Raw genomic sequence first — 104,781 nt, forward strand, 5'->3', positions numbered from 1 at the left:
CCGATCACCAGGCCAGCTGCCCACACTCCCTGGCCTTGGGGCAGAACGACGAGCCAGAAGCTCAGTGGGACGGGCACACCGGCGTCCTGGGCTCCGGGGCCCCCGGGCAGCCTGCAAGCAGGAACGTTGAGGTGCCTGGACAGCCCAGGCCTGGAAGGAGCCGTAGGATGGCGCCCGCTGGTCAGAGGGGCCCTGGGCCCCGACGTGCCCCCAATGACAATGTAAATGAACGAACGAGTGAATAAATAAGCTGTGCATGTAAGAGTGAGGGATCCAGCCAGAGAGGGAATGAGGGTAGGAGAGATGGGGCCTGGGCCCTGGGTCCCCCAAACTGCAGCCTCAGCCAGGGAGGGGCAGAACTGGGGCAGGCGCCACCTGGTGGCAGACACGGGAACCGCCTCTGAACCCCTCCTGCCTAGCAGATCTTGGATCTGTGGGGACCCTTCCCTGCTGGGCCCTGGTGACTGAGGGACTCACCCCTGCTGGGCCCTGGTGACTGAGGGACTCACCCCTGCTGGGCCCTGGTGACTGAGGGACTCACCCCTGCTGGGCCCTGGTGACTGAGGGACTCACCCTTGCTGGCCCTGGTGACTGAGGGACTCACCCCTGCTGAGCCCGGCCCTGGTGACTGAGGGACTCACCCCTGCTGAGCCTGGTGACTGAGGGACTCACCCCTGCTGGGCCCTGGTGACTGAGGGACTCACCCCTGCTGGGCCCTGGTGACTGAGGGACTCACCCCTGCTGGGCCCTGGTGACTGAGGGACTCACCCCTGCTGGCCCTGGTGACTGAGGGACTCACCCCTGCTGGCCCTGGTGACTGAGGGACTCACCCCTTCTGGGCCCTGGTGACTGAGGGACTCACTCCAACTGGGCCTGGTGACTGAGGGACTCACCCCTGCTGGGCCTGGCCCTGGTGACTGAGGGACTCACCCCTGCTGGGCCTGGTGACTGAGGGACTCACCCCTGCTGGGCCTGGTGACTGAGGGACTCACCCCTGCTGAGTCCAGCCCTGGTGACTGAGGGACTCACCCCTGCTGGGCCTGGTGACTGAGGGACTCACCCCTGCTGGGCCTGGCCCTGGTGACTGAGGGACTCACCCCTGCTGGGCCTGGTGACTGAGGGACTCACCCCTGCTGGGCCTGGCCCTGGTGACTGAGGGACTCACCCCTGCTGGGCCTGGTGACTGAGGGACTCACCCCTGCTGGGCCTGGCCCTGGTGACTGAGGGACTCACCCCTGCTGGGCCTGGTGACTGAGGGACTCACCCCTGCTGGGCCCTGGTGACTGAGGGACTCACCCCTGCTGGCCCTGGTGACTGAGGGACTCACCCCTGCTGGGCCCTGGTGACTGAGGGACTCACCCCTGCTGGCCCTGGTGACTGAGGGACTCACCCCTGCTGGGCCTGGTGACTGAGGGACTCACCCCTGCTGGCCCTGGTGACTGAGGGACTCACCCCTGCTGGGCCCTGGTGACTGAGGACTCACCCCTGCTGGGCCCTGGTGTCTGAGGGACTCACCCCTGCTGGGCCTGGCCCTGGTGACTGAGGGACTCACCCCTGCTGGGCCTGGTGACTGAGGGACTCACCCCTGCTGGCCCTGGTGACTGAGGGACTCACCCCTGCTGGCCCTGGTGACTGAGGCTGTGTATTTGAATAATGAACATCAAGTTCTAGAAGGCAGGGCTGGGAGATTCACCCCCTCCAAGCGGAGGACACGAGGCTGTCAAGCCACCCCCCCATGCCTGTGCGCGCACACCTCGCACACCCATGCACACATGGGTTCTCCAGGCTTGCAGTGGAAGGATGGAAGTGTCCAGGCCCTGGTGCATGGAGCCAGAGCCCCCCCTCCCCCCCCGTGGGTCAGAGCCTGGGGTGCGGGCCAGGGCACCTCATCCAGTCTGGTGCACGTGGGTCAGAGCCGGGGGTGCGGGCCAGGGCACCTCATCCAGGCTGGTGCACGTGGGTCAGAGCCTGGGGTGCGGGCTAGGGCACCTCATCCAGGCTGGTGCACGTGGTTCAAAGCCTGGGGTGCGGGCTAGGGCACCTCATCCAGGCTGGTGCACGTGGGTCAGAGCCTGGGGGTGCGGGCTAGGGCACCTCATCCAGGCTGGTGCACCTGTCCTACACACGCTGGGTAGAACTCCGCACCCGGCTTGCTTGCTCACCCATCCACGCACGCATTCGTTCATTTGCTCACTCCTCTGCCCACCCGCTTGCGCCCGTGTCCACTCATTGGCTCTCTTCCTCGTTCACTGGCGCACTGACTCTCTTCTTCCTTCCTTCACCTGTGTCTCCCTCGTTTTCTCCACCCCCCCTCCGTCCTCGGAGCCGCCCCGGCAGGCTCTGCAGAGTGACTCTGGCTGGCTGGGACCGTCCCCCGAGGCCAGGCCCGTTGGGGAGGAGCACGGCCGCCCTTCCGGCAGGCTTCCCCGGGGGGCTGACGGCACGGCCCAGCCCCTGACTGACCCCCCACCCCCACCCCGACCTGCCCACCCCGGCTGGCACTGTCCCCACTCAGCTCCTGGATCTACGGACAAGTTTTAAAAAGGCACAGTCCACGGATTGCAAAATGCTGCGAGTTTACTTCTGGAGGAGATGGGCCGTTTCCCCGGGGAGGGCGCGGGGGCCCAGGGCCGAGGCCGGGCGCCAAGTCCCTGTGAGGGCCACGTGGGTGCCCATGCTGAAATCCTGGCTGGGGGCGGGCTGGCCTCCCCACCCCAGGTCCTAGCAGGTGGTGGGGAAGAGCAGGACTCTGTGTGTGACAACAGGAAGCTGGCACCCCGGGGGTGGCAGACGGACACCCAAATCTCCTGCACTGAGCCAGTCTGGCCCCGCCTACGGCTCCTGGCTCTCCGCGGTCTTGAACCCAGCCTCCGAGTGCTCCGACAGCCCCGAATGGCTGGTGTCGCCCGGGCCTCGGCACCGCTGGCGGAGGCAGCCGCACTCGTGCACCTGGGTGTAGCGGAAGACGCGGCGGGAGCCGTCGGGGCAGTGCAAGGTCACGTTGCTCTGGGAGGTCCGAAGTTCCTGGCAGCACCGGCACCTGTGCTCCACCGCGTTGGCCTCCAGGGAGTACCTGCGGGCGCAGACGCTGAGCCCCGTGCCAGGCGCCCCCCCCCACCGGCCCGCCCCACCCCCCGTGACCGCCCGGGGGCGAGGGCTGCCAGGACGGCGGCCCAGCACTAGGCACCACGCGGGCGTGGCCCGCGGACCCCGCCCTCGTCCCCCCGGCCCCGGCCCCGGCCAGCCCCGTCTCTGGACGCCGCCCAGGGCCCCTGTGGGCGGGGGCCCGGCCGGGGGTCTCGTACATGGACGTGGATTCCCCGCAGTCCCCCTGGCAGAAGGAGGCGCGCACGGAGCCCCTGCAGCCGTCCCTCTGGATGAGCTCCTCCCTGTGGCGCACGGCACAGATCGAGCCTGGAAGGACGCGGAAGGTGGGCGTCAGCACCGGCCCTCCCCGGCTGGGGGTGGGGGCGCTCAGCAGGGTCCCCCGCTCACCATTGTTCACCGGTGGGGGGCAGGTGCGGTTGTCTTTGTCCTGTGCCAACAAGGATCTGTCGTTAGCGCCATTTGGCAGCCCAGAAGGGGGGGCGCGGAGCCGCGGTGCGGGGGTGCCCTCCCCCCGGCAGGCGCGGGCGGGCGGCGAGCCCCCCAGCCCCGGGGGCCGGCTCCGCCCCGCGCCCGCCTCCGGGCGACGCCCCCCGGCGGGGAGGCCCGGGCCGTACCTGAGAGCAGTTGAGCGAGCACCGCACCGTGGTCACCACCTGCAGCCGGTCCCCCGTCCGCTCGCAGCCGTGAGTCACGCAGGGGCGGCCGGGCTCGGCCCAGGTCTCGCCGGCCTGGAAGGAGGCGCAGCCGCGGTGAGGGAACCCCGGGCCCCGCCTCCCCGGCGCCCCGCCTCCCCGGCGCCCCGCCTCCCCGGCGCCCCGCCTCCCCGGCGCCCCGCCTCCCCGGCTCAGCCCGGCCCCCCCGCCCGCCCGCCCCCCGAGGTCTCCACCGCCCCACCGGCCCCTGGCCGCCCCGGGGGGCGACGGCTCACCCGGAAGAGGCGGGCGTCGTCGCTGCTGGCGTTCACCACGCAGAACCTCTGCACGCACCGCCCGCAGCACCGCCCGCCGCGGGCCTGGTACTCGAAGCCCTGTGGGGGGACGACCGGCGGGCTGAGCCGGGGCCGGCCCCCGCCCCGGGGCCGCGGGGGAGGCGGGGACAGCCACTCACCAGGGGGCAGTGGGTGTAGCAGGTCTCCGTCTCGCAGCTGAGCACCGGGGTGTCCACCGGGGACCCGCGGGGCGCCTCGCACCTGCAGGTCTCACAGAGGCTGGAGCGCACCACCGTGCCGGGCTGCGGGGGGGGCGGGGAGTGGGCTCAGCCCGGCCCGCTCGCCTCCCGACGGGCCCGTCGCCGGCCTGACCACCAGGGGGCAGCCCGCGGGCCGCCTCCCCGCACACAGCCCAGCCCGGGCGCTGTCCCCCCGGCCCGGGTCCCGGCCCCGTGGGGCGCGGGGCTGGGCCGCCGGCGCTTACCTGGTAGAGGGTCCCATTGACGCTGCACGCTCGCCAGCCTGTCGGGAAACACGCACGCTGCTGCGCTCCGCGGGGGCCGGCCTCCCCCGCCCAGCCCGCCCAGCCCGCCCGCCCCCCTTCCCGCTCCCCCCCCCCCCCCGCCACGGCCCGGCCCGGAGTCGGGGACACTCACTGCAGTTTTGGCTGGGGCAGCAGGCGCCCTCCTCGTAGGTCACGACCCGGACGGAGCCCTCGGGGCAGCGCAGGGGCTCGGGGCAGTAACTGGAGTTGCAGGCTGGGGGGAGGGGGGCCGGGGGAGGGGGTCAGGAGCTGGGCCGGCCTCACCCTGGCTCCCACGCCAGCCCGCCCGAGGGGACGGAGCCCCTGTGTCCCAGCAGGCCGAGCTTCCGGCCGCCCCGCCCCCGGTGGGCTGCAGCAGGACCCCGGGGCTGAGGCCACGCGCCCGCACTCACCGCAGCTGAATTCGGGGCAGCACTGGCCGGCCTCCAGAGCGGCGGGCACGGGCACGAAGCCCGGCCGGCGGCACGCGGGGGGCGGGGGGCAGGGCTTCGGGCGGCAGGCCAGGGCCGGCGGCTCCCCCTGGCAGGTGCACTCCTGGCAGTCGGCACTGACCGTGTGGCCGGGCTACGGGGGGAGGGGGGGGCCTGCCGTCGGCCAGCTGCTCAGCACAGGCAGACGAGGCCGGGGACGGGCGCCCCTGCGGGTGAGGGTCGACCCGTGGGGAGGGGCTCCCCGCCACCCCACAGGGTCTGTGTCCCCATCGGGCAGAGGACGGGGCAGGGGGCCCCCGGGGGCTCCGGGATCGTCCGGAGAGCAGAGGGCTTCCGGGGCTCCTTTGCGGTGCTCTTCCGCGCCCCGGCCCTCCTCTGAGCCTCTGGGGGCCGCTGAGAGCCCAGCCCAGCCCTGCACCCCGGCACTTACCTCCACCGGCTCTCCGTGGGGCCCTAGGCACACTGCAGGGAAAGAGGCCAGGTCACGGGATGGGGCAGGCCCATCGGGGGGCCAGCGAGAATCTGGGCTTTGTTGTTTGTGCCAGTCCTGGGGCTTGAACTCAGGGCCTGAGCACTGTCCCTGCTTCTTTTCGCTCAAGGCTAGCGCTTTACCACTTGAGCCACAGCGTCACTTCTGGCTTTTTCTATATATGAGGTGCTGAGGAATCGAACCCAGAGCTTCATGCACGCAAGGCGAGCACGCTACCACGAGGCCACCTTCCCAGCCCCCAGGGTTTGTTTTGTACCCTGCTTCTTGCTTCGCACACCTCCCTGCTCCCAGCCCAGCCCAGCCCACACCATGTACCCGGGCACTCGGAGGGCACACAGACAGGGACATCGTTGCTAAAAAGCACCATGCTGTCAGGACAGAAGCAGCCTTCGGTGAAGGGGCCAGCCTCCGGGAGGGCCCTGCGGGGAGAGGGGAGCACGGTCAGCAGGGGTCTCCAGGAGCCCTGGCCGGGGTCCCAGGTGGCGGGGGAGGGGGGGCTGTAGGGCGTGTCCCGTACCACATGCTGGAACTGTCATTTCCGTAGCAGTAGCGGGTGTTGGATGGCCCGCAGGGCTGGTACACCTTGTCGGCAGGGCAGGAGAACACTGCGGGGAAGAGCGGGGGGTACCTGAGAAGCTGACCTGAGCCCGTGCTTCCGGGACCCCCGGGCCCCAGACACCACTCAGACCCCACTCAGGACCACCCATCCTCACGCAGGCCCCACTGCTGCCCACCTCCCCGGGCCTCGGGAGCCCTGGCTTGAATACCCTTCTTTCCCCTGTGGGGGGCCAGCCCCCTGCCCCGGCCAGCCACTGGCCCTCGGGAGGCCCCCAGACCCACCGCCCCCTGCCTCCTCCCCCTCAGAGCCGAGGGCGCTCACCGCATGAGTTGTTGGTCCGGCTCCTCCAGTCGATGCACACGCCGGAGGAGGCGCAGAGGGACGCGTACAGCTCCAAGCTGGAGCACTGCACCTCTGTGTTCGTCAGGTGGCAGGAGTCAAAGACGCAGCCTTCGTAGAAGGGCTCCGGGGGGATCACGGCGTGGCAGGGCCGGAAGACCCTGCGGGCAGAGGGCGGGCGGGACACACAGAGGTGGCGGTGAAGGCAGCCCTTGGCTGGGGCGGCCAGCAGGGCTACTGCCCACCCGCCCTCCTGCCGAGTCTTACTCGCCCAGGATAAGCTGGCAGATCAGCGATGGCGGGCACCAGGCCGGTGGGGTGGTCGGCACCGCTGATTTGGGTGAGGGCGGAGGCCCAGAGCAGAAGGGCTGGCCAGGGCCGTCCACCCTCCAGTGGCCAGCCATCTGGGAGCAGGAGCTGGCCACCGCCCCCCCGGGCAGGCGACACTCGTCCTTCGGGTCGTTGGTGCAGGTGCCTGGGGGGGAGTTGAGGGTCGGGTGGCTGGACGGCAGAGCCAGACGCCCGCTCCCCACGGGCCCACGGGCCCTTCCTGAGAGTCTGCCCAGACGTCTTCCCTGACACCTGGGTGTCAGGGTGCGAGCATCTGGGAGCAGCTGCGGGCTGAGCTCCCGGCGCCCTAGACCGGGCAAGGCGGACGGAGACCGGGCGGACTCACCACACTGGCCCTCGGTGTTGTTGGCGAACGTGCGGAACGGCACCTCCACGGAGAAGATGAGGCCGGAGAACATGACCTGGACGCCGATCTCCGGGATGGTCACATACATCTTGATGCCCACGCGAGAGACGGCAAGGCCGTTCTTCTGGAATCCAGGGCTGACCACCTCGTTGTTGAACAGGATCTAGATTCAGGTGCCACAACCCACAGGAGGTGAGAACGGCTGGCGAATCTCCAAGCCTCGCCCTCGGTGCCCTCCCCAACCCCCGCACGCCCTGCAGGGTCCTCCCCACCCCACAATCCAGCGCCCGCCCCCCCCCCCGAGCCCCACACGCCCTCCAGTGCCCTCCGCTGCCTCCACACGCGGGGAGGGGCTCACCTGGTTGGTCATGACCCCCCCAACCAGCCTGCGAGTGAGCACCACGCGGTCCCGGTGGTACTCGACGACGATGGACTGCGGGCAGGAGACCTGGTCCTTCGTGTCGCAGAAGTCGTTGTCGACCAGCACCCGCAGGTGGCCGAACACGGGCACGATCTGCTGCAGCAGCACGTAGGTGCAGTTGTCCAGGAAGGTGTAGTAGGTCCCGTCGAACGTGATGTAATGGGGGTCTCCCCAGCCGCTGCACACGCCTGCACGCGGCAGCAGCCGCTGACGGCGGGCACCGAGGCCCCGCGGCCTCCCCGCCGCCCCGGGGCCCGGCCCACACCGCCACCTCCCGCACCTGCGATGCGCACGGCGGGCCCCGGGGGGGCAGAAGCAGGCGCCCCCTGCTCTCCGCACCCGGCCGGCTGCGCAACCCCGGGGCTCAGCGGAGCTCCTCCGACACCCCCGAGATGGGGACTCAGCTCCACTTATCCCTGCCTCGATAACGGAGGCGCCTCCCTGGGGTCTGCCCCCCGTCCACCCCGACCCCCCCCAGCCGGGCCCCCCGCTCACACTGGCACTGGTAGTGCTGGCAACAGCCCTCCTCGTCATCCACCTTCAAGGCTGGGTAGCCGTTGGCACATGCAGGCGCTGCTACCTCTGGGCACTTGCGTGGGCTCAGGGAGACGGCGTGGTCCTCCTCGCAGGTGGCCTGGGTGCAGTTGGCCATGGCCCACGTCTCCCCTTTCTGCCAGAGACAGACAGCGGTGGGACACCCCGGCCTCGGGGCGAACCTCCCCTCCGCCTCCGTGGTACTGTGGGGGGGCCCGGGAAGTGACGGCTGTGACATCAAGCCCCCCGCGGGAGTCTCGACTTCCTCTCACCCCACCCGCGACCCGCGACCCCCTCCTCAGCCCACGCCGGCTGCAGGGGCTCCCCGGGTGGGGCGCCCCTCCCTCCCCCGCCACCACCCCCCCGCTCTTCCCCGCCTTCCGTCAGTGTTGGTGCCCCAGGCCCCACAGGCCAGGGAGGCCGAACCCCCGTTCCATAGCAACACTGCCACCCGGTGGTCACCACGCCAGCTGGGGACCTGTGACCTTCAGGGAACCTTGAGCTGAGGCCCAAGGGCAAAGAAAGGGAGGTCCCTGCAGCGGGGCGGCCCGGGCCCCGCGCCGCACTCACCTTTCTTGGGGGAATCACGTTTTGGCACCAGGGGACAGGCGGGGAGGTAGAAGGAGAAGTGGGCAACGGAGAGGGGGTTGACGGGGAGGGGGGCGGAGTCGGCGTGGGGGGCTGAGTGGTAGAGGGGCAGTCCTGGTCCACGCCTCGGAGGACGTGGCAGTCCCGGCTGCAGGTGGCATGGTAACAGTGGCCATCAAGGTCTCTCTGGAGGTAGATGGTGGACCCTGAACCAAAGGGCGGGGAGGATAAGCGGAGGCCTGCCAGCACAGGCCCCGCCCGGGCCCGGCCGGAGACGCCGGGCCCCGGGACCCAACCACCCCCACGGAAGCGGAGTCCGCACCCACCGGGGTCTGTGGGCAACCCCCGTGATAGCTGAAGGCCGGCTCTGCCGGGCCGCCCACAGCAGGGAAACCCCCGCCCGGATCCCCCCAGCGACTCCATTGGGCCCCCGCACCTACCGGCAGCGTAGAGCCGGCCGTACACGTTGCAGAAGCAGGTGGGAGTGGAGACTGACAGGGAGCTGGGCGTCCACGGGGTGGAGGGGGCCGAGTGGGACAGCGTCGGGGACGGGGGCGTGGCCGTGAGGGTCACGCCGGGCGCGGCCGAGGTCACCCCACAGCCTTCGGGCGCGCGGCAGCACAGCACGCGCACCTCGTAGTCCAGGCACAGCCCCGGGGCGCCCCGCTGGTCCTGGTTCCGGCACAGCAGGCCCACGTCGGGGTCGCACCGCACCCGCTGGCCCAGGCTCTCCAGACTCGCGTCGGGGTGGCTCTCAGCCCGGCACTGCAGCTGCGTGATCTCCTCGGGGCGGCCGCAGATCCGCTCTCCCGCCCCGAGGATGTCGCGGTAGGTCTCCCTGTCCCCTCCGCGTGGCCCGGGGCTCGGGGAGCCCACGTTGAACCACTTGGTCCAGTGGCACTGTGGCTGGCACTCAGGGAACACGGCTGAGGACTGGCTTGTTTGAGGTGTAGACACGGGCCTTGTGCTGGTTGTTGATGCAGAATGGGTGCTGTGCTTTTGAGAGGAGGTGGAGCTGGTCTGGGGCACCGAGGAGGAGCTGGCTGCGTGTGCAGAGGTGGAGCTGACTGTGTGTGCAGGGGAGGAGCTGACTGTGTGTGCAGGGGAGGAGCTGACTGTGTGTGCAGAGGTGGAGCTGACTGTGTGTGCAGAGGTGGAGCTGGTCTGGAGCACCGAGGAGGAGCTGGCTGCGTGTGCAGAGGTGGAGCTGACTGTGTGTGCAGAGGTGGAGCTGACTGTGTGTGCAGGGGAGGAGCTGGCTGCGTGTGCAGAGGTGGAGCTGGTCTGGAGCACTGAGGAGGAGCTGGCCGTGTGTGCAGGGGAGGAGCTGGCTGAGGTGGAGCTGGTTGTGTGTGCAGGGGAGGAGCTGGTCTGGGGTCTGGGGTAGGAGCTGACCGTGTGTGCAGGGGAGGAGCTGGTCTGGAGCACCGAGGAGGAGCTGGCTGTGTGTGCAGAGGTGGAGCTGGTCTGGAGCACCGAGGAGGAGCTGGCTGCGTGTGCAGAGGTGGAGCTGGTCTGGAGCACCGAGGAGGAGCTGGCTGTGTGTGCAGAGGTGGAGCTGGTCTGGAGCACTGAGGAGGAGCTGACTGTATGTGCAGGGGAGGAGCTGACAGTGTGTGCAGAGGAGGAGCTGCCTGTGTGTGCAGGGGAGGAGCTGGTGTGGGGTCTAGAGGAGGAGCTGGCTGCGTGTGCAGAGGTGGAGCTGACTGTGTGTGCAGAGGTGGAGCTGGTCTGGAGCACTGAGGAGGAGCTGGCTGCGTGTGCAGAGGTGGAGCTGGTCTGGAGCACCGAGGAGGAGCTGGCTGTGTGTGCAGAGGTGGAGCTGGTCTGGAGCACTGAGGAGGAGCTGACTGTATGTGCAGGGGAGGAGCTGACAGTGTGTGCAGAGGAGGAGCTGCCTGTGTGTGCAGGGGAGGAGCTGGTGTGGGGTCTAGAGGAGGAGCTGGCTGCGTGTGCAGAGGTGGAGCTGACTGTGTGTGCAGAGGTGGAGCTGGTCTGGAGCACTGAGGAGGAGCTGGCTGTGTGTGCAGAGGTGGAGCTGGCTGCGTGTGCAGAGGTGGAGCTGGTCTGGGGTCTGGGGTAGGAGCTGACTGTGTGTGCAGGGGAGGAGCTGACTGTGTGTGCAGGGGAGGAGCTGGTCTGGAGCACCGAGGAGGAGCTGGCCGTGTGTGCAGGGGAGGAGCTGGCTGAGGTGGAGCTGGTTGTGTGTGCAGGGGAGGAGCTGGTGTGGGGTCTAGAGGAGGAGCTGGCTGCGTGTGCAGAGGTGGAGCTGGTCTGGGGTCTGGAGGAGGAGCTGACTGTGTGTGCAGAGGTGGAGCTGGTTGTGTGTGCAGGGGAGGAGCTGACTGTGTGTGCAGGGGAGGAGCTGACTGTGTGTGCAGGGGAGGAGCTGACTGTGTGTGCAGGGGAGGAGCTGACTGTGTGTGCAGAGGTGGAGCTGGTCTGGAGCACCGAGGCGGAGCTGGCTGCGTGTGCAGAGGTGGAGCTGACTGTGTGTGCAGAGGTGGAGCTGGTCTGGAGCACTGAGGAGGAGCTGGCTGCGTGTGCAGGGGAGGAGCTGGTCTGGAGCACCGAGGAGGAGCTGGTCTGGAGCACCGAGGAGGAGCTGGCTGCGTGTGCAGAGGTGGAGCTGGTCTGGAGCACTGAGGAGGAGCTAGTCTGGAGCACCGAGGAGGAGCTGGTCTGGAGCACCGAGGAGGAGCTGGCTGCGTGTGCAGGGGTGAGGCTCTCAGTGGCGTGTCCGGGTGGAGTGGCAGGGGCACCGGTAGGACAGCCTTCGGGCGCGCGGCAGCACAGCACGCGCACCTCGTAGTCCAGGCACAGCCCCGGGGCGCCCCGCTGGTCCTGGTTCCGGCACAGCAGGCCCACGTCGGGGTCGCACCGCACCCGCTGGCCCAGGCTCTCCAGACTCGCGTCGGGGTGGCTCTCAGCCCGGCACTGCAGCTGCGTGATCTCCTCGGGGCGGCCGCAGATCCGCTCTCCCGCCCCGAGGATGTCGCGGTAGGTCTCCCTGTCCCCTCCGCGTGGCCCGGGGCTCGGGGAGCCCACGTTGAACCACTTGGTCCAGTGGCACTGTGGCTGGCAGCTTGTGGTCGCGGGTGTGGTGCTGGTTTGAGTTGTTCCGGTGGGGTCACTTGCTCTGTGCACGGGGGCCGAGCGCACGGTGGTGTGCTCTGTCGAGGGCGGGTGTCTGCTGGCAGTCCGGCCGGGGCCCCGCGTCTGGGGGCTGGTTTCCCGGGGTGCGGCGGGCGTGGCGGCGGGCGTGCCGGGAGCGCACAGGTCCACGGTCTGGCAGCACTGCAGACGGATCTCGTAGTCGTAGCAGATGGGCGGGAGCTGGTCTTTGTTCAGGCAGACGAGGCCCAGCTCGGGGCTGCAGGTCACGTTCTGGCCCAGCTCTGCCAGTGGCGTGTTCGGGAAAAACTGAGCCCTGCACTCCACGCGCCTGGGGCGCTCACAGAACCGGAAGCCTTGCAGCCGCAGGTTCTCAAAGGTGTCAAAGTCGCCACTGTTTCTGTCAGGCGTGGGGTAGCTGCCGTCCATCCATTCTGTCCACGTGCACAGCTCCTGCCGGCAGGGGTCTGGGGGGGCGGTCCCGCTGTGGGTGTCCACCGTGGCTCCTGTGGCCAAGGTGGGTGCAGGGGAGGAGCTGCCTGTGTGTGCAGGGGAGGAGCTGGTCTGGAGCACAGAGGAGGAGCTGGTCTGGAGCACCGAGGAGGAGCTGGCTGTGTGTGCAGAGGTGGAGCTGACTGTGTGTGCAGAGGTGGAGCTGGTCTGGAGCACTGAGGTGGAGCTGGTCTGGGGTCTGGGGTAGGAGCTGACTGTGTGTGCAGGGGAGGAGCTGACTGTGTGTGCAGGGGAGGAGCTGACTGTGTGTGCAGGGGAGGAGCTGACTGTGTGTGCAGGGGAGGAGCTGCCTGTGTGTGCAGGGGAGGAGCTGGTCTGGAGCACAGAGGAGGAGCTGGTCTGGGGTCTGGAGGAGGAGCTGTCTGTGTGTGCAGAGGTGGAGCTGGCTGTGTGTGCAGAGGTGGAGCTGGTGTGGGGTCTAGAGGAGGAGCTGACTGTGTGTGCAGGGGAGGAGCTGGTCTGGAGCACAGAAGACGAGCTGGTCTGGAGTCTGGGGGAGGAGCTGGCTGCGTGTGCAGAGGTGGAGCTGGTCTGGAGCACTGAGGTGGAGCTGGTCTGGAGCACTGAGGTGGAGCTGGTCTGGGGTCTGGGGTAGGAGCTGACTGTATGTGCAGGGGAGGAACTGACTGTGTGTGCAGAGGAGGAGCTGCCTGTGTGTGCAGGGGAGGAGCTGGTGTGGGGTCTAGAGGAGGAGCTGGCTGTGTGTGCAGAGGTGGAGCTGGCTGTGTGTGCAGAGGTGGAACTGGCTGTGTGTGCAGAGGTGGAGCTGGTCTGGAGCACAGAAGAGGAGCTGGCTGTGTGTGCAGAGGTGGAGCTGGCTGTGTGTGCAGGGGAGGAGCTTGTTGCGTGTGCAGAGGAGGAGCTGGTCTGGAGCACAGAAGAGGAGCTGGCTGTGTGTGCAGAGGTGGAGCTGGTCTGGGGTCTGGGGTAGGAGCTGACTGTGTGTGCAGGGGAGGAGCTGGTCTGGAGCACCGAGGAGGAGCTGGCTGCGTGTGCAGAGGTGGAGCTGGTCTGGAGCACTGAGGTGGAGCTGGTCTGGAGCACTGAGGTGGAGCTGGTCTGGGGTCTGGGGTAGGAGCTGACTGTGTGTGCAGGGGAGGAGCTGACTGTGTGTGCAGGGGAGGAGCTGGCTGCGTGTGCAGAGGTGGGGCTGGTCTGGAGCACTGAGGTGGAGCTGGTCTGGAGCACCGAGGAGGAGCTGACTGTGTGTGCAGGGGAGGAGCTGACTGTGTGTGCAGGGGAGGAGCTGGCTGCGTGTGCAGAGGTGGAGCTGGTCTGGAGCACTGAGGTGGAGCTGGTCTGGGGTCTGGGGTAGGAGCTGACTGTGTGTGCAGGGGAGGAGCTGACTGTGTGTGCAGGGGAGGAGCTGACTGTGTGTGCAGGGGAGGAGCTGGCTGTGTGTGCAGAGGTGGGGCTGGTCTGGAGCACTGAGGTGGAGCTGGTCTGGAGCACCGAGGAGGAGCTGGTCTGGAGCACCGAGGAGGAGCTGGCTGCGTGTGCAGGGGTGAGGCTCTCAGTGGCGTGTCCGGGTGGAGTGGCAGGGGCACCGGTAGGACAGCCTTCGGGCGCGCGGCAGCACAGCACGCGCACCTCGTAGTCCAGGCACAGCCCCGGGGCGCCCCGCTGGTCCTGGTTCCGGCACAGCAGGCCCACGTCGGGGTCGCACCGCACCCGCTGGCCCAGGCTCTCCAGACTCGCGTCGGGGTGGCTCTCAGCCCGGCACTGCAGCTGCGTGATCTCCTCGGGGCGGCCGCAGATCCGCTCTCCCGCCCCGAGGATGTCGCGGTAGGTCTCCCTGTCCCCTCCGCGTGGCCCGGGGCTCGGGGAGCCCACGTTGAACCACTTGGTCCAGTGGCACTGTGGCTGGCAGCTTGTGGTCGCGGGTGTGGTGCTGGTTTGAGTTGTTCCGGTGGGGTCACTTGCTCTGTGCCCGGGGGCCGAGCGCACGGTGGTGTGCTCTGTCGAGGGCGGGTGTCTGCTGGCAGTCCGGCCGGGGCCCCGCGTCTGGGGGCTGGTTTCCCGGGGTGCGGCCGGCGTGGCGGCGGGCGTGCCGGGAGCGCACAGGTCCACGGTCTGGCAGCACTGCAGACGGATCTCGTAGTCGTAGCAGATGGGCGGGAGCTGGTCTTTGTTCAGGCAGACGAGGCCCAGCTCGGGGCTGCAGGTCACGTTCTGGCCCAGCTCTGCCAGTGGCGTGTTCGGGAAAAACTGAGCCCTGCACTCCACGCGCCGGGGGCGCTCACAGAACCGGAAGCCTTGCAGCCGCAGGTTCTCAAAGGTGTCGAAGTCGCCACTGTTTCTGTCAGGCGTGGGGTAGCTGCCGTCCATCCATTCTGTCCACGTGCACAGCTCCTGCCGGCAGGGGTCTGGGGGGGCGGTCCCGCTGTGGGTGTCCGCCGTGGCTCCTGTGGCCAAGGTGGCCGCGGTCGGCCGTGCTGAAGTGGTGGACACTTGCGTTGTGCTGGTGGTGGCGGCAGATGTTTGGGCAGGGGTCGGGGTGCCTGGGCCAGGCGTAGGGGTGCCTGGGGCAAACGCAGAACGTCCTGGCCCCGGTGGGCTCGCTGTGGAGGCCGTGGCCGGGCCGGCCGTGGTGGACGCGGCCGCAGGGGCTGTGCTTCCGTCTCCGGCCGTGCTGGAGCAGGGCACCGGGCTGCAGCACAAGATCCTCACCTGGTAGTTGAGGCAGAGCCCGGACTCCTGGTCCCTGTTGCGGCAGCTGAGGCCCACGGCGGGGCTGCACTCCACGCGCTGCCCCAGGGCGCCGGCCGGCCCCGCGGGGGCGCCCTCCGCCCGGCACTGCACGGCCCTGGGCTCGGAGCAGACCCGGAACCCGTGGGCCCGGAGGTTTTCCAGCGTCTCAAAGTCACCGCTGTCGAGTCCCCGCCCGGGGCGGCTGACGTCCAGCCAGGGGGACCACAGGCACTGGTCCCGGCAGCCCGGGCTGGTCGGGACAGGGGCGGGGCCGCGCGTCTCCCGGGAGGAGGAGCCGGGGGCTGTGATCCCGGTGCTGCTCGTGAGCTCCGTGGGCGCTGTGCTCTGGGCCGGGCCGGGCCCCGGGCTCGGGGTTTGCTTTGAGCTCACGGCTGCGGGCAAAGAAGGAGACGTGGCTGAGCGCGGGGCCGATACTTGTGGCCGCCTCGGGCCCTGTCACCTCCGCCAGGCCGCCTGCGAGTCCCACGACCGAGATGGGCCAAACGTTGGAAACTCAACGCCTGGAGGCACCGCGGTGGGCCCGCCGGGCGTGGGCCGGAGCGGAGGGCAGCGGTTTGGAAGAGCCACGAGTATGATCCCCCTCCAAGCCAGAGTCACAGCAGCCCCGTGCTCAGACAGGCAGCTGGGGGGGGGGGGGAGCTGCCCGCCCCTTCCACCGCAGGGTGCCGGGAGGGGGGGGCAGTGTGTCGCCACGTGCCGACGGCCCAGACCCCCTCTCCGTGCCGCCCCGGAACCCCGCAGGAGAAGCCTGGGGCCCGGAGCCCCTCTGCCTTACCGGGCGGGGCGGTGGAGAAGGAGAAGGTGGTCGTGGGCCCGGGGGCGGTGGGGCCGCACGCGTAGATCTTCCTGTCGATGGTGCCGTTGGCCCCGCAGTAGGCGGCGATGCAGCCGCCCGCGCCGTCCGCGGTGTGGTAGACCACGGCCCCTGGGGGGAAGCGGCTCCCGCCGTAGGTGCAGACGCAGGCTGCGGGGGGGCAGAGAGAGCCGCTGCGGTGACGGGGCGGCGGGGCGCTAGCGGACGCCACCTGCCCCGGGCCCCGGGGGGGGGGCAAGCGCTCACCCTGGGGGTCGTAGACACAGCGAACACCGCTCTCCGTGCAGGCGCTGGAGGGACGAGAAGCAGTGGGGCTGGGCGCGTGAGCCTGCCACCCGTGTCCCCAGACCCCCCCGCCCCCCGAAGCTCGCCGCAGCCCAGGGGGCAGCCCCAAGGAGCCTGGTCCCCGCCTCCAGCCCTCCGGGGTCAGTGACGGCGGAGGCACGCAAACTGAGCCTCCGGCCACCGGCCCACGCTTCCGGTGGGCGTCCATCCCCTGGCCCCCGGGGGGCGCCACGGCTCAGTTTCCCCTTCCCTGTACCCCCAAAGAAGTGCCTCACCCCGGAATGCACCCCAGCTCGGCCTTCGCTCTGGACCTCAGGACACAGGGCACCGGCCCCTAGGAGACGTGTGTCCTGTGTGCTCGGCCCCGGGCACCTACAGCCTTCCGGGAGCCCCCCAGCCGAGGGCGCCCCTGGATCACAGACCGCGGCCCGGGGCTGCCGGCCCCTCGCTCCCCGCCCCCGCGGGCCTGAGACTCACCAGGAGTGACAGTTCTGGTCGGAGGGCACCGCGGCGCCCGGCCGGTACGCGGTCCCGTGGACACGGCAGGTGGGCGGCAGGGGCGGCGGCGGGGGGCATGCGGTCACACACCGCATCTCGTCCTCGTCAAAGATGGGGGCGTCCGGGGGGCACTGGGGGTAACAGCCTGCGGGACAGGGCTGTGTCGGCCTGGCGCCGGGGCTCCCCTGGTCGGGAGCGGGCCCCGAGTGCCCCAGGGCAGCCCCCAGACCCGATCCCCGGGGCTCGGGCCACACCAGCCCCTCCCAGCCCACCTTCGAGGCCACGCAGGTCGCTCGGGCACTGGCCGCTGGGGTTCCGGCAGGTGCGCGTGCAGGGGGCCCCGCAGGGGTGGTAGTGCCACGTGCACTGGCCCCCTGCATTGTAGTAGTCGCAGAAGAGGGCTAGGGAGGCAGCGAGAGTCAGCCCGGAGCACGGCCCGCGCCCGCCACCCCGCGCGCCTGCCGCGGTCACGGTGGTGCGGCCCGGGGACGTGACCCGGGTCGGGGCTCCCCCTGGCTCCCGGGTCCCGGAGGGGTTGACGCGAGGCGGGGGGCGGGGGTCTTCAGAGCCCCCCCCACGCCCCAGGGCCGCGCAGGGTCGGGAGCTCGGCCGGCCCCTGGCGTACGGAGCCTTTCCCGGGCCTGGCGGTCTCTCCGCAGCCCCTCACCCTCAACGAGACTTCCCAGCCCTCCGGGGGGCCCGCGGCGCCCCCCCCCCCGCCCCGGGCACTCACGGCAGACGTCGGGCGTCCTCCAGGACACGCACGCGCCCGCGTCGTGGCAGGCCTGGGCGTAGGCCGCCACGGCGGTGCAGAAACACTCGCAGTCGCCCCCCGCGTCGCACGCGCAGGCGTCGCTCACGCAGGCCTCGTAGTACTTGGTGGGTTCCACCTGAGGGAGGCGGGGCTTCAGCTCCCGGGGACCCCCCCCCGCCTCCCCCGGGCCGTGGGGGCCTCGGACACACGCCGGCCTGCTCGCCCCGTTTCCGGCGGAGCTCGGGGAAGTGAACGGCTGATGGCCGCAGGTAGGTCCTGACTCTGGACGCGCTCTGGCTGCTGAGTGCTCGGGTTCACACCCCCAGCCCCCCAACAGCCCGTCCGGGCACGGACACCCACCCTGGGCCGGGGGCTGCCTCTCCCCTTCTCCTCTCCCTCCTCACCCCCGCCCCCCCGCCCGCCCTCAGTCGTACCTGGGGGTGGCAGGCCGCGAAGGTCTCGCCGTTGATGATGCTGCACTGCTTCTGGGCCCAGGACTTGCGGTAAGGGTTGGCAGTGCAGGGGTCCTTGGGTACCAGGGCGTCCGGGCAGGACGGGGAGAACTTCCAGCTGTTGCCGAACTCCAGAGCGTCCCCCACCACGGACCGGCTCCGCGTGGTGAAGTCGTTGATGGCGTTGGCGTCAAAGTTCCCGCACAGGCCGCAGACCCGGCCCTGCGGAGCCCGGGAAGAGCAGCGGTGAGATGGGGTCCCCCACCCCCCCCACTCCAGCCCCTACGGCCTCACGGCCGCCCCGGCCTCTAGAGGGAGACGCTAAGGGAGAGTGGGGAGCGTGGGGAGGGGCAGCGAGGGAGAGCGGGGAGCGGGGCGTTCGGAAGGCCACCCTCGCACGTGGAGAGGAAGCCCCACTGGGGCAGCGTGGCCCCCCGGGTGCCGTGACGCGTGTCCTCGTGGGAGACAGAACCGCGTGCACAGGCGGTGGAGGCGGAGGCTGGAGGGACACAGCCACGAGCCAAGCACCCCTGGAGCCCCGGGGGCTGAAGAGGCAGGAGGGAGCCTCCCGGCCCGCAGAGGGAAGGCCGCTCTGCCGGCGTCTCATCTGCAATGCTAGTGTCTAGCGTGGGGAGAGAACTGACCACCTAGTCTACGGCCGTCTGTGACAGCAGCCGAAGGGCGGCCACGTGGTGGGGGGTCCCGATCCTGACCCCCCTCCCCCCCTCTGTCTCCCTGTCGGCGTCTCTCTGTCCCTGTCTCTCTGGGTATCTCCGCCTCTCTCCCTCCCTGCCTCCCTCTATCTCTGTCCTTGTTTCTGTCTCTGTCGACCCCCTGCCCGCCGTGTCCCTCTGGCCTTGGTGTGAGCAATGCAGTGGCTCCCGTGGCTCAGTCTCACCTTGAACTCGGGATCCAGCCTGACGAAGATGCTGGTCCTTCTGTCCCACAGTAGCACCAGGCCAACGTCGGTCTCCACCACCAGGTAGATGCCCACCGGGCGGATGGAGTAGGGCGCCAACTGCTCCTCATCCTTCTGAACCACCTGCACCTTACCGTCACTCAGCTTCAGCTCGTGGTGCTACACACACAAGAAAGCAGCCCTCAGGGCCTGGCAGAGCCCCAGCCTGCCCTCCCTCCCCCGACCCGCCATGGAGCCCCAGACTCCTCCCCATCATCCCACCATGGAACCCCACCCAGCCCCTGTTCTATCACAGAGCCCCAACCACAGCACCCTCATCCTGCCACAGAGCTCCCAGGACCCTGGGATTCTCACCCCAAGGAAGATCTTGATGGACTTGGAGCAGGTGGTCCCTGTGGTACCGCAGGGGACGTTCTCAGTGACCACGCGGAAGGTACCCTGGGCACTGGTGTTCCCGCTGCAGTGGTCCTGGGAGGGCAGAGAGCAAAGGGCTTTGGAGACGGGGGCGGGTGGGGCATCGCACGGGCATTCTGGGGACTGGACTGCTGCTTTCTCTAAGCTATGTATGGCTATGACCCAGGCTGATGGCTCCCAGCTCTGCACACACCTGCACCAGTGCATACTTGCCCCGCCCCAAACATACCTGCACCAGTGTGTACTACCCCTGCTTCCCACACACCTGCACCAGTGCGTACTTGCCCTGCTCCCCAACATGCATAGTGTATGCCCCGCCCCCACAAACCTTCAGTATATACCTACAGTCCCCACACACACCTATACCAGCGTATACTTGCCCTGCCCCACACGCCAGCACCGGTGCACACTCGCCCTGTGTCCACATACTCGCACTAGTGCATACTCGCAGTCCCCCCCACACCTGCACCAGTACGTGCTCAGTCCACTCCCAACATACCTGCACCAGTATATACTCGCACTCGCCACTGAAACTGTAGCGCTGCCCATCAAAGGTGAGGTAGTGGCCATCCCCATAAACAGAACAGGTGGCCAGACAGGGTTCATCTGTACATTGCCACTTCCGGTTCTCACAGGTGCTGTGTGGAACACAGGGGTCAGGCCTGGGCCCCTGCCAGGCAGGGATGGGGGACCCTCTCAGAGGCTCTGTGGGGACCCCACATGTGCCTGCTGGTGGCTGTGATCATCAAGAGGATGCAGTGATCTAAATACCTGACCAAAGTCTTCCTGGATGGGTAGCCTGTAACAAGCATGTCAGCTGGGCCCCGGTGCCAAGCTTGTTCTGTCCCCAGCCCTGGCCTCTAAGCCTTGGAGTCAAGGATAGCTTGGATATCCACATACCAGGTGTTGCAGCCCACCTGCATTGTCTCTCCATGTCTGCATGTGGATGCCCGTGTACTAGGTATTGTAGCCCACCTGGATGGCCTCCCTGTGTCTGCATGCGGAAGCTGCAGGTGTGGCAGTCCACCCAGATCGTCTCCCCACGTCTGTACATGGATGTCCACGTACCAGGTGTTACAGCCCGCCTGGATCGTCTCCCCGCGTCTGTACATGGCCTCATTGTGCACACAGGGACAGTCCTCCACGGCCACACAGCCACCGTCGCCATCTGCCACCAGCCCATCAGGGCACACGCAGCCAGGCACGCACTGAGGGCTGTACTGTAAGGGGAGATGAACAGGGCTGAGTGGACAGGGACAAAGCCAGACCTGCCATGTCCCCCAAGAGACTTGGCACGCAGCTGCAGGGCCCTGGGAGCAGCAAGGTCTTCCAAGGACCAGTCTAGCCACACTGTCCTGAGCTCCTGTATGCTGGTGAGCCCAACTGACCCCACCACATGAGCATCCACAGATACCCTCAGCGGGAAAGGTCAGGGGTCCGGCGTCAGTGGGAAGGTCATGGGAGCATCCTGAGGGGTGACCAGGGTACTTACACAGGCCATGTCCAGAGTGTGGCAGCTTTTCTGGCATCCAGCCCCAGTGGTCCCAGGTGTGGCGTTTCGGCAGTCAAAGTAGACCATGGGTGCTTTGCACACTGGGGAGGGGAGGGGCCAGTCAAGAGACCCATTCCCACCCACCAGGCCCACTGGAGGGGTGTCAGCTGAGCCCCCCTCCCTGCCCCCAAGCCCACTGGAGGGGTGTCAGCTGCTGCTGCTGCACCTTAAATGTACTCTCAAATATACAACCACCCTGCATATGGGAGAGCCACACATCTGTGCTGGGGGGGGAGTGTGTGTATATAAATCATGAGGTGTGTTATTGTGTGTGCTGTGCATTGGAAAGAGTGTATGAAATGTGAGGTGTGTGTGTGAATTGTGAGGTATGTGTGATTGTGCATACTGTGCATGGGGAAGGGTGTATGAAATGTGAAGTGTGTGCGTGAATTGTGAGGTGTGTTTGTGAATTGTGAGATATGTGTCATTGTGTGTGCTGTGCATGGGAAAGTGTGTGTGAATTGTGAGGTGTGAGTATGTGTGTGATTGTGTGTTCTGTGTGTTGGAAGTAGCCAGACCTCACTTCCATCTTCCATCTTCCTCATCAGCACTGATGGGTGGGGGGCAGATACCACACCAGATACAGAGAAGTCAATCAACAACTTCTAGTCTGATCAATCCCAGCACCAAATAGGGAGCTTCTCCTGATGATAAGGGGACCTGAGGGCAGTGATTCCAACTCCAGCCTCACCTGAGGTGGGAGCAGGGCCTCCGATGCATGTCAGGGACCCCTTTGTGCAGGTGCTAGGAGGAGAGTCCTGTCAGCAGGTCCACTCTGGGCCAATGAGGCCCTGAGACCCGCCCACCAGGCCCCCACCCCATGTGGCCACAAGTCCTACCAGACAGCTCCGTTGTCATGCACAGACTCGCCGTTGGGGACCATGGAGCCTCTGTGGTAGCAGGGGCAGCTAGCGGCCTGCACACACTTGCCCAAGTCATCCAGGAAGGTGCCCTCAGGGCAGGCACAGCCATCCACGGGGACAAAGCTGACCTGACAAGTGACATCCTCCTCGCTCAGGGAGCGGCAGGTGGGCTGGCAGGTGCTGATGTGATAATGGTAGCTCATTGACTTTGGGCAGGTGGTGGTGGGTTTTGCTATGGGGTAGGAGGCAAGAAGAGGACACTCAGAATGGTGGTGGCAAATAGTCTGGCACCTGGCAGCCCACTGGGCTGAGGCCTCTGTGACTCCCCAGATACTGAGTCCTGGCCACGGTGGCTTGGGCGCTGCTCAGCCTTAGAGCCAGGCATGGAACCAAGCCCCTATAGGACAGGTGAGGCCTCTCCCCCCAGCCCAGCGGAGGGACATGGCCCAGCTCACTCTCCTAGGCACACTCACTGCAGACGTCATCCCGCCAGCTGCTGAGTAGCACACCCCGGGCAGCACAGGCACGCACGTAGGAGGACAGGGCTGCGCACATGCAGTCCTCGCTCTTCTCACAGTTGCACGTGTCGAACATGCAGTTCTGGGGATGGAGGTCATGGTGTCATGGTGTCGGGGACCCCACCCATACATGGTGGCCTCAGGTCTGGAGGCCCAGAATCCTTGCATCTCCCTACCTTTCCTGGATCTCCCAGGATCCCCTGTGGCTGCCACCCTCCCTGGTGGACAGTACTTGTACAGCACACAGTGCCCCCAGGATTCCACCCTCCCTGGTGGACAGTATTGGTGCAGCACCCAGTACTTGGGCTGCATCTTGAAGCCTCTGGAAGGCCCAATCAGGTCTTCAGGGCAGTGAGTTCTGGAACTCCCTGATGTTTTCTCTCTGTGACCCACCAAATGCGGGCTCTGCATGCATCTGCTCTATACCTTCCTGGTTTCCCACTCAGCCCTTGGGTCCAGCTAGTTGAAAACACTCAGAGTTTAGTTCGTGTGCTGGTGTAGGTTAATGGATATGATGAATGAGTGAGTGAAGGAATATAGTGGTTGAATGACGTGTGAGAATGAGGAAATGGCACCAGAGCACAGGACTTCATCCAGACTCCATTTCCCACTGCCCACCAGGTGCTCCACCTCAGAGTTCCCCAGCACCCTGTGGAGGATCCCATAGGACCAATGGTGTGACTGTGTTCAGAGAAGCTAGCAGAGAGTGTTACCGAGTAGTAGGTGGCAGGGTTCACGGTGGCGTGGCACTGGGAAAAAGGGCCATTGGAGTTTGTCAGCTGTGAGCACCAGTACTGGGCATACTTCTCTGTGGACAGAAGAGAAGCCATCAGCCACTCACACCTCTGCACCCCTGGGTTGCTTCTGCCTGGGGTTTGGAGGTTCTGGCATCTGTACCAACAGACCTGGCAGGCACCATCACACTGAAAACGGCATTGCAGGCTGGGGATGTGGTGTCCTCCTGACACACAAGGAGCACGGAGCAACCACAGCCAAGGTCCCTCCACTTTCACAGCCCCCAGCCCCCTTCCTCAGAGACACCACCTTCTAGGGGTGTGAGAGGCCACCACTGTGGACAGGTAAGCCAAGATCACTATGCCCCAGGCAGGCAGCAATGGAGGCAGGACTGGCAGAACTGAGCCCTGCCTCTGTGCATCTTGCCTGGTCCAGGAGGCTGGGCAGCTACTATCACTGGTAGGTCAAGAGAGTCTGGGAAGTAGAGCCCCAAAGTGTGATTCTGTGTGCTCGATGATGACAGACAAGGCAGTTAACCCTGGCTGAAACCTGTTTCAGAGGTCCTTGCCCACTGCCACATCCAGACACACCAGCTGCTCACCACCACACCCAGATGTGGACACCTGCTTTCCATCTGCCCTGGAGCAGACTTGCCTCACTTGTCACCCAGCACACATTGGCGAGTTTGCCTGTTCGCCACCTGATGACTCCCCTTCAGAGCAGAGAGCTGAACCCCAGCCAGGGTCAGAGGGCACTGAACAAATGTCCAGATCAGCCATAGGAGTGGGTCACCAGCCCTTGGCAGCTAGCCAGATGCCAGCCAATGCCCACACATACCGTTCTCCACACTAAGTGAGCAGGGGTCCTCAAAGATGTTCCTAACATTGGGGCAGGCAGCCTGGGTCTTGAAAGTGTTGAAGAAGGCAGCAGCAGTGCCCTCTACCACTCCACTGATGGTCCGGAAGTCATCAGCCTGGATGCTGTTGAAGTTCCCGCAGAGACCTGGGGGGCCGGAGGGCAGCTTGAGGCTCATGTGGGCTCTGGGATGGGGTCAGCTCAGGCATCCCAGAGGTGGTGCTTCTTACCACAGGTCAGTCCCCTGAGCTCAGGTGCCAGCCGCACAAACACCTGCATGGTGGGCACCAGCTGGACATCCAGCTGCAGTCCCAGGGTGGTCTGAGCAATGATGAAGAAGGTTGAAGGTCTGAAGAGGGTGACGTTGGCTACAGACAAAGAACACAAAGGGATATGAGAGGAGACCCATAGGCAGCTTGTGATTAAGGGGTGCACAGGGAGACTGCAGGCAGCACCCTCACCTGCAGACACTGGCAGCTGGGTGTAGATCTGATTCACAAAGACCTCTCCACTGGCCTTTATCACGACAACCTGGAAGCAGCCGCAGCCAAGAGAGTCAGTGGGTGGCTGAGGCCTGGGGCCTCATCCCTCCAGCTACCCCTGAGTGCCCCTCCGAGGCTGTGGCATGTGTCCTTGAGGGCCTGCAGACCCCCTCCCTGGAGGGTCACCGACTCATGAGCTGCTCTGATTCATGTTATAGTTTCTTGAACTTTAGGAGAACCTTTTTTTTTTTTTTATCAACATCTAAAAACTAAAGTCAATTTATAAAAAAATAAACATCAGTGAAGAAGCCTGCTGGCCAAAGACACTGCAGCCTCTCCTACCTGGGGCCAGGTAGGCCAGGCCTGGGGACTCAGCACCCAATCTCTGAGCCACTCCACTCAGGACAGGCACTGAGAAAACCCAAGTGGCAGCCAGCGGGGGAGACCACAGCCACTTGCTGCCCAACGCTTGGGTGGAGGGGGAAGGCCCACGGCCACTTGCTGCCCAGGGGTTGGGCAGAGGTGACTGGCCACAGGACACCCCTTCCTCCCTCCCTAGATCATCCCCTGCCTGAGTTACCACCACCACCACCATGCCACTGCCTTCTCCCCACCTGTAGCACTCACCATCTGCCTCTCGCCCAAGCTCAGTGTCACGCTCCTCAGGCAGGTCTCACTGTCAGTCAGCCCGCACCTGCGCAGCTCAGCCAGTACAGTGAAGGCGCCACTGTTGCAGGGCTGCAGACACAGAACAGGTTCTCAGGCAATGCCTACCCACCACCCACCTCATCCTCCCTCTCCTACAGCCCATGCTGCTTCCCCTCAGGGGCTCCTGACCAGCTACGGCCATGAACTCAGTAGTATCCCCAATCCCAGAGAGATGTGCTCTCAGGTCCCCAAATGGGAACCCCTCCTCCCCCAGAAGCCCACACAAGGGAATTGCAATATACCCACTGAGAGGAAGAAATCTAAAAAGGAGGCCATTGGTCATTGGGCTCCAAGGGCGGGGAGTCGGGGGCAGGAATCCCAGGTGTCAGGGCACTGGCACTGTTCTGTAGGACATGGCTCTGTATGTGGCACTGATGGTAGACACAGCACTCTCTGCATTTATGCAGCCCCAGAGAATGTACAACACCGAGAGCAGCATGATGGGTGCCACCTGACGGGCTCCGCATAATAAATGCCATGCCATGGGTGCCACGTGATAGGCACTGGGTGGCAATCATATGTCGATCTTGACTCCTCAGTTGTAACAGAATCTCCTCACTAATGTAATAAGTTAATATGGGGGAACTGTACTGAGTATGGGGGTACATGGAACTTATCTGGACCTTCTGCTCAATTTATTTGTAAGCCTAAAACTGCTCTTACAAGCTACAGTGTAGCCAGGGACTGTTGGCTCACGCCTGTCATCCTAGCTACTCAGGAGGATGAGATCTGAGGATCACTGTTTGAAGCCAGCCCGGGCAGGAAAATCTGTGAAACTCTTATCTCCAAATAACTGACCACAAAAAAAACAGAAGTGGAGCTGTGGCTCAAGTGGTAGAGCACCAACAAAAGAAGCTCTGGGACAGTGCCCAGGCCCCGAGTTCAAGCCCCAGGACTGGCCAAAAAAAATGCAATCTAACTGGAGATGTGGCTTGTTGGTGGGGTCCTTGCTGAGCAAGTACAAAGCCCTGAGTTCAAGTCCCTGTACCTCCAAAAATAATAATTATAATAAAGTTTATTAAACAAAAACTCAGGGGTGAAGGCATGGCTCAGTTGGTAGAATGCCTGCTTAGTAAGGGACCCTGAGTTCAAGCCCTAATGCTACCAAAAGAAACACAAAGCTCAAGGTCAGAGAGGTCATTCAGGGCACTGGACAGTGGTCCTCCATGAGGGAGTACTGTGTGTCCCTATGGAACCCATGACAGGGGACAGGGCATTTCTTCAAGGTCTAATACCATGTATCCTGAAGGTCCCCCAGGACAGGGTGAGACCCTAGGTCGAAGGATGGGGGAGTTAAGTGAGGAGGCTGAGCCTGGGCCCCAGCCACATGGACCCCTGAAAGTGGAGACTCAGAGACAGCCCAGGCCCTACCTTGGTCAGCACATAGCTGCAGTCTCCATGCACCGTGTACTGCCTCTCATCAAACGTGGAGAAGTGGGAGCCTCCCAGCACTGAGCAGGTGCCTGGGCAGGGGGCCTCTACGCAGCTCCATTGGCCTCCAGAGCAGGTACTGCAGGCAGCAGGACAAGGGACAACTTACCCATTGGCCTCAGGGGCAACAGGCCCGCTGGTCCCTGCATAGGCCACAGGGAGCCTGGGTCCTACCCTGGGCCACCCAGGGGGCAGTTTGGGCGTGCCAGGACCTGCAAGGGGAGCCTGGGACCTACCACGTGGTGCAGTCTGTAGAGTAGTTTGCTCCTGGTGCGTAAGAAGTGGCGTTGTACAGGCAGGAGCACTGGGACACAGGGACACAGCCAGTCTGGCCAATGTCATCAAGCACCATCCCTGCAGAGAGTGGCACAGCTGTGTGACAGGCGCCAGCATCGACACCCAACTGTGTGGCAGGTAGGAACCAGCGGTATCAGCCGGGGCCTCAGCCAGCCCCGGACACCTCCCGTTGCAGTCAGAGGGGCCTTTCCTCCAAGGTTCAGCTATATGGGTGGCCACCTGGGGCCCAGAATGCAGTTGTCGTTCTGCGCGTGGGCTGGAAGGGTGGGACACTGTCTTACCCTTGGGGCAGAAACACCCAGAGACGCAGTGGTCCTCGCAGGTCTGGGAGTGCTGGGGGTTGGAGCAGGTGTCCACGCAGGGCGAGCCACACTCCTGGTGCTGCATGTTGAAGGGGCACGTCTGGGCTGCAGAGACCAGGAGGCTGGGTTTATGTCATGGCCCCCACCCGTTCCTCACCGTCCCCAGGATGATGCGATGCGGGGGGCTGCCGGGTGGGGGCGCTCACGGCAGAGGTCAGGGCTCCGCCACTCCTGAGGCTGCCCTCCGGCATGGGCGCACTGCCTGGAGTACTCGGCCAGCGTGTGGCAGACGCAGGCGGGGAGGCGGGTGTGGTCACATAGGCAGACGTCCTGCTGGCAGGCCTCCACGTAGCTGCTGACGTCCACCAGGGCCGCGCAGCCTGAGAACAGCTGGCCTCTCAAGATCTCATTGCAGAGGCCCTGGGCGAGACAGGAGCCCGCGCTGAGCCGCGGCTTGGAGATCCCGGCGTGTCCCGTGGCTCACCGCTCCCCCCGCCCCCGCCCTCCAGCTGCTTCGCGCCAGGGCTTACGAGGCTGCTGGAGCAGTTCTTCTGCGGCTCAGGGACGGGGTCTTGGCACTGCTCCGTGGGGCCATCCATCTTCTGCAGGTTCCCAAACTCGAGGGGGGTCAGCCTGACGTCTGCAAGAGGCACAGAAGCAGCTCTGCCTGCGGCCCTGGACCTCAGCCCGGCGACGTCCCGGGGCTGCGTCTAAGGCCCCCTCCCAAGGATGCCAGAATTGTCCTGCCAGGTCATGCCCCTGTCCTCTGCCCAGACGCTCGGGGAGTCTGGAAGCGGCGCGAGGAAGGGGGCGGAGCGGGGGGCATCCGGTGTTGCAGCGTGGGACTTGTCACTAACCCCAGGAGACCCTGGCTCCCACCCATCGGATTGGCTTGCAGCCAGGGGCTGCCTGTGTGTGCAGGCGTGTGCTAGAGCCGTGCCTCTGTGCGGGCCTGCATGTGGAGATGTCGGATTGGGGTCCTGGGTGTCTGAGGCCCTGGGGGGGCCCTGGGAGCTGGGGGCAGACGGCCTCGGCCCCACCGGCAGCCTTACTGTGGACGACGAACTCGCTGAACAGGGGGCTGCCGTTGAAATCCCCGCAGAGCCCGCAGGTCTTGTTAGCATACTTGGTGTCCAGCTCCAGCTGCAGGGGGTGGGGGGAGACGTCAGGCCCTGTCCCCACCGAGGAGGTCCCAAGATCGGGTGGCTAGACTCCCAAGGAGGGGCTGGGGGGCCTCCCAGAGGAGGCCCAGGTTGGGAGAGCCCCATGGGAGCCAAATGAAGCTGGCCGCACCAGGGTGGAGACACTGCACACACAGGGACTCCACCCTTGGGGGCCAAGACCCTCCTGAGCCCTACTGAACCCCGGGGCCTGCCTCACCTGTAGTCGGCCCACAGACCTTCCTGGGTTTCTGGGGAGCCTGTGGGGCTGGCCAGGCCCAGACTGGACGCGTGGCCCTGTCTGCCTCCTCCCCACATCTCCCACCATCACCGGACCCCCTCTTCCAGTCCCCCCCACCACCACGGCCCCCCTCCCCCCTTGGCCCGGCTCACCAGGAGGCTGTCATCCTCATTCCACACGAAGACCAGGCCCAGCCTGGCCACCACCTTCAGGGATCCACTGCTGAGCCCAATCAGAACCCCGGACTGGCTGAAGGGCAGCTGGACGCTGTGGAAGAGAGCCAGCCGAGGCGCTGAGGGGCAAGGAATGCCCCTGGGGCAGGTGGGCCTGCCCCACTCCCCTCCTGGGGGGTCCCAGGACTGGGAGGCTCTGCCGTACCCTCCACGGCCCAGGGACAGGCTCCCCGCCCGCGCCCCCTCCCCGGAGCGCCAGGAGACTCACGGACGGCCATTGACCAGGACAGAGCTCTTGGTCAGCTCGACGACCAGGCCGTCGAGCTTCATGGTGACCCTCGGCGGCGAGGCGGCGTGGGAGGCCGGGCCGCGGCGCAGCTGGACGTTGAAGTCCTCGTAGGCGGCGCCGCAGTGCGCGGAGAACACGTAGTTGCAGAGGCCGGGGAAGCGGAAGACGCGGCCGTCGAAGGTCTTGTAGTGGAAGTCGCCCCAGGTGCTGCACACGCGCCCGTTGTGGGCGGGGTTCGGGGCTGCGGGCCGGAGCGGTTGAGCGTCTGGGGCTGCCCGCCTCCCTCCCCGCGGCCTCCGGGGCCCGCGCGGCGGCCCTGGCCGATCCAGAAAGTTCCGCAGCTGGCCGGAAGCCGCGGGGACCCCTTTCCGCGCCTGCCCCCATCAGCCTGATCGCGGCCCCCGCCGTCTAACCGCCCCCTCCCTCCAGGACCGTCAGGGGGCCGCCCCGCCGCCTCCCCGCCCTGCCGCGGGCAGCGCGCTCACCCTGCACCACCGGGACGGGCCGCAGCGGCGGGAGGAGCGTCACCCCTCGGAGCCGGTCACCTGCGGAGGCAGGAGGGGGGCCGTGAGCCACGGCCTCTGACTGCAGCTGCCACCGGCGCCCGGCGCGGGCAGGGAGGGCTCCGCGCGGCCCCCGGGCCGACCCCCGCACCTCCTCCCCCCCCCCCCCGCAGCTCCGCGCGAAGAAGCCCTGGGCTTCTGGCCCTCGAGGTCCCGAGGAGTCCAGAGCCTTCTGTTGGTACAGGGGGTGCAAGTGCAGAGGGAAGCAGGGGCCCTGCAGGGTCTCACGTGTGTCAGACGGGTGGGGGCCTGAGGCCGATTTCAGCCCAGAGGCCAGCTGCTGACAGCTGAAAGGCACGCTGGGAAATGCCGGTGTGCCCCCAAACCCTACAAGACCCCCGCTCGGCCATATCCAGCCCCACCGTCGACGCCGACGTCGAGCCCATGGCTGAAACGCGGAGGGACAGGAGCCCGTCCGCACGGCCGGAGAGCCCGGTCCGGCCAGCCAGCCCGCCCTGCAGGCCTGCAGCGCCCTCTGAAGCCTGGGCCTCGACGGCAGAGACGCCCCACAGAGCGGGACCAAGGACAGCCAGGCAGGGACTCCCCAGGGCCACCGGGGGGCCTCCCCCGCCCCCCCCCGGTTCTGATTCCTCAGGGGCAACCGGCCGTCTGGGCCCCCCGGGCCACGCAGGTTGGAGGCTGGGGGCCTGGCAGGCACACGGGGTGGGGACTGGAGCCGGGACTTACCGCCGGGCCCCCGCGCGGAGGAGAGGCCGGGGGACTGCGCGTGGGTGGATTTCAGAGAGCCATCCTGGGCCCGGCCTGCAAGGGAGGAGCCTGACTGAGCAGGGCGGGGCCTCGGGCGGCGCGGGGACACCGAGCAGGCGGGAGGCCAGGAGCGAGGGCTGTCTGTGCACGGCCGGGGACCGGGCGCTCCCGTCCCCAGGGACGGGTGTGGAGGTCCCCCGGGCGGAGGGCCGTGAGCCTCCCCTCATTTCTGCCTCAGGGGAGCCAGCGTCCGCTGTGGGTCGGCAGGGGCCGGGAGGGGTGGCCCGGCTGGACGGGGCGTCTGCTGCGTCCTCAGAGGAACACGGGCAGATGGACAGGAGGCCCTCAGGCTCGGGGTCTCTGGCAGAGGCCGGGGCCCGGAGCAGGGCAAGCGGAGCGGCCAGAACCGAGGGCAGCTTCCCTGCCCTCCCAGGGGCCAGCGGGCTCCTGCCCCTGCCTGGCTCACCGCCTCACTGTTCCCCCGCCCCCCTCCTCGCCCTCCTCCCCCGTCACGGCCTCACCCACCTGCAGAGGCAGGGACGGACGTGCCGACCCTGGGGGAGGGACCCGCCCGCAGCGCCGCCCCTGGGACTGTGACCCTCTCTGCCTGCACCCACGCCCTCGCCCTGTGTGAGACCCCAGGATCCGCCCCCCCCCCAAGGCCCCGACAGAGGCAGACTCTGCAGACACCAGCCGAGGTGTGCCAGCCACCCTGACCGGGCCCGCAGGGCTTGGAGATGGAGCGCGCTTCGCCTGCAGCCCTTGCGGTCAAGGACGTCCCCACCCCCGGCCCCTGAGCCAGAAGCTGTCTGGGAGGTGGGGGTCAGGCTGCAGGCTGGGCTAAGGGGCTGGTGCCCCGTGGTGCACTCAGCCTGCCGTAGAGAAGGACTCCAGGTGACCACCGCCCACCGGAGGCCAGGACGTGGGACAGTGGCCCGGGGCTCCCAGCCCCGTCTGGGAGCCCCGGACGGCTCCAGTCCTACCTGCGTGCTGGCAGCAAGCCAGGGCCAGGGCCAGGGCCCAGAGCGGGGCCCGCCTCGCCCGGCCAAGGTGCATGGTGTGGGTTTGGGGAGGTGTCCCCGCGGGCGGCCTCTGAGGGGACACTGGAGCCCGCAGCAGCCTTTTGTAGCCCCGGAGCTGGCTCCGGCCCCGACGGCTTCACGTGGGTGGGCGGGGTAGGCTGGCGGGGGGCCCCCCCTCACCCGGGTAAACAGTGGGCACTTGCCTCAGGCCCGCCAGGGGCGGCAGGCAGAGATGGGCGTGCCCACGGGTGGGGCCTGCTTTTCTCGGGGTTCCCACAGGTGGCCCCCACCCGGACTTTCCCTAGCCCCGCTTGCAACCCATGAGTTCCTGGTTCTTCAAGGAACATGACCAAGGGCTACCCGTAAGGTGTCCCGGTCCTGGACTAGCCAGTCACCTGCCCTCCCCTTCCAGAAGCAAGCGGCAGAAGCCTTCCTCACCGAGCAGCCCAGCCCCATGCTTCCCGAGACCCCGGCCGGGCTTCAGGCCCACTGAAAAGAGCCCCTGAAGTCATCGTTCTGATACCCCCCCCCCGAGAAAGTGCATCACAGGACAGAACTTGCCCCGGCCCTGGGCATGCGGCGTTGGGCCCTCCCTGTCTGGGCCGCCGGGATGTGGGGCGGGACCCTTCTCCCCTGCCCACAGGGTGGAGAGGGGTCGAAGGCCCCGGCCAGGAGGGAGGCAGCCCAGGATGAAGGGGGGCTAGGCTCCCCCTCTGCCCGGGAGGGTTGAGTGCTTCCATCTGCTCTCCTGGGGCCCGTCCCAAGCCAATCCTTGTCTCCTAATAGAATTCTCTGCCTCTGCCCCCTCAGACTCTGTCTTGGCGCCAGCGTCTACCAGAGGGAGCACTCCACACATCACAGGAGGGTGGGGACCTGTGAATGAATGAATGGATGAATGAATGAATGAATGAACAACGGAACACGTGAGCAAACGGATGAACGGCTGAATGAGCGAGTTAGTGAGTAAGGGGAGTGAAGGTCAAATGAGTTAATGGGTGAGTGAGCAGTGAATAAATGAGCAAATAAGTAAGTGAATGAATGAATGCAGGGAGGGTGAGTAAATGAGTTGATGAAGCAGCTGGTGAGTGCGGTGTTGAGCGGGTGAGGGCAGGGAGAAGCGGGTGGGTGACCGGGCTAGAGTGAAGGAGGAAGGTGTCGGCAGGCGGTGTGCTCCGGACCCGTCGCCCCCCCAGACGCCGCCGGGCCCCCCGTCTGACCTCTGCACCGGACGCCGGGTCGTCGGGCGCTAGGGGCTGAGGCCATGGCGGGCAGCGGAGAGCCGCCTCCCGGGGGCTGACCGGCCGGTGGACGGGGCTCGCGCGCGCGTGGCCTGGGGGCCGGGGGCTGCGATGGGAACCCCGGGGGCCGCAGGGGGTGAGCCGGCCCCAGGCGGGGGGCCGAGGAGGCGGGCGCCCGCCCTCCTCCTGCCCTTAGAAAGACAAGGAAGTGGCGGCCCGCGGCGGCCGTGCCCCTGGCACGAGGCGCGGGCCTGAGTCACCACGGGGTCCGTGCCTTGCCCCTGGCCTCAGAGGGCGCCACGCCCTGTGCCCGAGGCTGCGGCCCGGGCCCCTCCAGGCCGAGGCACCCGGGATGCTGCCCAGGGCTGCTCCTGCCCGGTCAGCGCCCACCCAGGGGTCCTCGCGGAGCCCCACTCTGAGCGTGGACCCACTGGGCGGGGGCTCCGGGTCCCACGGCCACGTCTCAGGGGGCGATGTGGCCAGCCCACCTGTCCTGGCCAGCAGCCAGGAGAGCTCAGGACCAGAGACCCGGATCTTTCTCCCCCAGTGGCTCCCAGAAAAATCAGGCCGGTGGCATGCCACTTGTCCCTCAGTAGGGACACCAAGCACATTGGGGTACTGGCAGGGCAGAGGCCCCCCAGGCCCTCCCCCTCGGGTTCTGAGGCCACTCCGCTCTGGGCCTGGGCCGGGGCTGGGCCAAGGTCCTCCCTCCGGGATCTGATAGTAGAGCGGCTCCCCACTCAAGAGAGGGCTGGCCTGTGTCCCTGGAGGTTGCCATGGAGACAGGGGAACTGTTGGGGGCCGGGACAGGGCGGAGGGGACAGCATCACCGGCTTGCTGTCGTCAAGCAGCTGGCCCCACCTCTGGTCCCCAGATCAGGGACGGGAAGTGGGCGGATAGCCCCTTTGTCCTGCAGGTCAACCCTGGTGACTCAGTAGAGATTAACCGCCAGGCCAACTTGGATCCAGCCAAATCTGGGGCGAGGGGTGGGGTGGGCCTGGTGGCAGAGAACCTTCCACCACATTCGACGGTCCCCTCTGTCCTGGTCCTCAATGGCGGCACACACAGCGCCGTCCCCTCTGTGTCCTCATCTGTGACACACACAGCCCGTCCCCTCTGTCTGGTCCTCATCTGTGACACACTCAGCCTGTCCCCTCTGTGTCCTCATCTGTGACACACTCAGCCCATCCCCCCTGTGTCCTCATCTGTGACACACTCAGCCCATCCCCTCTGTGTCCTCATCTGTGACACACTCAGCCCGTCCCCTCTGTCCTGGTCCTCAATGGCAGCACACTCAGCCCGTCCCCTCTGTGTCCTCATCTGTGACACACTCAGCCCATCCCCCCTGTGTCCTCATCTGTGACACACTCAGCCCATCCCCTCTATGTCCTCATCTGTGACATACTCAGCCCATCCCCCCTGAGTCCTCATCTGTGACACACTCAGCCCATCCCCCCTGTGTCCTCATCTGTGACACACTCAGCCCATCCCCCCTGTGTCCTCATCTGTGACACACTCAGCCCATCCCCTCTGTGTCCTCATCTGTGACACACTCAGCCCATCCCCTCTGTGTCCTCATCTGTGACACACTCAGCCCATCCCCCCTGTGTCCTCATCTGTGACACACTCAGCCCATCCCCCCTGTGTCCTCATCTGTGACACACTCAGCCCATCCCCTCTGTGTCCTCGTCTGTGACACACTCAGCCCGTCCCCTCTGTCCTGATCCTCGTCTGTGACACACTCAGCCCGTCCCCTCTGTGTCCTCGTCTGTGACACACTCAGCCCGTCCCCTCTGTCCTGATCCTCATCTGTGACACACTCAGCCCGTCCCCTCTGAGTCCTCATCTGTGACACACTCAGCCCGTCCCCTCTGTCCTGATCCTCGTCTGTGACACACTCAGCCCGTCCCCTCTGTGTCCTCATCTGTGACACACTCAGCCCGTCCCCTCTGAGTCCTCATCTGTGACACACTCAGCCCGTCCCCTCTGAGTCCTCATCTGTGACACACTCAGCCCGTCCCCTCTGTCCTGATCCTCGTCTGTGACACACTCAGCCCGTCCCCTCTGTGTCCTCGTCTGTGACACGCTCAGCCCGTCCCCCGGCCGGTCCCGGCCTCGGCCATGCGCTCCCAGCACTGTTGTCCTCAGGATGTGCCGCCCTTCCTGGGGCTGCAGTGGGTTCCTAGACGTGCCCCTGTAGCCCACGGCCTCCCTGCCCCGGGTGTCCCTCACCCCAATCCGGAGACTTGGGCAGGTCAAGGGGCTCAAAGGTCCACCTCATCTTGCCACCCCTCCTCACCCCAGCGCTCCACAGCACCGCTGGCTTTCTGGTGACAATGGCTTCGCCCCCCGCCTGGCCAGCGCATCCCAGGGCGGTGCCGTCCTCCTGAGGGACCGGGCTGTGTGTGAGCACTAGACGACAGTGAGGTGGAGAAGCCGCTGTCTGTGTGCCCGCCCCTCCCGAGGGGCGAACAGGACATGAGCACGGCAGGGAGGGGGTCTCCTGGGGCTGCGGTCGGGCCACCTGGCCACGTTCACCCTGTACAGCCCGTGTTGACAGAAGGGGGTGGCCCTGCTGAACGTCTTTACCACGCCAGGACCTTCCATGATAAGGACGAGGGGATCTCAAATTTCTTCTCTGCTTACTCAGGAGAGGGGGGCTGGAGGAGAGCCCTCCTGCCCTGTCCAGAGGGCCCGCCGGGCCGGATACGGGACGCGGCAGCCAGCATGGGGAGAAAAGGAGCAGTGTAGATTTGATTTTGTGGTGTGGCCGCACTGATTCGGGGCATTCCTGTAATTATTTGCTTTCTCTGAGTCACAGGGCAAACAGAATTCCTCCCAAGATTGGCCAGGGAGTCTGGAGGAAATCCCAAGACCTCAGTTGGGGTTCTGCCATGCTCTGGGTCCCCGTGTCTACAGCAAGGCCACCAGGTCCCTGTGTCTGCAGCAAGGCCACCATGCCCAGGTCCCTGTGTCTACAGCCAGGCCACCCATGCCCAGGTCCCTGTGTCTACAGCAAGGCCACCCATGCCCAGGTCCCTGTCTACAGCAAGGCCACCATGCCCAGGTCCCTGTGTCTACAGCAAGGCCACCATGCCCAGGTCCCTGTGTCTACAGCAAGGCCACCATGCCCAGGTCCCTGTGTCTACAGCAAGGCCACCATGCCCAGGTCCCTGTGTCTACAGCAAGGCCACCATGCCCAGGTCCCTGTCTACAGCAAGGCCAGCATGCCCAGGTCCCTGTGTCTACAGCAAGAACACCATGCCCAGGTCCCTGTGTCTACAGCCAGGCCACCATGCCCAGGTCCCTGTGTCTACAGCAAGGCCACCAGGTCCCTGTGTCTACAGCAAGGCCACCATGCCCAGGTCCCTGTGTCTATAGCAAGGCCACCATGCCCAGGTCCCTGTGTCTACAGCCAGTCCAGCAAGGCCACCATGCCCAGGTCCCTGTCTACAGCAAGGCCACCATGCTCAGGTCCCTGTGTCTACAGCAAGGCCACCATGCCCAGGTCCCTGTGTCTACAGCAAGAACACCATGCCCAGATCCCTGTGTCTACAGCAAGAACACCATGCCCAGATCCCTGTGTCTACAGCAAGAACACCATGCCCAGGTCCCTGTGTCTACAGCAAGAACACCATGCCTAGGTCCCTGTGTCTACAGCAAGGCCACCATGCCCAGGTCCTGTACCCGTGTCTACAGCAAGAACACCATGCCCAGGTCCCTGTGTCTACAGCAAGAACACCATGCCCAGGTCCCTGTGTCTATAGCAAGGCCACCATGCCCAGGTCCTTTACCCGTGTCTACAGCCAGGCCACCATGCCCAGGTCCCTGTGTCTACAGCAAGGCCACCATGCCCAGGTCCCTGTGTCTAGAGCCAGGCCACCATGCCCAGGTCCCTGTGTCTACAGCAAGGCCACCATGCCCAGGTCCCTGTGTCTATATCAAGAACACCATGCCCAGGTCCCTGTGTCTATAGCAAGGCCACCATGCCCAGGTCCCTGTGTCTACAGCCAGGCCACCATGCCCAGGTCCCTGTGTCTACAGCCAGGCCACCATGCCCAGGTCCCTGTGTCTACAGCCAGGCCACCATGCCCAGGTCCCTGTGTCTACAGCCAGGCCACCATGCCCAGGTCCCTGTGTCTACAGCAAGGCCACCATGCCCAGGTCCCTGTGTCTACAGCCAGGCCACCATGCCCAGGTCCCTGTGTCTACAGCAAGGCCACCATGCCCAGGTCCCTGTATCTACAGCAAGAACACCATGCCCAGGTCCCTGTGTCTACAGCCAGGCCACCATGCCCAGGTCCCTGTGTCTACAGCAAGGCCACCCATGCCCAGGTCCCTGTCTACAGCAAGGCCACCATGCCCAGGTCCCTGTGTCTACAGCAAGGCCACCATGCCCAGGTCCCCGTGTCTACAGCCAGGCCACCATGCCCAGGTCCCTGTGTCTACAGCCAGGCCACCATGCCCAGGTCCCTGTGTCTACAGCCAGGCCACCATGCCCAGGTCCCTGTGTCTACAGCAAGGCCACCATGCCCAGGTCCCTGTGTCTACAGCCAGGCCACCATGCCCAGGTCCCTGTGTCTACAGCAAGGCCACCATGCCCAGGTCCCTGTATCTACAGCAAGAACACCATGCCCAGGTCCCTGTGTCTACAGCCAGGCCACCATGCCCAGGTCCCTGTGTCTACAGCAAGGCCACCCATGCCCAGGTCCCTGTCTACAGCAAGGCCACCATGCCCAGGTCCCTGTGTCTACAGCCAGGCCACCATGCCCAGGTCCCCGTGTCTACAGCCAGGCCACCATGCCCAGGTCCCTGTGTCTACAGCAAGGCCACCCATGCCCAGGTCCCTGTCTACAGCAAGGCCACCATGCCCAGGTCCCTGTGTCTACAGCAAGGCCACCATGCCCAGGTCTCCGTGTCTACAGCCAGGCCCACCCAATAAAAAGTAGCATACTAGTGAGCACTGGTGACTCATTCCTATAGTCCTAGCTTCTCAGGAGGTTACTATCTGAGGATCACAGTTCAAAGCTAGCACAGGCAGGGAAGTCTGTGGGACTCTTTCATTCTTCTTTTTTTAAGTTGTCATTACAGAGGTGATGGTCACAGGGATTACAGTTACATAGTCAGGTAAAGAGCACATTTGATTTTGGACGGTGTCACCTCTTCCCTCTCTCTCCCAGTGTTTTCCTCCTGTCTCCTCCACAAGTTGTGCCGTTCATTTTCAACATGGTGTCTAGTGAGTACCAGTGCTGCCTTTGATCACCCTTTGTCCCTCCATTTCTTTGTTTTTCTCACCTTCCCAAAGAGAGGTCCGCGAGCAAACAAGACAAAAGAAAACAAAAACAGTGACGACAACCACCTCTTGTTTCAATTTATGAGACTCTCAGCTGCAACTAACTACCGAAGAAGCCGGAAGTGGAGCTGTGGCTCAAGAGGTAGAGCATTAGGCTTGAGCTAAAAAGCTCAGGCACAGCAGCAGGCCCTGAGTTCAAGCCCTAAGTCACACACACACATACACACACACACACGCATGTGTACGTATGTGCACGTGTGAACACACGTACATACACACAACACATGAAAAAAGTAATGTACTGCTTCTGGGTTCACTCCCCCAATAACTGAAAACAGGGCCTTGGAGAGAGAGTGCACGCCTTGATGAGACCAACACAGTTTCCAAATGGGGGCAGCCGTTGTGCCCACCGGCGGGTGACTGGGCGCACAGACAATGCATCACCCCGGGACATTGCCCAGCCTTTGAGAGGAGGGAAATCCTGACTCCCGCTCCATCACGGCGAGCCCCTAGTGAAATAAGCCGGGCGCAGAAGACAAACCGTGCGTAGCCGCGCTGGCGAGAGGCCCTGGGGCGGAGGTGGAGAGGAAGGTGGACAGGGCTAGGAGTCAGTGTTCCGTGGGGACAGGTTCGGGAAGATGAGAAAGTTCTAGAGCTGGGAGATGACACAGCGCTGTGATTGTGCTAAATGCCCCTGCCTTATGCACTTCAATAACTGAGGCAGTAAATCTCGTTATGTATATTTGACCGTAATTAAAAATCGGGGGAAAATCTAAAAGCAAATATGGTTTAAAATATTGCTTGCATGGAGAAATGTGTGCTCCCTGTCCCGAGCCTCTGGCCTCAGGCTCTGCCCCACCCCAGGGGCTGCTTCAGGGTTAATTTCCCTGGATTGTGCAAAGCGCAGGTATTGCCCCTGCGGTGCTGGGGAGTGGGCCCGAGTCTCCCGGGAAGCAGGCAGGCCGGGCGTTCACACGCAAGGGCTAGATCCCAGAGGTACCGGGAGACACCTGACACCCTGACACCCAGCCCCGAGTGTACACTTCACCCCCACACCCAGGTTAGGAGGAAGGCTCCGGTAAACTCCCACAGCTGCCCCGAGCCCCTGCCTGAGCCAGGTCCGGGGTCCAGCCCTACGCCAGGAGCCAGCGGGCCCTGGACTCTGCCCGCCCCTCCTCTCCTGAGTCAGGGCCCAGAGAGCCAGTCCACCCACAGCTCACAGCCCACACCCCAGAATCATGGCTCTCACCTCCTCTGACCAAAGACCCAGTGTGGGGACCACCCCTGAACAGGGGGCATTCGGCTGAGGTGCGTCCACAAACGTGTCGAGCTCTGCCCCGAAGCACCAGGGTGCAGAAGCCGGGGGCCCGGCAGCGGGCAGTGGCCCCTGGGGTGAAACCCTGATGGGACTGGCAAAGAGCACCATGTGGATCCATCCACCCATGCACACAACCCCAGGTTTGCAAAGCCATGACAGAACAATGCGAAAGGAAAGCGCCAAAATGCCAGAAGGACCCGCTCAGGGCCCAGCTCTGTGGTCGAACGCCCCTCCCTCTCCTCAGAGCGACAGGAAACAGAACTGAGATCTGGGAGCCGGGCAGTCCACATACAACCACGCAAACACATGCTCACATAGGCGATAGAAAATTAGTACAACCACTGTGGAGAACAGTATGGGGGTTCCTCAAAAAGCTCAGCATAGACCTACCCTATGACCCAGCCATACCACTCCTAGGCATCTATCCTGAACAACAGGTGTCAGGATATCATAAAGACATCTGCACATCCATGTTCATCGCTGCACAATTCACAATAGCCAAAATATGGAAACAACCCAGATGCCCCACTACAGATGAATGGATCCAAAAAAATGTGGTACCTATACATAATGGAATACTACACAGTGACTAGAAATGATAAAATATTGGTATTCGCAGGGAAATGGTCAGAACTTGAACAAATAATGTTGAGTGAGACAAGCCTAGAACATAGAGAACAAAGGGGCATGATCTCCCTGATATATGACTGTTGGGGGGGGAGGTACTAGAGACCAGGTCTGCAAAACAACAAACTTCTTTTCAAATGGTATTTCCACATGTTTGGGTCAGCGACCTTCCATTATGTCTCTAAAAAAAACAACTACTAAACACAAAAAGGTCTCAACAGCTACGTACACATGATCATATAAGATGAGGATAAGCCAAAACAATTCCAAGAGAAGGACACAGGAGGATTCTATTGTTGTCGTTACGTTTAATGTTCTAGGTGAATTTCCTTTGGCATACCCCACATGGCTACTGTATATGATTTTGGTACATTGGATATTGTATATATGCCTACCTGATCTAAGGAAGGGAAAGAAAAACGAGAGTGTAAGATATCACAAGAAATATACTCACTGCCTTATCATGTAACTGTACCTGTTTTGCACAACACCTTGTCAACAAAATTTAATTAATAAAATTTAAATTTGTTTTAAAAACCCACCAAATAAGCTATAGACATGCACACACATCCAACACACATCCATGCAAAACACGCGCACTGCCGTGCAACCATACATGACCATGTAACTGCGTGCTAACAAACATGCAAGCATACAAGCATGTAAATATACACACAACTAGGCAAGCACATGCCCACAGACAGGCAAACACACCAATCCATGAAGCATATGCTTACAACCATGCAGACACAATCACAAAAACACACGCTCACAAACACACACTCAGAACCATGTACATACACGCTAACAAATGGGTAAATGTGCAAACATGTAAACATACATCCTTGCACACACAATGATGAAAACACAGGCATGCAAGCGCATGCAACCATGAAAATACATGTGTCCATGCAAACACACATTCATGTAAACACACATCGTGCAAACACACTCACAACCATGACAGCCCACGGCCAGCGTGGCCCCCACCACGGTGCTCTGCCTCACCACCGGCCCAGAGCTAGGGGGAACACTGACTGTGGATGGGAACTTCCAAACCTCAGAAGCAAAATAAGCCTTCTCTGTTTACAAGCTGCTTTCCCAAGGTTTATAGTTACAGTGACAGAAAGCTAAATAATATATTAGTCTAATTAACCCATCTTTCCATACTAATTGATTTATTGTTTTTGCAATCCTGGGGTTGAACTCGGGCGTTCTGCCGCCTGAGCCACGCCCCCAGCTCCTTTTTTGCTTTGGTTACGTGTGTGACTTGTCGGGGGGGGGGGGGGGGGCTGGGATTGCTCCCGGGTCTCTGCGCCCGTTGAAACATGCACCCCACCACCGAGCTGCGCCCCGAGCCCCGCGCTCGGCTCTAGGGGGGCTCTGTCTGTGTCTGTAATAGGATATGCGTTACGTCGGCTGGAGGGGATCGGGGTCTTTATCAAGTCACGTTTCCGCCCCTGTGTCTGTGAGTGAGCGCAGCGCATCTCTCCGTCGATCTCACCTCCGGTTTCTCCCCCAGGTGCGGTGTAGCTTTCAGTGGTGCGGTCGCGAGGAGAACTGGCCGGTGGAGGTCTGCGTGCCCTGGCGGCTCCTGGACCCGCCCTGGTCTTTGGGTCGTGTGTCTATTGTGGGTCTGCTTTCTGGGCAGTCTCAGCATCCTACGGTGTGCAGCACGCACGGCCCCGCCCTGCCCACCCCCCACCCCCCACCCCCACTTCCGGGGAGCCCACGCTCCCGTCTGCTCGCCTGACCTTGGCGGCCATGCCTTGTTTCATCACCTGTGCCTTGCTTTGTTGAGGGGACCCCCTATTTCCTGAAGGCTCACCGCAAGCGCGCGGCGTCCCCTTTGGCACACAGTGGTGCAGGTTGCACGCCGACTTCCTGGCTTTGGGCTAGGTCCTCGTGAGCCACCTGCGGCTGACTCCGGAGCTGATGCCTTGTCCCAGTTACGGGGATGTCAGTGTCTCGGCGGCGCTCCCGCGGCGTCTGAGGGGCCGTCTGAGACCACATGCTTGCTGTCACGGGGTGGCTCTGCCCACTCCTATCACCTGGGTCCCGTCTGGAGCTCCCTGCACATCCTCGGTTTCCTGTTTGGGGGGGGTGGTTTGGGGGTGCGGGCTTCCTGGCTCTCTGTTTGGGGGTGCGGGCCAGAGACCCTCACTGTGGGCAGGTGAGGGCAGGTCTGGGCTCTGGCTGGGCGGCTGTCACGCTGTTCGCGGGCTCGGAGGACGGCCTGCTCACTTCTGGCCCCGCGGTTCCAGACGTGGACTCCACGTTGAATGCGGTTGTTCTCCCCAGTCACCTATCTCTCGTCTTCCGTTCTTCGTAGTTGGAGGCTGTGGAGCAGGAATCCCCTTCACATCAGGTCCTCAGCACCTCCCGCTTCATTGCCCAGGGCAGCTCCCATCTTCTCTGCCCATCTTCTCTCACAGATCTTTTCCTTGTTTTAAATTATAGTAGAGGCTATCTTTTTAAACTTTTTTTTGAGTCTTGAACCTGAATCCCAGCGAGCAACATGGATTCACCTGTGTGTGGAAGGGAGGCCCCTCCAGTCCCTCCCTTCAGCCCTCCGCCCCAGCTCTGGTGCTGGAATATTTGCTCTGGGCTAAAGGGACAGTCCTGCCCTTCGGGCCCCTTGCACCGCGTGAGGCGCCCTCTGGCCGGCTTCAGCCAGGCCCCAGGCCCCTCAGGTCACAGCCTCCCACCCTTTTCTGGCTGGAGGAGGCCTCCCTGTCTCTTGGTTTCCAGGAGAGGCAGAGCAGAGTTGCTCTAACTCACTGATTTGACAGCCTTCGAGGGCCTGCCCCTCCCTCCCCACCCCTGCCTGGCCCCCCCTTCCTGACTGCTGCCCTCCCACCACCCGCCGAAGGCCCACCACACAAATCTCCACAAAATTGGGGCTCCTCACCGCTTTTAACGGTCAGCTAAGTGACAGCGCACGCAAATCACCCTGTGAAGGGCGGGGGGGGACTCGGGGAGCAGCCTGAGCCTCTGCGGTGGGTCTCCAGTATCTGCACGCGGCCCGGTGACAAGCTGCTTCCTGCCGGTGCCCTGCCCTCCCCGCCTGACTCTCTTCCCTTTTGAAATAACTTTATTGAGATATAACACGCGTGTAACAAAATTAATTCCTTGAAAGTTAATATTGAAGGACCTGGGGCAAATGTATTCACAACATAAAAGTGGGTCTTGTTTTTTGACCCAACTTGAAAATCTCTGCCTTCTAGTTGGAGTGTTTATTTAGCTCATTTACATTGAACGTACATTTTGATACGCTTGTGTTACGGGGTGTGGGGGAGGTGCCCGAAGTGGGACTCAAACCCACGTCCCTCCAGAGTCCGCCATGCAGAGACAGTCTCAAGCAAAGATGGATTTATTGGGGAAGTGGAAAAGCGAACTGTCCGGCCAGGGACGCAGCACGGACTCCGGGGCGGAAACCGCGACGGTGGAAAAGCGGAAAAGCGGGCGGAGCGGCCAGGGACACAGTGCGCACTCGGGAGCTGACACCGTGACTCCCAACAGTCCTCGAGCTGGGGTTTATGAAGGTAAAAGCGTAGCACAGAGGTAGGAGGTTGACGCAGGCGTAGAGCAAGCCACAAACAAGCAAGCCATTTGCAGAAGCAGAATGTTGCGGTCAGGTTGGCCTAATAGTTAACTTCATTTTAACCATTGCTACCCCATTCCCCTAATCAAGATGGAGTCAGCTCTACTCCCCGCAACACTAATAGTTAACTTCATTTTAACCATCGCTACCCCATTCCCCTAATCAAGATGGAGTCAGCTCTACTCCCCGCAACACTTGCATTCACAATTGCCATTTTGTAACTTATTTTCTATGTTGACTGTGTCTTTTCCTAGCTAGCTGCTTCAGAGATTTTCTTCTACCTTTTCATTTCTTTCTCTTTGATGAATTGGCTATCACGCACATGGATGTAGTTTTCTTTATACGTATTGCACTTTGGTTTCGTTTCTTAGAATTTAGGGTTGGTGACTCATCAAATCTTTTTAGTTCTATTTATTTATTTATTTATTTATTTATTTATTTATTTATTTATTTATTGCCAGTCCTGGGTCTTGAACTCAGGGCCTCGGCGCTGTCCCTGAGCTTTTGTGGTCAAGGCTAGCGCTCTACCACTTGAACTGCAGCACTACATTGCTGTATCTAGCAATTTCTGTGTATACTTGATCTTTTGTATGACCCACGTGGAGAGCTTGATTCTGTTGTCTCCCTGGGGAGGAGCTTTGCTCTACCAGGGATCAACTAGGTCCTAGCAAGAGTTCTTCCTGGGGTTTATTATGTGGGTCTCAGTTTAACCCTTGTCCCTGGGTGCAGCTCCTGGTCTGGATATTTCCTCCCCCGGAGGGACCATGTTCAGGTTTCCATGGGAGTCCAAGGTGTTGGCAGAGCGGCCAGTGTGGTCTCCCAGCTGCGCCCAGCCCCTGCCTTCCACACAGAGCTGCCCTGCGTGTGTGTGTGTGTGTGCACACGTGTGCGTGCCCGTGTGCCAGCCACAGCGCCATGTCTGGCTTTCTGGGTAATCTAGTGGAGATGAGAGTCTCGCCAACTTCCCTTCCAGGGCTGGCTTTGAACCACGATCCCTGGATGTCAGCCTCCTGAGTTAGCTAGGGTGGCAGGCGCCTGGCTGGAGTTGCCCCACCACCTGGGGTGTGACCCGCCCTCTCCGGCCTTCGTCAGGGGTCAACCGACAACAACGGACCCATCCTTGCTTTGGTTTCGCTCATCCCCAGCCCAGTGGGAGCCAGGAGGTTGAGCTCGGCCCGCCTTGGTCCTCAGGGGGGCAGTGGGCGTGGCTCGCACCCCCCTCGTCCCCTTGGTGACGCTGTTGGTCAATTCCGTGAACCTTCTCCAATTGCTCCAGACCCCTGGGCCGACCCCCGGGCCTCTCCCTGGCCGTGGGGCCGGCGGGAGCGTCATGGAGGGGCGGAACCCGGGAGTCAGTCCAATAAGGAGCACAGGAGATCCCAACAACCGAGCCCCGGGCCGCCTCCCCGGCCCTCCACCATGGCTCTCCCTGGGGTCTGGCCCCGAGCAAGGACGCGCTGCCCCAGGCCCTCACGCTTCCACCAAAAGCCTGCGGCCCCCACCTAGAGAGGACCCGCTTCCTGCCGGGCCAACTGCCCTGCTCCCGGCCCTGACTGGATTCCCCCGAACCCGGGCCCGAGGCCGGCGGCCGCGCTGCTCTCTGGCACGGGGGCTCCCTGGGGGACAGCACGGAGCCCGCCGCCCGCCGGCCTCACCGTCCTTCCTCCCAGGGACCTCGGACGGCAGTCTCGGGGCCCCCCGAGCTCCCGCACCCACAGCCGCTGTGTCTGCCCCAGGAGGGGCCGGTTTGTCTAGACCGTGGGGCTCCTCAGCCCCCGGCTTTTGTCCCCAGGGTGCCGGGAGCAGAGGACAGGGATTCGCACAAAGCGCTGTTTGCCTTCCCCCAGCTCCAAGGCTGCACCCTGGCCCCCGGCCAGACTCGGGGCCCCAAGCCCACGTGCTGGGGGAGCGGCCCCGAGGTCTATTGCTCCAGCTGGGGGAAGGGCTGGGGCCGGGGCGAGGACAACCGCTGGGGAGGGGGGGAGGTCCCTCATGGCGCGGTCTTGGACACGGCGCAAGCCTGAGATGGGAGCCCGGGTATGGGGGGCACCCCAGGAGCTGGCGCGGGCGAGGCCCGGTGAGCGAGAAGGTGGAGGGGGCCCCGCTGCCGGCTCAGCGAGCCTCCAGAGCGGGCTGTGGTCAAGACTGCACAGCACGCAGGGCTCTGGCAAGCTGTGGACCTGCCCCTCCCTGCCCTCAGCCCTCTGCCCGGCTCCCCTAGCTCCCCGTCCACCCCAGGGGCCCCTGGGGCTCCTTCCTGCACTGCTGGAACCCAGCACGGCAGCCCGGAGCCCCTCCTCATCGCCCCCCCCAGTGGCCTGATCCCACCGCCTGTCCCCCGGGTCACCTGCCCTGGCTCTCACGTCTGGGTGTCCCCCCACCTCGCTCCCCACTTATTCCGCTTAGGTCGGCCATCCCTCACTGTACAACGCTCAGGCCTGCCTGGGGCGGGGTCGCAGCGGAGCCCCCGGCCCTGCTTCCTGTTCCCAAGCAGGAATACGCGCTCAGGACCCCGGCGACCACGTGGGGAGCCAGGAGCCCCAGCCCAGGGCCACCCCCGTGCCTGCCGGCCCTGGGAGGGCGGGACGGGGGAAGAGCAGGCGGCTGGCTCCCCCACACCCGGCAGGATCTGGACCCGCAGCCGGCGCGCCCCCACCCTCACCCCGCCTGTGCCTCTCACTGGCAAGGCGACGGCAGGTCGTGGCTGGTTCCGCCTCCACCTCCACCTCGGGGGAGCTGGGCAGAGCCGCCCCTTGGTGGCCTGGGAACAGCTCTCACCCGGGCCAGCCCAGCTCCACCTGAGACAACATCCTGGCTGAGATAAAGCCCATTCCACACGCCTGAGGACACACGCCAAGCTAAGCCGCTTATCGGCCCGGGCAGGCCACACCCACGGGGAAGCGCACGGACCCTCCGCAGCCGGCCGGGCCCGGGCGGGGCTCCCCGCGGCAGCCCCGGCAGCGCCTTCCCCTCGAGGGTGGGCAGCCTCGGGTTTCAACCCTCCTTTTCCGCGCAAGTGCAAGGCAGCGGCGCCCGGCAGGGCCTCGTGTCCGTGGCAGTGGCTGAGCCGGGTTGGAGAGCTCGCCTGTGGGGGAGAAACCCCAGGGGTCCTGACCACTGCCACCCCGGGCACTGTCCACGCTCGCCGACCAGCCCACACGACGGGGAGAGCTCGGAACAGGGCACCAGGTGGGTAAGCATGAGGCCAACTCTGTCGTAACTCGCTAGGCGACCATGAGCCTCAGTTTCCCAACTCTATAATCCCTCGGTGCCCCCTCAGGGACTGAGATCGGCTGCCACAAGTGTTAGGCACCTGGCAAAGGGGGAGCGTGTCACTGGGGACACGAGGCCCCTTCAGGAGCAAGACCTCCAGCACGTTTGGGCTTCAGTGACTCTGGCCGTTCAGGACCAGAGCCTCTGCGGTCCCAGTTATGGAGGGCCTGAGCCAGAGGATGAGCATCGTGCTGAGGGAACCGATAACTAAGTGACTGAGGAGAAGGGAGAAGACGGAGAGACAGCCAGACACCAGTGGCTCACACCTGTGAGCTCTGTGACCTCTGAGCTCCTCGGGAGGGTCAGATCTAAGGCCCCCGTTCAAAGCCAGCTGGTGAAGAAAAGTCTGTGAAACTCTTATTTCCAATTAACTAACAAAATAGTGCTGGGAGTGGAGGTGCAGCTCAAGCGGTAGAGTTCTAGAGTTGACTGAACAAGCCAAGTAAGTCTGCAAGGTCCTGAGTTCAAACCCCACTACTAGTGTGAGAGAGAGAGAGACAGACAGACAGACAGAGACAAAGGATGTGTGAGAAAGAGCCAGAGGGGCCTAGGGGAAGGGTCCCCTGGGCCTGTCAGGGTCCTTGGACCCCCTGCCCAGGAAGTGCTCACTCCAGCCCAGGCCGCCATCCCGACGGAAGTACTTGACCGCAAGCTACCAGGGCAAAATAACTGGGGTTCTGTTGGGCTGCCATGGACACACATCCAGTTGATTGTGGGTTGGAACCATTCGTGCCTTCTCTTACTCAGAAAATGTTTATTGAGCTCTGACCTTGTGCCACAGCCTGTCATACCCGAAAGTGCTTGCATGGCACTGTGGACAGAGCGTGCTCGGAGAGCGGAGAAGACCCCGGAGCAACCCGGCACGGCCATTGAGCCGCCACCGCTGGAGGACAGGTGGGAAGACTGCCCCAGGACCACAGAGGCATGGGTGGCCTTCAGCGCCAGCCCACGCTCACTCCTGCCTGAGATGGAGCAGTGCCGGGTTCCCCAGCCCTGTAGGGTTCATGAGCCTGGTGCCAGCAAAAGACACATCCATTCATAGAGAAGGAAAAAGGGTTCTCCTGCCACCCTCCTCCCTGAGGAAACAAGCCCTTGCTTTATCTTTCCCCAGGGGCAGGGGAACAAGCACCAGGTGGGGCAGTCGGGTCCTTGGAGGAAACACAGACCCGGCTGAGAGCAAGGACCAGAGCCAAGCCTCCCGGGGTCGACCAGATGTCTCTGCAGCTTCACGCGGTCCTTTCTTTCCTTTCCGTGTGGAATGTTTTATATCATTCTTATTGGTTTAATTTAGTAAACGTAAAATGTAGTGGTTTCCAGGTAAATTCCAGATTATTCTAGTCACAGTCCAACAATAAATATGATTTAGAAGGACAGTCTTATCCACTCACCTCAACACAAACACATCCACAGAAATCCATGTACATATATATTGAATTCAGCAGTTCCGGACATTCAACCACTCCAGAATTTAGATTTTATACTCTGACAGCTTCAGAATTATCCATTTGACTCAGGTACTATAAGGACATAAAAACTCATGTAATACTATGCGAGTATTTTTTTAAATAAGCCATTATTTGATCATTCAATGCTATATAAAGTGCACTGAATATCTAAAATAAAACAAGTGCCAATTTCATTATGAATTAATGACATAATTATTGTCTTCCACCCAAAAAGCCCAAGTTACTTTTGGTCTTTCTTGAATTCATTCTCTAAAACTCATTTCTCTCATATTTCCTGTAAAGTAAAAACCAAGATATTTCATTCCTGCTTTTCAGTTAATAGGAAATGACAGGATCAAGGTAGGTATGTTCTGGGCAATTCAGAGTCAGAAAGTATTTCTTCTTGGGCAGAAGGTTCATAATCTCCTGCATTTTCAGGCAATTCACTATCTAGCTCATCATTACTTTCTGCACTGTAATCAATTTCCTCAAGGAATCGAGATTCGTCTTCATCCAAAACGTAAGTGGTAGGGCTGGTTGCTTTACAACTTGATTCAATTAAATCATTTTCAAAGTCAAGCAGGCCAGAAGGCTGATTGTATTCCAACGGAGAGGTCTTTTCAAACGCATTAGACCAACACAAAATTTTGCTCCCATCTCTCCCAGTTCTTGAGTACCAATCTGTGAGCCTTTGTACTTCCCACGGTCAGAGCCACACCAAGTGCTCTCCATGGTACCGCTCCTCTGCACTCCTGTTTCCCGCCAACTACAACACGTGCTGTGGACCCTTTAGCTTTTTCCACGACAAAGCTACAGCTGCTCGTGCGAAGGCGGGGGCAAGGTGGCTCGGTATCGTAGGCAACGTCCTGTATTCCGTGCCTCCCACAACGTCGCGTGAACTTGCACTGTCATTGGTGTGCCACACTGTCTCCTTGGCACTGCAGCCGTGCAGGTACGCACGCTTCTTTCGAGAATGGCCATGAGAACCCCAGTTCAGCAGAGGCAAAGCTTTCACTGCAGCCAGGCGTGGTAGCAGCCCCTCGGCATGGTGAATTGCAGGACCTGAGTCTGGATTTGGACTTCACCACTGTCTGTTCAAATCCTCCCCACTGAACCAACGACGATGATTTCCACTGATGACAACATCTGGATTTAGCACAGGGACAAGTTTTAGAAAATAAGATTCTCGGAATCTCTGAGCAGCAAGGTTATTTATTACTCATGAGATCCTCCAATGTTCCTTTCATAACCCAACCTGCATTCATTTCTCCAGGATGTGCCCGAGCAGAGAAGAAAACGTAAGGGCCGTTTCTGAATCGACACATATGTTCATAACAATTAGACTCCAGCGTTGCTGTTATAGTCACCAATGGACAGCTATTCCCAGACAGGGTTTCACATAACACACCTCTTCGAATATAGACTTGCTGAGGATTTTGCGTTGGTTCCAGTTTTTGAAGATGCATCTGTAAAGTTGAATGTGTGTACGGAGAGTGATAAGCAAAGTAACAGACGTCACCTTCTTGTGGAAAAGTGACGGTGAATGTAATCACATAGTAGGATTTCCACTTTTGCCCACTTGCAGCAGCTGAACTTCTTGTTTTGTTTTGTTTTGTTTTTGCCAGTCATCATCGTGGTTTTTTGTTTTTTTTTTTTGCCAGTCCTGGGGCTTGAACTCAGGGCCTGAGCACTGTCCCTGGCTTCTTTTTGCTCAAGGCTAGCACTCTGCCACTTGAGCCACAGCGCCACTTCTGGCTTTTTCTATATATGTGGTGCTGGGGAATCGAACCCAGGGCTTCATGTATACGAGGCAAGCGCTTTAGCACTAGGCCACATCCCCAGCCCCGCGGCTGAACTTCTTAAGAAGTGATTTTTGTAGTAACAGATGTCACTTCCTACTCGTATCCACCAGAGTCTGGCATTGAGTGCTTCACGGACCGAATAGATGAGTGGGTGCGCACCATAATTAAACTGACTGCTGGACTTTCCACCGTCGAGGGTGTTAAATCTACGTGCAACACCTGGACGCATTCCACTGACTTCCAAGAAGGACCACTGATCCTAATGATTGCTGTTTATATCTGAGCTCAGAACGAGATCATACTCATTTTTTTTCTAATTTCAATTGCTTTGCACAGATTCCCGGATTCAAATTTGGAGTTAAACTTCATAGGGTCTCCTTCCTCTGGAGTGATGTAATTCGGAGTTACCTAAACCATATGCCGCTCCTTCTAGGCTACCACTCTGATGTATCAGCCTCTCACTATCCTGGGCAATTTCTGTCCATTGCACACCACAAGGCCTCCCTAAAACAGGCTCTTTGAATGGAGGTGGGGTGTGACCAAAATAACCAGAACAAGCCACCTCTGAATATTCTGGGACATACTTGGTATTTTTTACAATCTCACTATGTAGGTCAGGGTCGGGGAGCATTGGTACAACAGGAACGTCGACCGACGGTTGTCCTCCTGATGAGCTAGCCTGACATCTTCCCACCTTCAGTTTCAACCTCAGCACAGCAGAGCTCCCCTAAGTGTGCTGCTGGTCCCTCAGCAAGAGCGTCTCCACAGCTAACTACATGCGGGCAAGCTTTTGTACATGTTAGGACGCCGAGAGGAAGACTAGAATCCTTCCTCGCTCCCGCAGTCGAGCCCAGGGCTGCTTGAGAAGGAATATTCGGCAATGTGATCCGGTCCGAGGCCTTCACAATATCATTGTTTACGCCACAGGCCGAAGCAGTTCTGTTTTGATCTCCGAGCTGCTGTAATAATGTTCTGTCATTGTCTTCAGCGTTTCCCTGTGTGAGATCCATGAGGGTGGATCTCTTATCGCCTTCCTCTCCTTCGGAAGACACTTTCCCCTTCGTTTCAGCTCCTTTTTCTTTGGAGTACCACAGGCTTTTCCACCAGCTGTGGGAGCAACAATTGGACCACATACTTTCCCCTCAATACAAAAGGCTTTGGTTCTTCGGGAGCTGAGGTGTAGAGCTGGGCCGCGGGTCCGTCACAGGAACAACGGGCCTCTGGAATTGAGAGGACTCTCAGTCGTTGGGACTGGCAGCCGGTTTCGGGGGAAGCATTTCCTCATTATCAGACTGGAGGTGTTGGCAAGAGGATCAAGAGTCCCCACTGCCAAACACTCCTGTGATGCAGTAAACAGAATTCTCACCCCATTGGCATCAATAAATGCTTTCCTTCCCGATTTGATGTGTGTGACACTTTATAAACTCTGTAAAATCCCTTTCCGAACGAGCGTGTTTCTTTGCCAGATATCACGGTGATGCCAATCAACATAAATTGTTCAAAGCACTTGGACATATCCTCTGTCTACAGCTCTCTGGCATTTGTTGAATTCTTCTTACTAAACAGTCCAATGATTTTAAATAGCAGTTCCACAACTCCGCTTTTCCCGAAAGATACTGAATTCACAGAGCTGGCAGAACACCCTCGTAAGAGCTGAAGACAGGGAAGAACCAAGCAGTGGTTAGGCGAATGCTGTGTGGCCGAAGTCGGGGTTCTACTCAGAGCCCAGATAATTCTAGCTTTCACTCCAAACGTTTTACCTTTTGGTCCAGTCTTTGCAAGAACGGAATGAACGTCCATTGTTAACTCTCCACGTGGGGGAGACGCCTTGCTGGCAAGCACAAGCAGTTGGAACAGTATTTGTGAACCACCCCTGGCAACTAAGAAACTTGCTGTCCGACCTCCACCAGCTGACACCGGTTCAAAAGGGATGCACAAGAGACTAAGTGTGGGCTGAAGACCTTTTGTGTCCTCTAACGTTGACAGCAGGACTTCCATTCCTGTAGAACCTTTTGCTGTCATTTCTTCCCTCGTTTTTTTCTTGACTGAGTCAAATGAATAATTTTTTTTTTACATTTCACTTTTTTCTTTAGAAGGAGTGAGTTGTGTACAGGAGGTTAACTGCTTTATAGACAAGCAAAAAAACTGTGCTAGAAACAACTTATTCATCATCATGCTCTTCGTCTTCCTCCTCATCCTCTTCGTCTTCCTCCTCTTCCTTCTTTTTCCTGCTCTTCTCAGCCTTCGTAGCCCCCTTTTTGGCTGCATGGGGTTTTCCTTTAGCTCGGCAGGCAGCGACATCCTTTGCATGTTTTTCCTTCCGCTCAGCAGCTTCTTTCCATCAGGCTGCTTGTCATCGGCAGCAGTGTCGTTCCCCATCTCTCCCAGTTTTTTCCCAACATCACCGGTAGACAGGCGGGGTGCTCCCCTTTGGTTTTAGGGCGATACTCAGAACAGAACAAGAAGAAGCCGAAGGAGGCCTGTTGGGCGCGCTGGGATCCTTGAAGGTCTTGGGAATGTAGGTTTGCATTTGTCTTTCATAACGAGCCTTGTCCGCCTTGGCCATGTCTTCAGCAGACATGGTCTTCCAGCTCTCAGCACCACGTAGAAGCGGAGGCACCGGGTGCTGCTGCCTGTGCTCCTCCCGGCAAGTTGGCACCGAGCGCGCACGCGATGACGTGGTGCCCCTGGGCGTCTTGGGCTCTCCTGCGCCCGTGTCCGGTTCCTCCCCCGCCAGGCCCGGGCTCGCTCGCTGCCGCCCGGCTCTCCTTCGCCCCCGCGCGGTCTCCGTGGAGCTCTGCGTCAAATGAGGGATTTGGATGCCACGTACCCGGCGGTGTCTGGTTCTGCCGGTTCGGTCTTGATCTTCTCTAGCTGAGCCGGGAGCCCACGGCCCTCCGCCCATTCGGGAGGCTCGCCTCGGTCGCCCTGTCACTTGCTCGTCCTGATTGACTTCGCCGCGGCCAGGGCCGCGCGGGGCCTGCGGGAGGAGCCGGGCCGCCAGCCCCGCGCCGCACGGACGGCTGCTCTCCCCGCGCCCTGCGCGGCCCTGGCCGCCCACCGCCCCGGGGGCAGGAGCCGCGACGGCAGCGGCCATTCCTGTCCTTTCTGAATAGGAGGGGGTGCTGGGCGACCCCCAGGGGCTCGGGCCGGCCGCCGGGCGCCGCTCTCCACCCCGCACCGGGCAGCAGCCCCCACCGGGGCCGGGGCCGGGGTTCCCGCACCGCCGGGGCCCCGTGCGTGGCCGCTCGTGGCATCGTGAGGTCCGCAGGCAATGACTCCTGAGCCGGCGTGGGAGGGAGCGCGTCCCACACCCTGGTCGCGGTCCACGGGGGAAAGCCACGCAGACGCACCGCGCGCGCGGGGCCGGTCCAGATGGACTCTGGGAAGAAGAGAGACTGACACGGAGAAAGTGGGGGGAGCACCGGGGTGGAGGCCCAGAGGGAGCTGGGGGTGCAGAGTCCGAGGCAGAGAACAAGGGCAGAAATGGACATCAAGGCAGAAACAGAAGAGGCGGCTGTGGGTGACAGGCGCAGACACGGGAAATCCGCCCGCTTCGCCCTGGCCGAACGCCCACAGTCTGGAGCCCGGCCACCTCCCCTGCCACCCCACGGCCCGGCCAGGAAGAGCTCAGCCCCTTGTCAGAGCGGCCGGTCCCAGGTCTGGATTGACTTGGTCCCTGCCGCTACAGGCGCGGGGTGGGGGGGGGGTCCCCCACCGTGTGCCCTTCCTCCCTTCCACCGCTGCAGTGACGCGGTCCCAGGCTTTCAAAGAGGGGGGGTCTCAGAGCCCCACCACACACCCCGCGGCCCCGCGCGGCCCCAGGCTGGGCTCCAGGTTGCACCCGTCCTCCCGGGGGTGGGGACCGGGGAGAAGCTTGGGCAGCGAGGCTGCCCCCCCACCCCGGGCAGGGGGAAGCCCCTCCGCGGCCCCAAATCCACTGCAGCTGGGCAGAATGGCCAGCGCGGGGCCAGCAGAGCCTGCGGGGCCACACAGCCCGCGACACGGGCCTCCTCCATGCTCAGGCCTGTACTTTGCCTTGTTAGATCAAACACCCCCTTTTCAAACACAGTTGACCAGTGGGACCGGTGTAAAGCCCTGCACTCTGATAGGCTAGGGCCTTAGTGACTTGCTGCTGACCCATCTTCTCTCATGGAAACAAAACGCCTGCGGCTAGGGAGCTAATAAAGAACATTTTAGGGTGGGGTGCCTATCTCAAATAGCAGAGCTCTTGTGAAGTAAGCCTAAGGCCTCAAGTTCAAATCCTAGTACTGCCAAAAGGAAAGAAGGAAGGAAAAGTGAAGGAAGGAGGGAAGGAAGGGGAAAACAGAGAAAGAAAAAGAGGCAGGAAAAGCGGGAGAACGGAAAAGGAGAAAGGAGGGAGGAAGGGAGGAAAAGAGTGCAGAAGGCAGGAAGGAGGGACAAGAGGGAAGAAAGACGGAAGGAAAGGAGAAAGGGAAAGAGGGTTGGAGGAAGACGAAGAGAGCAGAGAAAAAGGGAGAGAGGGAAGGAGAAGAAAAGCAAGAATGGAGGGAGGGAAGGAGGGAGGGAGGGAGGGAGGGAAGTAGGGAGGGAAGGCAGGAAGGAGGGAGGGAGGGAGGGAGGGAGGGAGGGAGGGAAGGGAGAGAGAGGGAGGGAGGGAAGGCAGGAAGGAGGAAGGGAAGGAAGGAGGGAGGGAAGGAGGGAAGGAGAGAGGGAGGGAAGGAAGGCAGGAAGGAGGGAGGGAAGGAAGGAGGGAGGGAGGGAGGGAAGCAGGGAGGGAGGGAGGGAGGGAGGGAAGGAAGGAGGGAGGGAAGGAGAGAAGGAGGGAGGGAGGGAAGGAAGGCAGGAAGGAGGGAGGGAAGGAGGGAGGAAGGAAGGCAGGGAAGGAGGGAGGGAGGGAGGGAGGGAGGGAGGGAGGGAGGAAAGAGCAGTAGCTCCACAGTTCACTGGCTGGAAGCCTGGGACCAGCAGCCCCATTCACTCCACCTCTGGTCAGGGGCTCTGGCTGCTCCACAGCAGTGAAGAAGCGGGAAAGGAAATGGTGGGTGGGATGGGAAACGGTGGCGTGGCCTTACATCGTCATAACTTGTTCTAGTGAGAACCAGGCGAGAGTCCAGAACTACATTTGTTCCCTCCAAGGGCAGCGCCCCGGTAACCTCCTCGCTTCTCCTAAGGATCTCAGCGTGGCCACGTCCGTGACCAAGCCTCCCACACAGGAGACTCTAGGGGCCTACTCAGACCCCCCAGACCACGGCCCCTTGGTCAGGGGCGTCCACCTGGTCCACCCAGTCCACCCAGACCACGGTCAGAGGAGTCCACCAGGACCACATAGACCCCCCCCAGACCACAGCCCCGGTCACAGGAGTCCACCAAGACCACATAGACCACACAGCCCCGGTCAGAGGAGTCCACCAGGACCACATAGACCACACAGCCCCGGTCAGAGGAGTCCACCAGGACCACATAGACCACACAGACCACGGCCCCGGTCAGAGGAGTCCACCAGGACCACATAGACCACCCAGACCACGGCCCCGGTCAGGGAAGCCCTTCCTTACTCTAGGGTCCTAAGTCTTGTGCCTTCATTTTCTTCTAAAGGTTTAGAGTTTTCACAACCAGCGGGTTATCCACTTGGTATTTTATTTTTGTTTCGACTGTGAAGTGGAGGCCACATCCCGTGGCCCCGTTACCCAGCACCACCGACTGTCTGCCCCTCCTGTGGTGTGGACAGACCATGAGTGTGTAGGCTGTCAAGCCCATGCCTCTATTCGCACACAAGCTCAGCTGCCTTGCATGGGGGTGCATGTGCGTGTGTGTGCATGCGTGTGCAACTTTAAGACGGCCAAAGTGTGAGATGGCAGGTGTGTTTACCTTCTCGGTGTGCAAGCCCTTCCCGCCCACATGCCCCAGAAGTCCTGATTTTTCTCCTTTCCAGTGTGACTCACGGGACGGTGGCCGCGTGTTTCTGGCTCCCCCTGCTGTTCAATGGTGGTATCTCCAGCAGCCCTGAAGCGGAGCTGGGGGCCTGGTCTCACCGGCTCCGAGGAATGGGTGCACCCACCCAGCTCAGGGATAAGAAGGGGGCGCCGGGGACAAAGGCCAGGGCCTCCCTCTGGCCCAGACGAGGAGGGCAGGAGTCCTGGGCCCCTCCCCACACCCTGCCTCGGAGGAGAAGACGGCACAGACGCCCTGGGCCAGCCGCCACCAAGAGTGTTCCCAGAGGCCAGAGGCTCAGCAACCAAACACAACACACACACACACTCACACACGTATAATGTGTGCGTATAGGCATATATTCACACACACGGGCATTGCACACCTGTGCACCCCACACAAGCACACATACGCTCTTTGCAGCCTGTGGTACCCCTGGGGCTAGACCAGGGCCTCATGGCGAGCTGTGAGGGAAATCGGGGTTCAGCGCGAGGCTCGGAGGGCCCCACCCACAGAGGGCCAGGGGTCCTAAGGGAAGGCACTTCCGGGGGCCACATTTTGCGTTCGGTGTTTGTCAAAGCCAGCTCCCTTTGTCCTGGGTGCAAAGCGTGGTGACGCGCAGTGTGTGCGTGCGTGTGTGCGTGCGTGTGCGTGTGTGTGTGCGTGTGTGCGTGCGCATGGGACTCTGACCCCTACAGCACCGACTCAGACCTCACGGGTACAACATCTGCCTGAGTTTATTGTCAGAAAGCAAAAGATGGAACAAAGAATCAGAAAATAAATATCTGCAGCGAGGACGCGAAGCTCGGGAAGCCGGGGCGCTGGGGGCGGGGGGGGGGGGCGGCGGGGCCGGGCAGGGCGGCCGAGGGGCCCCGCTCAGTTCCCGCCCGGGAGGCGGGGGCTGGCGCGGCGGGCCCGGCTGCGCGGGGCCCGGGGCAGCTCGCAGACGGTGTCCTGGCACCGGCAGCTCTCGATGTGCGTGTAGGTGTACCGCAGCGAGCCGCCGTCGGGGCAGTCCAGGCTCACCTCGCGCTGGCTGGTCCTCCCCTCCTTGCAGCAAGAGCACTGGTGGTCCAGGGACTGGGCTTGGGCGGAGTACCTGGGGCCGGGAGGGCGGGGGAGGGCCGGTGAGGGCGGGGGGAGGGCGGGGGAGGGCGGGGGAGGGCGGGGGAGGGCGGGGGAGGGCCGGTGAGGGCCCGCCGCCCGCCCGGAGGCCTTCTCGGGGTGTCCCCCGGGGCTCCGCCGCCGCGCCCCCGGGGCGCCCGCCCCGCCCGGGACTCACATGGCGGAGGTCCCACAGGACCCGGAGCAGTAGTTCATGCTGACGTTCCTGGCGCAGCCGTCGTGTGAGATTTCCTTCGTGACGCGCAGGGTGGAGCAGGGCGCCCTTGTCTGGTTGCGGGGAATGCCTGGGGAGCGAGGCGGGGCGCGGCTGGAGCTCACCGGGCCCCGCGTGCCCGCCCTCCCTCCGCCAGCGGGGACGGGGTCCCCGGGCCCCACCCGCCCTCCTGTGCCGTCCAGGCTGGGCTCCCGTCTGTACTCACAGGTCTTACAGCATCCATTGGGCATGAACGTGACGGAGCCCTGGAGGAAGAGGGGGCGCTGAGACCCAGGGCCCTCGCCGTGCGGGGGAGTCCCCGGGCAGGGCCTCCACGCGGGCCAGAGGGCGCCGTCCCAGACGCGGGAGCAACCCGCGCGCCGCCAGGGTCCCCCACGCGGGGGGGGGGGGGGGCGGCACTCACCGGGACACAGCTGCTCTCGTCGAACTCAGGGCACATGATTCTGGAGACGAAGGAGGTGAGCTGGCTGTTGATCTTGGTGCAGGTGAAGTAGGTACACTTGTCGTCGAGGTTTTCCCGCGTCTCCCCGGGCTGCGGGGGGAGCGGCACCGGGGTCACGCACGCCGCGGCCGACCCAGACCGCCGGGACCGTGACGCGGGTGGCGCGCTCCACACGGAGCCACGGCCGCCGGGCCAGGGACGCCGGGGGCGGGCGCGGCCGTCGTCGCCCAGCCCCCAAGGGCGGGCCACGCTCTCAGCCCGCACCGGCACCCCGGATGCCGCCCGCGCCCACCTCCAGGATGAGGAACTGGCCGTTGGGCCTCTCCACGACACACTGCGTCTGCTGGCACTTCTTGCAGCACTCACCGGGGACGTCCACGAGGTCGAAGCCCTGTGGACACGGACGGGGCCCGGCTCAGCCCTCAGGCCTGCCTCCGCGCCCCGCACGGCCCCGGGGCTGCCGGAACCCCCGCCTGGGCCACCGTCTGGGCCAGTGTCGGGGTAGAGAGGTGGGGACAGTGACAACGCTGGCTGCTCCGGGAGATGGGAGGAGGGTGGACTGGGGCAGGGCGGGGGAAGGTAGGGGCCATGGCTTACGGAGTAAACTGAGGCAGAGAAGGGAAGGGGGAGGCTGTGGCGTACGGGCTGGACTGAGGCAGGGAGTGGGCCGGGGGCTTACCGGCTGCAGGAGCTGTTGCAGGGCACGTGGGTGCAGGTGATCACGTTGAACCGGGTGTTGTTGTCCTTGGCATGGGTGCACACGCAGTCTTCACACTTGGAGGAGTACACTGGAGAGCCAGGCTGCGGGCACGGGCGGGGGCAAACGGGCAGGGGCAAACGGGCAGGGGCAAACAGGCAGGGGCAAACAGGCAGGGGCAAGCAGGCAGGGCAGGCAGGGGCAGGCAGGGCAGGCAGGGGCAGGCAGGGCAGGCAGGGGCAGGCAGGGGCAGGCAGGGGCAGGCAGGGGCAGGCAGGGGCAGGGGCAGGCAGGGCAGGCAGGGCAGGCAGGGCAGGCAGGGCAGGCAGGGCAGGCAGGGGCAGGGGCAGGCAGGGGCAGGGGCAGGCAGGGGCAGGCAGGGGCAGGCAGGGGCAGGCAGGGCAGGCAGGGCAGGCAGGGCAGGCAGGGCAGGCAGGGCAGGCAGGGCAGGGGCAGGCAGGGGCAGGCAGGGGCAGGGGCAGGCAGGGGCAGGCAGGGGCAGGCAGGGGCAGGCAGGGCAGGCAGGGCAGGCAGGGCAGGCAGGGGCAGGCAGGGCAGGCAGGGCAGGCAGGGCAGGGGCAGGCAGGGGCAGGCAGGGGCAGGGGCAGGCAGGGGCAGGCAGGGGCAGGCAGGGGCAGGCAGGGCAGGCAGGGCAGGCAGGGCAGGCAGGGGCAGGCAGGGCAGGCAGGGCAGGCAGGGGCAGGCAGGCAGGGCAGGCAGGGGCAGGCAGAGGCAGGAGGGGCAGGCAGGGGCAGGGGCAGGCAGGGCAGGCAGGGCAGGCAGGGCAGGCAGGGCAGGCAGGGGCAGGCAGGCAGGGCAGGCAGGGGCAGGCAGGGGCAGGAGGGGCAGGCAGGGGCAGGGGCAGGCAGGGCAGGCAGGGGCAGGCAGGGACAGGGGCAGGCAGGGGCAGGGGCAGGCAGGGGCAGGCAGGGGCAGGCAGGGGCAGGCAGGGGCAGGCAGGGCAGGCAGGGCAGGCAGGGCAGGCAGGGGCAGGCAGGGCAGGCAGGGCAGGCAGGGGCAGGCAGGCAGGGCAGGCAGGGGCAGGCAGGGGCAGGAGGGGCAGGCAGGGGCAGGGGCAGGCAGGGGCAGGCAGGGACAGGGGCAGGCAGGGCAGGCAGGGGCAGGCAGGGGCAGGTAGGCAGGGGCAGGTAGGCAGGAGTAAGGGCAGGCATGAACTGCATACTCCTTCCAGCCCCAGGGCCTCCCTTCCTGGGTCCCCATGCAGCACCTCCTCCCTGTCCTCAGGGACCAGAGCTGGGCCCTCCCCCTTCCCCTCCCCTCTCCCCTCCCCCCCTCCTCCCCCTCCCCCCCCCCCTCCCCCCCGCTCTGTGTCCCAGCCCAGGGCTCACCTGGTACTCGGCATTCTGGTGCACACACACACCTTTGGGCTCTTGGGAAACAAAGAGCCCAAAGGTCATCAGAGGTCATCCTGAGCCTCAGCCCAGCGGGGCCCCTGGGGTCCAGAGGCCGACCCACAGCAGGGTGGGTGTTTGGGGCCGCGGGGGGGGGGGGGCACCGGCCCTCAGTGAGGCGCCTCCCGCCCCAGCCCACGCCGCCCGCCGCCCCGCCCGCCCGCCCGCCCGCTCACCACAGGAGTAGACCGGGCAGCAGCGTCCAGGCACCGTCCTCCTCTTCACCTCGAATCCCAGCAGGCACGAGGGGGGCTCCTCTTGGCACAGGCTGGTGTTGCACTCTGCAGGGGCAGGGGAGCGGGCGTGTGGGGCTGGGGCGGCCCCCCAAAGTCAGGGCTCTGCTCCCCACCGCACAGCGTCCGTGCAGACGTCAGGGGTGCCGGGCCCGACGGGCCTCGGCCCGCGCCCTCTCGGGGGGACGCAGGCTGAGCTCTGGGAGGGGACAGGAGCCCCCCCCCCCCCGCACGCCGGGGCCGGAGCCCCAGGAGGGACGCAGCCCGGGGCGGCCTTACTGCAGGAGGAGGTGCTGCAGCAGGGGTCGGCTGGGTCGATCTCTGTGACCAGGTAGGTGCCGTCCTCGGTGCACCGGGAGGGGCCCTTCTGCGCGCACACGCGGGGTTGGCAGATGATGCCGCTCCCACCCTCCAGGCAGACACAGTCCTTGCAGTCGAACGTGAAGCGCTCCCCAAACTGCAGGGAGAAGGGAGGGTAAGCGGGGAGAGGACGGCCCTGGCTAGCCAGGGAGAAGGAGCTGCCGCGTGCAGCCGGTCCCGGAGCGGGCTCTGAAACCCGCAGCGAGCACGCTACCGCACGAGTGCGGCAGGCTCACCCGCGTCTGCCAGCCTGGGCCTGGCACATGGCAACCACAGAATCCAGCTAAAGAAGCAACCGCGTGACTAGGAGCTAACCATGGTGCTAACCTGGCCCAAGGCGTCTTCTCAGATTTAGAGAGCATCGTATGACTGGTGGGTGGGTTAAAGTACATGGATGGATGGGTGGGTAGATAGATGGGTGGGTGAGCGGATGGGTGGGTAGGTGGCTGGGTGGATAGATGGGTGGGTGGATGGATGGAGGGAGGGAGGGATGGGCGGGTGGATGTATGGGTAGATGGGTGGATGGGTGGATGGATGGATGGGTGGGTGGATGGATGAAGGGATGAAGGGATGTATGGACAGGTGGATGGATGGGTAGATGGATGGATGGGTGGGTGGATGGATGGATGAAGGGATGAAGGGATGTATGGACAGGTGGATGGATGGGTGGATGGATGGGTGGGTGGGTGGGTGGATGGATGGATGGTAGTTGAGGAATGGGCGGATAGTAGATGAATGAATGGATGGATGGGTGGATAGTAAATGGGTGGAGGGATGACTAGAGAGGTGAATGCCTAAGTAGATAGATAGGTGGATGGATGGATGATGTCTGGACAGAGGAACTAATGTGTAAGTGAATAGATGAGTAGATGGATGGATGATGGATGGGTGGGTGATAGATGGGTAGTTAATGGACAGATGGATGGATCAACAGACCGATGAATCAGCTAGGAGACAGATGCATAAACACACCGAATGAACAGGTAGGTGGGGGTAGATAAGGAAGGGATTGGCAGACTGAAAAATGATGGGTGAATGACGGATGGATGGACGGATGGACGGACGATGCATGGGTGATTGGGAGAGAGATGGATACATCAGTGGACACATCAGTGGACACATCAGCCTCCCACAACCTAGTGACTCGTTGGGCAGTCTCTGAGGCGCCCAGGTGCCACGCCCCCTTGCTCTATCTACCCCTGTAAGGTGCGGGAGCTGGAGGAGCCCCTCCCCCAGCCGCAGGAAGAACGCCTACCTCTCGGGGCACATTGTCAGGTCCCATGCAGCCTAGGGAGAGGGAGGAAACGGAGCGCGGTCAGCAGAGCCGCCCAGCATCTGCGGACACGGAGGAAGCGGGGGGGGGGGGGGGGGCGGGGCGGGGGGAAGGGGGGCCATACCGCACGTGTTCACGCAAACGTCAAAGCCAGGGGCATAGTTCACGGTGCCTTCGGGGCAGAAGCAGCCTTCCACCAGCCTCTCGGAGTCCTCCGGGGCGGGGCTGGAGGGGCGAGAAGCTCATCAGAAGCCAGTGGGTGGCCGGTGGGCGGGGCTGGGGAGCACGGGGAGCCGGTGGGCGGGGCCAGGGTGCCCCCCTCCGGCCGGACTCTCAAGCCGCGTCGTACCTGGACTTGCAGGTGGGTTCTTCGGTGGGACCACAGGCCCGGTACTCCCGGTGTGGCGGGCACGTCATGGCTGGAAAGAACCGGCAGGGCCATGTCAGCAGGAGGAAAGCCAGCCTGCCTTGCCTGACAGAGCTGCCCAGCCCCGCCACTGGAAATCACCCAACTCCTGCATTGGGGGGGCGGGGGGGACAGCTGCAGCCTCTCAGTGTCTGCCCCATCCCCCACGTCTGTCCCCAGTGAGGGCTGGGGTGCCGGCGGGGCGCCCCGAGGCTGGTGGGGCTCCAGCAGCCTGCCACCTCCAGGCTGTCCTCCCCCGCACCCCCCCCCCGCGCCCTGAGGCCCCAACCACCTGAACCTCTCCCTCTTCAGGATGGGCTGGGCGCAGGCGGAGCCCAGAGCCCCCGCGTGGGCGGGGCGGGGGGGCGGGGGGGCCCCCCGGCACTCACGGCAGGCCCCGTGGGTGTGGTTCCGCCAGTCGATGCAGACGCCCTCCTGGGCGCAGAGGGCCGCGTAGATCTGCACGCTGGCACACTCCAGGCCGCCGTCGGGCACGAAGCAGCTGTCGAACACGCAGGCGTCGTAGTAGTGCTGGGGGGGCACCACGGCGTGGCAGGGCGAGAACAAGCTGGGGGGGAGACGGGCTCGGGTCGCACGCGGGCTGGCACCTCGCGCCCGCCTCTCCCGCCGCCTCCGGGCCTCCCCCCTCCCCCCGCGGTCCCGGAGCTCGGCCCGCGCCGGCCAGGGAGGCACCGCGGGGACAGCACGGGCCCGCGGCGGGCGGCTCGGAGGGCGAGGCCCCCCGCCGCCCCCCCGCGGACCCCGGGCGGGGTCACCTGTCCTTGATGAGCTGGCAGAGCGGGGAGCCGGGGCAGTCCTGGGGCCTGGTGGTCTTGCGGAGCCCCGCGGCGGTGGTGGACGGGCGCTGGGTGGTGGAGCCGGCGTGGGGACAGTGCGGCTTGGAGGGGTCGTCCACCACCCACTGGTCGGCGGCCAGCTCGCAGTCGGAGACCACCTCCCCGCTCGGCAGCACGCAGTCGTCCGCCGTGTTGTTGGTGCAGGTGCCTGCGGGGGGAGGGGGAGGGGCGCGTCGGGCCGGCACCCACCCGCCCGCCCGCACCCAGCCTCGCCCTCCCGGGGCAGGGCGCCGAGAGAGGGGGCCCCGGGGCCCCGAGGCTCACCGCACTGGCCCTTGGTGTTGTTGCCAAACAGCCGGTAGGGCAGCCGGATGGAGAAAGAGAGGCCGTTGTAGGAGATGAGGGCGCCCAGCCTGGAGATGTTCACCATGAAGTTGATGCCTGACTCGTACACCTCGACCCCATACTTCTTGTAGGGCAACGCCACCGCCTGCTTGTTGACCTGCACCTGCAGCCGGCGCGCCGGGGTCAGGAGGGGTCCCCGGCCTCGCCCCGGCCCCCCCACGGCCCGCGGGTGGGGGCGCCCCGCCCTCCCGGGAGCCCTGCAGACGGCGGAGCCTCACGGAGGAAGCAGGGCTCCCCCCGGGGGACGCCGGGCCCACCGACCTGCATCTTTATGGGCGCCATCTGCACGGTCTTGACGAGCACCTCCTGGGTCTCGTGGCGCACGATGAGCGTGCGGGGGCAGGACACCTTGTCGTTGGCGTCGCAGTGGTAGTTGTCGATGTACACCCCGAAGTTGTCCACCGTGGGGGAGACTTCCTCCACCAGCACGTAGGTGCAGTTGCCCTGGTAGCTGTAGTACAGGCCGTCGAAGGTCATGTAGTGAGGGTCGCCCCAGCCGGTGCAGTAACCTGGGGAGAGGCCAGGGAGGTGGCGCTGATCGGGGGGCGGAGGGGGGGGGCTGGTGCCAATCCGGGGCGAGGCAGGAGTCCAGAGACCGGCTGGAAGGGCCGGTGGGAGCTGAGGGTGCGGAGAAGCCCGCTCCCGGGCGGGGCAGGCAGCTGCTGCGCTGCTCCCACAGCTGTCTTCCCACGGAGCTCCTGAGAGCCGCTGCCGCAAGCGGGGACCCGGCCTCGGGCCTACGGGGGACAGGCTGGGGGCCGGGGGGGGCCCATTCAACCTCAGAAGCCCCCTCGTCCCAGGGGTGCCCTGCCCCGTCAGTCCGGCGACTTCTGGAGGAGAGAGGCCCAGGAGGACGGGAAGTCCAGGACCGTGTGCTTAGCCTTCCACGGGGGCTTAGAAACCGTCTGTGCCCGAGGAACCCCGGGGCCTTCTGCTCCCAGGGGAAGGGGGGGTGGGCCGGGCGGTCCCCCGGGGGCCGGGCTTACAGTCGCACTCCCAGTGCCAGCAGCAGCCGTCGGGGTCCTCCACGCGCACCGGCGGCAGGCCGTTGGAGCACGTGGGCTTCGGCGGGGGATCGCACTCCACCTTCTCGATCTCCACGGTGTTGTTGTACTTGCACGTGGCCATGTAGCATTCGCACAACCACCAGGTCTCATTCACCTGTGAGTGCAGGAGGGTGAGCGGGGTCAGCTGGGACCGGGGGAGGGAGGGAGGGAGGCCGGGAGGGGGGGGCAGCGGTGCTGGGGTGGTAGCCGGGACTGATTCAGTGTCGGGCCCCATGAGGCCCAGAGTTCAATCCCCAGTACCACTAAAAATGGAAGTCACTGGAAGTCTCATCCTGGCTCGGAGGGGGCGAGGCTGAGGGATGGGACATCTTGCAGGACCGGAAGGTGGGCCGACCCAGAGCCAAGGGGACGCGCCCCCCTCCCCCCCACAGCCCACTGACCTGCCTCGGAGGATCAAAGTCTGGGCAGTCGGGGGGCGGCCCCTGGCTGGTGCTGGTGGTGGTGGAGGGTGTGGTTGTGGGGGGGGTGGGGGAGGGGGGCGTGGAGGGGGGGGGAGGGCGTGGAGGGGCAGGGCCAGGTGGTCGTGAGGACTTGGCAGTCGATGGTACAGTTGGCCTGATAGCAGTTGCCCCCGGAGGTGTGGTTGGAGATCACCTCTCCTGCAAGGGAAGAGGAGAAGCCCATGCTCAGGCCACCCGCGGTGGCGGCCCACTATCAGTGGATGAGGAGGGGAAGCCTGTGAGAGGCCGCTGGGTCTGAGGACGTGGTTCGGGCGGGGCCATCAGGCAGCACTATTGGCTTTATAAGACAGTCCCCAGCTGGCAGGCACCTTGCCCTGCCCTGCCACGTGAGGCCCTCCCCCACGGCGCCCGCCGAGTCCTCGCCAGTGTGAACCACACGTGCAGACTTCCCAGGCTTCAGAACTGTGGGGAAAATAACCCTCTTCTTCATGAACTGTCTGGTCCCAAGGACCTCGCTACAGCAATAGGAAATGAACTCATACACCCCACCACGCCCCACACCAGCCTTGGTTTCACCGCCCCTCCCTCGCCCCGTGACCCTGGAAGATACCTGACTCCTCATTCGTGTTTTCGGTCAACTGCAGCTGGTCTCGGAGCGGCCCACCCATATGCCCCCAGCCTCCTGAGCTAATTCCTAGCTTGGACCTTGCCCTGGCTCCTAACCCCCTGGCAAAGGCAGGGACTAAAACCAGCCCCGGCTGCCTGGGCATGGGCTTTGAACGCTGCAGGTACCTGGGCCATAGAACGTGTCATTCAGCACACAGCAGGTGATCTGTGTGGCACTGCTGGTCCACCAGGTGCTGGGGGAGGTGAGCGGGCTGACCGAGGCAGTGGAGCCCCAGGAGACCGAGGTACTGGTGGTCCGCGGGGTGGTCGGGGTGGTGGAGGAGAGTGGCGTCCGCGTGGGCGTGGTCGGGGTGGATGGAGGCGCAGTGGGGGGCGCGGAAGAGGGTGTTGAGGTTGATCTGGTGGTGGGTGAGGACAACTCGGTTGTGGTCCCGCCGGTGGGGGTGGTCTCGGAAGAGAAAGGCGTGCCTGTAGAAACAGTGGTTACACGTAAAGCCTGGGGCTGAGCTGTGGGCCGGGCGCAGGGGCCTCCGCGGGATGGAGGAAGGGCACCAGAGGGAACAAGGCCTCGTGTCCATTTCTCAGATGTGCCCGTATTCAAGGCGGTGTAGCCAGGGCCCCAAGAAGCCCCAGGATGTGCTGGCCAGGCCAGTTGCCCCCAGTTGGTATCTGGTCTACCTGAGAGGGCCGGACTAACTACCCTGGGAGAGGCCTCCAGGGCTGTGCCCAGAGAGGCCCTGAGGGCCCCAAGCAGGGAGACCCAGGCGAGGGGATGCTGCCCCCACCCTCCCTCCTGCTCCAGCAGCCCAGGGCTTTCCAGAGGCCCCATTAGAGATGAGCTAAGGGGTACAGGATAAAAGCTGTGCCCGCGCACAGTTCATCATCCCCAAAGGTGGGACCTTCACACTGCCGCCTGTAGCTCAGGCCTGGAGGGCAGGGGAGACCCTCGGAGCCCACCTCAAGCCACCCTAAGTAAAGCAGGGGCACCAGGCGGGAAGTGCTGGCCCAGGTTCAAGTCCTCCTGACAAGAGCTCCCCTGGCAGAAGAGCAGCTCTCCTGCGCAAAGAGGAGCAGGGGTGGTTCCTCCTGTCTGCTGACCTGGAGGGGCAGTGGTGGTAGCTGGGCTGAGGGACTCAGATTCCCCATGTGGGGAGAGTGCTGCCCCCTGCGGCAGTGACCGAGGACAGTGGTGTGTGAGGTGTCAATGCAGTAGACACGGGGCCTCTGTGGTAGTAGATGCTGGGGTTGACATCTCTTTGGTGGTGGAAGTATGTGTATGGGGGGTGGAGCTTACCTGTGGTGGTGGCAGTAGTAATGGTAGAGGTTGGAGTTGTAGGCTTCGGGGTAGTAGAAGCTGGGGTGGGTGTTCCCCTGGTGGTCGAACTGGGAGCAGTTGAGGTTATTCCAGAAGTCGTAGGTGTTCTTGTCGAGAAGGTGGTGGATGTTGAGGTTGGTGTGATGGTAGGTGTTGGTGTTGGGGAAGTGGTGGATGTAGAAGTTGGTGGGGTGGTAGTTCCTGGTGTTGAAGAAGTAGTAGATGTTGAAGTTGGCGGGGTGGTGGGAGTTGGTGTTGGAGAAGTAGTAGAAGTGGAAGTTGGGGGTGGTAGTTGCTGGTGTTGGAGAAGTAGTAGAAGTGGAAGTTTGTGGGGTGCTAGATGTTGGTGTTGGGGAAGTAGTAGAAGTGGAAGTTGGTGGGGTGGTGGATATGGGTGTTGGAGTCGTAGATGTGGTAGTTGGTGGGGTGGTAGGTACTGATGGTGGAGAAGAACTGGATGTGGAGCTTGTCGTAGTAGTTGGTGTTGGTGTTGGAGTAGTTAGAGTAGAGGATGGTGGGGTGGTAGGTGAAGATGTTGGTGATGTAGTGGTGGATGTTGGTGGGGTGGTCGGTGTTGGTGTTGAAAGAGTGCTGGATGTGGAGGTTGGCATTCTCGTGGTGGTTGAGGTGACCACATCACAATCACAGCAGTAGACATTGATCTCATAGTTAAGGCAGATGGGAACTGGGAAAATCTCACTTCCCTTCTGGTCCTCATTTTTGCATACCAGCCCAATAGAGGGATCACATACTACTCTTTGTCCTAGCTGCTCAATTGGAGTGCTGGGATACTCCACAGCTCTGCAGGAGATGTCCAGTGCCAAGCCACCACAGACACTTCCAACCAATTCAAAATCACCTGTCTTATTAGGATAGAGTTTACCAGAATCCCACCAGCCAGTCCAAAGGCATGGACATGTTGTTGGAGGGGTGGTGGGTGCTGGAGTTGGAGAAGTAGTGGTTGATGTGGAAGTTTGTGGGGTGGTAGTTGTTGCTGTTGGAGAAGTAGTAGAAGTTGGTGGGGTGCTAGATGCTGGTGTCGGTGAAGTGGTTGGTGGGGTGCTAGATGTTGTTGTTGGTGAAGTGGTTGATGTGGAAGTTGGTGTGGTGGTAGGTGTTGGTGTTGGAGAAGGAGGAGAAGTGGAAGTTGGGGTGGTAGACATGGGTGTTGGAGAAGTAGTAGGGGTGGAAGTTGGCAGGGAGGTAGAAGTTGGTGTTGGAGTAGTAGAAGTGGAAGTTGGTGGGGTGCTAGATGATGGTGTTGGTGAAGTAGTAGATATGGAAGTTTGTGGAGTGGTAGTTGCTGGTTTTGAAGAAGTAGTAGAAGTAGAAGGTGGTGTGGTGGTAGTTGCTGGTGTTGGGGAAATACTAGAAGTGGAAGTTGGTGGGGTGGTAGGAGTTGGTGTTGGAGAAGTAGAAGTAGAAGTTGGTGGGGTGGTAGTTGCTGGTGTTGGAGAAGTACTAGAAGTGGAAGGTGGTGGGGTAGTAGTTGTTGGTGTTGGAGAAGTAGTAGAAGTGGAAGGTGGTGGGGTAGTAGTTGTTGGTGTTGGAGAAGTAGTAGAAGTGGAAGTTGGTGGGATGTTAGGTGTTGGCGTTGGAGAAGTAGTAGAAGTGGAAGTCGGTGGGGTGGTGGGTGTTGGCGTTGGAGAAGTAGTAGAAGTGGAAGTTGGTGGGATGTTAGGTGTTGGCGTTGGAGAAGTAGTAGAAGTGGAAGTCGGTGGGGTGGTGGGTGTTGGTGTTGGAGAAGTAGTAGAAGTGGAAGTTGGTGGAGTGGTCGTTGCTGGTGTTGGAGAAGTACTAGAAGTGGAAGGTGGTGGGGGTGGTAGGTGTTGCTGTTGGAGAAGTAGTAGATGTGGAAGGTGGTGGGGTGGTAGTTCCTGGTGTTGGAGAAGTCGAAGTGGAAGTTGGTGGAGTGGTCGTTGCTGGTGTTGGAGAAGTACTAGAAGTGGAAGGTGGCGGGGTGGTAGGAGTTGGTGTTGGAGAAGTAGCAGAAGTGGAAGGTGGTAGGGTAGTAGTTGCTGGTGTTGGAGAAGTACTAGAAGTGGAAGGTGGTGGGGTGGTAGGTGTTGGCGTTGGAGAAGTAGTAGAAGTGGAAGTTGATGGGGTGGTTGGTGTTGGTGTTGGAGACGTAGTAGAAGTAGAAGTTGGTGAGGTGGTAGTTCCTGGTGTTGGAGAAGTAGTAGATGTTGAAGTTGGCAGGGTGGTGGGAGTTGGTGTTGGAGAAGTAGCTGAAGTGGAAGTTGGTGAGGTGGTGGATATGGGTGTTGGAGAAATAGTAGAAGTGGAAGTTGATGGAGTGGTAGACATGGGTGTTGGAGAAGTAGTAGATGTGGAAGTTGGTGGGATGTTAGGTGTTGGTGTTGGAGAAGTAGTAGAAGTGGAAGTTGGTGGAGTGGTCGGTGTTGGTGTTGGAGAAGTAGTAGAAGTGGAAGTTGGTGGAGTGGTCGTTGCTGGTGTTGGAGAAGTACTAGAAGTGGAAGGTGGTGGGGTGGTAGGTGTTGCTGTTGGAGAAGTAGTAGATGTGGAAGGTGGTGGGGTGGTAGTTCCTGGTGTTGGAGAAGTCGAAGTGGAAGTTGGTGGAGTGGTCGTTGCTGGTGTTGGAGAAGTACTAGAAGTGGAAGGTGGCGGGGTGGTAGGAGTTGGTGTTGGAGAAGTAGTAGAAGTGGAAGTTGGTGGAGTGGTCGGTGTTGGTGTTGGAGAAGTAGTAGAAGTGGAAGTCGGTGGGGTGGTGGGTGTTGGCGTTGGAGAAGTAGTAGAAGTGGAAGTTGGTGGAGTGGTAGTTGCTGGTGTTGGAGAAGTACTAGAAGTGGAAGGTGGTGGGGTGGTAGGTGTTGCTGTTGGAGAAGTAGTAGATGTGGAAGGTGGTGGGGTGGTAGTTCCTGGTGTTGGAGAAGTCGAAGTGGAAGTTGGTGGAGTGGTCGTTGCTGGTGTTGGAGAAGTACTAGAAGTGGAAGGTGGCGGGGTGGTAGGAGTTGGTGTTGGAGAAGTAGTAGAAGTGGAAGGTGGTGGGGTGGTAGTTCCTGGTGTTGGAGAAGTACTAGAAGTGGAAGTTGGTGGGGTGGTAGGTGTTGGCGTTGGAGAAGTAGTAGAAGTGGAAGTTGGTGGGGTGGTAGTTGCTGGTGTTGGAGAAGTAGTAGATGTGGAAGTTGGTGGAGTGGTTGGTGTTGGTGTTGGAGAAGTAGTAGAAGTGGAAGTTGGTGGAGTGGTCGTTGCTGGTGTTGGAGAAGTACTAGAAGTGGAAGGTGGTGGGGTGGTAGGTGTTGGCGTTGGAGAAGTAGTAGAAGTGGAAGTTGATGGGGTGGTTGTTGTTGGTGTTGGAGACGTAGTAGAAGTAGACGTTGGTGGGGTGGTAGTTCCTGGTGTTGGAGAAGTAGTAGATGTTGAAGTTGGCAGGGTGGTGGGAGTTGGTGTTGGAGAAGTAGCTGAAGTGGAAGTTGGTGAGGTGGTGGATATGGGTGTTGGAGAAATAGTAGAAGTGGAAGTTGATGGAGTGGTAGACATGGGTGTTGGAGAAGTAGTAGATGTGGAAGTTGGTGGGATGTTAGGTGTTGGTGTTGGAGAAGTAGTAGAAGTGGAAGTTGGTGGAGTGGTCGGTGTTGGTGTTGGAGAAGTAGTAGAAGTGGAAGTTGGTGGGGTGGTAGGTGTTGGTGTTGGAGAAGTAGATGTGGAACTTGGTGGGGTGGTAGTTGCTGGTGTTGGAGAAGTACTAGAAGTGGAAGGTGGTGGGGTGGTAGGTGTTGGTGTTGGAGAAGTAGTAGAAGTGGAAGTTGGTGGGGTGGTTGGTGTTGGTGTTGGAGACATAGTAGAAGTTGGTGGGGTGGTGGATATGGGTGTTGGAGAAGTACTAGAAGTGGAAGTTTGTGGAGTGGTAGTTGCTGGTGTTGGAGAAGTAGCTGAAGTGGAAGTTGGTGGAGTGGTAGACATGGGTATTGGAGAAGTAGTAGATGTGGAAGTTGGTGGGGTTGTGGGTGTTAGTGTTGCAGAAATAGTAGAAGTTGGTGGAGTGGTAGTTCCTGGTGTTGGAGAAGTAGTAGATGTTGAAGTTGGCAGAGTGGTGGGAGTTGGTGTTGGAGAAGTTGGAGATGTGGATGGTGGTGGGGTGGTTGTTTTTGGTGTTGGAGAAGTAGTAGAAGTGGAAGTTGTTGGAGTGGTAGACATGGGTGTTGGAGTAGTAGAAGTAGAAGTTGGTGGGGTGGTAGTTCCTGGTGTTGGAGAAGTAGTAGATGTGGAAGTTGGCAGGGTGGTGGGAGTTCGTGTTGGAGAAGTAGAAGTGGAAGTTGGTGAGGTGGTGGATATGGGTGTTGGAGAAGTACTAGAAGTAGAAGTTTGTGGAGTGGTAGTTGCTGGTGTTGGAGAAGTACTAGAAGTAGAAGGTGGTGGGGTGGTAGGTGTTGGTGTTGGAGAAATAGTAGATGTGGAAGTTGGTGGAGTGGTTGGTGTTGGTGTTGGAGAAGTAGTAGATGTAGAAGTTGGTGGGGTGGTGGATATGGGTGTTGGAGAAGTACTAGAAGTGGAAGTTTGTGGGGTGGTAGTTGCTGGTGTTGGAGAAGTAGTAGAAGTGGAAGTTGGTGGAGTGGTAGTTGCTGGTGTTGGAGAAGTAGTAGATGTGGAAGTTGGTGGAGTGGTGGGTGTTGGTGTTGGAGAAGTCCTAGAAGTGGAAGTTGGTGGGGTGGTAGGTGTTGGTGTTGAAGAAGTAGTAGAAGTGGAAGTTGGTGGGGTGGTAGTTCCTGGTGTTGGAGAAGTAGTAGATGTTGAAGTTGGCAGGGTAGTGGGAGTTGGTGTTGGAGAAGTAGTAGAAGTGGAAGTTGGTGGAGTGGTAGTTGCTGGAGTTGGAGAAGTAGTAGAAGTGGAAGTTGGTGGGGTGGTGGGAGTGGGTGTTGGAGAAATAGTAGAAGTGGAAGTTGGTGGGGTGCTAGATGTTGGTGTTGGGGAAGTAGTAGATGTGGAAGTTGGTGGGGTGGTGGATATGGGTGTTGGAGTCGTAGATGTGGTAGTTGGTGGGGTGGTAGGTACTGATGGTGGAGAAGAACTGGATGTGGAGCTTGTTGTAGTAGTTGGTGTTGGTGTTGGAGTAGTTAGAGTAGAGGATGGTGGGGTGGTAGGTGAAGATGTTGGTGATGTAGTGGTGGATGTTGGTGGGGTGGTCGGTGTTGGTGTTGAAAGAGTGCTGGATGTGGAGGTTGGCATTCTCGTGGTGGTTGAGGTGCCCACACCACAATCACAGCAGTAGACATTGATCTCATAGTTAAGGCAGATGGGAACTGGGAAAATCTCACTTCCCTTCTGGTCCTCATTTTTGCATACCAGCCCAATAGAGGGATCACATACCACTCTTTGTCCTAGCTGCTCAATTGGAGTGCTGGGATACTCCACAGCTCTGCAGGAGATGTCCAGCGCCAAGCCACCACAGACACTTCCAACCAATTCAAAATCACCTGTCTTATTAGGATAGAGTTTACCAGAATCCCACCAGCCAGTCCAAAGGCATGGACATGTTGTCGGAGGGGTGGTGGGTATTGGAGTTGGAGAAGTACTGGTTGATGTGGAAGTTGGTGGGGTGGTAGTTGTTGGTGTTGGAGAAGTCGTAGATGTGGAAGTGGGTAGGGTGGTAGGTATTGGTGAAGTGGTAGAAGTGGAAGTTGGTGGAGTGGAGGGTGTTGGTGTTGGTGAAGAGGAGGATGTGGAAGTTGATGGGGTGGTAGGTGTTGGTGTTGGTGAAGTTGTTTGTGGGGTGCTAGATGTTGGTGGTGGTGAAGTGGTTGATGTGGAAGTGGACGGGGTGGTAGGTGTTGGTGTTGGAGAGGTAGTGGTTGTGGAAGTTGGCGGGGTGGTAGGAGTTGGTGTTGGAGAAATAGTAGATGTGGAAATTGGTGGGGTGGTAGATGTTGATGTTGGTGAAGAAGTAGAGGCAGAAGTTGGTGGAGTGGTGGAGGTGGGAGTTGGTGGAGTGGTGGTGGTTGGTGTTGGTGAAGTGGTGGAGGTGGAGGTCGGTGGGGTGGTAGGGGTTGGTGTTGGAGTTGTAGAGGTGGGTGGGGTCGATGTTGGTGTAGTGGTGGATGTTGTGGTGGTGGTGGTGGTGGTGGTAGTTGTAGGGGTGGTAGTTGTAGGTGAGGTGGTGGAGAAACACAGATGCCATGGCAGGCAACACTTGACTCGTATCTCGTAGTCATAGCAGAGATCCCATAATCCAACTCCTTCCAACTGGTCTTCATTCTCGCAAGCCAACCCGTGTGTGACGTTGCATTGCACCTTCTGCTTTAACTCTGTCCAGTTGAGGTGGGGCTCTGCGGCTGACCTGCACTCAATGTCTTCAGGAGCCATGCAGACACCCTTGAACGTCTCATGGTCACCTCCATCGATGCCAGTCTTTGGGTGGTCTTCATTGATCCAGTTAGACCAGTAGCAGCACCAGTCTAGAACACCAAAACCCAGTGTTGGTCCTGTGTGGCTGGGGAGAGGCACCTACAAACTTAGAAGACTCAGCACCTCTAGGACCAACCCCAGCGAAGGCTGCCACTCCATCCCCATTCCCTCCAAAGGACTGCTTTGTGGGGTCAGAGCACCCCTTCATTCTCATTTTGCAGCCTAATGACTGAGGCCCAGAGGGACAGGACCACCGGAGCCATGGGGTGGAGGCCACCCAGACTGCCCGGCTCCAGTTCAGTGCTTTGTCCTCAGCGATTTCCAAATATTTGTGTATAAAATCTTAAGGGGGGGGGGGGGCTGGGGATACAGCCTAGTGGCAAGAGTGCTTGCCTCGTATACATGAGGCCCTGGGTTCAATTCCCCAGCACCACATATACAGAAAATGGCCAGAAGTGGTGCTGTGGCTCAAGTGGCAGAGTGCTAGCTTTGAGCAAAAAGAAGCCAGGGACGGTGCTCAGGCCCTGAGTCCAAGGCCCAGGACTGGCAAAAAAAAAACAAAAAAAAGCAAGCTGAAGAGGGCTGAGCACCAGTGGCTCACGGCTGTAATCTCAGCTACTCAGGAGGCTGAGTTCTAAGGATCTTGGTTTGAAGCCAGCCTGGTAGAGAAGTCCACGAGGCTCTCATCTCCCATTGGCCAGCAAAAAGCCCGAAGTGAGGCTGTGGTTCAAGTGGTAGAGCACCAGCCTCAGGTAAAAAAGCCAAACGAAAGCACCGGGTGAGTTCTAGCCCCACCCAGTACTGGCACACAAAAATGTAAAGAAAAGAAAAGGGCGACCCGTTCCAGGAAGAAAGAGTGTGGAAGGAGGTTTTTGTTCCCCCCCCCCCCCCGGCTCTTGCACAATAATGCGGCTGCCCAGAGAGGGCCCGTCCACCTCCGTCGTCCCTGGACACGGCCAGGACCACCGCCCCCCCCCCCGTTTATCCTCATAAAACCAGCATCACTTACCTGCAGGTGTTGATGGCGCTGCAAAGGAAGGGAGGAAAGGAAGATGTCATTCGATGGCTTTTTGAGATTTTAAGCACGTATTTTCGAGGTATCTTTGCGCCTGGGGCTGTCCCACTGCTGGCCGCCCATCCCCCGGTGGCCGGGGTGTCATGGAGAGCAGACGCGGAGGGACCGGAGGACGTCCCCCTGCTCCGGCCCCCAGGAGCGCGCTTCCCGGGGCCCGGGAGGGGCCGCGGGGCGGGGGGCGCTACCTGCGCTGGGGGTGGCGGTGGCCGTGGGGGTGGTGGTGGTGGAGAGCGGCGTGGGCGTGGTGAAGGAGGTGGTGATCGCGCTGGTCGGGGTGGTCGAGGGGGGGGGTGGTGGAGGAGCTGCAGATGTTGAAACGATGCTCCACCGTTCCGTTGGGGCCGCAGATGTCCCAGTAGCAGAAGACGCCGTCCTGGGTCACGTTGACGACTTTGTCTAGGAGGGAAGGGGAGCGGCCGTCGACACCACAGGGAAGAGGCCTCCCCGCCCTCCCGGCGGCCGCCCCCCGGCACAGGGAGGCCCAGGCGGGGCGGGGGTCCCCTCAGCCGCTCGGGAGGCCGGGCCACAGGGACGCCGGCGGCGTGCACGGCGCCCCAAGAAGGGACAGAAACGAGTCAGCTGAGCGCCAGGGCCGCCGCAGGCCTCGGGGGGACAGGGCCGAAGGAAAACCCCCGCGGGAGGCCAGGCCCCCCCCAGGCCGGCCGGGAGCCGGTGACACCGGCCGCCGGGCTGGGGGTTCCCCCACCCGCTCCCCGGCTCACCTTCGTCTATCTGGCAGGTGATCTGGGAGGAAGTCGAGCACATGCTGCAAGAAAAACACAATAGCTGCCACCCGCCCTACACCCTCCCTGTTCACACACGTGCACACACACCTCCTACACCCTCCCTGTTCACACACACGTGCACACACACCTCCTACACCCTCCCTGTTCACACACGTGCACACACACCTCCTACACCCTCCCTGTTCACACACGTGCACACACACACCTCCTACACCCTCCCTGTTCACACAGGTGCACACACACACCTCCTACACCCTCCCTGTTCACACACGTGCACACACACCTCCTACACCCTCCCTGTTCACACACACACCTCCTACACCCTCCCTGCGCACACCCCCCTCCCTGCCACAGACACCCACAGGCCCAGCACCGCCCCATAAGCCCGCTCCAAAGGAGACCTGCCCGTTCTACACGAGGGCACGGGGGGGGGGGGGGGGCATGCGGGGGGAGGAAGAGCCGGATCTAGAAGGTGGGCTGGGCTCCGATGGCCTCCTTGCCCCCAGCCGATGTGCGTGTTGTGCGTGTGTGCAGTGTGTGCGTGTGTGCAGGCCACGTGTGTGTGCCCGGGTCACGTGTGTGCGGTGCCTGCCCGCGGGGGGCCTCACGTGTGCGGTGTCTGGTGCGGATAGGTGGCATGTGGTGCTGTGTGTGTTGGTTACGCGTGCTGTGTAGGTCACAGCGTGTGGTATGCACGCATGTGGGTGGGTTACACGCGTGTGCTGTGTCTGCACGTGTGGCTGGTTCGTACGCCTGTGTGTGGAGCGCTGCCACGTATCTGCACGTGTGTGCGCGCACGCGCGGGTGTGGGGAACCTCCCCCGGGCCCAGGCTGACCCACCAGGACGTGCAGATGTCCTCGGAGGGGATGGGGGCTCCGGGTGGGTAGTGGGTGTCCTCGATGTAGCAGCCACACTGGTCCCCGGTGACACACTTCTTCTGGTCCTCGTCGTAGATGGGTCTTTCCCGAGGGCACCGGGGGTAGCAGCCTGGGAAGCACCGGGGTGGAGGGGGACGGGAGGGGGGAGGGAGGGGGACAGGCTCGGACCACTGCCCTCTCCAGGTCCAGGTGGCCTTCCCCAGCTCCCACCCCATCAGCCCTTCTCCTGGGGCCGGTGCTCTGGGAAGCCCAGGCCTCAGGAACTCGGGGCCCGAGTCTCTCCCTCGGGGCGCCCTGCCCTGCCTGTCCCAGTGTCTCCCCCGTGGGGCACCCTGCCTGTCCCTGTGTCTCCCCCGTGGGGCGCCCTGTCCTGCCTGTCCCTGTGTCTCTCCCGTGGGGTGTCTGCCTGTCCCTGTGTCTCCCCCATGGGGCGTCCTGTCCTGCCTGTCCCTGTGTCTCTCCCATGGGGCGCCCTGTCCTGCCTGTCCCTGTGTCTCCCCCGTGGGGCGTCCTGCCTGTCCCTGTGTCTCCCCCGTGGGGCGTCCTGCCTGTCCCTGTGTCTCCCCCGTGGGGCGCCCTGTCCTGCCTGTCCCTGTGTCTCTCCCGTGGGGCGTCCTGTCCTGCCTGTCCCTGTGTCTCTCCCGTGGGGTGTCCTGTCCTGCCTGTCCCAGTGTCTCCCCCGTGGGGCACCCTGCCTGTCCCTGTGTCTCCCCCGTGGGGTGTCATGTCCTGCCTGTCCCTGTGTCTCCCCCGTGGGGTGTCCTGTCCTGCCTGTCCCTGTGTCTCTCCCGTGGGGTGTCCTGTCCTGCCTGTCCCTGTGTCTCTCCCGTGGGGTGTCCTGTCCTGCCTGTCCCTGTGTCTCTCCCGTGGGGTGTCCTGTCCTGCCTGTCCCTGTGTCTCCCCCGTGGGGCGTCCTGCCTGTCCCTGTGTCTCCCCCGTGGGGCGTCCTGCGCTGCCTGCCCCCCCAGTCTGCTTCCCCACCCTCCCCCTCCCCTGTCGACTGTCGGCCCCCGTTGCCTCTCCAGCTCAGGCAGGCGCATGGAGGAGCCGCTCCTGCGGTAAGGGGAGCCGGGTCCACCTTTGTCCGCACCGGGCCCCTCTCTCCACGCCCCCCGGGTCCTGGTCGCCCCCGCGGCGGCCAGCGGGCGCGGGTGTCGGGAGAGCGGGGCCCCTCACCCTCCAGGTGGGACACGGAGATGTTTGAGTGGATGCCGTTGATGGTCCTGCAGGTCTCGAAGCTGCGGTTCCCACAGGGCTCATAGTGCCACTCACACTCGTCCGGGGGGTTGTAGTAATCGCAGAATATGGCTGGGGGGGAGGGGAGGGGAGGGGAGGGGGCGGCGTCAGGCTGAGGAGCCCGCAGGCACCGGGACAAAGGGGAGCCGGGACGGGGCGGGGGGGGGGGAGGGCGGCCCCCCCGCAGCCTGGGGCCCGGGACCCCGGCACTCACGACACAGGTCTGGCGTCCTCCAGAACACGCAGGCCTCGGCCTTGGTGCACTCCTGGGCGTAGGAGGCCACGGCCGAGCAGAAGCACTCGCAGTCCCCCGCCCGTGTCGCACGAGCAGGAGTCGTGCACGCAGGCCTCGTAGAAGACGGTGGGGTCCACCTGGCGGGGGGGGGGGACACGCAGGTGTGCCCCGGGCCCACGCTGCCGCCCCGGCCAGGACCCCCCCACCCCACCCCGGGGTACGCGTGTGAGCCAGGAGAGGGAGGGAGGCCGGGCACCCCACGGCGACGCAGCACGTGACCCCAAATGTGCCGCCGCCGCCGCCGTGGAGAGGCCCCGGGGCCACGGCAGCCCGAGCGGCCCGGCCACGTGCCCCCCACCCCCCCCACCCACCTTGCTGTGGCACCCCCGGAACACTCTGCTCTTGATGATGCTGCACTGCTTCTCAGCCCAGGAGCGGCGGTGGGGGTTCGCGCTGCAGGGGTCCGGGGTGCCGCTCACGTCCGGGCAGGTGGACGCCTCCTTCCAGCTGTTCCCGAAGTCCAGCTCGCCGCTCACCACCATGTGGTCCCGCGTGGTGAAGTCGTTGCTGGTGCGGTCGTCAAAGTTCCCGCACAGGCCGCACACCGTGCCCTGCGGGGGAGGAGCATCCGGGGGCCTGGGGCAGGGATCGGGGGACGGGGGAGGGAGGGGGAGGGGAGGGAGGGGGAGGGGAGGGCGGGCGGGGCCCCGACAGCGACGCCCACCTTGTAGGAAGGAGCCAGCCTGATGAAGAGCGTGGTCTTCTTGTCCCAGATGACGATGATGCCGGTGCTGGCCTCCACCACCAGGTACTGGCCCACCTCCCGCGTGATGTAGGGCACGTGGTGGCCCTCCTCCAGCTGCTTCACCACGCGGTGCCCGTCCTCCAGCTTCAGCTCCGTCCCCTGTCCAGGGGAGAGGACGGTCCCCCACCGTGTCCGGGGGTCCCCATGGCCCCACCGTGTCCCGGGCGGAGGGGGGCGGCGGCACTCACCCCTATGAAGATCTTGATGGCCTTGGAGCAGGTGACCCCCGTGGTGCCGCAGGGCACGTTCTCGGTGACGATGCTGAAGGAGCCCCCGGAGGAGTTCTGACCGCAGTAGTCCTAGGGGCGCCGGGACAGCCGCACATGGGTGCCTCCACGGACACCCGCCCCCCGCCGGCAGGGCCGGCCTGAGCCCCCCCCCACCCCGGGGCCCCAGCCCAGCATCCCCAACCACAGACCTCCATCGCCTCACTGGGGCAAAGCTACGCCACACAAGGGGCGGGGGGAACCTGGAGACGTGCCGGGTCTGTTTTCACACTCGCACACACGCACATATAGGCACACTCATGCACACGCACCACATGCACCTACATGCATGTGTGCACACACACACACACACACACACAGAGCTGGAGGGTGGGGAGAGGACTTCAACCTGCCCGCCCATTGGATGTCAGGAGCCCAAATTCTCCCGGCAGGGCTTGGGGCTGGGGCTGGGGAAGGGCGGGGCTGAGGCAGGGCGGGGCTGGGGAAGGGCGGGGCCGAGGCAGGGCGGGGCTGAGGCAGGGCGGGGCCGAGGCAGGGCGGGGCTGAGGAGGGGCGGGGCCGAGGCAGGGCGGGGCTGAGGAGGGGCGGGTCTGAGGCAGGGCGGGGCTGAGGAGGGGCGGGGCCGAGGCAGGGCGGGGCTGAGGCAGGGCGGGGCCGAGGCGGGGCGGGTCTGAGGCAGGGCGGGGCCGAGGCGGGGCGGGGCTGAGGAGGGGCGGGGCCGAGGCAGGGCGGGCTTCTCCCACCCCAGCCCCTCCCGGCCTCAGGCGGGGCCGCCCCGGCCCGGCTCACCTGCACGGCCACGTAGGAGCAGTGCCCGTCGAAGTCATAGTGCTTCCCATCGAAGGTGATGAAGTGGCCGCTCCCGTAGATGGAGCAGGTGCCGTGGCACGCGTACTCCGTGCACGCCCAGCGCCCCTTCTGGCAGACGCTGAGGAGAGCGGGGGACGCTAGGACGCCCCCAGGCCGCGGGCCGCCCCAGCGCGCCCCACCTCCACCGGGGCTCCAGGCCCAGCGAGGCACAAGGACGCCCCCAGGCCGCGGGCCGCCCCAGCGCGCCCCACCTCCACCGGGGCTCCAGGCCCAGCGAGGCACAAGGACGCCCCCAGGCCGCGGGCCGCCCCAGCGCGCCCCACCTCCACGGGGGCTCCAGGCCCAGCGAGGCACAAGGGGCCGCCCCCAGGCCGCGGGCCGCCCCAGCGCGCCCCACCTCCACGGGGGCTCCAGGCCCAGCGAGGCACAAGGGGCCGCCGCGGACTGCGCGACGGTCGCGCTGCGGCCCTGTGGCAGCCGGCGGGCCCGTGGGCCTGGTGCCCTCCCCCCGGGCGTGGCGCCCCCCCACCCACGCCCTCCCCCGGCGCACTCCCCACCCACGCCCTCCCCCCCCGCGCGCCCCCCACCCACGCCCCCCCCCCCGCGCGCCCTCCACCCACGCCCTCCCCCCGGCGCGCTCCCCCCCCCCCCGCGTGCCCTCCACCCACGCCCCCCCCCGCGCCCCCCATCAGCGCCCAGGGGAGACCGCCCACCAGGTGTTGTTGCAGTCCAGGCTGATCCGGTCCCCCGGGAGGTACAGGTCCTTGTTGTGCACGCACGGGCACTCCTCCTCCACCACGCAGCCCCCGCGGCCGTCGTCCAGAAGCCCGTTGGGGCACACGCAGCCGCTGACACACTCCATGTGGTACTGAGGGCAGGGGAGGCAGGCCTGTGAGCCCGGCCCCTCGGGTCGGGAGCCGACGCCGCCCCGGGCCCGGGCTCTGCACGGCCTCCGAAACCCGCCTCAGCCCACCGCCGGGCAGAGACGCAGGGGACCGCCAGAGCCCCACGGTGGCCTCTGTGTGTGCCCCCGGGAGGGAGCCCCCACACACGCGCACACACACACGCACACACACTGCCACCCACCAGGCCGTGTCACACACGCACGCTGCCACCCACCAGGCCGTGTCACACACGCACGCTGCCACCCACCAGGCCGTGTCCACACACACGCACACACACACGCTGCCACCCACCAGGCCGTGTCCACACACACACACGCACGCATGCACACACACACACACACACTGCCACCCTCCCAGGGACAGGAAGTGTCCTGTCCATGGGGTTCAGGCCAGGCTGGTGGGCGGGTCAGGGTGAGGCCCTGCTGCTCCCTCCACACCAGCTCCGGCAGCCAGGGACCTCCCCCCCCCCGCCTGCCCCCCCACCGCAGCCTTGGTAACACGCACATAGCCAGCCACCAGTGCCTGGCAGCTCCTTGGACGGGGGTTCTGAGTGGCCAGCGCAGTCAGGTTGCTGCAGTCAACGAGGATCTTTGGGGCCTTACAGCCTGCAGGATGGAGGGAGTGCCTTTAGCTCAAGCTGGACATGGAAGGTGGGGGGGGGGGGGCGGGCGGGGGGGGAGGGCAGGGGGAGGGCAGGGCAGCCTGCAGGATGGAGGGAGTGCCTTTAGCTCAAGCTGGACATGGAAAGTGGGGGGGGGGGCGGGGGCAGGGGGGAGGGCAGGGGGGAGGGCAGGGGGAGGGCAGGGCAGCCTGCAGGATGGAGGGAGTGCCTTTAGCTCAAGATGGACATGGAAGGGGGGAGGGGCAGGGGGCGGGCAGGGAAGCAGGCAGCAGGCAGCCCTGCCCTGCAGGCCGCATACACTTACTCTGGCTCAGCAACTTGACCCGCCTGCAATTCAGCCTTCCATTCTGGCAAACGCTGTGAGAGAGACGGGGGTTCATGGGGCCCGGGCCCAACGCCCACTCAGGAGAGTCACAAACGGCCCCCACCCTCTGGGGACAGTGCCAGCCCAGCTTCCCTGGGACTCCCGACGCCAATCATCTCTGCCCCTTTGGAGTCCTCGTTCCCCATAGAGTCCCCAAATCTTGGTTTGGGTGGAGATCTGGAGCAGAGACCCAGGGCAAAGACCCAGGACCCAGGGCAGAGAAGACTCGGAGCAGAGACCCGGGGCAGAGACCCAGGACCCAGGGCAGAGAAGACTTGGAGCAGAGACCCAGGGCAGAAACCCAGGACCCAGGGCAGAGAAGACTCGGAGCAGAGACCCGGGGCAGAAACCCAGGACCCAGGGCAGAGAAGACCCAGGGCAGAGACCCAGGGCAGAGAAGACCCAGGGCAGAGACCCAGGGCAGAGAAGACCCAGGGCAGAGACCCAGGGCAGAGACCCGGGGCAGAGAAGACCCAGGGCAGAGACCCGGGGCAGAGACCCGGGGCAGAGAGGACTTGGAGCAGAGACCCAGGCAGAAACTCAGGACCCAGGGCAGAGAAAACTTGGAACAGAGACCCAGAGCAGAGACCCGGGGCAGAGACCCGGGGCAGAGGCCTGGGGCAGAGAAGACCCAGAGCAGAGACCCAGGGCAGAGACCCGGGGCAGAGAAGGCCCAGCGCAGTCCCTCCACCCTGTTCCCCACACCCCCGCTGTCCCGTGCCCGCCACGCCCACCAGCGCTCCTCCTGCCGCAGGATCACTTCTCCAGCCTCCAGGTAGAGGCCGTGGTGGTAGCAGGAGCACTTGGCCAGGGGCACGCAGCGGCCCTTCTCGTCCAGGAAGGTGTGGTCCGGGCAGCCGCAGCCGTCCACCGGGGCAAAGCCCTTGAGGCAGTGGGTGTCCCCTTCGGAGAGCGAGCGGCAGGTTTGCTGGCAGGTGGTCAGGTTGTACAGGAAGACCTGGGAGTTGGGGCAGGAGCCCACGTCCTTGTCTAAGGGGACCACGGGGCAAGAGAGAGGGTGAGGAGACTGGCCTCCGGCGCATGCCCCCAAGCCGGTGCCCGAGGGCCGCAGACGTGGGTGCACCCCCTCCCTGCAGCACCCCTGCTTCTGGCTGGGAGCAGGCACTAGGCGGGGCCTGTGGGGACCCACCCTCCCGGCCCCACCTCGGGCCAGAGCGGGCAGGCCGGGCACTCACTGCAGACGCGCTCCCGCCAGCCCCAGAGCATGACGCCCTTGGCCGCGCAGGCCCGCGCGTAGGAGGACAGGGCCGCGCACAGGCAGTCTTCATTGTTCTGACAGTTGCACGTGTCGTATTTGCACCTCTGGACAGCAAACCAAGGCAGCGGACGGTGAGGGGGGGAGGGGGCGTGGCCCAGCCACCTGTGCCCTTGAGGGCCTCGCACGCACGCACGCGTGTGTGACACACCTCAAGCGTGCAGCCCCCCCCCGGCTGCACACCGCACCCCGCACACCCACCTTGTAGTATTCGGTGGGGTCCACGGCCAGGTGGCACTTGCCAAAGGGGGTCTCGGCCCTCCGCAGGAGGGAGCACCAGTGCTCGGCGTAGTTGGCTGGGGAGAGGTCGGAACCTCAGCGGGGCCCGGGCCGCTCCGCAGACCCCCCGTCCAGTCGCTCACTCGGGCCGAGGGACAGGATCCCCTCCCCCTCCCCCAGGCCCCTTCCTCTCTCCAGTCAGCTCTCCTTGCCCATCACCCACCGCCTCTGCTCCTCCAAGGAGAGTCCCCCCCATCCCCCCACCCCGAGTCTCCACTTAAAGCAGAATCCGGAGCGGCGGGGCCCTGGGGCTAGGACCCCAGTGTGGAGGGGCAGATGAGAGCTCAGGCTGCCTCTCGTGGTACCAGGCCAACCCCTGGGCAGGGGCCACCACCCACTGAGTAGCGTGTCTGGCCCTCGCGGTGTCACCCAGTGAGCCGCGGTGAACAGGCCTGTCTGCGGTGGGCAGCAGCAGGTGACAGGCTGACACCCCATCCACCAGGGCCCGGACCACCCCAAGGCCACACTAGCCAGGGCTCAGGCACTCAGGCAGGCCGGTGCGCAGTCTGCGCCGGGCCGGGGCCTCACCGCTCTCGATGTTGAGGGAGCACGGGTCATCCAGCCAGTCCAGCTTGTCGTGGCAGCTTGTCTGGGCCTTCCAGGTGTTGGCGAAGCCGGCACCCGTAGCCTCCACCAGCCCACCGGACGTCATGAAGTCATCGCTTTCCAGGCCATTGAAGTTCCCACAGAGGCCTGAGGGGCCAGCACAGGGTTGGGAAGGGACCAGGACTGGCAGAGGACCGGCCCCAGGTGGGACACGCCTGTCTGAGCCACTCACCCTGCACCTGCCCCTGGGAAGCCTGGTCCAGAGTCACAAAGAGCTGCATGACCGGAACCAGCTGCACCTGCAGCCGCAGCCCGAACACCGTGTTCACAACAATGTGGTAGGAAGAGGGTTGGAAGACAGCGAAGCTTGCTACAAGACAAAGGCACAGTGAGCAGGATGGAGCTCCTGGGTCTCGCTTCCCCATAGCAGTCCAGGGTCAGCACCTCCTCCAGGACAGTCCAGGGTCAGCACCTCCCCCAGGACAGTCCAGGGTCAGCACCTCCCCCAGGACAGTCCAGGGTCAGCACCCCCCCAGGACAGTCCATCTCCCCCAGGACAGTCCATCTCCCCCAGGACAGTCCAGGGTCAGCACCCCCCCAGGACAGTCCAGGGTCACCATCTCCCCCAGGACAGTCCAGGGTCAGCACCTCCACCAGGACAGTCCAGGGTCAGCACCCCCCCAGGACAGTCCAGGGTCACAATCTCCCCCAGGACAGTCCAGGGTCAGCACCCCCCCAGGACAGTCCAGGGTCACCATCTCCCCCAGGACAGTCCAGGGTCAGCACCTCCCCCAGGACAGTCCAGGGTCAGCACCCCCCCAGGACAGTCCAGGGTCACCATCTCCCCCAGGACAGTCCAGGGTCACCATCTCCCCCAGGAATGTCCAGGGTCACCATCTCCCATCACAACCAGAAGGGGCTGGAGAGTGGACACTGTCTGTGTCACCCCCCCCCCCCCGCGCTCTCCCCAGTTTCTGGGCCTGGTGCAGGTCACCTGTCTGAAAGGCTGGCAGGGCCAGCGGGCCAGCAGCAGCTGCAGGGACCCCTCTGGGGACTCACCAGCCACGTGGGGCAGGGTCACCTCCAGCTCATTGAGCAGCACACTGCCATCGGACTTAAAGGCCACCACCTGCAAAGGAGGCCAAAGGAGGCCGGTTTGGAGAGTTCTCAGAAAAGTGCGCATAGAATGACCGTCCCACCCAGCGATACCCTCTTGGGGGTTTATTCAAAAGAGGGAACGTCGGGATCCAGTAAAGACACTAGCACACCCATTTTCCTTGCTGCACTATTCACCGCGGCCAACAAACGGGTCAAGAAAATGCACGTACATTTACATATATGCACCTACATATGTACGTATCACAGAATTTTACTCATTGATTTGGGAAAACGACCTGTCATTTGCAGGGAAACGGATGGGCCCTTTGCGTGAGGAAAGTGAAGCCAAGAGACGAAGGATGTGTGTTTTCTCTCCTATGTGGCGGTGAGGTCTGATGAACACAAGGGCAAACGTGTACAGGGCCGCACGTGCTCACACCATGGTGTGCACACGCAGGGAGGAGCCCAACGGTGGACACCTTTGGACCGCTAGCTCGCACTTGAACCAAGTGGAAAGTGGGAAGCTGGACTGGGTGCTGTTGGGGGAGTCGGGGCCAAGGGCAGCCGGGCAGGAAAACGGAGGGAAGGGCAGGCAAGTGCAGTCCTCACACTCAGTGCACATGGGAACATGGAACCAGGTGGCCTGGGGGGTGGTGGGGGGGGGGAAGGCGGAAGGGGTGACACCTATCGAGGTGCAAGCATTGCCCTCACAAACCGGCTGCTGCTGAGCGGAAACCCCTCTGTACACCTGCTTAACGTCATCATCTAACTCCAAAGAAAGGTCAAAGGTCCACAGGCTGGAGAGGGTCTGCAGAGCTCAGGGGGGGTACGGGCGGGGCGCCGGGGCACCCACATTCTTATTCTTGTCCATCAGCAGCACCACGGTCTTTAGGCAGGTCTGCTTGTCGGTGGAGCCGCATGGGGCCAACTCTCCCAGGAGGGCGAAGGAGTCGTTGTGATCTCCCTGGGGGAGGAGGGGCGGACACCTCGCCGTGAGGGCCGGCGGCCGCCCGGGGCCCCGGGACACCGCGGCCAGCCCACCTCAACCGCGGTGGCCCAAGACCGGCCACCCCAACCCCCCCGCCACAGGGCCGGCCTGGCCTGCCCCGGCGCCTACCTTGGTCAGGACATAGTAGCAGTCCCCGTGGAAGGTGAACTTCTTCCCGTCAAAAGTGGAGATGTGAGCCCCGCCCTCCAGGGCGCAGGTCCCCGGGCAGGGCAGGTCCTCACACACCCAGCGGCCGGCGCGGCAGGTGCTGCCGGGCAGAGGGACGGGGCCGAGGCTCAGCGGCACCCTCCCTGCTGGGCCCCGAGCGCCCCGGGCCTGGCCCCGCCCCCGGGCCTGGCCCCGCCCCCAAGCCCCAGCCCTGAGACTCACCACTACTCAGTCTTTGCTGACCTCCTGGCCTGGCCCCGCCCCCGGGCCTGGCCCCGCCCCCGAGCCTGGCCCCGCCCCCGAGCCTGGCCCCGCCCCCGGGCCCGGCCCCGCCCCCAAGCCCCCGAGCCCCGAGACTCACCACTACTCAGTCTTTGCTGACCTCCTGGCCTGGCCCCGCCCCCGGGCCTGGCTCCGCCCCCGGGCCTGGCCCCGCCCCCAAGCCCCAGCCCCGAGATTCACCACTGCTCACAGTCTTTGCGGACCTCCTGGCCTGGCCCCGCCCCCGGGCCTGGCCCCGCCCCAGTCCTGGCCCCGCCCCCGGGCCCGGCCCCGCCCCCAAGCCCCCGAGCCCCGAGACTCACCACTACTCACAGTCTTTGCTGACCTCCTGGCCTGGCCCCGCCCCCGGGCATGGCCCCGCCCCAGTCCTGGCCCCGCCCCCGGGCCCGGCCCCGCCCCCAAGCCCCCGAGCCCCGAGACTCACCACTACTCACAGTCTTTGCTGACCTCCTGGCCTGGCCCCGCCCCCGGGCCTGGCCCCGCCCCCGGGCCTGGCCCCGCCCCCGGGCCTGGCCCCACCCCCAAGCCCCAGCCCCGAGATTCACCACTGCTCACAGTCTTTGCGGACCTCCTGGCCTGGCCCCGCCCCCGGGCCTGGCCCCGCCCCAGTCCTGGCCCCTCCCCCAGTCCTGGCCCCGCCCCCAAGCCCCGGCCCCGCCCTCAAGCCCCGGCCCCGCCCTCAAGCCCCGGCCCCGCCCCCAAGCCCCCGAGCCCCGGGACTCACCACTGCTCACAGTCGTTGCTGACCTCCTGGCCCGGCATGTACAGGTGTCCATGCAGCCTGCAGTGGCACTGGCTCACAGGGACACAGCCGCCCCCCGTGATGTCGTCGTACACAGTGCCTGGAACAGACAGGAGAAGGGCGTCCGCCCAGGCGCCCCGCGAAGGGCCAGCCCCCGGCGAAGGCCTCCCTCCAGGCCTCCCACGGGCCGGTTTACCCACCCCACCCTCACTGTGACCCCCTCCGGCTCACCGAGGATGGGAGGGGTCCCTGCGCCTCCTCCCCCACCTGTGCCCCACCCCGTGGGTGGGGGGGAGCCCCAGAGCACCCACCTTCCGGGCAGAAGCAGCCATCCATGCGGTGCTCCTCACACAGGCTGCTGACCTCCAGGTGCGAGCAGGTGTCCATGCAGGGCGAGCCGCTCTCCAGGTAAACCATGTTCCCGGGGCAGCTCTTGGCTAGAGGCAGAGGGGGCCGTGAGCCCGCAGATGGCACCGGACAGGGCGCCGCCCCGGGGGCGCCGCGTCCCCAGCTGCTTACGGCAGAGCGAGGCGGTCCTCCAGCTCCCGGGCCGGCCGCCCGCGTGGGAGCACTGGCGGGAGAACTCGGCGACGGTGCTGCACTCGCAGGCGCCCCCGGGCGGGCACCGGCAGCGGTCCTGCTCGCAGGCCCGCACGTACAGCTCCACGGGCACCCGCGCCTGGCAGTCCTCAAAGGCGGAGGCGGTCAACAGCCGCTCGCACTCGGCTCGCTGGACGGGGGACAAGACGTTCTCCTCCCGTCCCCCACTGGCGTTCCCAGGCCTCCCCCCACCGAAGCCAGCAGGGGCGGGTCCCCCGGGGGGCCCCCAGCCCGCCACTCACGTGCTCGGAGCAGGCCTCGGGGGCCGGCGCCTCCCCCGGGTCGTCGCACTCCACTCCTGGCTTGTTGATCTTCTGCAGGTTCCCAAACTCCAGGGCGCTGAAGCTGATGCCTGGCGGGCAGAGGTTTGGTCAACGTGGCAGAGCAAGGTAGGGGGCAGGTCGCAGTCGGCAGGAGCCCCGGCCCAGAACCCACCTTCCGAGAGGAATTCCGAGTAGGTCTGCAGGCCGTTGTAGTCCCCACAGAGGCCGCAGGTGTGGTTCCGGAACCTGCCGTCCAGCTCCAGCTGCGAGGGACAGGGAGCAGGGAGTGGGCCCCGGGTGCCGGGCTGCCACCGAAGCCCCCGGCCTGCCCAGAGCCTCGAGCAGGCCGGGGAGAGGAGGCCCGGGGCCAACAGGCGGGAGCCCGCTCAGAAGCAGCACCTGCCAGGCGGCGGGCCCAGGGCGGCCCACTGCCCTGCAGCCCGAGGTCCCCTCCAGGAAGCAGCTGGGGGCCGACAGGAGCTGCTCCCAGAGGCGGCCTCCGTCAGCCAGCCAGGGCCCGCCCCTGGGCTCCCCCGGCCCCCCCAGCCTCCAGATGCCGCACCCACCATGACGGCGTCCTCGCGGTTCCACATGAGGACCAGGCCGGCCCGGGAGTAGACTTTGGTGTAGGCGTCGTTCTTCTCGATGAGCAGCCCAGAGCTGTAGTGTGGGGTGCTGACCCTGGAGGGGCGCCAGGGGTCACCGGCCAGCCTCGCCCCTGCCCAGGAAGCGCCCTCCCCCGCAGCTTATCCCGGGGGTCCTGCAGTCCACGGGGGCTGAGGCCGTGTCCCTAGGAATGGCCCCAGGCCCCCCTCACCTCCAGTCCCAGCTCCCATCCTGGGACGGCACACAGAGGGCCAAGCTCGGGAGGGACCCGGCAGAGGCCCAAGATGGCCGGCCCCGGGCTGGCCAGGCCTGCCTGCCGGTTTCCCTTCACCCTCCCCTCTGCCGGCCGTGCCCCAGGCCTGCACCCCCCCCCCAGCCCTGAGGGAAGGAGCAGGCTGGATCCCAGCCCCTTGCAGGCCCTGGCTCTGAGGGACACCCCCACCCCATCTGCCCGGGCTAGGAGCCCCTCACCCTCGCCCGGAGCCAGCCCTGTGCTGGCCGGGCACCTCCTCACCCCAGCCTCCAGCCCTCTGCCACTCCCCACCCACCCCATCTGGAGTGGGGGGGGACGATGGAACCCATGCGGGAAAGAATCTCTTGAAACGGGAAAAGGGCAAATCCCACAGGCTGGACAGGAATCCACCTGAGAGGCCTCTTTGTTCCCGGGACAATGCAGGAACAATAGCACGGGCCTTCTGCAACCTGAGCCTGGGTGCCAGGACTCGGGCTCTGGAGGCCACTCCCCACCCCCAAGCCTGAGGACCCCGGATCTGGCGGCCACACCCCAACTTCCAAAGAAGCTCACAGGACAAACAGGACCTGTTGTTCACGGAGGGGACTCATCCATGTTTGCTGAATGAATGCATGACCTGAGCTCAAACCTCAAAGCCATGCGCCAGGGCAGAAAGAGGCCTCACAGAGGGGTCAGGAGCACGCTTCCCCAGCCCAGCAAGCACCCTCCTTACTAGGACAGCGGAGGGGACACTGCCTGCCCCCCCAGGACAGCGGAGGGGACACTGCCTGCCCCCCAGGACAGAGAGGGGACACTGCCTGCCCCCCCAGGACAGCGGAGGGGACACTGCCTGCCCCCCAGGACAGTGGAGGGGACACTGCCTGACCCGCAGGACAGAGAGGGGACACTGCCTGCCCCCCCAGGACAGGGAGGGGACACTGCCTGCCCCCCCAGGACAGAGAGGGGACACTGCCAGCCCCCCAGGACAGAGAGGGGACACTGCCTGCCCCCCAGGACAGCGGAGGGGACACTGCCTGCCCCCCAGGACAGCGGAGGGGACACTGCCTGCCCCCCAGGACAGTGGAGGGGACACTGCCTGACCCGCAGGACAGAGAGGGGACACTGCCTGCCCCCCCAGGACAGGGAGGGGACACTGCCTGCCCCCCCAGGACAGAGAGGGGACACTGCCAGCCCCCCAGGACAGAGAGGGGACACTGCCTGCCCCCCAGGACAGCGGAGGGGACACTGCCTGCCCCCCAGGACAGCGGAGGGGACACTGCCTGCCCCCCAGGACAGAGAGGGGACACCGCCTGCCCCCCAGGACAGCGGAGGGGACACTGCCTGCCCCCCCAGGACAGAGAGGGGACACTGCCTGCCCCCCAGGAGAGGGGACAGTGCCAGCCCCCCAGGACAGGGAGGGGACAGTGCCAGCCCCCCAGGACAGCGGAGGGGACACTGCCTGCCCCCCCAGGACAGAGAGGGGACACTGCCTGCCCCCCAGGAGAGGGGACAGTGCCAGCCCCCCAGGACAGGGAGGGGACAGTGCCAGCCCCCCAGGACAGGGAGGGGACAGTGCCAGCCCCCCAGGACAGAGAAGGGGCACTGCCTTCCCTCAGGACAGCAGAGGGGACACTGCCTGCCCCCCCAGGAGAGGGAGGGGACACTGCCTGCCCCCCAGGACAGAGAGGGGACAGTGCCAGCCCCCCCAGGACAGAGAGGGGACAGTGCCAGCCCCCCAGGAGAGGGGACACTGCCTGCCCCCCAGGACAGAGAGGACAGAGAGGGGACACTGCGTGCCCCCCAGGACAGGGAGGGGACAGTGCCAGCTGCACTCACATGGCCCCGTTCACCACGGCCAGCTGGTGTGTGAGGTAGATGGTGTCGTCCTTGATGGTGAGAAGGACGGACTCCACCCGGGGGGGACCGCCGCCCTCGCCCAGGCCCCGTTTCAGGTGCACAGCAAATTCCTTGTAGGCGTCTCGGCAGTCAGAGGCAAAGTTGTAGTCGCAGAGGCCGGGGAAGCGGAAGACGTCGCCGTCGAAGGTCTTGTAGTGGAAGTCGCCCCAGGTGCTGCAGACGTTGTGGCCATGATTTCGGGCCCGGCCTTCTGATGGAGCAGCAGGAGACACAGTGGGCCCACCGGCCCGGGAGGGCCCCCCCCTGAGCCCAGCCCAGCCCCTAGCTGACCCCAAGCCCCCCCCCGAGCCCACCCCATCCCTAGCTGACCCCAAGACCCTCCCCGAGTCCACCCCCTCCCCTAGCTGACCCCAAGACCCTCCCCGAGTCCAGCCCCTCCCCTAGCTGACCCCAAGATCCCCCCCGAGCCCGGCCCATCCCCTAGCTGACCCCAAGACCCTCCCCGAGTCCACCCCCTCCCCTAGCTGACCCCAAGCCCCTCCCCAAGCCCACCCCTCCCCTAGCTGACCCCAAGCCCTTCCCCGAGTCCAGCCCCTCCCCTAGCTGACCCCAAGACCCTCCCCAAGCCCACCCCTCCCCTAGCTGACCCCAAGCCCCTCCCCGAGCCCACCCCATCCCTAGCTGACCCCAAGACCCTCCCCGAGTCCACCCCCTCCCCTAGCTGACCCCAAGACCCTCCCCAAGCCCACCCCTCCCCTAGCTGACCCCAAGACCCTCCCCAAGCCCACCCCTCCCCTAGCTGACCCCAAGACCCCCCCGAGTCCAGCCCAGCCCCTAGCTGACCCCAAGCCCTTCCCCGAGCCCAGCCCCTCCCCTAGCTGACCCCAAGACCCTCCCCGAGTCCAGCCCCTCCCCTAGCTGACCCCAAGCCCCTCCCTGAGCCCACCCCATCCCTAGCTGACCCCAAGACCCTCCCCAAGCCCACCCCCTCCCCTAGCTGACCCCAAGACCCTCCCCGAGCCCACCCCCTCCCCTAGCTGACCCCAAACCCACCCCATCCCTAGCTGACCCCAAGCCCACCCCATCCCTAGCTGACCCCAAGATCCTCCCCGAGTCCACCCCCTCCCCTAGCTGACCCCAAGATCCTCCCCGAGCCCACCCCATCCCTAGCTGACCCCAAACCCCTCCCCAAGCCCACCCCATCCATCGCTGACCCCAAGCCCACCCCATCCCTAGCTGACCCCAAGCCCCTCCCCAAGCCCACCCCATCCATTGCTGACCCCAAGCCCACCCCATCCCTAGCTGACCCCAAACCCCTCCCCAAGCCCACCCCATCCCTAGCTGACCCCAAGCTCACCCCATCCCTAGCTGACCCCAAGCCCACCCCATCCCTAGCTGACCCCAAGCCCCTCCCCAAGCCCACCCCATCCATCGCTGACCCCAAGCCCACCCCATCCCTAGCTGACCCCAAGCCCCTCCCCAAGCCCACCCCATCCCTAGCTGACCCCAAGCCCCTCCCCAAGCCCACCCCATCCCTAGCTGACCCCAAGCCCCTCCCCAAGCCCACCCCATCCCTAGCTGACCCCAAGACCCTCCCTGAGCCCACCCCATCCCTAGCTGACCCCCAGCCCCTCCCCAAGCCCACCCCATCCCTAGCTGACCCCCAGCCCCTCCCCAAGCCCACCCCATCCCTAGCTGACCCCAAGCCCCTCCCCAAGCCCACCCCATCCCTAGCTGACCCCAAGCCCCTCCCCAAGCCCACCCCATCCCTAGCTGACCCCAAGCCCCTCCCCAAGCCCACCCCATCCCTAGCTGACCCCAAGACCCTCCCTGAGCCCACCCCATCCCTAGCTGACCCCCAGCCCCTCCCCGAGCCCACCCCATCCCTAGCTGACCCCAAGACCCTCCCTGAGCCCACCCCATCCCTAGCTGACCCCAAGCCCACCCCATCCCTAGCTGACCCCAAGCCCACCCCATCCCTAGCTGACCCCAAGCCACCCATCCCTAGCTGACCCCAAGCCCTTCCCCGAGCCCACCCCATCCCTAGCTGACCCCAAACCCCTCCCCAAGCCCACCCCATCCATCGCTGACCCCAAGCCCACCCCTCCCCTAGCTGACCCCAAACCCCTCCCCAAGCCCACCCCATCCCTAGCTGACCCCAAGCCCTTCCCCGAGCCCACCCCCTCCCCTAGCTGACCCCAAGCCCACCCCTCCCCTAGCTGACCCCAAGCCCCTCCCCAAGCCCACCCCATCCCTAGCTGACCCCAAGCCCTTCCCCGAGCCCACCCCATCCCTAGCTGACCCCAAGCCCACCCCATCCCTAGCTGACCCCAAGCCCACCCCATCCCTAGCTGACCCCCAGCCCCTCCCCAAGCCCACCCCATCCCTAGCTGACCCCAAGCCCACCCCATCCCTAGCTGACCCCCAGCCCCTCCCCGAGCCCACCCCATCCCCTAGCTGACCCCCAGCCCCTCCCCGAGCCCACCCCATCCCTAGCTGACCCCAAGCCCACCCCATCCCCAGCTGACCCCCAGTCCCTCCCCGAGCCCACCCCATCCCCAGCTGACCCCAGACCTCTCCAGAGGTGCTCTCCGGGGCCCCAGAGCAGGGCCCTTGGCCCGAAAGTTCCCTACCCCAGAGCTTCTCATCACCCTAAAGCACATCTGAGCTGCAACCTGGGATGAGATGCAGAGCAGGCATGGGACTGAGGGGCTCGGGCCCCTGTGCTCCCCACCTCGGGCCCTGCGCTGGCCCAGCCCCGTGCATCCCCGGTGCTCCCCACCTCAGGCCCTGTGCTCCCACCTCGGGCCCTGAGCTGGCCCAGCCTGGTGCATCCTCGGTGCTCCCCATCTCAGGCCCTGTGCTCTCCAAGCCCCGTGCATCCCCCGTGCTCCCCACCTCGGGCCCTGAGCTCCCCGCCTCGGGCCCTGTGCTCTCCCAGCCCCATGCATCCTCCGTGCTCCCCGCCCTGGGCCCTGTGCTCTCCCAGCCCCATGCATCCCCTGTGCTCCCCGCCTCGGGCCCTGTGCTCCCCGCCTCGGGCCCTGTGCTCCCCACCTCGGGCCGTGTGCTCCCCACCTCGGGCAGTGTGCTCCCCACCTCGGGCCGTGTGCTCCCCACCTCGGGCAGTGTGCTCCCCACCTCGGGCCCTGTGCTCTCCCAGCCCGTTGCATCCCCCGTGCTCCCCACCACTCCACGGCACCTGGTGCTCCCCTCCCTCCCCTCCCCTCTCACCCAGGCAAGGCAGCTTCCCCGGACCCTCAAGGCTGTCACGGAGCCGAGGCCCCGGGCAGCGGTCCCTGCTGCGGCTCTGAGCCACCCTGATGGGACGGACGGCCTTGACCTCTGCCCCCAAAGGTCCCCTGTGCCTGCCTCCCCCCCCCCGCTCCCCCTGCCTCCCCCCGCTCCCCCAGCTCCCCCCTGCTACCCCTGCCTCCCCCCAGCTCCCCCTGCCTCCCCCCAGCTCCCCCTGCCTCCCCCAGCTCCCCCAGCTCCCCCCTGCTCCCCCTGCCTCCCCCCAGCTCCCCTTGCCTCCCCCAGCTCCCCCAGCTCCCCCCTGCTCCCCCTGCCTCCCCCCCGCTCCCCCTGCCTCCCCCCGCTCCCCCAGCTCCCCCCTGCTCCCCCTGCCTCCCCCCAGCTCCCCCTGCCTCCCCCCAGCTCCCCCTGCCTCCCCCCTGCTCCCCCTGCCTCCCCCCTGCTCCCCCTGCCTCCCCCCTGCTCCCCCTGCCTACCCCTGCTCCCCCTGCCTCCCCCCAGCTCCCCTGCCTCCCCCCGCTCCCCCTTGCCCAGGGACCAGAGCCCTCCGGACGGCAGCTGCTCCGCCCACTGCAGGGCCCCGTGGGCGCTCACGCTGGCCGGGTCCAGAGGGACGATGGGAGGTCCAGGCCCCCGTCCAGCCCGAACCCCTCAGGCTGTGTGTGTGGGGGGGGTCCCACCTTGTGTTCCCAGGCTGCGCTCCCCACTCGGGCTCCCCCAGGACGCTCTGCCCTCGCCCTTGCCCCGCTCCCCACACCTCTCACCTCTCTGGAGCTCGGAGCCCCCAGCCAGGGCCAGGGCCAGGGCCAGGCGGACGGCCACCAGAGCAGCGAGCGGCCGCCCCATGGTGGCTGGGGAGGCAGCGCGGGGGAGAGAGCGGCCCCAGGCAGGGGTCTAGGACTTATATGCCCAGCGGGTGCCCGGGCGGGGGGGGGGGGGGAGGGCGGTGGTGGGCGGAGCCGGGTGGATTAGGAGGAAAACAGCTGTGGGGGCTCCCGTGGGTCACCGTGGGGAAATATTGACTCGGGCTATCAGAGTTTATCCGTTTACGACTTTCTGAGTAAACTTGGCCTTCCTCGGGATGCGGCACCGCCACCCCCCCCCCATGCCGGCACACACCCAGGACATAGCTCCCGTCCCTTCCAGCCCCGGCTAGGACCCGGCCCCGGGGGAGGGGAGCTGCTTGCCACAGTGCACCCCAGCGGGTTCCTCGACCTCCCCGGCCCCCCACCCCCCCCGCCCCCGGCCACACTCAAAGCCCAGGTAGGACGAGGGGCTCCCGGCTCCGTGTTTCCCTTCTCCCCCATTCCAGAGACTCATCGTCCGCACACGACTTGGCTGAAACAGCCAGAGGGCCTGGGGTCTGCTCAGGCCCGGCCCTCCTCAGGAGGTGATCCTCCCGTGGCAGAAGCCAGAGCTCTGGGGAGAGTGGGGGGCCGGAGCCCGGCCCCCCACACCGGCGTGTGTCCCGAGGGACCTGCGGAAGCAGGGGGGCACGGGGCCACGGGTCCCAGCGGAGCCTTGAGCTCTGTCGGAGCCCAGCTCAGCCCCTGCTCTAATCCCTCAGGGTCTCAGGCTCAGCCGGTCTCTGGAATTACATGTAATTAGAACTCGGGGCACGCCCTGCCCAGCCGGGGACTCCGTAGAATCGGGTCCCGTAGTGCAGGAGGAAGTGGTTTGAGGCCTGCAGTGGGACTGGTGGGGAGGGTAGCCCCCTCCCCAACAGGTCCCCTCCCTGCAGAACACGGGACAGCCACAGCTTCTCCTGGGGACACATGCAGGGGAAGCCTGCCCGGTCTCCCGTCATGCCTCTCTCACAAGGGGCGGGGGGGGTCCCGTCCCAGGAAGAAGCAGGGCCTCTGCAGACCCCGGTCCCAGGGTGGAGCTGAAGCGGACCCCTACCCCACCGGTGTCCGGAACCATCTCCACATTCAAGCTTGTGCCAAGCCTCCAGCTCGAGCCCGCTAGACCCTCCGCAAACAGCCTCACCCGGGGATAGAGGCACAGGTGGGCACCCACCCCGCAGCTGGGGGACGAACTGGGACTTAGGGTCACTCTCCCGTCTGTTTGGATCCTGACGCTCACTTCTGGCTTCCGTCAGGGTCCATGATGAGTTCAGACCACAGGGGGAGCCTCGGCGTCAAGCTTGGGCCCCAAGCTCCAGTGGCCGATGAGGAAGATACAGCCGATGTTCATGGCGGCTCTGGCCTCCGCGGGGGCCCTGAGCCCCTTTCCTGGCTGCCTGCTGACCTGGTCAGGCTCTAGGTTAGGGTAGCGTTCCCACCGAGGCCGGGCCTCCTTCAACATCGGTGTCAGAGCCTGCAGTCTCCTGCTCCCCCTCTCAGCCCCTCTGGGCCACTGCAGATAGGACCCCAGACGGTGACAGACCGGGCAGGAAAGGTCTCTGCGCCGAGGGGGCATCAGAGTCCAGGACGTCCAGCCACTGGGTGGGGGGCTGGGAGGAAGCCTCCTATCCCATCCCACCAGCTCCAGCCCGGGGCTGCCCTCCCTGACGGGACGTGAGGGACCCTGAAGCAGCCTGAGCTGGAGAAGCGGGGATTAGGGAACCAGAGCCATCGGGGCCCAGGGCACATTGTGCAACTTCCCTGTGCGGGCCCCACGTGCTGGCACCGAGCCCTGGGGAAACACATGGAAGGACCCTGCTCGTGAGCCCCAGAGCGCGTGATTCTCCACGCCAGGCCCCCTCTGCCCCCAGTGAGATCAGTGAGTCAGACGTACAACAACCCGCACTGCCCCAACCCTAAGCTCTGAGAACGCGGGTCCTCCCTAGATGGAGAGACAGGCCATTCGTGGATGGAGAGCACCGGTGGGTCCTGCCCACATGGAGGGGGTGGGTCCTCCCTGGAGAGGTGAGCTCTCCCTGGATGAAGAGGGGGTCCTCCATGGATAGAGAGAGGGTCCTCCCTGGATGGGTGGGACGAAAACGGTCCTCCCTGGAAGGAGAGATGAAGGCATGGTGCTCCCTAGGTGGGTGGAGAGGATTGTCCCCATGGATGGAGAGGAGGTCCTCCCTGGATGGATGGAGAGGAGGTCCTCCATGGATGGATGGAGAGGTGAGTACTCCCTGGATGGATGGAGAGGAGGTCCTCCCTGGATGGATGGAGAGGAGGTCCTCCTGGATGGGGTGGAAGTCCTCCCTGGGTGGCGGGGGTCCAGTTTGTGTCCCCCCGGCTGGGCGGGCGGTGTAGGTGACCCCGTCCGAGGCCTGACCCTCCGGGCCCGTGGCAGGGTCTCAGCGGGCCACGTGGGGCTGGGTGAGGGCGGGAGGGGAGCTGGCGAGGAGATGCCAGGGGCCCCGGCCGCTGGGGTCGACAGCCCTGGTTTCTGGGCTGCCCTGTGGTGGCGGCCGCAGTCCTGGCAGGTGGTGGGGACCAGGACAGCCTGGGTCTCACCGTGAGGTCCAGAGCAAAGGCTCAGTGCTCTGAGTCAGAACAAAATGAAGCCGGACCCCAAGGAAGAATCGAGCTGCAGAGTTGTCCAAACGGCCCTCACTTAGGCGGACACAGGGGGTGTTGATGGTGTCCATGTGGCCTGGCCCCTCGGTACAGGGGCGTGGGAGGCACAGGCCACAGGCCTCAGAGGCCCTGTTCCCATCCTCCACCTGGGGAGACCCAGGGCCCTTCCGTTTCCCGGGGGGGAGGGGCTGCGTGGTCCCCCTCCCCACAGCAAGGAGGCAGCACAGGGGTGGGCCTGTGAGTCCCCTGCCCGGGGCAGCGGGGTCTGGGGCTCCTGGGCCTTCTCCTGCTGGGCCGCACCTGGCAGTGTTTACCTGGACAAGACACTTCCCAGTGCATGCACAGAATTTACAGCCTTGACCACAGGGAGGAGGCAGCAAAGACGTCACAGGCTCCTAAAGTGTCTGTTGTGGACACTCTGAGTGTCCACAAACTGACTCATCAGGAAGCGGGTGGATCGGGGCAGGTGGGGACCAGGCGGGGATGGGGGAAGAAGAAAGGAAAGTGAGGGACGGGGAAGGGAACCTTCCGCCTTCCTGGAGATCCTCCCAAGTACGCCACTTCCTTCTCAGTCACTCCTGTGCTGGTGAATTTTATGTGTCGGCTTGGCTGGGCTGCTGTCCCCAACTTTTGCTTGGAGACTAATCAAGGGCATAATTAACATAATCAATATACAATATACTGCCTGTTTATGATTTTCCCTTTTAACATAAGTATAACCCCTAGGCAACCAACACAATGAAGATAGAAGTGCGTCCTTGTGCATCCGCCACACAAGTGTCCATTAGCATGAGTGGGTGGGTGGGTAGATAGATGGGTGAGTGGGTAGATGGATGGGTGGATGAGTGGGTGGGTAGATGGGTGGGTGAATAACTGGGTAGATGGGTGGGTGATTGAGCGGGTAGATTAATGGGTGGATGAGTGGGTAGATGGATGGGTGGGTAGATGGGTGGGTGGATGAGTGGATAGATGGGTGGATGAGTGGGTGGGTAGATGGGTCGGTGGATGGGTGGGTAGATGGATGGGTGGATGGGTGGTGGGTAGATGGATGGGTGGATGACTGGGTAGATGGATGGGTGGATGACTGGGTAGATGGGTGGGTGGATGAGTGGGTAGATGGATGGGTGAATGAATGGGTAGATGGGTGGGTGGATGAGTGGGTAGATGGATGGGTGGATGAGTGGGTAGATGGATGGGTGAATGAATGGGTAGATGGGTGGGTAGATGGATGGGTGGATGGGTGGGTGGGTACGTGGATGGGTGGGTTAGTGGATGGGTGAGTGGATGGGTAGATGGATGGGTGGGTAGGTGAGTGGTTGGGTGGGTAGGTAAGAAGGTGGATGGAAATTTTTCTCTCCCTCCCATCCTCCACCATTCAGGAAGTAACAACTGATCTCTTTTCTGTCACTGATTAGTTTGCACATGTTACATAAACACTTCTGTACATTCTTGAGCTCTTTCGCTCTGAGTAGTTGTTTTGAGATTCATCCACGTTGCTTCGTGTGCCAGTCACTCGTGGCTTTGTGTGGTTGGCTTCCTATGTACTGTTGATGGATGGGCTCGACTTCCATCCAGGCCAGGGATGCTTGAGAGAGGCCAGCCTGAAGTGGGGCGGGGGCGGGGGGGGGGGAGGGAGGACAGGCTCTGAACATCAGAGGCTCCGGTCCACGCATGCAACCTGTGGAACCAGAAGAGTGTGCAGAGAAAAGAACACTGCGTAGCTGCCCTTCCCACGGTGGCCAGAAAGCAAAGAGGGCGGGAAAGGAAGGGGCAGGGGTCCCATGGCCCCTACAAGGACGAGACCCCCCTGACCCCAAGACCCACCTCCTCACGCTAAATCCCAGCTCCCGAAGGCCTACCACTCTCAGAATCAAGCCCAACGGTCTAGACCCACGCCATAGCATAACCTAACACAAATCACGAACTTCTGAAAGTGTGTGCGTGTGTGCATTCGTTCCTCACAGGTGAGAACACAGTGAGCTGTTCACATAAGTACTCCACTCCTGAAAAATTACCAAACTGTCTGGCTGCCGTGGCTCATGCCTGGAATCCTAGCCACTCGGGAGCTGAGATCTGAGGATGGCAGTTCAAAGTCAGCTTAGGCAGAAAGACTGTAAGACTTGTATCTCCAACTAACTAGCAAAAAGCTGTAAGTAGAGGTGAGGGGTAGCTCAAGTGGTAAAGCTTGCCGTGCTTGTTATGCTATATTCCGAGTTTCCATTGTATCCACTCTAGTAAGTGTGCAGTGGTATCTTGTTTCTGCTCTAGCTTAGGTTTTCCTTGTAGCTGACCACATGAGGAATGTCTGCCATCTGAATACGACTGTTGACCAGGGGTCCACTCACTATCTGTCTCACCTCACAAAACTAAGCCCTGCATCCATTAGGTATACACACACACACACACACACACACACACACACACACACACACACACACACACCAGCCAGTCTAGCTAGTTAGGAGGCTAAGAACCAGAGGACTGGGGTTCAAAGGCAGACTGTGCCAAAATGTTCATGTGTTTCCATCTCCAAAATAACCAGCAAAACACGGGGCTGGAGACGTGGCTCAAGCGGTAGAGCACAAGCTGGGTGAGTAGGAGGCTCTGAGTTCAGACCACAGTCCCAGAAAAACAAAACAACAACACAGACTAACCCCCAACTTTCCCCATTCTACTCGTGTTTGCTTTCTCCTGTTTTCCTGTTTGGCAGTCCTGGGGTTTGAGCTCAGGGCTTTGGGCTTGCTTGGCTAACCTGCTCACAGCTGGCCAGCTACCACGTGATCCACACTTCTAGCCTGGGCCTTGGTTTTGATTTTCTGTTGTTTTGGAGACCGAGTCTTTTTGTTTGTTGTTTGTTTGTTTTGTTTTGTTTTGTTTTTTGGCCAGTCCTAGGCCATGAACTCAGGGCCTGAACACTGTCCCTGGCTTCCTTTTGCTCAAGGCTAGCACCTGCCACTTGAGCCACAGCGCCACTTCTGGCCATTTTCTATATATGTGGTGCTGGGGAATCGAACCCAGGGCCTCATGTATACGAGGCAAGCACTCTTGCCACTAGGCCATATACCCAGGCCTGGAGACTGAGTCTTAAGGACTTTTCTGCCTGGACTAGCTTTGAACCTCAGTCCTCCAGATCACACACTGCTAGTAGCTAGAAGGGCAGGTGTGATCAGCCTGGCCTCATTTGTAACATATTATTGGGTTCGATTTGTTAAAATTGTGTTTAGAATTTTTGTGTCTGTTTGCATGATGGGTACTGGCCTATTTTTCTCTTTGCATACTGTCTTTATGTCATTTCTAAATTAGTAATACTAGTGTCAGAGAATGAGTTTAAAGCATTTCTTCCTTTTCAAGGTTTCAGAAGAATTTCTATAGAGTTGGCATTATCTCTTCCTTAAACATTTGATTGAATTGACCAGTGAAGTCATGGGGCATGGAGTTTTCTTTGTGGGAAGGTTTTGTTTGCCTTTGGTTTAATTACAACTCAATTCCTTTAATACACGGGACTATTCTAGTTATTTCTTCTTGAGTAAGCTTTGGTAAATTGTGTTTCCAAGGAATCTGGCCGTTTCACCTAAGTGGTTAAGTTTATTGGCTCAGGGTTGTTCTTGGCATTCCCTAATGGCCTGCTCCGCACCCTGCTCTGTTTCCACTGTGGGTCTCCTGGGTTTCGCTCTTCCTTCCCTACCAGTCTGGCGAGAGGCTTAGCAATTCCATTGATCCACTCAAAGAACCAGCTCTTGGCGTCCTGTGTCACTTTACCCAGGGCTTTCCTTTCCCTGTTATTTGGGCTCTTTGTTCATTTCTTCTCTCCTGATTTTTAAGAAAGGCCGTTCGTTATTGGCTGGAGACCTTCCTCCTCCCGCGCCAGGGCAGGCAGTGCTGCCTTGCCTCCCTCTAATCATGGCCCTGGTCCCTGAGCTTCTGTCTTCTCTTCTGCTCTCCGCTCTCTCTTCGACCTCTGTGTCCTGGCCCGACCTTGGGACCTCACCCAGCTTGCGGAACAGTCTAGCCTGGGAAAGCAGACCTCCCGGCCTTTCAAACACTGGGGAGCCGACATACAGAACCGGCTACACAGGCACTGAAGACCACGAGAGACCACCGTGCCCGGCACGGTGAGCCTCGGGAAGTAGCTTCTGCTCCCAGGGGTAGGACAGAGGTGTGGCTTTGAGGACCAGGAGCAGAGCTGGAGGAGAGGAGCCGGGGAGGGTACAGCAGAGCTGGAGTGAGGACCATCCTCAGAGGCTGGCTAAGAAAAGGACATCTCTCCTCCTCTCCCCACCGCCCCATAATGCCTTCCGGGAAGCCATCTGCTCAGGGTGCAGGAAATATTACTCTAGCTATGTGTATCACTTAGCTATTGCTGCATAACAAAGCACCCCAAACCAAGGATTTCAAGCAATAAGAAATGTATGATAGACAGACACACACACTGATAGATTAGATGGATAGATAGATAGACAGACAGATGGTTGAGCTAGAGAGGTACGTGTGTGCGTACACACGTGTTTCTACTGCTTCATGAGAAGGCCTACGAGTCATGGCACCCCAGTAACAATGACCATATGTAATGCCCAGATCTTGGCTTAGAAATTCTATTCTCCACAAAAAGAAGAACTCCCTAGAGCAGTGGATGAGTTTCTAGGCAAGAAAGTGAAAAAGAACCAAGAGCATTCTGTGGTGCCAGAAAACAAGAACATGCTCAGACAAAATTTAACAAAAAAGATGGGGACATCGGAAGAAGTCAGGACCTCCCCACAATGGCTAAACAATTTGAGCAATCTGGAACAATTTGAGCAAGAAAATAAATGCAGCATCAGGTTATAATCCAAAGGGTAAAATAAATATCTATATATCCATAGTAACATAAATAATTGCCTAGGGAAGTGAAAGAAAAACTGCTCATTGTGAAGAATTATAAATAGAAACAAGGAAATCGAAACTCTTCATTGGTACATACAGCAATTACTACCTAATTATTGCACTGATCCTAAACTTTGAAGGGAAGCAAGCCATTTACGTAAATTCAAAATATTGTCCCCAGCATATACATCTGAGGTTTGAACGCAGGACTTCCCATTTGGTAGACAGGAATGCTACCACTTGAGTCACATACTTTTTGTAAAAAAGGGACAAAGTAAGTCAGGTGTGCTGTCCTATGCTATGATCCAGCAACTAGGAGACTGAGGCAGGAGGATTTTGAGTTCAAAGTCAGCCTGAGCCACATAGCAAGACTGTGACTCAGAAAAAAAATAATTAATAATAAGGATGGGCACAGGTGGCTCATGTTTATAGTCCTAGCTACTCGGCAGGCTGAGATCTGAGGATCGTGGTTCAAAGCCAGCCTGGGCAGGAAAGTCCATAAGACTCTTATCTCCAATTAACCACCAGAAAACCAGATGGGTGCTGTGGCTCAAGTGGTAGAGCGCTAGCCTTGAGATGAAGAGCTCAGACACAGTGTCCATGCCCTGAGTTCAAGCCCTTTGAGCCAAAAAACAAAAGTTTCATGGAAGCGGACACATATCGGAGGGAGCAAAGGAGACATTTCTAGAGGGTTCCAGAGAGGCTGCAGGCAGCATGGCCTCCAGCCTGTGGAGGGACAGCATCATGGCGGCCCCTAAGGCATCTGGAAGGATGGCCCCGAGATGGCCTGAAGGTTTCCCACAGTGCCGCTGCCAGCTGTCCCCGCCGAGGCCTGGGCAGATGAAGGGCAGAGCCGCAGTGCTGGACAATATCCCACAGCCATTAAAATGTTCCTGGCGAATATTTAATGCTGGCTTTAATTCCCCCATCCGCTGCTGGGGAGAGGGCTATAAAGCAATCTAGGGTAATAACCGGATGTCTGCGTGTGCCAGCAGGAGAGAACTCACGGGCCCGGCTCCCTGGGCTCGGGACAGGGTGTAGCCACCGTTAGCCGGGGCAGAGGCGCAACCGTGCCAGCGCGGAGGGGCCCGGGGAGGGGCGAGGAGAGAGAGCCACCTCACGTTCCTGCGATCCATACCACCCTGCTCGTGAAGGCCGCCGGAGAGAAGCGTCGCTAACCACGCGCTCACGGCACCGAGGGAGGGATAGGAGGGGCGCTGGAGGGATAGGAGGGGCGCTGGAGGGATAGGAGGGGCGCTGTCGGCCACGCGAGGGCCCTGACTGGCGCCGGGGGACCGTGCTCTCCTGCCGTCCACGAGACTGCACGGCGTGGACTCCTCACTGCGGGTCTACAGCTGATGGCGCTGAGTTGGTCTTCTCTCCACGCCTGGTGGCGGATTGAGGGCACCCTGAGACCGCGGCTGTGGGCGCTGCTCCCCTGTAAATGAAGCTGGAAAGAGCTGGGCATCATGGCTCACGCCTATAATCCTAGCTACTCAGGGGGCTGGGATCAAAGCCAGCGGGGGCAGGAAAGTCCACAAGACTCTATCTCCCATAAACTATCCAAAAACCAGACGCCGTGCTGTGGCTCAAGAGGTAGAGCGCTGGCCTTGAACTGAAGAGCTCAGACACAGGGCTAGGCCCAGAGTTCAAGCCCCACGACCAACAGGAAAAAAAAAAAAAAAGCTGGGCGCAGAAGTACACACCTGTCACTCCACCTGTGCAGAAAACACAAACAGGAGGGTCGTGGTACAAGCTGGCCCCAGAAAAAGCACTATTTGAACAAAAAGAAAAGCATGTAAGAGGAGCGGAGTCAGGAGGGACAAACTGGGAGACAAGGGAGGGGCGGCACTGTACTCATTACCTAACTCACGTAACTGTAGCCCCGCTGTACATCACCTTCACCACAAGAAAAACAGGGCAGGTGGTATGGCTCAAGAAGTAGAGCACCTACCTAGCAAATTCGAGACCCTGAGTTCAAACCTTATTATTGCCAGAAAACAAACCAACCCACCCAGACTGAGGACTCCTGGACAGGAGCAGCTCAAACCTCCCCCAGCCCCTGACCAGACAAGAGTGGGACACAGCCCCTCGGGGAGGGTGACAGGTCACCACAGCCGGGGAGTCTGGCTGGGGGGGGGGGGGACCTGGCAGGGGCAGTGCACGGCTGACAGATTCGCACTCCTGGGCCCAGGAGCAGCCAGGCCAAGCTCCAGGCCCGCCAAGGAGGCCTCGAAACCACAGGGCCACAGGCCACACTCACGAGGCTGCCTGCCACCAAAACCCAGACACCAACAAGTGGCCACGAAGACCCCGAGGAAGGAGGAGGGGGGACTGAAACGGAGCAGCCACTGTGGGAGCGGGGTGCTGTTCCTCGGACAGTGAACCAAGGACCTGGCCCAGGCACACTTGCGCTATGTGCACACCCAGATGTGAGCAGGTATCTGCACCCCTGTGTCCTCAGCGGCATTACTCAGTTGCCAAAGGAGAAAGCTACCCAGGCGTGCACTGACTGACTGATGGGCAGAGCGGGCAGGGAGCCGCCAGTGGAAGCTCATTCCGCCATGCATAGCACATCCTGGCTGTCACTAGAGCAGCGCAGATGGGCCGCACTGAGTAAAACAAGTCACACAAGCAAGGCGTGCCTGAGTTCATCCATGGAGGCCCCCAGAGTCATCAGATTCCACAGAGACAGAAATGGGACAGGGGTGCCGGGGGCTGGAGAGGGGACGAGGCAGGCGGAATGACGGGGACAGAGCTCCAGTAGGGAAGATGAGAAAGTTCCAGAGGTAGACAGTGGTGGTCGCCACATGGTCATGCGAACCCCTAAACTGTGCACTTACAAATGGTAAACACAGGCCTGGTGCCAGTGGCTCATACCTGTAATGCTAGCTACTCAGGGTCTGAGGATTGTGGCTCAGGGACAGCCTGGGCAGAAAACTTCATGCCACTCTTATCTCCAGTTAGCCACAAAAAGCCAGAAGTAGAGCCGTGGCTCACATGGTACAGTGCGAGCCTTGAGGGGAAAAGAGAGACATAGGAACAAGCACCCAGACCCTGAGTTCAAGCACCAAGAGAAAAAGGTAGCCTCATAAATTTTATGTCATGGTAGATAGATATATAGAGATATAGATATAGAGATGTCCTGAAACCTGAGACAAAGTTTCTGTCTGTAGCCCAAGCTGGCCTGAAACTCGCAGTCCTGCCTCAGCTTCCCAAGTCCTGGGCATTGCATCACCAAGAGTAGAAAAAAAATCATTTAAAGAGAGAGATAGAGATAACGAAACAATGAGTGGACAGGGTACGCACAGCCACCGTGGCCGGCCTCCCGCCGTGACGGCTGAAGGAAGAGCCCACAGTGGAGACAGCACCGCTGCCGCGGGGGCTGGGGCGGGGGTGACCCCCTCGCTCCCCAGGACAGGGCCCTCGAGAGCGGGCCAGGACTCCTCAGTGCTCCTGCGTGCCCAGATGGCTGCACCCCCTCCCTTACAAGCAGGGGTTCCCAAATGCCTCTGTTTCGAGGCGTCAGGACACTCTCAGGAGAACCAGGGCCCCGGCGGGCGTGGTGGGCTGTGATGTCCACCGTGCGTGGCATTCACGCAAAACAGCGCACAGCCACTGTGTGTGATCTCCTCACACGGGTCTGGTGAGAATGCTCTTCACTGTGTGTGATCTCCTCACAC

General features: G+C 63.1%; 2 protein-coding genes and 1 pseudogene across 2 annotated transcripts; all 3 read right to left on the reverse strand.

Annotated features, from left to right (window-relative positions):
* Positions 1-2,701: 2,701 nt before the first annotated feature.
* Positions 2,702-31,047, reverse strand: Muc5ac (mucin 5AC, oligomeric mucus/gel-forming). Its single transcript, XM_048361472.1, has 50 exons — positions 30,975-31,047; positions 29,206-30,045; positions 28,700-28,961; positions 28,411-28,525; positions 27,910-28,000; positions 27,388-27,497; positions 27,064-27,277; positions 26,837-26,962; positions 26,498-26,612; positions 26,199-26,337; positions 24,747-24,857; positions 24,099-24,168; positions 23,868-24,005; positions 23,620-23,784; positions 22,761-22,855; positions 22,003-22,129; positions 21,506-21,761; positions 21,358-21,410; positions 20,607-20,707; positions 20,183-20,334; positions 19,614-19,752; positions 19,055-19,168; positions 18,680-18,859; positions 17,764-18,003; positions 17,309-17,465; positions 16,848-16,976; positions 16,555-16,720; positions 16,039-16,082; positions 15,754-15,942; positions 13,638-15,373; positions 10,515-13,325; positions 9,080-9,659; positions 8,622-8,845; positions 8,013-8,187; positions 7,455-7,705; positions 7,076-7,259; positions 6,667-6,874; positions 6,382-6,560; positions 6,022-6,106; positions 5,817-5,920; positions 5,442-5,473; positions 4,973-5,144; positions 4,687-4,794; positions 4,521-4,558; positions 4,216-4,338; positions 4,037-4,135; positions 3,723-3,836; positions 3,496-3,535; positions 3,306-3,414; positions 2,702-3,073 (listed from the first exon to the last, which is right to left on the reverse strand). The coding sequence occupies exons 1-50, from the start codon at positions 31,045-31,047 to the stop codon at positions 2,833-2,835; spliced, it is 12,324 nt and encodes a 4,107-aa protein (XP_048217429.1). The 3' UTR covers positions 2,702-2,832.
* A 17,119-nt stretch (positions 31,048-48,166) lies between these two features.
* Positions 48,167-55,109, reverse strand: LOC125362656 (annotated as a pseudogene).
* A 1,296-nt stretch (positions 55,110-56,405) lies between these two features.
* On the reverse strand, positions 56,406-93,608 carry Muc2 (mucin 2, oligomeric mucus/gel-forming). The gene is given in 54 exon segments (XM_048361473.1): positions 56,406-56,628; positions 56,812-56,938; positions 57,074-57,113; positions 57,272-57,400; positions 57,603-57,701; positions 57,962-58,111; positions 59,357-59,397; positions 59,596-59,700; positions 59,932-60,109; positions 61,268-61,299; positions 61,410-61,510; positions 61,641-61,704; positions 62,081-62,259; positions 62,468-62,696; positions 62,813-62,996; positions 63,155-63,402; positions 63,880-64,054; positions 64,341-64,442; positions 64,444-64,559; positions 65,154-65,309; positions 68,850-69,086; positions 69,342-69,659; positions 71,517-71,812; positions 72,068-72,716; positions 73,927-74,030; positions 74,032-74,137; positions 74,464-74,507; positions 75,328-75,475; positions 76,543-76,674; positions 76,817-76,913; positions 76,915-76,974; positions 77,209-77,448; positions 77,562-77,741; positions 77,831-77,941; positions 78,659-78,797; positions 79,393-79,547; positions 80,089-80,189; positions 80,511-80,563; positions 81,305-81,560; positions 81,767-81,893; positions 82,048-82,142; positions 82,657-82,818; positions 82,904-83,041; positions 83,731-83,800; positions 84,623-84,733; positions 84,887-85,025; positions 85,932-86,049; positions 86,261-86,386; positions 86,469-86,679; positions 86,792-86,901; positions 86,985-87,075; positions 87,379-87,493; positions 89,487-89,757; positions 93,527-93,608. Coding segments are annotated over 54 exon segments (8,070 nt in total).
* Between the last annotated feature and the right edge of the window lie 11,173 nt (positions 93,609-104,781).

This window comes from Perognathus longimembris, chromosome 13 (genome assembly GCF_023159225.1).
Source record: "Perognathus longimembris pacificus isolate PPM17 chromosome 13, ASM2315922v1, whole genome shotgun sequence".
NCBI lineage: Eukaryota > Metazoa > Chordata > Mammalia > Rodentia > Heteromyidae > Perognathus > Perognathus longimembris.

What these genes read in the sequence shown, in the direction of transcription:
- Muc5ac (XM_048361472.1), bottom strand. Translation starts at nt 31,047, where the DNA reads ATGCACCTTGGCCGGGCGAGGCGGGCCCCGCTCTGGGCCCTGGCCCTG. An exon ending in TCGCGGCCTGCCACCCCCAG is followed by an intron (nt 17,466 to 17,763) that starts GTACGACTGAGG and finishes CGCCTCCCTCAG; the next exon opens with GTGGAACCCACCAAGTACTA. An exon ending in GCTACACCCACTGCCCCCTG is followed by an intron (nt 4,136 to 4,215) that starts GTGAGTGGCTGT and finishes GTCCCCCCACAG; the next exon opens with GGCTTCGAGTACCAGGCCCG.